Raw genomic sequence first — 120480 nt, forward strand, 5'->3', positions numbered from 1 at the left:
TTTATTTATAGCCTAAGGGGTGATTTACCTTGAGCAGAGAGTTGGATCAAATGACCTCCTGAGGTCCCTTGTTTTTCTATGAGTTATTTGATTATAAATATTTAGCAGTCACTGACATTGGCTGGACAAGGCTGCCTGGCTGTTGTTCCAGCAAAGGAGAGACCTTAAATGCACACTCACTCCATCAAACAAATAAACTCCAGTCAGGCAAATATTCAAAGAGAATGCTCAAAGAAATCATCCTTCTTGTGATGTGGAAGAAATAATTATGATTAGCCTACTTCTGTATTAAGATAAACCATAATAGTGCAGATATGGCTCTAAAGAGATATTTCCAGTAGCATTCCAGTTGGGCTGCCCTGACTGTGAACAATGATTTTTTATTATCCAAACACATTAGGGTCCAATCCTACCCCCAGTGAAGTCAAACATAAAACCCCCATAGTCCCAAATCTTTACTAAGGCTGAGTTAGGCTTAAACATAAAGAGAGGGGCAACTGCAAGGAACTACTTTGCTTCCTATTACCATCTATTCCTTCCCCTTTTACTGTGGGTTGGGAGATAGCTGTCACAAGAGACATCTCTATCGTTTTGACATCACAAGGAATAACTAATTCCCTCCTAGCCTTCTCTAGGTGTTCAAGGTGACCTTGAATCCAACCCTCATTTATTTATAGAACATTTCCTGAAAGACATCCCTGTTTATGTTTTTAGGTTCTTACACCATGCCCATTGTGGCAGGGACCCTAACAAGACACCCAGCCTGAACTAACTGTCCAGTTGGTCAACCCTACCAGAGACTCTAGCTGGCAGTCTCACACTGGCTGATGAACCAGCTGGCCACTATTAGGGACTCTTGATTGGCTGCTGGAAATAGCAGCCTCTTTATTTAAGTCTACGTGTGGCAGCAGACTGGAGAGCAAATAAACAATTCTTCCTGAAGGTCAGCTGTGGTAAGCCTCTTGGGATCCTACGCTCTTCTGTTTTCTGAATTCTGCTCCTGCTCAGCTCCACTTCTGGACTCTGGCTTTTGGGAACTCCATTCAGCTTTGGTAACTTGGTACCTGGCTCCAGAACCCTGACTGCCTCTGGAGCTCCCCCTTGGATTTGGTGATTTGAACTTGGGCTCTTGCTTTGCTGTGTGGCTTTTCAGCTCTATCTCTAACTAAGAAATAACTTTGCTAACTAAGAAATAAAATACTTCACTTGCCTATAAGTAAAGTCCTTACATTGCACTCTGGGGGATTATGGTACTCAGCTTTGCACTCTGCTAAAGGCACACAATATTCACAGTTGCAGTTAACTTAATTTAAATAGCTAGTAACAGAGATAAGTAAGTCTCGCAATTCCTGACATGTAGACAATATCCTTCCCAGTTATGTTTTGCCTTGGATACCTCCTAACCCTCAAAGGCTGCCTATACACATGCTCCTTGGCTTTTGAATTAGAATGCATTGGAGCAGCTTTGATTAATGGAGTCTGCCCCATCTTCTAACTAGAACACTGCAACATCACCTGTATTAAACCTCGGCTTGTCTTAAAATGGGCATGGGGTGCTTTATCTAAACCTCATCAAATGAGGTTTAGATAAAGTGTCCTATGGCCACTTTTCAATGTGCAGGGGCTTAATACAAGTGATGCTTTAATTAAAACACCCCCTCACCTCAGAGCATGTGCATAGACACCCAAAGATGCTATGTTGGACAAATATATATATTTTCCATTTATGTCGCTCTTTACCCCCTAATGGTTTCCAAAGAGAATCACAAAGTAGATATTTTAGGAGTCACTAAAGCCTTAATTATGAAATCCATAGATGTGGTAGGCATTTCACAGATGACAAAGAAAACTGCCATTAAGCTTACAGCCAGACAACAAAATGTATCCCCTCTTGGTTTGACAAGAAACAGCAATGTATTGCACATTTAAAATGCTATGTATTATTTACTTACACATGCAAGTTAGACATTAGATTCTAATGCATACACCAAAATTCAATTCTCATTTACATGCCTATAAATCCAGAGGAAAATGGGCCTCAGTGAAGCTACCATGGTGTAATTAACTTACTTTTGACTGTAAGTTTATTTATGATCATCACCATTCTATTAATATTACAGAAGGGAAGAGCAAGTCAATCCAAAGCAAGTGTGGTGCTATATACAATTGCTACATTGATTGTTCAGTTGTTACAGAAGCAGCAAATTGATATGGACTTCAGCCCTATAACCATTTTTATCTTGAACACAGACAATTACAATTCAATTGAACAGCATCTCGATTTCACCCATTTTCAACTCACAAAGCAATGCAATTGTTGACCAGACGGTCTCAGACCAGCATATGTTTTCTTCATGATTTATGCTCAGCCTAAACATTAGTTATCCCCCAGATTTTTTTTCCTCATCCTCCTCTTAATGCAAGAAAAAATGTAGTCTACTACTGAAGTTCATTCTACATTTTCTATAATTAACCCTGCTGCGAAACTCATTTTAGAGGGGGACTATCCTTTTCAGAGAGAAGGGAAAACAGACAGATTAATTCCTTGGCAACAAAATTCTAATTAATCAAAAAAGTGGCCCTATTCATTCCTAGCTTCCTCATCACAATAAAACATCAGATGTTTACTACTGAAATTATAGTATTGATTCCATGTAAAATCAGATGGCTTTTAAGATTTAATTATAAAAATAAGAATTAGGTTTATTGACTCTGCACAAGCATTCATCTTGTTTTACAATTCACTGATTAAGGTATAAATAATTCTAGAAAAGAGGCAGGACTTTCTGTAAACAGCTAAAGAAACATGGTTATCTCCAAACTGTAAGCTGTCAGTCATTCTGCTAAACAGTCTCTGTTTTAGTGATGGAGATTTGCCATGGCTTTGTTCCTCCTCAAACTCATTAAAGCAAAACTTCCTTATAGGAAGGAGAAAAAAATGGATCTATCACACATATATGTAAATCCATTCAGAATCCCAACACTGAGGTCAATGTTAAGACTTTCACTCACTCCAAAAGGAACTTGCTTGCACTGTATCCTGAAGATTTCCTTAGGTGTCTGTGTTAATGTCACATCTATTAACTCTTTGGGCCAAATCCTAATCCCACTGAAATCAATGGCAAACATTCTCAGGTCAGGTTGCCTGTATTCTTTCCTAATTAAAGAGATCTGATCCTATAGTCCCAGAACATTCAAATCTCTTACATTAATTAAAATACAACTGTTTTAATTAATATTGTTAATTTAATTTATCTTAATATTAGATATTTTATACTTTTAAAGAGAAAATGTATTGGGATATTTATATTACCAATATCTACCTGGTGGTGGATAATTATATTATCACTACCTGGTGGTGCCTCCGTGATTAAAACTGCATGTGAAAAGAATTGGGGGCATGAAAACAGAATTGGTGTTTGCTTTTTCTCTTTTCCCTCTTGAATTCATTGAGTTGGATGAAAAAAGAGCCATGTCCAAGCCCATCCTGTTTTTCTTCATCTTGTTTCAGCAAAACACAAACCAACCCTGGTTTTGCCTCATGGCAGTTTAAACATGATAATTTGAGTAGACTCAGAAAGTGATTGCTGTGCTGACTAAACATATTAGTGGGGCATGTTTTGCGATTTCCCACGGGTTTATGAAACTGTGAGATGCTCAGTGATTAGCATGTTATTTCAAGTCATTTCATGCTCATACAATTTGTTGTACAATTTTTATCAAGTGTAATGTGCTATTTGTGGAAATGGGCCTGAGCCAAAGTCCCAGTTCTTAATGCTTTGCGACTGAGATCTACATCTGAGTTTTGCTTTCGTCTATACCTGTCCAGTAGTTCAAGCCAAAACCTCAAATCCAAATACACACAACTTCACCGCAAATTTTGGGAAAGTTTAAATCAAAATCTAAATGCAGAATTTAAGCATGGTTTAAGATGCATAATTTATGGAGTGCCAAAAATTAAGCCTACCTTCTCTCCAAGTGCCCCTTCAATACCCTTCCCCTGCCCCATCTGCTGCTCTGCTTTCTGCTTCCCACCCTACCTGCTGCTGTGCTGCCTGCCCCCTCTCTGATCTGCCATATGCCATGCACAAAACCACCCTGTGCCATTCGTAGCACACATGCTGTAGGTTGGCCACCCCCTGCTTTAAGACATGCAGCAGACACAATTTCCACTAATGTTAGAAGGTGCTGAGGAGGTCCAGGACCTTCCAGTATTCTCAGTACCCACCACTTTTCAGGATTAGGCTCATAAAAATCCCCCTGTACTTATTTTGGACAGTTCTTTGTGCAATGTGTATTTCGATCCTGGTATGAGGTGGCAATTTCAAATGAAAACATTATCTTATGTACGCTAACAAAAACATAAAGTACCATTGCTGAAAAAGAAAGGAAAAGAAAATTCTTGTCAAGACTGCTCTAAAAGTGTCTTAGTATTTTAAACCTGAATAACTATTTTTACTCCACTTCTTCTACTCCCTCAAAAATTAATGTACTAAAAATGCATTTCAAACTAACATGTATATTGTCAATGAAGATCATATCTGTGGTTCTCAGTCACTTTGATTGACAGTCCTATTAATCATGGACAAAGACTAAAATGAACAACTTGCATGAATGTATGTAGCTTCTTTTCTGCTTCAGCTGTTAATTGTGCTTGGTATTCTTATTAAAGGTGGTGTAAATCAGATAAAATACTTAGTCTGTGTTTATTAAAAAAATAGCTAGGGGCATAGAGCCAAAATGTATAAACCCATCTTTAATCAGTTTATTTTTTTCATGGACGGAAGCTCTATATTGTGTTTTTACCATGCCTGTTAAATTAAATGCATTATATTTGGGTTTTACTAGAGAAAGCAGACGTTTCTATACATGGAGAATTTCTTTGATTAAATAATTAATCCATTTAATGACTGGAAGCTATTTCTTTATAAACAGCTTTGTTTCTACCCAATTTAGGGATGTGTACTTTGATGTTAATATTAATGATGTACAAGTGAAAATAAACATTTTAACTACATGATTATATTAGTGTCTAGCATACATGTGTGCGCGCGCACCCACCCACCCACACACACGTTTTTTAATTTAATTTGTCATATTTCCTCTTAAGCTAAGACCAAGTATTCAAGTTTTGCTTGCAGCTGTTTTGAAACTAGCCTGCACCATGCCAAGACTTTTTGCACTATTTGTGTATTGCTGGTACAGTTACACCCTACTACTGAGATCAGAAATGCTGTATGGATTGTCAGCTATTTTACCCCCCACATCATTTTGGTCTCAAAGTGCGTTGTTACATGTTATACTTTGGGCTGCTCAAATGGTGATCAGCATTAGTGCTAGCTCAAGTTTGGAGCAGTCATACCTTAAGGCCAAAAACCTTTGCTGACTGTTCCCAACCCGCACAGCTGTGACTTGCCACTAGAGGGCTGGTAAGCAGGGCCTTGACTAGGAGCTAGAGCTGTAAATTGCCACTACAGGGCTGGTGAGCTAGGACAGGCTTCTATTCCTGCTCTAGGTAGGGGTGTGAGATATGGTTTGGGGGAGGATGCAGGAGCATGAAGCAGGAAGGTAGAGAGTTAATGGGATGGGTCTGGGTAATGAAATGGGAGGTAGCAAGGAAACAGGAGTGGGGAGGGGTGGTGAAATGAAAGAAGTCAGCCACTGAAGGATCAAATAAAAAGAAGTAAAAACAAAAACAAAACAATTAAGAAATGAAGAGGAAGGTCACACCCTCAGGGGCAGAAGTGGGAGTTGGTTTTGTGCCGGAACGCATAGGTGGAGAGAGAAAATATTATTTTGGGGAGACTGAGCGTGCACACACACACACCATACACATATACCACTCCCTTTCCCCCCCCCCACACACCACCCAGCAGGTAAGTCTCTGGAGCGGGCAGACTGAGGTCCCCGCAGTGAGGGGGAGAGTGGGGCAGAGACAGGGGCAGGGGCTTGGGTGAATGGGGCCCTGGGTCATGCAGTGGTCAGTGCCGAGGGAGGCTCATCCAGGGGCACAGGGGGGCTCCCACCGCAGCATGCACCTGGGGGGGAGACATGGAGAGCATGTGTCCCCCCAATCTGTGTGCAGAACAAAGACAGGCTGCTGCTGTGGGCTGGGCTCTGCACCCCACTGCCACTGTCTCAAGAGCCATGCAATGCCATCTGCGTCCCACCACCAGGCAGGCAGGGGACATGGTGTAGCCTAGCAGTGGGATGCACATGGTGTTGCGCAGCTCTGAAGGCAGCAGCAGTGGGGTGGAGAGTGCAGCCTGCAGTGGTAGCCCCCCTCCTCCCCATGCACAGATTGGGGGGCACATGACCCCCATGCCCCTGGATGAACTGCCCACATCTCCGACCATCTCATAACCTGCCTCAGGGCCCCATTCACTTCAGACTCTTCCCCGCTTCTGCCCCACTCTCTGCCTCACTGTGGGGGCCTTGATCTGCCCCCCTCCCCAAGCCCCTTCTCCTTCACAGAGTAGACTGAGATTTGCCTGCTGTGCTAGGCAGTGATCCACACACCGAGTTGTGATCCTGGCTGCATGTCTGAGTCTGTGCATGCCTCTCCCTCCCCCACTGCAGCCACCCAGAGCTAATGGCTGGGCTGCCTTGTGGCCCTACCCACTGCCCCACATTTGGGGGGGGTGCTATGCCCCATTATCCCTGGCCTTCTGCTGCCTATGCCAGAACCACCCCCTGGACAGTAGAGTTCAGGAGATGGAAAGATCTGTCTGCATGAAACAGGAGGGTGTGCAAGCGGACACTGAATCCTGGTATGCTGGAGGACTGCAGCTTGGGCGAGCAGCTCATCTGTAGGGAGTGGCCACATGTTAATGGAACACAAGCTGGGTAACATGGATCAGAGATAAAACTGACCTGGAGTGGTGTAACTTAAAGCTGCCCAAAGTGTGCTTAAAAGTAGCTTTAAGTGTTAACATGTGAACAATCCAGGGGTTAAGAGCTCCACAAGCTACACTTCATGTGTAATAAGGCCCAAAGGAGAGCTGAATGAAAAGTATGTTAGCGCTTCCATCTTTGTTAGCACCATTGCAGCAGCACCAGTATAAGTAATTCAGCAGTTTAGGTTTCACTCCAAGTTCTGCCCTGCCCTGCCCATTTGACCTCCAGCAGATCACTTAACTTCCTACCATTTATCTACCTTGCTTATTTATATTGTAACTAGTTTATCAGACCAAAGGCTATCACTTTGTAAATAATGGAGTCAAATTACCATAGTACCTAATGCTCATGAATGTGTTCAAACTAGTGACACACCTGTGAGTTAGGGAAGTGCTATTATTTCCATTTACGAGTGGAGAACTGAGGCACAGGGAGACTAAGGACTAAATGCACAAAAGGACTCAGGTATTGGTCCTCAGACGGCACCTAATCTTTAGATGCTTTGTCATCTAAAAGAATCAACTGCCTCAAGATAGGTAGGTTAGGCTCCCTATTCAATGCACACAGAGAATTAAGTCCTTACTGTTATATTACCTGAATGTGGGCAGTCATACTCAAAAACAAGAATGAGGAACATACTCAGACAGTCCTGGAGAAAAACAGCACCCTGAAAGGTATCTGTTAAAATGCTTGCAAACAGTTGACCTAGGTGAGCATAAGTAAGAGCCTTGCTTCTCCTTCCAGCCAATCAGAAGTTATATAGGCATGGCCATCCTGCTGTACCCAGCTGGCAAATGAGCCCAAGATGCCTAAAAACCAGTATGCTTAGTGGATTCCGTTGAAGCTTGCCAGTAAAAAATAAATACCAAACAGAAAAGCTTATGCCTTGTCCATCTAAGACAGCTCTGCACTAATTTCAGTCTGCAAGGAGAAATCTTTTCCTATGTAGGATTCTCAGCCATGAACCCTAAGCCAGTCCTTTTCTCACCAAATACAAGGAGCAAAGATGCCCCTTTTATCCAAGCGTGCCCTACATATCTACAAGAGCAAGATTACAACTCAGAGTACAGATCCAAAGATATTACTGAACTTATATACTTCATCCTTACACACAACAACTTTACTTTTAATAACCAACACTTTCTCCAGACCATGGGCACAACTATGGGTACCAAAATGGCCCCACAGTAGGCCAACCTTTTTATGAGCCACCAGAAAGAATTCCTCAAGGATTGCACCACCAAACCCTTGCTATACTTAAGATATATTGACAGCACCATCATTTGGACTGAAAACCTGCAATCTCTGATTTATTTTCATCAGAAATTCAACATGCAACACCCCTCCATCAGACTATCTCTTGAATACTCCAACATCAACATTTCCTTTTTAGGTACAATCACTATCCAGAATGGTAAAATTCAGACCACCATAAACAAGAAACCCATGGACCATCATACATATCTGCACAGAACCAGCAATCACCCTAAGCATACCAAGAAAACTGTAATATACAGCCAAGCCCTTCAGTACCACCAAATTTGTGCTGAGGAGAACACCCGTGATCATCACCTCACAAATCTCAAAAGGGCTTTCACTCAACAAGGACACTCCTCCAGAGAGGTAGACTGCACTTTTGAAAAAGCCACTTGGATACCACGTGAAGAACTGCTGCAGTACTGAAGAAAACCCCCCATGAATTGTACAACACTAGTTATGACATTTCTCCCTGGAACCTATGTGGAAAATCTTCAAACAATTGCAACCCATACTAAAAGAAGACCAAATTCTTAAAGAGATCTTTCCAGAATCACGCATACTAGCCTTTAAATAAGCACCAAACCTTGCCAACCTCATCACCAAAACCAAACTTCCTATGGCCCAGAACACACCAAATGGATCCAGACCAATGCCAAGTGAAGAAATGTAAAACCTGCCAACACATCTCCACCACCCCAACAATTACTACACCCCACAACAGAACCATCGGCATTCCTGGATCCTACACCTGCACCTCCAGAAATGTAATATATCTCATCCAGTGCACCAAATGCCCTGATGGAGAATATGTAGGAGAAACCAAACAACAACTGCATACCAGAATGAACGCACATCTATCAAAGACAAGAATACCCAATTACCAATGGAGGCACATTTCTCATAAGAAAATCACTCTCTCTCCAATCTCTCAGTTCTAACCCTCAAAACACCTTTAACAGACAAGCCTATGAACGTCATTTTATCAATCGATTGGATACAAAAAATCATGGACTAAATATAGACATTGAATTTATGGCACATAATAACCTGCCTAACATCTGACTCTCCAGGTAAACCCTCCACTTTTTACCAGCTATATTCATTCCCCTTTCCCCTCACCCACCTGCCTCTCACCCATTGACTACCTCAATTTACATTTTCACTGACTAGCATTCTTGCATATGTACTAGCCTCTGGCTGCTTTACTACACCATTCAGGAAGAGCACAGACCAACTACAGATGCTTCCTCAGCCTGACAAAGGGTATGCAAAGAAGAATTTTTCCAATTATTTGAGGTGGTCTAATTTTGAGGTGGTCTAGATTTACCCAAAGAACCTTGTCTGCCTATGTCCTTAGACCAATATAGCTACAACCTACACCCCTGATTGAATAGCTAGAGCACTCAATCAAGATGTGGGAAATCCTGGTTTAAATTCCTCATCATCATATTGGAGCTTGAATACAGTTCCAAGGAGGAGACCCCAATTATCAGCCATAAATTATCTTGGGGTAAGATTGTTCTCCATTCCTCCTGTTGAAGATGTTCCATGTTGCAAAAAATAAATATTCATTGTGTAAGAGAGAGAATGCCTCTATAGACCAGTGATAAGGACACTCACCTGTTGTCTGGTCCCTCTGCTAATGAATATTTACATATTTATGTATAATATTTATTTATTTATGTATGTATTTATATTTATATTTATTTCTTCTCAGCCTCTTGAAGGGTCAGATCAAGTGTAGTACTGGCTTTGTCATCTTTTTGGATTCACAATCCTAAACATCTATTAATAAAATTCACTAGAGTAGGAACTGAAATATGGGTCTTTTCCCTAGAGCACTAACCAGTAGGCTATAATTATTTCTCTTGCTCTTTCTTTGTTCTAGTGTAGACTTAAATATGCGATGCGAAGTGGAATGCTTGCATTTTCAATGGAAGGATTGAAAGCATCCCCACAACATCCTGAGAATACCTTGTAGTCTGGTGGTCAGGCCTCTTTCAGGTCAGCGTGGACTTGAGTCCCCCCAGGGAATAGAGAGAATGACTCTTGAATTCCCATGTCCTGTGCAAGGTGTCTAACCACCACTGAGCTATTGAGTAAAAGAAATGCCTCCTCTCACCATGTTCAGTGTGAGGCCATATCCAGTAGGCATAATCTGAGCATTCCCAGAGTCAAGACAGGCAGAAAAACTGGTTGGTTTAGAATTCCAACTGGAGGATGTGCAATCTGTGTGCCTAGCTGCTAAGCTCTGGCCATATTTAGGCAGTTCCAAGCTGGTATGGAATGGATGAACAAGTGGACATAAAAATAAGATGGATGGGTAAAATTCTGATACTTTCTGTGGCTCATGGGCCCTATATGGAGAGAAGTTGTAGATCACTTACACTGCAAAAGGCTGCAGACAGGATTTGCAGAGTTGTTGCACATTCCCTACATTCCATCTATCAGTGGCTTGTAGCAGGTCTTTCTCTCTATGACAGCGTGGAAGGTATTTTGAAGGCATCATTGTGGCCACTGTTACTTGCAAACTACCACTGGTGATGAAGAAGCCCCAAATGCTACCACCCAGCCTGAGACTATAGGAACAGTTCCACTGCTGTTCTTGGACTATGGAGGTATTGGTTCGCATGCCCTTCTCACTCTATTAATGAGTCCTTATGCATTGCCTGATTACTTTGGCTTTGTGAAGCAGTTCAGAGTTTGGCCCTATCATTTAGACACACAACTGAACACCATTTCACATGAAAACTCACTTTAGAGGGAGGATTCTTCTTTATTTAAAGCAACAATGAAAAGGTGTTTCCTACTTGAGAGGACATACAGAGATTCACTTAATACAAATGGCCTTTGAGAAAAGGTGCAGGCATGATTGTTAACAGTCTATTATACTTCATATCATGAGTGCAGCATGCTGAGTGTCTTTCCAGCCCCCTGTCATTTTAATGGACAACTCTCCATTGTGACTAAATACTGTGTCAGTCCCTTTAGGGGAAAATAGAGCAGACTCTACAGAATTGTATATACCTGGACTGACAGGTTGGGTTCTGGAGCAAAGCCAGGAGGGCATTCACAATGCAAACCTGAGTTAATCATATCTTCACTGGATGCAAAATTTCACTGTATGGGATTATTCAGGAAAAAAAGAAAAAGGTTTCTTTGTTAGAAGGCTGAATTTTGTCTTGAATTCTCCCTGGAAAAAACAAGAATTCATAGCTAAGAGATGAATACTCAAATGTAATTTTGTTTCTTTGCCTTTCCATCTTGGCATAAAATATCCCCAGAGATCTATTGTTTCTGTGAAGAATTGATGAGGTTGCCAAACAAAACACATAAGATTTTATTTTGGTGGGTGTACATGTGGTATTCTGGGTATTACCATCTTTTGTGTCTGTTCAGTACATGGACATTATCATAGTCTTTTCTGTATAAAAGAATCCTGTGAATTTTAGAGCTTTGTACATGAGATGTCATAAAGCAGAGATGAGGCCCTAAATGGATGTGTCTAATTACCACTGAATCTTTAAATATTCTCCCCAAGCAGGAAACTAGGAAAAATCACTTTTTGGGATACAGGAGGATTTTATTAATAATACTAACAAATATTTTTTGTATTATATTAAGCTAAGGGTGGTGAAGTTTGGTCTTAAAAGACCTTAGGCTTATTTGCATTTGATCAAATTAAATAGCTCATCAGTAAAACTAATCAATATTTTCCAGTGAAAATATTTTCATTGGAAAGTGTTCTGCTTTAAATAAAGATTTGCATTTTCAGTATTTCTCGCTTTTCCTGAATTTGTTGTGGTTTTTTTAAATTTAAAACTATATTGGAAAGGTTCAGTGAATTAAATTGTTATGATCATTTTTATAATGACTTTAATAAAAATATCAAGCAACAATAACATAAAGTGGAACCAATTTTAAAACTGAAAATAATTGTGGAATAGTTTTGATGTGCTGTACTTGTCTTGTGTACAGTCTATTTTGCAGGTTTTTTTTCCATATGCTGACATTTAAAGAACCCGAGAGCTCCTTGCCAAAGGGTGGCTATAGCACTTTGTACAGTCCATCTAAAACTCATGTTTATAAAACAAGAGGGTTAGCTTAGGCATCTCTATCTTTGCTGAGTTAGAGATTACGGGGTGGCTATATCTCTTTGTGCAGTTGGTATGAGAGACATATTTATAAAACAAGAGGTTACGCTTAGGCATCTCCTTTTGGCTGAGGTAGGGGTTCATTCCTGTCCTCTGTGAGAGTTGGGAGCACTAGATACCTCCTACAAAATATGTACACTTTGTAAAATCAGTCTCTTAAAAAGCTGGGAGAAATTCCTTCTCATAGTTCCAAGATGGGAAAGTCTATTGACCTTATGAGATTCCAAATGTAAGATATACTTAGAAGGGATCTTAACTATGACAGTGGAATAACATTTGTCAATAATGTAACTATGGATGGGTGAGAGGGGTATCAGCTCCAAGTGCCTATTTAAAAGGGGCGCCAACATTTTCTCCTACCCCTATGGAGTCTATGCTCCAGCAGCAAAAGCAGCCCCACAGGCGAGGGACAGAAATTACACATAAACCAGTATAAGTGATTGGAAACTAGTTCAAATCTGTAACACAATAGAAGCTCAGTGCCCAGAAACCACTTTCAAAATGGACAAAACTGGCTTAAGATAAACCTGGATGTAGTAGCAGACTTAACTGATTTAGGATAAATTGGTTTATTGAACTTCTGCCTCAGATCCCCTCCAGATACAAGCAACTCACAGTCCTCAGGCATGCTAGGTTGCTTTGCACTTCACCCAAACCCCCCCACCCCGCTTGCACGGTGGGCAGGCTAGCCTTGGCCCAAGCTATGTACTCCAGCCAAGCAGGGAGGCATGCTCAAATCCCCCCTGGCTTTTGCAGGAATGCAGCTGCATTTCTGGAATCAAAAGTGAATGTCTGTTCACTTGCTTATCAGTTCAATCTATGCAGTTTAGGCTAACCCAGGGGTGGGCAAAATACGGCCCGTAGGCTGGATCCAGCCCAGCAAGCAATTCCATCTGGCCTGTAGGCACTCACCAATTAATTGTACCCCACTCAGCCCACATGCCTCGCTCCCACCCTAGTGTGCAGAAGGGCCTGGCCAAGCCAGCATGCAGCTTCTGGGCAGGGCTACTGCTGCCACTGATGCAGCTGCCAAGGGACCTTCTTGGCTTCCCCAGCCTCCAGTAGCTCCTCCTTGTTTCCCTGCTGCAGCACTTGCTCTGAGCAGCAGGTAGAAAAGTGGCAGGTACAAGGAGAGCTGTGGTTGGAGAGGAGCTGCAGCTGGGTGGGGGAGGGGAGCATGGGGCTGGGGCTGGTGGAACCACAGAACCCATGCCCAGGGGGGCAGTGGGAACATAGAGCTCAAGAGGACAGGCTGTGGGTGTGACAGAGGGTGGGAGGTATAGGCTTTCCCAAATATGCTCCCCCCATAGTGCAGAGCTCCCACCACCAGCAGCAGCAGCAAGAGCAGGTGGGGGCCCTCAGGGTGCTTGTGGTGCTGACACCTGGCCACACATGGTTCCAGCCAGTGCTGCAAGTGATGACAAGGAGCATAGCCAGGCCAGCCCGTCTCTATTGTGTGGAGCTCCCTGTGGCACATGCGCAGCTCCCGGTACTCACATGCCACCGCAGGAAGCCCCATGCAATGGAGTCAACTACCTTCCTCATCATGTGCAGTGGCTAGGACTCTGCCAGATGTGGTGGGGACCCCCACCCCCTGCTTCTGTGACTGCAAGGGGTGGCAAAGGCAGCTGGCTCTGTTGCATGGGACTTTCCCTGGAGGCATGCGAGTGCTGGGAGCTGCACATGCACCACGGGGAGCCCCACATGATAGAGGTGGGAAGGCTTGGCTATACTTCTTGTCACCACTTGCAGCATTGGTCAGAGCTGTGCACCATTGGGTGGCAATGCCTGTGTGGGCCATGAGAGCCCCAAAGGCCCTCGCCTGCTGCTTCTGCTGCTGCCAGCAATAGAGGCTATATGTCATGAGAGGTGTGTGTGCGTGGTCCTCACATCCCCCCACACTCCCTCACACCCCACACACCCACACCCTACCCCCACAACCCTCCACATATGCACATACCTGCAACATATCCTACACCCCTCCACACACAGTCACACCCCCTCACATACATCCCACACCGCACCATACACACTCACCCCCATCCACACCCCACACACTCCCCCCACACAAAATACAAGAGTAATACTTTATTTTTGACATATTATGCAGTCATTTCTATATACACTACACAAACACAAATCATGACAAAAATATTTTTTATATAAAATTAAAATACATTATACTAAATGTTTGACTTTTAGTATATGATGTAGTTTTTTTCTGATTCAGATGGCAACCCCTCCCCCCCTTCCAAAAGGAATACTTCTGGGGGCAAGGGGATGGACTTCCAGTGGCAAAGGTCAGGGGTTAGGGGTAGGACTTCAAGTCCCAACATGGTGACCAGGGGGTGGGGCACTTGTCAAAGGATGGGGCTACACTTACAGCCCCTGGCAGCTCACCAAAACTCATTAAGCAGCCCTCCAGCTAAAATAATCATCCACCCCTGGACTAAACTGTAAAGACTGAATCAATTCAGCCTCAGGCTTTTTGACTTGGCTACGGTATTGCTCTTGCAGTGGCAGCCAGTGCACAGACACCACACTGCTGCTGCTTTAAGAGTAAGACTCGGGGCAGGCAGAGCATGTAGCAGCAACAGCCAAGGACCATTTTGGTTGAGACCGCAGACCTCCCCTAGCCTTGGACCCTCACAAGCTCTCAAACCTCCACCCTCCTCACCCTCAACTCACTCCCCTGCAGGCTCCAAACCCTGCTCGTTACATCACTGACATTACACAGCCATGGACCATCTCCTGTTTGCAAGAGTAGACACATGTATCTGTATTTGTTATGCTTGCAAGTGAAACTTTCATAGATTTATTTAACAAGAGATTTAGTGGAAAAGTTACAATGAAGCTCATAGCATATTTAAGACAGACAAACTATCAGAAAATGAGGCAAAGATAGTTATTGTTAACATGTTTAGTTCCTTAGTGGCAGATGAAATAACTCTTCCTAGTGAAGGTGATATGTACAGAATACAGAAAAAGTATTTCAATAGTGATGACATTTGGAAAGAAAGATGACGTGCACATAAAGTTTATTTCACATCCTGTGGGCTTTGCTGGGGATTTGCTATACACCAGCAAATTTTTTTTAGGGGAACAGAAAAAGATCATTTGTTCAATACCCCTAGTATGAACATTGACAAGTGGAAAAATAGCTAATAGAAAGGAAAGTGTGATTTCAGATCACCCCGACAGTATTTTTTACATCTCAAGGTACAAGTAAAAGTAAAGGTATCCTGTTTACAGCCCATAGAGGCTCCCTGGGGCAGTGAAGGCAGGTTCCCCCTGCTTTTTAACCTAAGCATGAGCAGAGGGTGATGTGGTCAGCACCACACTCCCACTACCTTTACCCTCAGATAGCTCCTGGTACCAACTGGATAGGAGGCTGGGTGGGCCTCGGAGGTGTACTGAAAGTGGAAACAATGAGTGGAAACCCTTTCAGTGTGTAACCACTTGCCCCTACTAGCTGAGCTCCCATTTTGTATATTTAAGAATTTCAAAATCTTTTATTGCTATTATGCTGTTATAATCCATACCACCTTGTAACTGGGAGCCCAAGCTAAACAGGGGCCAGCTGTAGGAAGGGGGCAGCAAGGAAACACTGCTGCTTAAGCAATAAGCTGCCCAGCAAAGTAAAAGGGAACACCTGCAGACAGTCAAGGGAATGCTGCCCAGAACAAGCTGGTTGACAGAGAATAGACAGTTAGGAACCAAAGGGTAGGAGTGCCTCTTGCAGGGCTACTTGCCCTACAGTAGTACAATAGGGCAGAGCTCCATTATAGGCAGCAAGGGTGCTGCTAGAACAACAGGTGTAAGCTGCCTTGGAAACCAGCTGTCAGGCCCTGATGAGAAATCCCTGCAGGTGATTGGGGCCAGAAAAGGACAGGGCTTGGGCAGCATATAAATCCAGTGCCTGAGACAAGACAGGTAGACTGGCTTTGATTACAGAAGAGTTCCTGACAGGCATTTGAGCTACCTTAGGTCAGGTAGATTGCTTACTGTTGACTTATATGAGTCAGGTGAGGAGCTGCTGTTTGGGTTAAAATATATCACTGTGTTATAGCCAAGATTAAGGTACATCATTTGTGCTATAGTGAAGACAGGGCTTATTCTTTTGTTACAGTTGTAACTGGTGGTTTGCACTGGGACTAGCAGAGGTGGTAGGAGGTCCCTGTACCACCAGAGAGGCACATAAGGCTTGATCTTGCTGGATACAGGGAGCAAGCAGTAGCGTAGTCCAAGAGGGCAGGGACTGGGCCAGGGGCCCAGTGCCTGAGAGGGGCAGGGACTGACTAGGGCATTGAAGCCCACCATGGTATGAGGTTAGATTGTGGCCAAGTGCCCACTAAACTGATTGACTAGGAACACCTGTGAGGCATAGGCAAGGCCATGGAGGAGGTCAGAGGCCAAAAACGGCTCATAAAGCAAGAGGTCCCCTGGGAGCATGTACAGGCCAGGAGGGCCAATGTACTATGAGAATTGGATTTGGACTAGTGTGGGCTAGGAGGAATCTGCTGGTGGGTAAACAGAGCTCACTCCAGGGCCCTTAAGCAGCCTCCCTTTCAAAATTTTACTTAACATCAGGATGTAATAGGGAGGGAGGAAACACTATAGCCAGAGCAGGGCAGGAGCTGTAGGTCAACTGGGGACAGTCTTTTTACAAGCTTCTAAAAGCCAGAGAATACTGGGTCTATTTTGCCCCACAGAACCTGTATGCCAGGCTATCAATGATTTACACAAGGTCATGCAGAAAGTCTTTGTCAAAACTGGTAATACAACCTGGGAATATTGATCCCCATTCTAGTGTATTAACTGCTAACAGAGCCAATTAATATGCATATTCTATCCTGTTCAAAGTCCTATTCTGTGCCCATCACTGTGGTATCTGAGAGCCAATAATCATGTAAGAAAGCTTCTTGTGAACGTGATTCATCTAAGAGCAAGCTTAAAATAAAAATCAATGTGAAATAAATGAATTGTCAGAAGTTAGAGGAACAAAACCTATTGGGGAAGCAGATTCCTAAAATAAAAGAATGGTTGAGGATAGAGAGAGAATCTGGCCAGAAAGTTTAAAGGAAGAGATGTGAAAGAACTAAGTCTAATATTTGAAGAAGCAGCTATCAAAAATGATGTGAAAAGAAGCAGTCCAGGGAAAAGAAGCACTAGAAAGAATTTTAATATTATATGCAATGAAAGAAGAAAATATTTAAAATAGAAGATAAAAATATGAATATTTCTTGGGCTGAAATTAATCCCTGCTATAACTCAGGAAAACTTAGTGCTGTCTGTAGAAAAAATTGAGTGACACTTGTAAGTGGAGGGATGACTCCAAACCAGTCATGAATATTGTTAGTAAATTTGCTTGGACTAGAGGAATAATGGGCATCTGTACCTTGTCACTACAGATACTTGTTTTATTAATGCAACCATGTGGAATGTGCTACAGTTAACATGCCTTTTTAAAGTTAAATGTGTCGCTTCTCATATTGAAACATTAGACTGAGGTGGCTGGTGCTTGTGAAAGGTTGTCTTGTGTTTGGTGTATTTATTAGATGTGGATAAAGATGTGCATTCTGAACCCCAGGGGAAAAAGGACTCTAGCACTACCCACTGCAGGGTGCCATACTTTATTAGGTCCTAGGCAAGATGTGTGCTGGTCTGCTTCTGAGACTCCTGACTAGATCCATTACTGATTCATTACAGACCCCTGGCACAAGAAATGCAGCATTACACATGCACTCACACATGCAGTTTTCCTAGGCCTATTCTTCAGGGACACACTTGTCACTTGCAGGGATCTCCTGGTGACTTTTCCCCCCCAAAGTCTACCATATATGCACACATTTAAAGAGAACTCATAACACTATTGATTATAATGCTGAGTGATGTTTTCCAAGGATATTACAGAAACAACTTTCTTCTCATTAGGGCTAAAAGTACAGATATTTGGGGGCATTTGGGAGAGATTAAACTGATTCAAAATGGCTGCCCAATATCAGGTAAGTCATGGGGGGGATAGCTGGGGGGATGGGGGTCCAGCAGGCTGATGGGGGGGGGCAGGTGCAATCCACAGATGGAGTGGGAGAGCAAGTGTGACCCACAGTTGGGGTCCCCTCCAGTGAACCTATCCCTCCCACCTCTCCCCCCATCACCTTACTTGCTTGACTCCAGCAGCAGCAAACACTGATAAAAGCAGCTGCACCTGGAGCAGCTTGTAGAACAGGGGTTGAGAGCACTAGCTAGGGGAAAGTAAGGGGCCAGGGGTGGGGCAAAAAATAGACCAGTGTGGAGGGAGAGTGGGTTAAAAGAGCAGCCCTGGGACTGGGGCTAGTGGCTATGTTTTCCTAGCTCTGGGGCTGCGCAGGGAAAGTGGACAGAAGTTCCATGCACTATTTTGACCTAAATTGAATGAATCTGCTACTATATAGATCCAGGTTTAACTTAAACTGGCTTCTGCAATTTTTAGACAGGTTTGTGTGCATGGAACTTCTGTTCAGTTACAGGTTTAGACTGATTGCTGGTCACTGAGACTGGGTCTATTAGAATAAGGTTGGCACTAGGAGAAACTAAATTTTAAATTGGGTGGCCAGTTTGAACCCAATTTAACCTCCAGGATATCTGTACTTAACTTTCTCATGCCCCTTTGTTACATATGTGATCATAACTGCCACCCCTTCTCCTTTATTTGCTTTTCCCCCTTCCCCTCTCCTGTTTTTCCTGTACTTTCTACCTATGGGCCTGGAAAAGTGTCATGCTTACATTAGCATAACCTCTCCTTATCTTGGGATAATAATTTGTTCAAACAGAACAGGCTATGATGCGCCTCCCCACTGTTACCTAAAGTTGCAGAGCATCTACTTCAGCAAATACCCCAGAAAATGTGGTCAGTTGTTCACTTCAGATACTTGGCATGCAAAACTAATGCAAATATCACAGGTGTTAATATGTTGTGTGTCCAGGTTCTCCCTTTCTCCTGTCTTCATCTCTTAGTGTCAGAACTGCTGCGGTTTGAACCTGGAATGTGGTCACCACTAAAGGAAGCCCAGGCCCTTGCGCTACCAGGCAGCTGATACAGTGCTAGTCGCACCACAGCCAAGAGGTTCCTAGGAAGGAACCAGGTGATTTGGGGCTAACCAGAGAGCTAAAACCCCTTCCTACTTCTTCCAGGGCCTTGTGCCTGTAACAAGGTTACTTGGTGCAGCTGCTTAGGGCTGTCCTGCTTTGATTCCCATTAAACTCTGTTACTGCCTTGTATTTCCTGGTTTGGATTGAATGCTTGACCATGACCTCAGTGTGACATTCTGAAATGTGGACTTTATATGCAGATTTGGCCTTGGCACTCACTCCTTTAAACCCTGATTTAGGATGAATCACTAGGGCTGACTGCCTATGACTTCGTCAACCCTTACAGTAAATGCTAGGCTGTGGTTCCTATCATGGCTTCAATAAACTCTTCTTAACATTCCCAAAATGTCTCTCTCTTATCTGACTTGAAGATTAATTTATTTTAATTCATTGCCCTCTTAACCTACTCTTGAATTCCGTTCCTTGTTGATCCTTGCAATTTTTTTTTAATCTCAGCCAGTATAAAGAAGGCATTGCAATACATTAGAGTAACAATTAGGCTGACCGTACTCCTCCAGATACTGGGGCACAGAGTAAAACAGGTCCTTGCTCCACAACACGTTTTGATTTGGATTAATACATGAAATATAATTGGGATTTTCTTTCAGCTTGTTCTTAAATTCTTCCTATTATTCACCTGTGATAACTTTAAACTTCCAAGTTGTCATTATGTCAGCGTATGCTAAATGGCCTGATATACTGTATTTTAAGCCCTACTGAAAAATATCTGAAGGAATCCACGTAGCAAACACCAAAAACAGAAATGGAAGGTCAAACATACCTTGGCATTGGAGGGAATACACTAATGCATCTTGCCTAAAGCCCTTCTGATTCTGGACATGCATGCACATGTTTGTGCTGTAGCCTTCATTCCCCATCAACTCAAATCAATAAAACAACAACAGTGCATACCTGCAGCAGTGAAGCAGTTAACACTGCATTTTCTTTTCTGAGTATGTGCTTCCTCCTTAGCATTCTTTCAGCATCACTTCTGGTGTATGCATTAAGTTTTAATTAGCATTCCCTGAAAGAAGGCAAGGATCCTGTTATTAACCACTGGAGGTGTAAATTTGTTTAGGAAGCTGAGTTACCATAAAATATTTCCTGTTTCACCCCCTTCCATCAGAAGATTCTGACACTACTTAATTTAATTTGACCATTTTTAGAAGATCATGTAACAATTAAAGGCAAATAAATAAAATTTAAAATAAATTGAATCCTTCCTCTCAATCATACAACTTCTGATTTAATCTTATCCAAACTAATGAATAAAAAATGAGTTTTTTTCCCTCTAATGCTTGAGTGAAACATGTCGTACCTCCTTATGGATCTGACAGTGCCACTTACTGGCTGAAAGCTGTCACTAACCTTACCATTGCTACCCTTGAGCTTTTAATAATTTTAAATATTGCTCCAACAATGTTGAAACAGCCGGAGCATGGTGGAAGAACAGCTAGGGTGCCTTACTGCAGAGGCATAGGTTTGAGCCCTGCTTTAGACTTGTGTTGATGGCTGTCCTCCAAATGATCCAAATGCAGTCAGTTTGGGGAGCCAAACCTGATTGCATCCAAAACACTAACCACGTTACTTGATGCCACCATAGAAAAATCAGGCCAGAAGGGATTTCAAGAGGATGCCTAATCCAACTCCATGCTCTAAGCAGGGTTGTCTCTAAATCACCCCAAACAAATGTTTGTCTAGCCTCCTTTAAAAAAATTTCAGTTATGAATCTTTTGCTTTGTTTAACCTCCTTTATAGATATTGTTTAATTAGGAAAGATCTTTCTAACCTAAATCTTCCTCATTGCAATTTAAGCCCATTCATTATTTCTTGTTCTGTACCCTGGAGACGCAAGGAACAATTGATCGCTTTTCTCTTTATAACAACTTTTTTTACATATTTGTGGACTATCAAATCCCCTGAGAAGCACGTTTTTGCTGGTAATATCTTTTATTGGACCAACTATATAGTGCCACTTATAGTTGGTCCAATAAAAGATATAACCAAACAAATCTTGCTTCTCACAGATTCCCTAGTCTATCATTGCTGTGAGCACAGTAACATTACAAGACTACTATTAAATCCCCTCCTCAACTGTTTCTTGTCTGGACTAAACAATCCCATCTCTTCCCACCTTTCCTGAATACATCTTGTTTTGCATATTCCTATGAACTTTGAACTTGCTTTTAAATAATTGGTTGTTACTTCAAAAGCAGCTAAATGTAATAGGAGTCTAACTCCATTTTTCAGAAGTAAGGAGTTGAGAAGTTTGGCATCCAATATTATATAGACTCTGCTAAACTAGTTTTGAAAAAGAGAAATACGTGGATACTGAGAAGTCTCAGGAAATCCAATTCTGCAATCCATATGCATGTGAATAGTGTTTATCTTGCTAGCTTAGAAAACTCAGGAATATCACACAGATCCTCCCTAGTTCTGCCAATAGACTTTTCAGATGTCTTAGAACATGTATATCATGAACTCTTATACCTTAATGAGAACCATAGTCAAATCTTTGTTAAAGACTCCCTTGCTCCAGAACGTCCTGTACATATTGGCATTAAAACAGACATCAACAAAACCAGCAAGTTTAAAATTATGTAAATTTTGTCCATATCAAGTGCTCAGTGTCCAGAGGGTAATGGAAATAATGGAGGAAAACATGACAGAAGTTAAAAAAATAATCAGCAAATAGCAGACAGTCATGAAGACCCAGATCCAGAGAGCAACTTAGGTGCTGAACATTAAATATTGCAATGCCTACCTTGTTGGCATCTGACCATGGTAGTGGAATCCACAGCTATGAACCAGAAGCCTAGACTCCCTGTGCAATACATGGGAATGATCCTTATAAACTAACACGCTGAGCAGGGAGACATGGTTAATAAGGAAATGCTGAAAGCAGGGATATGTCTTAAATTATATCCCTCTTCAGGGCTTAGGCATTTTACTTCATGCTACCCCAAGATACCTCCTTCCATTCACTGTCTGGAACCTACTCCTGAGGTCAAGTACCTAAGCTTTTTCTTCCAGAAACTAAGGGGACATTTCTTTTTCAAAACACAGCTGGCAGAGAAGCTAGTCTTATCTTCCCTTTGTGCAACAACAGTTCAGGGGTTTGAGTGCTTGCACAGGATGTGGGAGACCCAGATTTAATTCCTTCCTCTTCCTGAAGGAATTCAAACATCTCCCATGATATGTACCTTGACTAGCAGGCTAGAGGTTACTCAGTGTGGAGTGACTAAATGTTCTTTTTAACACCTTCTCAAGCTCTTCCACTTAGCATAAAAGAATGAAAAATTTAAGCATGCATGCAGGAGAATGTCCTTTTCATTTTCATGCCCTTGTAACAAGGTATTTAGCAGAACTTGCAGATTCATTAGAACCTGACAGGCCACTCTCTGTGAGTACTTCTAGTTTGGCCTCAAACTTGCAACCTCTGGGCTGTCAACCATGCACCTTAGCACCCATGTCACTGGACAATGTTCTTGGGACAAGTTAGGACACTTATCTGGTGACTGCTCCAAAGCCTGTTTTATACACTTTATCCCAAGCTCTGTAGAAGCAATAGTTTCTTATGCTGCAGGTTGCCACCCCTGCCCTAAGTGTGCCACAAGTGGCATGGGTGGCCTCTGTATGTGGCACTAAGCAGGGGGCAGAAGCAGAGCAGCAAATCATGCAGGCAAAAGATCAGAGTGGTATTTGGGAAGGCTTGGGGCTTAACTTGTGGTAAGCCTGCCAAAAAGGTTAGTCCCACTTGCATAGCTTATGTCTACACTAATAATTAATGCCCTTATCCTCCTGATAATCCAAATTGTAAATCCATATATTCGAATCCAAGTGCAAATCTATTCAAAGTCTAGATGCTCTGAGGGAAGTGTTTCTGAGATAGTATCACAATTGCCTATGATAAATCTTCAGCATAACCTAATGTTAAAAACAAGCAGGGAAAAATATTCTTAGGCACTTAATTTCTTCCATAGGATTTATAAGAAGAGCAAGATCAAATCTCCTTTTTTAGCTTTTTCTTTTATACATTGCATTTAACTGCCATTGTAAGAAAATGGAGGGATTTTATAAGCATTGATTAATTTGTTATATGTTCCTGGGGGAGAGAGATTTATAGTACTACTTATATACAGCATTTCCTGACTAGTTATCTTGGAGCAAGTCCTTATGCATATTGTATTCATTTATGCTTATTAGCTACAACTTAAATAGCCATTAGCTACAACTTAAATAGTGTCGGAAGTGTAGCATCATAACCATGAGCGAAGTACATAAACACTTAAAAGTATGCCATTTCATAATTAAAGTAAAATAAAACTGTACTGATAACATATGTTAATCCAGAAGTGTGACTCTGTATGCAAAATTTGCAAAAACTGACCACATCTGGCTGTATTCTATACTGTAGATATAGGATTCACCTATGAAGAAGGCACCTGGGTTACAGTAGAAAAGACAAGAGTAGCCTATTGTTACTGCTTTTCAACACTGGGATAAAAGATTATATGAATAATTGAAAAGAGACAGGTGGCACATAAAAATTAACTATACTACCATAGTGTTGATGAACATACTTATTAATTTATTGTTCCCTCGCTTGTACATTGTATTTATGAAAGCTCAAACTGACAAGGGAGTTTAAATATGCTGTAGGATTCATGTGCTTAATGTTAGTCATCCTTGCTGCAATTAGTTTCACAATTTTTTTTATTTGTGATGTAAACGATGTTCTCAGTGTAAAATGAGGGGTGCCAGACATGTGTGCAACTTATCAACTTGAGACAAAAAGGAGTCATGTCCCTCAGAATGAAGGACATGAGAGAGATATGGCTGTGTGTATGTTTGGGCAGGGATCATGGGGTTATGCTTAAATGATGAGGATAGGTTCCAAAGCTCAGTGTAAATGAAAGTGGATCAGGAACAGCTTTAATTTGAAAGCCTGAATTGTTCCAACTTGTTTGATTTCTGAAACCAAAGAATGTGTTTATTAATTTAGATTACTTTGGGCAATTCCACCTCTCTTAACATTATGCTCCTCTTCATGATGTCTACCCTTTCTTGACTACTAGAATATTCTTTAGATGTACTGCAAATCAGGTCAGTCAGACCATTATCTTAACTAGTAAAGAAAATACAATTTGTGACTTGCTGTGTTTTCGTTACCTAAGAAGTCCCTAGCTATGTTGAAATACTAGTCCTTTATTTGATGGCTAGGGACAAATCAAGGTTACCCTTTCAAAAGCATGAGGGGAAGGAAAGTTGTCTGATCCTTGGTGTTCCCCATTTATATCACTTCTTAGTTTCAGGTACTGATTTGGAAAAGATGCACATTGTATGAAGAAGGTGATATCAGGATAAGAGTTAAAGTTTCTTGGGTGATCCGCACTTTGAATTCCCCAGCTTTCAATGCTGATGCTGCTTTTTCTCTGAGGAAACTACAGCATTATCTTAAACTCTTCTCTTTAGATAATTGTTAATGTTCACAACTCTAACTCTAGTGTATTGGAGCATACTGTCTGGAGAATAAATTTCAAAATGCAAACCTTACCGATTGGTATTTCAAGTAAAAATAATTCTGTTATTTCTTCGTTCTGAGTGATACAGGGCACCTCGATACCAGATAATTCTTGCATTCTTATCTCTAAGAGTTGTAAGAACTTCTTTTCCACAAGGTAAATAATTAGTGATTCTTTTCCTCAATAAATCACAGAATTAGTAAGTTATTAAATTCTTTTTGTAAGTGCTTTTGCTCACATGGAAAGCTAGAGAACCAGCGAAATTGGTGCATCAAGGAGAAACGCATTCATCTTGTCTGAACCCATTTTTTAAAACGGGTTCATCTAATACAGGTTAAACAGGCTTTCCTTGGGCAATGTTTTTGCATTTCTGGCATTGTAGTATTACTCAGGATAAACAAGTCTAACTTGTATAAACTGGGTTTCAAGGATACACTTAACAGATTTTTTTTTTTCTTTTCAAGATTAAAGGTAGGCCTGAGCATGACTAGATGTATTTACTGTATTTATTGTGTTGACTTGATATTTTTTTCCCTTTTCTCTTTGTGTTATGTATATGTGATACACGTTTAAAAGTAGCAGAGCTCAGCCATGCAAGAAACTAAATCAACAGGAGTTTTGTACGTAAAAGAATGAATGGCAGGAGCGTGCCCCAAAAGAAGAAGCGGTCATTTAGTTTCAACTGAAAGCAGCTGGACATAGTGCAGATGTGCTGACCAAAGAAAAGAGCAATGAAATCATCAGTACATAAAATGTTTTACAAACAAACTGACCCCATCTAAAGTACTGGGAGGCCTGCATAAATGGATTTAATCTGGAGAATCAGGGACCTTGCCATGTAAGTGTCATTAGCACCAAAGAAGAAAATCTGGCTTTGCTAAAACAAGGGCTGACTCCTTGGCAGGTCTATTGCACAAATGCTCTTCTGCAGCATTTTCATCTAGAATGTGTGGTGCATGTATAATTTGTTTCAAAGTCTATGAAGTGATATTTTTATTGGACCACTTTACGTAATTGGGAGAGATAAGAAACCAGCTTTCAAGCAAGGAAGAAAGGGGGAAGATAGCCAAACAAGCTAAAAACAGATGACTGGTTTCATCAGGGGCTGATGAATCTGAGAGTTGACTCTGAAGCAGGCTCAGGACAGACATTTACATACAGGCTTCAATGGCAACAAACTTTAATTAGTGGCTGTTGTTTCATGGAAACACGTTAACTTGGAACCCTCAAAGGTACTGAACACAGGGCAGGGGGCTTGTCCCTCAGTAAGGACCAAGGTTTGCTGCAAGGCCAGAAGCTCAAACAGGTCAAGTATGTTCAGCCCGAGTGCCACCTTAAGCAGCCAATGGACAGAGTTGCCAACTTACAGGCCTGGGCATTGCCACCACTGGTAGCAGCAATCAGCTCAGGCTGCCTGCCCAGTCCACACCCTTGATCTAGTAATCAGCCGCTTTGCTTCCAGTTGCCTGTCTGCTACCTGTGGGACTTTCCCATGGAGGCTCTTCACTAGGCTGCACCTGCACACCTGAGGAAGAACATTGGCACCCAAAAGCTTGTCCAAATCTATCCCAGCTAGGCAGCAGGTCCAATAAGAGAGGTCATCCTAGGAAAGCCTGGCCCCTCAGCATAATTCCTGGACTATCGCACTTAACCAACCAAAAGTACAGAGTATTCAACTAGCAAACGAGGTTCTTAGGGTAAATGTAAGATCTTTTATTAGACCAGCTAAATAGTTGTAAATTTGTTCTTTGAAAGCTTTTGGGCACAAGTACCCTTCTTTGGGCACAGGGAGAGTCTGCTGGTGTTGTGTCCTCCTGGATGGAAAAGGAGCCAACATGCAAAATGCAGGTCCGTGAAAATGCAAATGCCTGGCAGGGAGGATCCCAGGTCCTGGGAGACAATAGGTGAGAGGGGAGTGTGTGGGCCTGCATGGCTGCTCCGAGGAAGGGGGTGTTCACGTGTATATAGCCTTGTTTGGGGACTGGGGGGGGGGGGGGGTGTGTTTATATCTGTCTAAAGTACGTGCATATGGCTTTGCTTGGGGGCTGTGTGAGTGTGTGTACACACATAGCTGGGGTGTGAATGGCCTTGTTTGGGGGCTGTGGTGTGTGTATTGAGATATCTCTGTCTAAAGTAGGTGCGTGTGCTTGTCTACAGCGTGTGTAGACACAGCTGACGGTCTGAAGGGAGGGAGGTCAGGCGGTGTGTGTGTGTCGGGGGCTTGCTCCATGTGCCTACACAGGCAGCAGGGCTGGCGCCAAAGGCCCGGCTCCCTCGACTCGCAGACCCCGGGAAGGGGGCGCCCCGCCTCCCACCGCACGCGCGCTCCTACTTCCCGCCCCCGCCCAACTGCTGCGCCGCCAACGTCTTTTCGAACTCGCTCCCCTCCCGAGGGGTGGGCGGGGCTCCGACGCCGAGCTGCTATTCGTCAGGCAGGAGGAGACGGTAGACTGCGATTGGCGTCCCGCTTTCCCCGCGGGAGTGGGGAGGGGGAAGCATTAGGTGCCTGCAGTCTCGGCTAGTTCAATTCAAATCGGCGCGAGGACCGTGCCCGCGCGCAGCGCAGGTGCGTGGGGCAGGAGAGGCCACGCCTCGTGGTGGTGGTGGTGGTGGTGTGGGGGGGGGCCCCGGACGACAAGGGCTAGCCCTGCCCACCACTTCTCGACACCTTCGGGTGGGGGAGCCGCGGGAAGCTGGGGCCGGTGGCGCCAAACGTTTAAACCGATCCTTGCAGGGCCCCGCCTACTCTGCCCTACCAGCCAATCGGCGTCCGCCAGCCGCGCCGCGATTGGTGCCCTGCGGCGCGCGGGGCGGGGTGGGGCCAGCGGCGGGGCAGCAGTTAGGACGGCGGGCAGGTAGGAGGGGCGGGCCTTACTCGGACCCGACCCGACCCCTTCCAGCTGGGGCCCGCCCGCCTCGCCGCTCTCCCCGTTCTCAACCTGTGTCCCCCTCGCAGGATCCGGCCCCGCCACGATGTCGCTCGGCGCCGCCAGGCTGTGAAGGAGCATTTCGCGCCGCGCAAGGGACATGGACCGCTGCGGCGAAGCGGGGCCCGAGGGGAAGGTACCTAGGACACTCGGGGCGGGGTGTACGGTCGGCCCGACTTGCTGCGGTCAGTGGTTGGTAGTCCGCCGGGCGCTGCCGCAGGGGTCCACGCGAGATGCCGGTGGTGGGTGACGTGTGAATCCCCGCGCCTGTGGGTCAGGGGGCTCCGGAGAAGCGGATGCAGGGGGTCTCAAGTTGCAGCCAGGGAAGTTTCGGTTGGATATTAGGAAGAATTTTCTCAAGAAGGGGGCGGTGAAGCACTGTAGCAGGTCACCTAGAGAGGTGGTGGACTCTCCATCCTTGGAGGTTTTTAAGACTTGACAAAGACCTGGCTAGGATGATCTAGTTGGTGCTGGTCCTGCTTTGAGCAGGGGGTTGGACTAGATGACCTCCTGAGGTCCCTTCCAACCCTCATTTTCTATGGAAAACTGCTGCTATAGAGGAAGGAAGCTGGGTTGTGTCGCCTTGGGGAAGGGATGCTGGGCAGGTGAGACTGGTGCCTCTGGCTTCAAATAGATGCACCTTGCACAAGCTGTTGAGAGCAAGAGCTCCCTTCGCCGGCTCCAGCGCTGTGGCGGGCTGCCTTATTTTTTTTCTTAGGTGTAGTTGGCGTTAGTCTGGATGGCGAAATCAAGGAGCGGGTGGGGGAGATTTGGCACCTTGTGCCTACCCAAAGCACTTGTGTGTGTATTTAATGATTTCTGTCTAAAGTGTGTGTGTAAGATCTGTTTCTACCTGTCTATCTAAAGTGTGTGTACTAGTGTACAGCCTACACCCCTGTACTAGCGTTAGGTATTTGACCAGTTAAATAAAGTTCAGTCAATTGATTGGTCAAACATAGGTCAAAATTGTATTTAAAAGAAAAAAAAGAAAATCGCCAACTGCTCCTATAAAAGGGGCCTGCTGGGAAAGCCTGGCCCCTTGGCATAGTTCCTGGACCATCACTCTTAACCAACCAGAAGCACCAGGTATTCAATTGGCAGACACATTTCTTTGGGTAAATGTGATATCTTTTATTAGGTCCAGCAGGTCCAAATAATACACAGAGAAAAAGCATGTATTTTCCATTAAGGAATGTGTCAGAAACAATTTAAAATTATGTATATTTCTGTGGAGAAAACTACAAAAAGAGTAAGGTTATTGGGTTTTTTTATAAAATTGCTATAATCTTTGACTGGTTAAAAAATACGCAGTCAGTTAACAAGTCAGACAGACAGACATGTCTAAACTAGGGTTGGCAAAGCAGCCAATTAATTGGGCAACTGACTGGTTTGCCAGTCCTAGTTTAGACATGTCTGTCTGTAGTGTGTGTCTGTTTAGATACACCCACTTTAATTAGGCTGTGAGTTGCAAATCTACCCTGCCTTCTACCTGACTGCAGACTAACACAGTTAACTACATCTAAGAAATACCCTAACATGACAATCCATTACAAACTTAGCTTTTGTAGGCTAGAGCAGATAAAGTGAGCTTTAGCCCACCAAAGCTTGTGCTATATCTGTCTGTGTATAACAACTTTATATGGTTTGTAAGGGGGAAATCTACCCTGGCCATTATGTCTTAACCTGTGCAACATACCTGTGACTTGTAAAATGTATACATGAATTACTTTATTCTTGTTATGCAGATATCTGAGCAAAGGGGTGTATAGGTCTGTTGTGGTAGTTATGACATCTCTAGTCAGCACTGAAGCCCTGTTATCTTGGATGTGGCAAATACACAGATAAGAGAGTGTGCAGCTTAAGATGTAGAGGCAAAGGTTATCCATCATGCCTAGCATATTCTAGCAGCTACACAAAATGCACAAATACATGTCTTAAAATGTTAAGTAAGATTCATTAATACAGAGATTATTCCTCTAGAAGTTGGAGCTCGTATTTGAGTTCTTCGTTTTTGCTTGATGCAGGTCATTCCATTGTCTACAAATTGGGTATAACTATGTTTTATCGGTGTTCAGTCGAACGGATGCTAAAAACATTTTTTCCAGAATTCTGTTTTTTGTTTTTTTTTAAATTTCATCTTATGTTCAAGAGCCTCTTCTGCCCCAGAAAATATGGTTTGCCATAGTATGGCCTGTTATTAGCACAAGCAAGACAAGTCCCTTTGTCAGTAATTCATGGGCTTTTTGTTTTCTTTAATCTTTTTTCGTTAGTCACTTTACCCAAACTTATCATCTCATCTCAAAGCAAACCAGACACTATATCCGGCAACTTTTCAGGAGAGCTACACATTTTTCAGAAACAGTATGCTTGACCACTTCATCTAGCAACCCTTGGTATTGTTTTTCAGAAGATGGATGAATGAGCCTTTTTAGGTTGGGTGAACACTCAGACTTATATTTTCTTAGGAGCTAAAAATGGTAGGTACCATTGAACACTGTAAACCATTGTTGATTTAATGGAAGCCTTTATTTGTAAGGCTGCACAATTTAGTCCAAAATAAACTAATCTTTATTTCAACACCGAAATAAGTCTTATACTGAAGTCTTATGTATGATATTGCCCCCAAAAATCTTGGAGTGTAATTGTTTCCCTTTTTCTTGCTGCAGGAAAACTGCTCTTCTGAGCCATGTAAAAGTACATTGAAAACTCCCCTGAAACAATCAGCTACCTCACATTCAGTATTAGCAGAGATCCAGTCTAACTCTGGACCTTTGACAACACCCCCAAAACTCAAGGAGATCCCTCTTGGAGACCCATGGACACCCACTACTAACCTTAAGATACTGATCAGTGCGGCTAGTCCTGAGATTAGAAATAGGGAACAGAAAAAGGGATTGCAAGATAGCAGAAGTGAAATCCTAGAAGCAAAACATTGTTTACAGGTATGTTGTAAATATATATTTTATTTAGTTACTTAGCATTTTATTTGGTTGGTTTTTTTCACTAGATAGTTTTCAATATTGAGTGCATGCAACAAACTGTGCAAGTTGACATTTAATGTAATTCAACTTCCTTCTTTAATTTAATTATGGACTAGTTACTTTTGAAATGCCATCTTATTACTTTTAGCCAGAAGTTCTGAAGCCTTTTGCAGCTCTGGCTGTTAAGGAAAAGGCCTGTAGTATTAGTTGTTAGTTTTTGTTGCCAGCTGTAAAACTATCAAACTTTTGTTAAAAATATGCACATTTTTATTTCTTGTTTTGATGCAGGAGCATTTATCAGGAGATGAATATGAGAAATCTCAGCCAAGCCGTAAAGAAAAAAGTCTAGGATTATTATGTCATAAATTCTTAGCTCGCTATCCTAATTACCCCATCATTGGAGAGAGTAATTATATTTGCCTTGATGAAGTAGCAGAAGAACTTAGTAAGTTTGTGCATCTCCTACAGTATCTATGAATAGGAAATATGTAAGGACTTATTCATCTGAATATGCTGTAAAGGGGTACCATAAGCTGTTTAGTGTACTCTTTTTTTTTTTTTTAAACTTATTTTATTAAATAAAAATATCCTGACTAATTTTAAGCTAAAGTTGAATACCTTTTTATAAAATGGGAAGTTACTCAGTATTTCACCATTATTAATACGTTATATGCTTAGTTTTATAGTAACTTTTTTTCAAAGTTTGACATGAAAATCTGTTTACTTAGCAGAAATTGTTCTCCATTTTCAATTTTTTTTTTCTTTTTAGGAAAAAGGATCTCAAAGTGTTTGTATGAAATATGAATTATTATAGATATTGCATAAAACTGAATGCTGGCCTTGGACCTGAAAATTATTGGCATATTAAGGGGTTGGATCTGTAAAAATAGTATTTCCAAAGTAGCATCTGCAATTTATATCCTGTCCAACCGTAACATAAAAACAAGGTGCCACTTGCAGGAAATCCAGATAATATCAATATGATTGCCCTTGTTGGTATCATGTTTTACTTAAGTTCTTCATCCAAAGTTGAAATTTTAAATTATGATCACTAGGGATAAGTGATGTTATTTTAAGGCCTAGAAAGAAGGTTTCTGTGTCTGTCCAAGTTAATGAAATGTAAATTTATGCTGTTTTTGTATCAGCAGATGGTCTTTCAGAGGAAAAATTGCACTTTACTAAAAACTACATTGTATTTAATTGTTTTATACCAATTTTCAGATCTTTCTATGCATTATCTCAATAGCAGTGGTTCTCAGCCTTTTTAGACTGAAGGCACCCTCCATAACCTATGAATTGAATGGCACCCTGTTTGAAAAGCTAACTTATTTATTACAGTGTTTGATTCCTTGCTGAGGGACCAGGTAGTGGGAGAAGGAGCAGCCATACAGGAAGAACCTGAACCTGTACTTATCTGCTTATTTCCTCAAACTCCCTGCACACCCTTTAAAGTTTGTTCTGGCACTTCAGGGTACCCCCAACACTTTGGATGAGAATAGCTGCTGTATGCCAAGGCAAGGGGTCAGAAGTTTAAAAAAAAGAGATGACTTATAGAAAAGACCTTATAAAACGAATGACCGCTTTGTGATGCTTTTTCATGAATGTTCAATGAGTCAGTCTAAATAAATATTGATGTTGATGAATTTCTTTAAGGACTTGCATTTTCTAAAGTGGATTATCAGTCAAACATGTTTGCTGTGTTGTGTTTGTCAGTTCAGAAAGCAGGCAGGACTCAAACAAAAGGAAGTTTTCATTTCTGTGGATGCTACAGAATCCTTGGAGCTGTGGAAGAGCACACTATCTTCTAATCTGTTACATAGGTTTTGTTTTTCTTCTGGTAGCACTGAAAAATTATGGCAGAATGGAAAAAAAAAAGTTTTATTTTGAAGAATGAAGTATAGTTCTTTAATTTCTTTTTTAATGGAGCACAAATAAGGAACATCATATTTTAAATCAACTTTCTAGATAAATTATACTTTTTGAAGTTGTCAATAATAAATTCGATTATCATAATATTAAGATACCTTTATATTCTCTTCTTGTAGCCGTTGAACGGAGACGCATATATGATATTGTGAATGTGTTAGAGAGTCTGCATATGGTGAGCCGTCTAGCCAAAAACAGGTATGCTTGGCATGGCCGTCATAATCTCAACAAAACCCTGCAGACTTTGAAAAAAGTTGGTGAAGAGAACAAATACATGCAACTTATTCAGCTGATCAAGAAGAGAGAATATGAAAATGAGTTTGAATTGGATGGTGAGAAAAATGAGGAGACAGCAACAAAAACGATTGGCATAAATGAGCATTCAGAAATGTGTTTTATTGAACTTCCAGGGATGGAATTTCGTGCTGGTAATGCTTTTTCCTTTGTGCTTTTTTTTCTTGCTTTTTAAAATTAAATTAAAGTTCGAAGTAGAAATATGGTTAATCACAAATAGCCACTCACAAGGCAGGAATATTTCTCTTTAAATCCTAAAATCTGAAGGTCACCAGATTTTTATATGTGGAAGTGTCAACTATTTGAATGAAGAATTCTAAAATTCCTGTTGATAAATATTTAAATTACTTATTTTTAACGCTGCTGTTACAAATGACATGCCACTTGATTCATTTCAATCCTTTCCCTTCTTTGCATAGCTTCAGTAAACAGCAGAAAAGACAAGTCTTTAAGAGTAATGAGTCAGAAATTTGTGATGCTCTTTCTTGTATCAACTCCTCAAATAGTGAGCCTTGAAGTTGCAGCTAAAATTTTGATTGGAGAAGACCATGTGGAAGATTTAGATAAAAGCAAGTTTAAAAGTAAGTAAAATGCTCCTGTGACTACTTAGACTTGGTCTGCATTTGAGACAAACCTTACCTAACATATATATTTAATTGTATTTCCAAATGATAATAGTTGTTTTCTAGTGATTTTTAGTAAGCTGTAATCTTATATACAAGCTTATGCATTGTGAAACACAGTAGGATTTCTGCCTCCTTATAATATATTTCTAATTAAGCTATGTAGGCTCTAACTAGAGCTGTAACACAGATTTTTTTGCTCTTGGATTTGGTGGTAGGAAAAGCAACGAAAAAGAAGAAGGACATTAGTAAACCCCTTTTTGCTAACCCTGAAGCAATATTACCAAGCTGCTTATTAGTGATTTGTATCTTTGACAAATTGGCTAAGAAATTAAAAAAAAAAAAAAAAAAAAGGTGCTTGTATGAAGATATGAGTGTCACTACATCTGCCAAATCTATATTTTGACTATGTAGTTCTGCTACTTGGAAAGTTTTTTAAAGACAATTTCTAGAGTACAGGCAGTAGTTAGTTAGCTGTGTGGGAAGAAACGGAGTTTAGTGTTTCAACTGTCAAGTCTTTCTTCTTTTCACTTCCCCATTCACCGTCCCCACTCAAGTAGTTATGACCAGCTCTTTAATTTCTTTTCTTACAAAAAAGAAAAATTTGTAGGTATCTGATGCTTTGAGCTCATACTGGAAGCAACAGAGGAAGGGAGGTACCTGAGAGTAACAATTGATTGTAGGATGACCATGTGTAATAGCTGCAAACAAAGGGTAGTTATAAATCTATTTATATCAGAATGGCGGGAGACTAAGTAAAGTCTAAGGCCCAGTGCTCTTCAGTGTGTGTGTGTATTTTTGGGGGTGGTGTGTTATGATTTGTTTGGTGAAACAGGTCTTGTAATCTTCAGATTTGCCCTAAACTGGGAAGGACTGTGAACATGTTGGAGGACAAAAGTGTAATTCAGAAGGATCTTGGTGGATTGGAATACTGGGCTGGAGCTAACAGAAAAGTTCAATACTAAGAGATGCAAGGTGGTACACTTCAGGAAGACTAATCAAAAATACAAATACAAAATGGGTGACACCGTGGCTAGATAGGAGTAGTGGTAGATAATAAACTCAGTATAAGTCTGCAATGTGATGTAGCTTTGGGATGCATTAAAAGAAGTTTTAGGTGCATGACAGGTGGTGAATAAAACCCCTATTTGGTAATGGTTAGGCTTCATCTAGAGTACTGTGTGCAGTTAGACTGCACATTTCAAAAAGGACATGGAGAGAAGCAGGTGAGAAAAATGATAAAGGGTTGAAAGGCAAATCGGACCAGGAGACGTTGAAGGAAATAGGCACGTTCGGATTGTGGAAAATATGCTTAAAGAGGGAATGTGATAGCGGTCTTCAAGTACTTGAAGAGCTGCCTTAAAGAAGACGGAGGATACCAGATGAGGTGAGACCAGTTGCTTGAAGCTGCAGCAAAGTAGATTTAAATTAGAAAAATGTCTTCACTGTTTAAAAAATAAATAAAAAATAAGGCAGTGGAATAGACAGGCTAGAGAAGTTGTGGACCCTTCATCACTGGAGATGTTCAAGAAGTTGGATAGGCATTAGATAAGGATGATCTAGGCATAGCTGTGCCTATGCTCTACTATGGGGTTTTTTCCTATGCTTCTGGGCTTTGCTGGTTGCCACATGGAGCTGTAAAGGAAACTCTCTCCTCCCCCCACCCCATGCTACATGTCGGGATGGATGGACATTTGTCTTTTCTCCCCCACCTTCTTCAGAAGCATTGGGTGTTGGATGCATCCAAGGCTGAGGATTTTGACTTGGGTTGTGCAGTGCTTCTGATGGGACCTAAACCTGGAAGTTCCTGGTCTGCTCAGGGTCAGACCAATTGCCATATTTGGGTCAGAAAGGAATCTTGCCCCATGGTCAAATTGGTACAGATAGGAGGGGTGGAGGGGATTGCCTTCCTCTGCAGGTGGGGAGGAAAGGGGGGCAGGGTATGTGGGCATGGGTCTCTTCTTTGGATTTCTCAAGCATATTTTAACAAACCTCATAGCAGCAGGATATTGGCTGTTTTACCTGTGGCAGGTTAAGGTGGTATGTCTTGTGGCTGTGCCAGGGTCAACTGTAGCTTTGCTAATAGATTAGACAGTTTTGTATAGGATGGTTTGGATAGGGGTGATCCTGCCTCAGGTACAGTGTTGGGCTTAGATGACCTGCGGAGGTTTCTTCCAGCCCTACTTTTCTATGATTCTGTTACACCACGGAAAAGCCTAATACAATTTTAGGCTATGTAAAGTGAAGACATGGAAGATATGTGAATATTATATGTGATATTGAAGACAAGTGAAGATATGTAGTGAAGACATGGAAGGTCTTAGTACCATTAGTGCAAGGTATTGGTAAGACACCCCCCCCAATTTAAAATGTTAAGAACAGTTATGATCATCTGTATCTTTTGAAAAAAGATGAATATAACCTGAACAAGTGTACAAGGAATGGACAATGTATCTTATGAGAGGAGTTTTGGAGGAAGACTAGCTGAATTGCTTTAAACTAGTATATATATTATAGAAAGGATAATGTGATGAGATTGGAGGTGTTCTTAAAGCAGTAATCAGAGCACATGATATGAGGCGTTTGTGAAAGGAAACATGATATCTATGCATTGTTTGCATATATGACATGGGGTTTCCTGACTTCACTGTTAGTGAAAGCCAGATTTAGAGGTAGAGGATAAATCTAGATAAAGTGGGCTCAGAGTGAAACTGTGACTTCCTGGCTCTGGGGAGTGATTGAGCAGTGCTGCAGTATTTTGATGGGGTAGTGGGCTTGCAGCATCTCAGGGCTCTTAAGGTACTTTCAGGTATTTTATTCAAGATGTTCCTTTGTGTAGATTATGGGAAATTTTGCAACTTTGTGTAAGTTGCAAGTGGATTCTTGCAATCAGTATTTCTTTGAACTTAAGTTTGCGTTCCTTTATTTTGGATAATGAAAATATTCTGTGCAAAGATACGTAGCCTCAAAGCATTAATATCTGTTCCAGGGACTAAAGGATCCCAAATTCCTCCAGTGAACTGAAAAAAAGTAACCTCACTGTGGATCTAATAACCTTAGTTGCAACTTTTGATTATATGTGGTAATGGAGGAAAAGGCTTGGGGGGAGTAGGTAGCATCTGTAGCCTGATTGCAAGTGTACTTTAATGAACCAGAAATTCTGCATGGCATCTGTATTATTTCTTCTATTTCAGCCAAAATTAGGAGACTATACGATATAGCTAATGTTCTCAGTAGCCTGGAACTTATCAAGAAAGTTCATGTTACAGAGGAGCGAGGCAGAAAACCTGCATTCAAATGGACAGGACCAGAGGTTTTATCAGATATTCAGGGTGGGTGTACTATCTTCTTTCCTTCTCTTTTTTTGGCTTGAACTTATTCTTTTTCTCTCCTGGAAAAAGCTTAATTTTCTATGTAAAAGGATGTCTTTGACAGTTTGTCAAATAACATCTATAACTATCTAACTAAATATATGAAAATAACAGTTTGAGGTTTTTTTCTTTTTATGTTCCATTTTAGGTACAAAACCTATATCTACTGTTTCTACCTTCGTCCCATCTAATTCTTTAGAACCTAAACCTTCTAAAGAACAGTGTTCAAAAAATCTCTTCCCAACAAGAGGCAAGCAGATCTTCACTCGCCACCCATCTCTAATGAAGCTAGTCAAGAGTATAGAAAGTGACCGGAGGATCCATTCTGCTCCTACCAGCCCTGTTAAAACAAGTACAAGTATGTGTTTTAAAAGTAAATGCTGTATCCATTTTTTTTTTTAAGAATATGCCATTCTATACAGATAGTGCTTTAAATCTGAGGTCTGTGTAGAAGTAGTTTTATCTTCAAAGGCTAACCTCTAACAAAATTAAAGAAGCCTTCCCTCCTTGGACTTGATGTGAGCAGGTACAGCAATATAGACACAGTCCTTTATATCTGACCTGAATTTGGTTCATTGTTTATAACTGTACCTTGTTACAGAGCTTCTAAGCATTCCATTGTTTTGAAAAAAGAATGATTTATTTTCATGTGCTTTCACTCCACCCTTTTTGTGGCACTGCATTTAACAGTGTTCAGGTTTCTGTTGCTCAGAAGGGATCTGGGTTTTCTGTTTCCCATGGAAAAACAAACACAGATTCCTCATTTTAATAGAGAAACACATGGAAGAGGGTGGTCAGGCTGGGGGTGACATGTGCATATATATGCACATGGCCACTAAGTAGCCTGGAAAGCAGCTCCCGCAGGTAAGTCTGAGGGGCGAGAGAGGGGATTGAGGCCCACAAAGGGAGGGAGGGTTGTTGGGTGGGGCTGTTGCTGGGCCTGGAGATGCTGCACAGCCAGGCAGTGAGTGGAGCTTGAGGCCCAGGGCCACAATGCACAGTCACAGGGCCCTAGCAGGGAGCAGGATGGTGTTGCAGGAAGGTTTTCCAGGAGGTGGGGCTAGATCCCTACCTCTGCGCACACTCCCAGGGGAGGTTCTGTGCCTCCCAGATGTGTGCATGAGGCAGGTGCAGGCTGAGGCTCCCCCACCCAGGGCCTTCGCAGCCCAATGGATGGGACGCAGCACAGCAGGGCAGAGTGGGGCTGGGGGTAAGCTCCTTGCTGCTGTGAGCCCTGCATCACCCTTGCAAGATGTCCCCTGCATACCGGGTAGTGGCACAGGGTTGCCCCTTGCTGCTGCAGGGCAGGCAGGAAGCACATTGCCAGGGTGGCACAGGTCTCACAGTGACAAAAAGCTTCCCTGCCTGGCCCCACTCTGCCCTGGTGTGCTGGTGCCTCTGCGGCCTGACAGGTGGGACCCCGGGGAGTACAACAGGGCAGGGAGCCCATGCCTCATGCACAGACCTGAGGGACACAAGTACCCTGAGCCTGCAGTGGGCAGCCCAGACCACCCCCCGGGCACTGCTCTGGCTGTGCTACCCGCCAGGGGAGCTGACTCCGCACTCTGCTCCACTATAGCAGTTGGCGTCTCACAGGCAGCAGCCAGGGCTCAGGTGCTGCTGCAGGAGGCAGGGGGCTGCAGACCTGTAGCCCTGGCATCTGGGTATCCCCTCCAGCAGGGTGGAGAGGAGGCTGTGGGTACAGGGCCCCTGAGGGGCCTGTGGGTGGGGAGTGAGAGGCAGCAGAAGGGCTAGGGGGGGCTGTGGTTTGAGAGTAAGGGGCCTGGACCTGCGTTCTATGATTTCAGGGGGTAGGTGGAGTTCTGATTTTCCATGATAAAAAGAACCCAAGATCAAATGCCAAAACTTACAGGTATTTAGAATATATTTTATTATAGCGATTAAGGCGTTGGTAGGCTTCCACATTGCTTTAAAAATATAAATATATCAATAAAACATTGTGTTCAATTGATATATAAATATAGTGGCTTTTTATTTTAATTTGGGGGCTTTAATCAGAATTTGAAATTTTTGTATCAGAACTAGGATCCCTGTTGATCAGGAATTCTGTCTGTTCTTTGTGTATGCACTACTATTTTCCACACTTCTCAGGGTTCTTTTGGAACATCTTTAAGGTTGAAAGAACATTTATTTTTCTATGTGCAATTCCATGTTCTCTCAAACTATCAGGAAAAAGTGCCAATTAGTGTATGCACTTTGGAAGTAAATGAGCTGGGGCTCCTACCACCCCTTATGCGACTTCTGCTAGAGTGGCCAACTGACAGTATATACCACACGCTACAGTTCAGGGAAGAGACGAGCAGTACTGTGGCAGATGGGGAAGAGGATTGGCATAGAACTTGGAGAGTGTAGGGCTAATTTGTGGCTTGGCTGCTAAAAAGGTTGGTCTAATAAAAGGTATCATCTCTGAAACCAGAGTTCTAGATTTTTGCATGCTAAAAAGGTTGGCTCCCAGTGACTTAAGTCATTGGCCAGTTGACAACCAATCTGGGTTACAGTTGAATGATCAGCAGTGGCAATCCCTCACAGTCAAGGATGATCACTCCTGTGGGTCAAGTAAAGGGTTGTAGATGACTAAGGAGGCCAATCCTAAAGCTGCAGACTCTCTGGCAGATGCCACAGGTGGTGGTTAAAGGGAGGGTCGAACTGCAGACTTCACAATCTTGTTTGCTTTTGTTTCCTTTCCTTCTGTTTCTGTTGTTTGTCTGCCTCCAGGGCAAGATGGTTTTCCTCAAAGTAAAGTGTACCTTCTTTCATGAGGCATCACCATGTAGCCCTGTCCCTGGCTAGTTTTTTCTAATTTGTGATGTCAGTGCCACACTTAATGTTTGCCTTGAAGATGTCCCTGAAGCATTTTCTCTGCCCCCACGTGTCCTTTGTCCTTGGCTGAATTGGAAGTATAGCAGTTGTTTTGATTAAACTTACAAACAGGCATGCTGTAACATGGTGGTGAAAGGCTTGGTTTCTCATTACTAAAGTATTCACACTACATAAATATGGATGAAATCTTTAAAAGGAAATCCAGCTTTCACTTAAAGCTTATTTAATTATTTATTTTTTCCCCCTCCCCAAAGCAGGCTGTGATCAAAATTCTTCAACTTTCCCAAGTAAAATGGCTCATCTTGCAGCAATTTGCAAACAGCAGCTAGAAGGACAATCAAGGTATGTTTACATGTGTTGTGGTCAGAAATTTTTTCTTGCTATTAGGCCACTAAGTTTGAGGTGTATTTAGCCAGCAACTGACTGGTTCTAGATCACAGTCATTAACTGCTGTTAGAACTGAACATGGGCATTTATACACACTCTTTCTGTCTCACGACACTCTGGGGATCTGCCACTTCCAAGCAATTAATCAAGTCTGGTCCACATGCAAGCTAAGGCAAACTGTGCTGGGCCACATGCAGTTGTATAAGTGGCAAAATGTATGTCAGCACGCAGAAAATGGAGGCAGTGCACTTTTGAACCAAAGCACCTCTGATGTGTTTTAGTTTGAAAGTGTGCTGCTGCCGCCACTTTCTCAGCGCTGACGCACATTTTGCTGCTTATACAACTGCAAGTGTCCTAGTACTTGCTGCGGCACTTGCCTGTGTACAATATGCCCCGAGTTTATATCTACCTTAATACTGTAGATGCAGAAGTGCAAATTCATGTTATATTTTTGTTATGACACAAAACACTGCTTCTGGTTAACATAAACATGTGAGTTTTTGTTTTTGTATTTTAGTGAACTGAAGATGAAAACGAAATTGACATCTAATTTGGAATGTAACTTGGCAGCTCCTGAATCTATTTTGAAATCTGAAACTTACACTACCTCTCCAAGTCCATCTCTTGTTCATTCACTAGGGGTCCTGCCTCTGAGCCACAATTCAATGTCTCCAGTAATGCTACCTCATCCCCATGCTGGTGTTTCATATACAATATATCTCCATCCTTCTCAAGCCCAAACTGCAACTACATATAGCCCGAGTTTTGTGTTACAGTCAGTACCCTGTACTAATGTGACTGGAGTTAAAACTGCTTTGGAAGTTAACTCAAAAGTACCGTTTAGTAAAATGACCACTGAGGAAGGGGATGGTAATGTAGTTAAAGATGACACAAACTTCTTGAATGCAAAAGAGAAAAAAGTTACAAAAATTGAATCTACACCACGGAGCCTTCTTAAAAGATCACAAGCATTACAGGAAAACAGTTTAATTAAAAAATGCAAACATGGTCAGAAGAGTCTTGGTGTTCCTATGGTAAGTAACATTAGAAATGTATAATTCTTATTTTGTACAAATATGCTATTTTAAATTGTGTTCGGGATCCTACTGAAAGCCATTATGTTTGTAAATTGTCCTGAGAACTCTTAGTCTTAATGCCTTAGTGCAATAAAGTTTGAAAGAACATAACTTGAGTGCATCACCAACAAGATTTTTCATGCCACTTTGTAGAATGGAAGCATCTATTCTTGTAGCATGAAAAAAGGTTTTGGGGGCAGGAAGACTTGAATGGAAAAAATTACATTGAACTATAAGGCACAACTGAAAACTCTCTCATACAGATGTTTAGTGTTTTCAAATATTGTTTAAGGTACGATTCCTTCTTTTACTTTAGCTTCTCTTTATTTTTAGGGTGAGCATTCACTAGTCCTTGCTGTTGGTTTGCCTGGTGCTTGGTAGACATTTGGATGTGATATATAGTGCTGTTGGTCAGGCCGTATCCTTGAAAAGGCCATCCTTGAATCACTGTTTCACATTTATTTGTTTGTTTACTTACTTGTTCATTTGCTTTTTTTAAAATACTTGGATTCGGAGAAAACATCCAGAAGTGCTTACCAAGGCATAAAAATGGAAACCAAAACATAAGCTTGGTAACACTGGGGATATTGGTACAGTTTTTCTGGGGAAGTTTTGAGAACTTGGTATCTTGTGCGGTCTTTAACAGTCAGTGTTGGCTTTTAAAGGCTCATAAGAAAGTACAGCTGGAAGGGACTTCATGTAGTTTAGCCCCCTACTCAAGATGGGAACATCCCTGGCTAAACTGTTCCTTCCAGCCAAGTGTCTGTCTAATCTGTTCTTGAAAACTTCCAGGAATCGAATTTCTAAAATATCTCCTAGGTAGCCCGTTCCAAAACTTGACCTCCTTCTCCCCCACCCCCTGCAAGTTATAAACAGGGCTGTCCCTAGGCGAGGGGGCGAATCGGGGCGACTGCCTCAGGCCCCACGGAGCAGCGCAGCGACTCGGCACTGCCACTGGCTTCATGTCCAGCCACTGGTTCCCCCTGCCACTGAATCAGCACGTCTGTCCACTCGCCATCCCCCCACCCCTCCCTGCCGCTGAATCTGCTGCTGGCTTCCTTATGTCTGGGGGCGGGGCCCTGCCCTTGCTGATTTGCCCTGGACCCTGCACACTACCTTTTTTATGACCAGAGACAATTTGAGCAGTCTTTCTAAAGTTCTCAGAGAGAAGGTAGACTTATAAAATTGAAGCATATGATAAGGTCCAGAATCTTGAAATGTTTCAAGGATTTGTATCTTAATGGTAGTGGATGTTTATCTTAGTGGCCAGTGCAGTATTACAAAGCCTACAGCAATACAAAATATTGGACCAAGGAGAAGCTGAAACTTGTTGAGGCAGATTCATAGGTGTTCTTGAACTATATTTAGTGAGTACCTGAGAAAATGATGTAGGGCATGGCTTTCTACCCCTTCTACCTTGCTCCTGAGGACATGTTTATTACCTGGGTCTCCTGGTGCAAATTAGCAAATACAAATAACCAGTGTAGAAAGCAAATGCATTTTTCATGATGTGTACACAGTAGGCTTGTAATTAAGAAAGCATATTATAATACACATACTAAAACAAGTAAAATATTTCAGGGAAAGTCTGTCAAGAATGAAAGACCATCTTCTAGAGCTTTGCACGTAGATACTGAAGTCATCAGTTTTCAAGAAAGAGGACAGATCAAATTTGAAAAACTAGACCAAAATATGGAATGTTGTTGTGACAAAGAAAGGAGAGAAGGTTTTCCAGAAGATGGAAGCAAAACCAATAATACACAAGAGAGACCTGTTCCATTTGCTGTTCATGCTCATGAGGTATACTTCCCACTGAAGACCAGCAATTTCTAGCTGCTTGGATTTCCAGGACTTTTTCTCTAAAGATCTTGTACACAAGATCTCTGGGATGCTAAGTATTATGCTTGCTTTTCATCTGCTATCATGCAAAATTCATTTCTCCACAGTAAGATCCCTTACTAATGAAAATCAGGACTGGAGAAGGGAGAAATGAGCAAAAATATAAAAAAAAAATAATAATAATTTACTTTGTATCAAACCTTTTAATAGCAAAAGTTTGAGCTGAGTTGAGAACAGTATGACAAAATGCCATCAGTTGAGTTGAAACTTAAAGGATTTGATTAAAAAGTTACATTTTAGACTTGCCTTTTAAGCATGTCTGGCTTAAGTTATATTGCTTGAATTCAGGTTGGATTCCCAATTTCAGTGTGTTTGTTTCAGAGTCAATAGAATGCAGCACACTTGACTCAGGGAAGGGAGGGTACTGAATTACACTTGATTAGCAGTTAATCGCTACTGTGATGGTTGAAGGAGTCTTGTTCAAGCCTCTGGTAGGATGTCAGTGTGTGGATGCAGTGTAAGACCTGACAGATGAAAGGGTGAGAAATTAGAATCAGTTTCTCTAGAGTGTCATCTCAATAGAAGAATATAAAAAAAAAAAAAATTTTTATTTAGTCTGCAAGAAAAATTATCCTTTCTTTTTCAGGCTTTGTTTCCATCGGGGTATCTCATTCCTATTGCTCGGTGCACCCAACATAGCAACGAGACAACGTTTTCTAATAAGGAAAAAGCTGGAATATGTTCATTACAACCGGCAACCTACAGTTCACCTATTACTGGTGTGTATTTGTACAGCCCTTACCACTTCATATGAAGTTAGTTGCCTTTAAGCATTGTAGGCCAAACTTGCTGAAGTTATTCAACATTCAGGGTTAGACTTTAATACTATAAGAGGCTTAAGTTTTTTAAGGTTTCTTTTTTTTCCTTTACCTCCCATGTTTTCCCTAATAGGTGTCATTCCAGTGACAGCATCCGAGCTCACAGCAGTTAATATTCCTGCTTTCCACGTAACGCCCATGAATATAATGGTATCACCATCTTCTATAGCTGCTGCACCTGTAGTAAACAGCTCATGTCTTAATTCAGGCCATACACATTCTGTCCAAAATCCAAGTTCTTCCATTCTGAACTTTACACTACAACACTTAGGATTGATACCTGCTGGTGTGCAGGTTTCTGGAAATCCTGTTCTTCAGTCTCTGCCAATATCTCCAAAAGCAGAACATGTTAATACAGTCTCAGAAAATGTGAACTTACAACAAAGAAAAGTGCTTAAAAATGAATCTCAGATTCCTGATTATGAGCTGAATGGAAAATCAGTTGCAGTAATTCCTTTACAGCAGGTATGAAAACTATTAAATACAGTTTTTTCCATTTTATGTTAAATTTTAGATACTTATGGTACACTACTACCTCAGAAGATTGGACTTAAATGGCAAAGCTGGTATGATTGCTAGTGTAGAGGTGGAGGTTGACTTGATACCTGAAGTGGGGCTGTACTTCTAAGCAAAAAGAGACAAGCAATTCATATTTGTAGAGAAAGCGGAGGCAGTCAGAGGAATGCCAAGGGTGGGATGAAAGGCTAACTGCAGAGATGCTTTGAATGGGCTGCAGAAGGCAAGATGGCACTTGACATGGACAGAAGAAGGATGTTGTCTAGTTAACTTTCGTTTTCATCCCCATTAAATTCTTAATTTCCCTCATCGTATATTGAATGTTAACTTTCAAATTCTGGTTCTGTATGCAGCAATCCATGGGGTATGACAATATACGTAGCTTGAGTGAAGAATTAAGCTGTGTATTTTTTGCCCCTAAATTCTGTTACCTAAAGGACACTTGATTGTATAAACAATACAGACTGAAAGGACAAAATGATACTCTTACAAGTGTACTCTTTCCAGTTCTATAGATTAGTCATATTCCATAGTTTTTAATCAATTCTTATTGGTAGTTCTGTTTTTGTTGTTTTCTGCTTATTTCCAATGACAATAATTTTGTGTTCCCTTTCAAGCAGCCTAGTGTTCCAGCAAAACCTAAGGAGTCACAAGTAGTGACTGAAAATTTCTTCCGCACTCCAGGAGGGCCAAACACAATTGCTAGTTTATCTTCATTTCCTGAAAATTCAGATAGAGTTTTTCAAAAAACCTTGACAATTCCACAAAGAAAACTTGAAGTGTCAGATGACTAACTTTTGAATGGATATCAAGCCATTGGACCAGGCTAACATGGATATAATTTATAGTATAACACTCTGATGACATCTTGGTATTGTAATTTGGAAGGTATGTGCCTGGAAAATGAATTGTAAATGTATTGGAAACTCCACAATACTGGAATAGCCTTATTTATTAAAAGTTTAGGATTAAAACAGCTCTTACTATAAGTAAGTTTTTAAAATGTCCATTAGTTTCTCCAAAAGGCTTACCTAAAGTATTAAAAAGTTATGCACTCTGTCTTATTCTGTATAACAGTACAAAATAAAGTAATCTGTAAGTCCATAATGCTCTATACAGAATTTGGCTAAATATACACAGGTACAGTATATCAGTACATTTTGCACAATGGAAGTACTGGGATCGTAATATACGGTCTCTTAATAGAATGGCTGTAGTTTAAAATTTTGTTTCTCTTATTCCTTTGTTCTTTCAATAATGCTCTTGTAAAGTTAGTAAAAAAATTTAATCAAGTCTATGTAAATTAAGATTTATTTATAATGTATTTTTAATCAATTTGTTCAAATTAAAACTTTAAGTCAAAAGTTTCTAATTTTGATAAGGTATTGTTTAATCAAATGAAATTACCATAGTGAGTTGCACAGTGTACTTCCATTAAAACCTTGTTTAAAACCTATGTGTGATAAGAACTTCACTATTAATTCCTATTATACAAAGAAGAAAACAGTATCTTACTCTGCTAGGTATGTCTTAGGAAGATAAATAGAAGAAAGCTTTCCAGAATTATCCTCCTAGTTGCATCTGCATGCATCTGAGTATAAATGATGGTGCTCCACAGGTTTGTTTGTTTGTTTTTTTTTAATTCAAAGCAACTAGAACTCAGAAAAAACTAGGGACAGAACTGCTGCAGAGTTCTGCATGGTTTACAGAATACAGAAGCTTAAGGAAAACATGAGGTTACTACAGCTGGGCCTGAAATTGAACACCACATTGGAAGCCTACCTTCTTCTTCTTCCTGAATTTTGGAGATTTCTTTTTGTGGTCTAAAAGAAAACAGGAGGCCAAGAAACTACTTTTTTCCCCTAGACCCAAACTACAGCATGATGGGTCATTCTACAGATCCCATTGTGGCCTATAAATAGATGTAGGTTCTCTTGGTGCTATGAAGGTTTGAAAACCTTACCAGAACCTTCACAGAGGTACCACACTGCCCTGATTTGTCTTATCACTAAAATAGTAAAATAGAAGCAAATAAAGTGGAAATTATTTGGCTAACCTTGCCTGCTGGGCAAACTAGTCATACAGTTGAATGTGTTGGCTAAAGGAGCCCTCGCTGAAACCCAGTTACCAATTCAAAAGTTGTGTGTGTCATGTGTTGCACTTCTGTCAACCTGCCAGTTTTTTTTGGGGGGGGGGCAGGGGCATAGATCATAGGGCTGGAAGGGACCCCAAATGATCATCAGGTCCAGCCCCCTGCATGAGCAGGAAAGACAGCTGGAGTCATGACCCTAGCCAGGTGACCAGTCTTTTGAAGACCTCTAGGGTAGATGATTGCACCACCTCTTCGGGAAGCTTGTTCCATAGTTTGGACACTCTGGTTGTAAAGAAGTTTTTCCTAATGTTCAGCCTGAAACTATCTTCCAGGAGTTTGTGGCCATTATTTCTAGTTTTCCCTCAGGGCACCCTGGTGAACAGTTATTCACTGAGCCCCTGCTTTATGCCTCTGATATAGTGGTAAGCCACAATTAGGTCCCCTCTCAGCCGCCTTTTCTTTAGGCTGAAGAGTCCAAGATCCTTCAGCCTCTCCTCATGGTTTGCCATGAAAGTCCCTGATCATACAGGTGCCCCTTCTCTAGACCCTCCTGAGTTTTAGCACCTCCTTGTTGAAGTGCGGCACCCAGAACTGGACACAATACTTCAGCTGCACCAGTGTTGAGTAAAGTGAGAGAATCACTTTGGATTTACTGGAGATGCATCGATTGACGCATGCCAGAGTTTTATTGGCCCTAGCTGTGACTGCATTGCATTGCTGGCTCATATTCATGCTGGGGTCTTATTACCCCCAAATTCCTTTCATTTGTAGTGCTGGTTAGGTTAGCGCTGCCCAGCCTGTAGGTCTGCTGGAGGTTCTTCCCTCCCAGATGCAGCACTTTGCATTTCTCTATGTTGAACCTCATCTGGTTCCGTTCTGCCCAACATGCCAGCCTGCCTAGGTCCGCTTGTATCTGCAGCTTATCTGCAGGTGTGCCCACACAACCCTATATCTTGGTGTCATCCATGAACTTGGCCAATGTGCTTTTTACCCCCTCATCCAGGTCATTGATGAAGATATTGAACAGCACTGGGCCAAGTACCAACCCTTGGGGTATGTCGCTGCCTGTATCTCACCTGGATGACACCGATCCATTCATTTGGACACTGTGTCCTACCCTGCAACCAGTTTTGCACCCACTTGATGGTACCGCAGTTGAGCCCAATATCTTCCAGTTTTCTGATTAGTACCTCATGGGATACCAGGTCAGGCTTTCTGAAAGTTGAGGTATATAACTGCTTTTCTCTTGTCCAGGTGACAAGTTACCTGATCATAGAAAGAAATGAGGTTGGTTAGACAAGACCTGCCCGCAATGAAGCCATGCTGGCTGTCATTTGGTATCATGCCTTCTGCAAGTTTGTCACACATAGCCCCTTTGATGAATGTTTCTAGGATTTTCCCTAGAACAGAAGTTAAGCTACTAGGCCTGTAGTTTCCTGGGTCTTCACTCTTCCCCTTTTTGAAGATGGGCACAATATTGGCCCTCTTCCAGTCCTCTGGGATTTCTGTAGAGGCCCATGATTTTTGAAAGACTTTTACTAGGGGCTCTGCAATTACTTCAGCCAACTCCTGCAGCACTCTTGGGTGGAGTTCATCCGGTCCTGCTGATTTTATCCAAGTCTAATTTCTTTAATTGATTGTACACCAGTTCTATGGCAATGGTGGGAACGGTGTCAATCCCACCCTGCTCATTCTGTGCCCTACCTGGCATGTTGTTCCCCTTGGTCTTGTGAAAGACCGAGGCAAAGTAGTCATTTTGTAGTTCCATTTTTTCCTGAGTGATAGTGACCAGGTATCCTGAGCCATTGAGCAGCACCCCCACACCCATTAGTTTTCCTTTTATTCCCTATGTAGCTAAAGGAGGACTTCTTGTTGTCCTTGATTCTCTGGATCAAACTCAGTGCTGACTATGTGCTCACAAGCAAGTACTAAATTACTCTGTTCCTGTGTTTGAAAATAATGCATTGGAAAAAAGCTAAATCCAGTGACTTTATTGGTGTAATTCCTGGTGTGAAGTGCTTTAACCATGTTGGACTTTTAGTATGACTTAAATTTCTCAAAGTAACAAGAGACTGTACTGGAAAGCAATCTTATTAGTGCCTGCTAACACTGCAGACTGAGAGAGATAATTTCTTTTGACATGATTTTCATTGTATGAGATAACGTGGAATATAGAAGGTGAACTGACTACACACGTCTTGTATTTAGACTTGAGGAAAGTTCTAATGGCAAGTACAAGCTTCCAATTTTTTCTGTTAAAGTAATAGTTACACTTTTCAGGAGTTAGTTAATTTGTAGATGTTAGTACTGATTGTGTTTAATGAGTGTTTTTTAAGCTCCTATATATTGTGGTGTAGTGAAAGTTTACATTATTAACCTTTCTGTGAATTATTGTTATTTTCCTCCTGATTTACCAGAATTTTGCTAAAACTGTAAAGAAATTATTGGCTTAGTTGAGAGGGAAATCCTCCAGACCATTGTTTAAAACTATATCTAGTTTAAAGTATTCATCCCTTGTGGGTCTCCTGCAATTATAAAGTCACATATGCCTGGTCTGCTTGATGAGAGGAGTGAAAATCATTTGGTTTGTTCACATACCTAGAATGCCAAGACAGTCATAGCTTTAATTGACCAGTAATACGGTTGAAAACATTTGGTCTGTTAGAGCCCCTTATGTATTGTAATCATGAGTTCGGCAGTGCCTTTTACTTTTCCCTTTTCATAATCTTGGAATAATTGTTCATATCAGATAAATTTGCTGCTGCCACCTCTTCACTTGGCCTTACCGAATTAAATCCACAAAGGGCCCTGGGCCATGCACCGTGAAAATTGTAAGTGTGCCGTTTGCCAGTAGAATTCTATGGCTTAGGAGCTTCTTACACTGCATGGGAGAATTACAAGCCAAAAATGGGAGTTACAAAAGCTGGGCAGTTGAATGGGAGCTACATAAACTAGCTGATAGAAACATGAGGGGGCTGACTTACATTTTCTCTGTTCAAGATTCTCTCCAAGAAATCTCTCCTGGACTTAAGTGCCTATGTCAGGTCATGTCTACTGTGGTAACAAATAAGAAAGATCTACTCCAATATCCTGAATCACCCAGTGGTAGGTACTTGCGTGGAAGGCAAGAGAACAGTTTTCAAATTCATATTCTGCCTAATTTGACTTGGGAACTTTATTCAAGTTTCCTTCTTCGCTTGTTATTTCCCCTGCTTTCTCCCTCTATGCTTATCTTAATTGCTTCATGCAAAGTGAAATAATCTTAGTATGAGAAACAGAATCCTAAAACTTTGTCTTGAGAGCAGACTTACAGAAGTTGGGATTCCCTAGGCAGAAGAGGGACTTGAACTCAAGTTCCCCATATCCTGGGTGAGCTCACTATTTGCATAAAGGAAAAAAGAAAAAAAAAATGGTATGCCTGTATTTTGAAATTAAGAAAATGCCTAAACTTGTGGGTCAGGGATTTAATGTATGCTCCCATCCTTGGTGTTTCCCCGTTGGCTAGTTGAGGCAGTTCTTTCACTGCTGTGAATCCCTTTCTGCAGCATTCAGCTTTCCCTAATACACTACAGAGACACAGGGAAAATGGCATCTTGGGCAAACTTGTATTTAGCTCCCCTGCACCTCAGTGGTGCTGCTGTAGGCAGAGGCAGGTGGGCAGGGATGCAGAACTGGAACAAGTGCCACCCTGCCCACGCTACCCAGCTGTTCTTCCTGAGCTTCCAAGCCATGGGCAGATGACACTGCCTCTGTCCTGTACTGGCCCCCTGGTGGGCTGCACCCAGGGGACTAATATGGTGGGGCATGGATGCATCCTGCTGTGACCTGAGCCTGGGCTGGGGCTGATCCTGCTCGGGCAGGGAGCAGATGTGGCAGGGATCAGAGCGGAGCAGGGTGATTACCTGCTTCATGCTCTTCAGGATGTGAGGTAGGCCAGGGGGGGTGCATGGAGTGTAGCCAGGGCTGGAAAGGGAAAGTTTGTGAAAGGGAGGAATGGAAAGTTGGAAGTCAATCAAGAGGCAGTGGGGCTGGCCTGGTCTGCCCCCTCTCTCTGCCTGCCTCTCCCTGTGCCATGCCATGCTGTGCTGCACTGGGATCTCAGGGCAATGGGGTAAGGGTTCTGTCCTGCATGGCTGAGCTGGGGGTGTATGAGGGGACCCCATGGGAGCAGGGGGTGGTGGTGGCGGCCAGGTGCAGCCAGCCCTGCTGAGCTGGGCTGGGCACTGCTTTGCCTGCTTGGAGCGGGACAGCGGGGTATTTGACACCCCGCTGGCTACAGCGCCCTGCGTGGTCACTCACATCACCCACCCCTAAGGCCAGTTTTGCATAGAGAGACAAGGTATTTAACTCAGGTCTGAGTATTTTGCCATGGAATCAGGAGCCTGATACTTATGCTACAGGGGGTCACAATTACAGACCTTAAAACCTTTTGTGTTTTTACCTGTTTGTCACTTAAAAGTCTTCATGCAGCCTAAGGGTATTAGAAACCTAGCTATAGGAGGATAAGGATCATTCATTTTCAGGTGTAGGCATTCTGAAGACAAAAAGCCCTGGGTTCTTATGCTGAAATTTTTCCAATAGCCCAAGTGATGAGGTGCCTAAATCTCACTAAAATTAATGGGGCTTATGTCCAGTTCCTTTGCAAGTCCAAGACTTACATTCTGGAAGTGCTAGATCCACAAAAGGTTTTCAGTACTGTAATACTCTGGCATCTTGTTTTATGCACTGGTCACCTATAGTCCTGAGTTAGGCTTCTCACTGCCAAGGTCCCTTCTGAAAATCAATTTTAGCTCACAAGTCATTTAGGCCCTTTTTTTAGAATTTTTCCCTTCGTCTCTTTGTACCTCAGCTTACTACCTTTGTAGTGTAGCTGCAACAATACATACTTCTCAGAGGTCTTATGGAAATGGGCTAATGGCTGTAAGCATTTTAGGATGCTTAGACTATTTTAAAAGTTAAATTGAATATAAAGAACAGCCTTCATATTTTAAAACTTACTGGGGAACAAAGGTTTTCCAGTTAAAAAAAGTGACCCACCGGTTGAAATTTCACTTGGTTTAATATTACTGAATTATGATTTTAACTCTCAGCCATTCGTTGTTCTGCATATTTGTAGTAGTTTTTATAGAATTTTTTAACCACTTTGCATAGGTTTATGACAATTCCAATATTATTTCAGTAGCCTTTTGTCGCATACTGATGCAGTTAACATCAGCCTGTAATTTTATTTTTAAAGATTGAATCATGCTGTTCTTTAATCTGGTCCCAGGTCACGAGTCTCTAGTTAAGTGAATTTCTTTATGATCTATAAAACTGCATTTAGAAATGTTTTCTGGGTGTAATCTGAGGGGCTGCATTGTTCTTGGACTTACTCACAATGGGTGTTAGGGGACAAAATACCAGGCTTTTGTCAGAAGTTATTTTCAGCTTGCTGATAGTTATGGCATTGCTCATGTTCCTTACACCCCCCACCCCCCCCCCCCACACACATGCACACTTTTCCCTCCCCTCCCTTCTTATATGCTTGTGACCATTTAGACTTATTTAAAGAGTGCAGGAGCCCTCCAGTTCAGCCACTTCCCCCAGCTGAAGAAGATCAAGTAGCCAGGTACGTATTGCCAGAAAGGGTTCTGGTGGGTTGGTTTGCTAAAAGGGATGAGAGAGAGAGATTTTCCCTACCGAGGAGTACAAGTGGGCAATGTCTCTACTCACAGGAATGTAGGTTTAATGCAGAAGTGTGAACTCTGTTGAGATGATAGCCATACTCAGGTCCCTTGCCATAGTAGTGTTTTATGAAGGTTCTGTATTTATTGCCTTTTCAGGTTTCCTAATGGTTTTACAGAGGTGGGTTTCTGGAGGCAGAATACATTTCTCTCTCTTTATTTCACCTTTAATTAAAAGGTGGAATAATCCTTTTTTTTACATTAATCCTTTTTAATAGGATTAAGGAAGGTGCAGAAAGTTAATTTCAACCCTGTTGAATTATGTTTTCCACAAGACACGTAACCTAATATACAAATTTACCAGCTTGGAATGTGCTGGTAAACTGAAAGAATGCCAAGTGAGTTCAACTGAAAACTTTTACTGATTTTTGCAGAATTGTTTAGAAAAAAATATTTTAGTTATCAATATTTTAATGATTATTTTTAATCTCAGACAGTTGTTCTTTTTGTGTTAATCTGGAATGAAATTTCTCACAAAAACAAACAAACAAACAAACCACTGAATATATAATAAATATAGATATGAAATTGAGTCATTTGTAGTACAGATCTGTCATGGGGAACACTGAACACTAAGAGAGTTAAAAAGAAAAACAACCCCTAAAATATTTAATATTCCAGCGCGTTTAAGAATGAAGCTTAGATCATGGCTGAAAACTAATTCTGACTGAGCTCATTAGGTGCCATCAGGAGAGTTCTGCTTAAGGACTGAAAGAGCAGGGGCCATCATAAAGTTAAGGTCTATAAGTAGATTTTTGTGAACATAAAAGCAGCAGCTTATATTGTGGCATTAGCAGGAGAAAAGTAGAGCGCATATGTTTGGTGTTGCTGCTTGACCATGTGAATTAGATAGTTCTGGTAGTTTAAATCCAGTTCAAAGTATTTGGTTCCTGTACCAATAGTAGGGCTTTTTTATTTTGTCTTGTTAATTGTGTGTAATTCAGTGAAGGGCTTTAGCACAAGTGTAGTTTCAAAATGCTAGGAAATTGGATATGGTGTCTAAACAGAAGAGAATAAATCAAGTCTCGGGTTCTTTCATGAGTCTGGCCACAGAGTAACTCTATAACAACTCACTTGGGCCACTTTATCCAGAAGCCCCTTATTGAAATAGAATTACTAGTCTCTTTGGTAGTTCATAGGAGTTCTGCTCATGCATCACTTAGTCCATCTAAAAATTCTACCCTTTGATGTCTAAGCCTCAGTTTACAACTGCAAAATAGGGAAGTATCTTATATGTGTTAGAAGAACAAATTCATTATATTGAGGGATTGATTAGGGCTATGAAAACAGAGCCATTTGAATATGTAAGAATATAAAGAAAAAAAATATCAAAATTGCCATTCTCCACTAAGTACTATAGCTCTGTAACTACCATTGCTTTTGGTAATATAAGTCTCTATTTTGTTAAATGAATGTAATTGGTGTTAAGGACTTTCCTTAGATTTTGACCAAAATACCTTCTGGCATTCTGATGCAAAGCCCACAAGTGACTGTGGTGTGTGTTGCAGGTGCTGAAATATTAAACAAGATTTATTGTATGCCAATTTTGCAGGATAAGAAATGAAAGAAAACAAACCATCATGTTTTAATACAATATTAATGGCAGTTTTAAATTATTTATCAAATACATTTCGATATACACTAGGTTTTGCATAGCACCATCACCTGATGGAAAGCTGTGGGAAAATAGAATTATCAAAGGACACTGACTTTTTGGGTGATGATGCTCAAATCTCTGCAATGGCTAGCTGAGCAGGCAGATGTGGGGGGGATGGAGACAAGGCTAGCAATCCAAATTTTAGTACCAATATGAGGTACTAAATAAACACGAACTAAGCTGCGCTAATGTGCAGTAGCACAAGCGCATGCTTTTAAAATGATGCTTAATGCACAGCAGCCTATTCTACTGCTCATTAGTGTATTACCATGGATTTTTTGTGCGCCACTTTAATGTGCAGTAGAATAGACTACTGTTCATTAAAGTGCATGTGTAGACGTGCCCTCTGAGAATTTTAGTGCTAGTAGTAGCAAATAGCTTGAGCATCTAGTTTGAATCAGTAGAGTTATGGCATATGCTTCACACATTTCTGTTTTCTCTTGTATCTATGCATTTCTGCTGTGTCTATCACCATAGTATCAAGCCTTCATAATATCAACATTTCTAACTCAGCTGGTTCACTTCAAGGCCATCTTGCAACACATGCCTTGTACTCCGATATTACTCTTCCATTTTAAAACTCTTTATGAGGTATATCCCCAGTTCAAGTTTTGCCTCCATATGGTTGCCCTATCCAGCACAGAAATTAAGTTCTTAGGACCATATTATAACATGAATTTGTAACATGACTCCTTTATGAACTGCATTGAGAAGACCATCCTGGTGACGGGTTCAAGTTTATGCCCAAGAGAATCAGCAGAGGCCTTCCTTGATTTTAGTGTCTTTTGTGCTTGTTGCTGTTTATGCCCTTAGCCTTGAAATATATAGATTCCTTGCAACCACAAATTGCAATCCACTGAGGGTCAGCTTTTTACTGAAATAATCATAGGGAGGTGGTATTGTAGTCTTGGGTTTGGAGAAGTAATAGAAGTGAAGTCTACCTGCAAAATAGGATGGAGGAGACAGAGCCTTGCCTCCATCCTCCCATCCGACTCCTCAGTTCACCATTGCAGATTAGAGCATCAATCACCTAAAAAGAGTCAGAGTCTTTTGATGCCTCTCTTCCCCCACCTCCCCTAAGCTTCCCATCAGGTGATGGTGTAAAGAATGGAAAATGTGTATGTACATGTAGTGATAGTGTAACGTTACTATAAATGGTGTCAGGAGCCAGGATTCCTTTCAGAGCTCTAGCCACAGGCGGTAACAGTAAGAGGCTTTCTACTGAACTTTATCAGACTCTCTCAAAGACTTCAGTTCTATCATTTAGCTAGTGATGTAATCTGTGCTAGTCAGCAGCCCTCTTGGCACTTTGTTATGTCAGAGTCACAGAAGTTCTGTGTTTCTTTCATGACGCTTGGTTCTCCAAGGTACTCTGCAACCCTGTCTACTGAATGTCATGACAGCAGTAGCATTGATTTCAGCTGATTGACTTGGAAGGGGAACGGAGATCAGTACCTCATAGGAGGCACTCAGCATCTTCATACATTTTTACTGTAATTTACATAGCTCAAAATGCTCTTCTAAGAGAAATGAGTGGGAAAAAAAAAATGGACCTTCTTTCAAAGGACTTGATTCAATTTATGCCAATGGAGTTTCACCCACTTCATGTATTGAGGGCCCAATCCTGTTTCCATTGGTGCCAGCTAGTGTTTTGATACCATTTCAATACGAGCATTGTGGATACATAAGTCATGTATTAATTTTACAGGACAATACTGCTCTAAAATGTACATTTATGCTATTCCATCGCTTGAATCATTATAGAAGGAAGTTCCTAAGCATCAGAGCAGTGATGTTCTAAAGCAGGTTTCCAATAAGAGTAACAGCTTTAAGATGAAGCTTGCTTAGTTTAGGAAAAGGATTATGAGACATGGTTGCCTGAGACAGGATGGACAGGACCTCCTGGGTTGCTATGTTCTTAACATCAGCCAACTGGTTAACTAAGGGCATGCCTACGCTGTGAAGTGAAGGTAGCCTATGTAGCTTAAGTTATTTAGCATGGGTTACAAGTAGCAATAGCAAAGAAGGTAAGGTGATATGGGCTTTTAAGGCATTGCAGCAACCACAGACCAAATTCTTCAGGGAGTCTGGGTACATGGTTGTTCACATGTGCCAAAATCCAGGTTGCTGCTTCTTCCTTGCTATTGTTACTCATGCAAGCTAGACAAAGCTTATTTTCCTTGAGAAATTGATCGGATTTGGTTAATAATTTTACCGAGAATCAGACTCTCTACCATAACATTTTATCAACACTTTTCAGAGTGTACTTTTTGAAATAATTATCAGCTGTTTGTGCAACACTGTTAGGGGAAATTCCCTTCAATCCATCATTTGATATCTCAAGAGGAATTTTGGCATAATAGGCTTGATGAATCATTCAGCATTTAAAAACCTTCTCAGCTAAGAATACCTCAGCTGTGAATTTATCAGACATGGAACAAGCTGACCCAACTGGGCTTTGAAAGAACAGTTCACTATAATAAGAAAGTGACTGGCTTTCCAAGAAGGATAAAGAAGTCCTGAGCCAGAAGCTTCAGAACGGTTTGATAACGGGATGTGCAAATGACAAGGTGACATTCCAGTCGTCCCAGGAATTATGACTCAAAAACATTGGAAAACAAAAGGACAAACCTGATTAGTTCTACTTGTATTAGAGGTATGACAGCTTAGGCAGTAGAGAGGACAGAGAGTTTGGAATCCAGTGCCCTGGGATCTGTTTCTAATTCTACTATTGACATCTCATACAACCTTGGATAAGTCACTTCCCATCTCTTTATCTCAGTTACTCAATAAAATATCTGAGGCAAGAGAATGTTTCTTTTATATATATTTTAGGGGGGAAAAAAATAAATGATGTTTTTCTAGAGTTGTGGCTGCATAGAGCAGAGACAGCCTAATCTTTGTTTCCCTCATCCTTCCTTTTTCTGCTTAACAACAGCTGAAACCCTAGCTGCTGCTGAAATCTAGTTGCCATGGCTAGATCTATGATTTTGAAGACGGCCAAAGGGTCTCCAAGGCTATGATAGTTCAAAGCCTTGGAGACCAAGAATAGCTAGCAAACAGCAAAACTGATACAAGAACAGTTAGCTTGATTAATGGAACATCAAGGCAATTAAGAAGGAGAGATGATTGTTAACGCCTGTGGAGTGAAGAATAAAATCATTAAGTCAACTGAATCCCTCAGCAGCCTAAATAATAATGCTACAGTTGACACACAATGGAGCAGGAATCAAATCAAGGCGCTTCTATCCTGGTCAGAAAAAAAAAAAAAAAAAAAAAAAAAAAAAAAAAAAAATCGGCTTATCCACTGAATACACACACCCCAATTTTGGAAGGCATGTGTGTTTTATGTGAGAAAATATGGTAGCTTCATAATCCATCTGTGGACTGCTGAGGCAGCCACGGTCCCCAAGGGGTGCTGCTGGGTCAGACATGCTGCTAGTCCTCTGACCCTTTTTACCCTAGCTGCAGAGTTGGCCAGACATCCGCTGATCTGGACTTTACCCTCCCCAGGCAGCTGACCTGAGGCCCACTATTGCAACCACAGGCCTTCCACAAATATCAAACTCAAATCATTAAAAACATAATACAAAAGGTTGCACTTATCTGTGCTCATTGTGTGCAGTCTCCACTGCTCTGCTTGCCCTCCGGGTGGCAGGTCTGGTACACTCCAGCAGTCCAGGGCTGGGTGCAGGTGGGCTGTTACTAGAAGAGGGGCCAGCCTGCTTCTGCCCAGCCCCACCATGCAGCCACTGCTCTGAACCCCCCATGCCTGTAGGGGCAGGCCCTTATGCCCTATCCGAGCAGCCAGGCTCCCAATTGTCCACAGCTGGAGACATTTCCCCAGCTGAGGCTGGTGATTGCTGCTGCACCTCCTGCACCAGGTTCTATCCTGGGGGGTTGATTTGGGGGGGGGGGGGGGGTGTTGTGTCAGGCTGGAGAAAGCTCGGGTGTGCTTCTTCCTGCAGTGATGGTGCCAGGCCCTGTTACACCTTCACCTCAAACAATATTAAGACATGTAAGTATGGGAGATTACCTTTGCTGATCACATGGTGATGTGGGATAGCATCTGCTCTGAAGAGATTCGAGTGATGTGGTATCCCTTACTCATCTTGGAATATGGGTCAGTAGATACTTCACGAGGCCAAGTTCTGCCCTTAGTTTTGCCACTGTAATGTCACTAAAGCTTTCAATTGTGTTAAGGACCTCTACCAACTTTTGCTTACAAACAAATTCCAGTGTCTGATGAAGTGAGTTCTTGTCCAAAAATGCTTATGCGTCTCCAATTCATTTAGTCAATATTAAGGTACAGCTCTACTCTGCCTTCTGCCTAACAAATGAAAGTGAATGGATGAGAAGAAAAACCATTGCTGGAAGAAAAAGGTGGTAACTGGGAAATAGTCATAGATTCCAGCTACTGTAGGTCAGTGCTTCCCAAACTTTTCCTCAGGATGACCCCATTTCCTCAACATGGCATCTCACTCCCCACCCGCAGCACCCCTCAGGTGCCCCTTGCTCCCTATCTACAGCCCCCCACCCCCTCAGCCCTGCTGGTGGCCCTCACACATGACTTGCAGCCCTTTGCCTCCCCCAGCTGCCAGGGCTATGGGGTCAGGGCCAGGGCCTGCAGCCCCCTGCTCCCCACAGCACTTGAGCCCCACCTGTGGCAGCCAGAGCAGAGCCCAACTCCCGGCTCTCCCCATCCCCGTGGGTGGCACAGCTGGAGTGGAGCCCATGGGAGGGGGCAGGGGAAGGATGCTGCCTGCCCACTGAGGGCTCAGGGCTTCCCACCCTGCTGCCCTCCCCCTGGGGGCCTCTGCAGCCCAGTGGGCAGGACTTGGCATGGGAGGGCAGGGAGGCTCAGTGCTGCTGCTAAGAGCCCCATGCTGGCTGTGCTGCCATGGTGAGGCATTCCCTGCCCACTCAGCAGCAGCAATGGAGGCAGCATGGAATTGTCCCCCCATATGCTACCAGGTAGGCAGGGGGTGTTTCGTCATGGTGGCATGGCTGGCATGGGGCTCCTGGCAGCAGCACCGAATCTCCCCACCCCATTCTGCCATGGAGGCCCTGGCAGAAGGGCAGCAAGGCAGGGAGCCCCTAGCCCAAAGTGTACAGCCTGCATGCAGTCCTACCCCACACACAAATCTCGGGGGGACATCCCCAGCCCTATCCCTGCTCCACTCCCTCCCTCCCTCCCTCTTGCCCTCACCATGAGGGCTCAATCTGCCCACCGTCCCCCACCATAGACTTACTTGTAAGAGCTGCTCTCCACACTGCCTGGTTGCCACGTGCATGTGTGCGTGTGCACATGCACGTGGCTCCCCCTGCCTGATCACCCTCCCCCCAGCCCCAAGTGGCCCCTTGCAGGAAGGTTGGGAACCACTGCTGTAGGTCCCTGTGCAAACCACTGTCATCATGTAATCAAAGCTCTTTACTATGCATATTTTTCTTCGAAACATCCATTTTACAGACATATGTCCATTTTATAGATAAATTGCCCATGGTTACATGAGAAGTGTGTGGCACAATAAAGAAATGATCACAAGTGTCCTTTGTTCCTCAGCATTGGACTGTGATACTCCAGCCTGAAAGTCGACTGAATACACACTGGTTACCAGTGACCCCAAAGAACCATTAGAATAACCGGCTTTCTCAGAGGCACATGAAAGTCCTTGCTCTTGGTTTCCCTCAGTGATACTTCTGTGTCAGCAATAGGGAGATAAAGTGGTTCAGATGTTTCCTACATCAGTTTCCTACATCAGAGAATGAAGAAATACCAGGCTGATACTTACATGGGGAAATACTAGGCTGATACTTATATGGGCAGCCACATTGGCTTTGGCCTACCTGAATCAGCAGTAGGCTAACACAGGGAAGAATCCAGACCACACTGCTTTAAAAGGTTTATTTATCTATTTCTTCATTTAAAAAAAAATTTTTTTAGAGTGCCCTTCACGCTTGAGGATGCCAAACTGGGGAGGTGGAGCCAAGTGCGGTGCTTGTGACAAGACTGTATATCATGCTGAGGAAATCCAGTGCAACGGCAGGAGTTTTCACAAGACCTGCTTCCACTGCAGTAAGCTACATCATTGCAATTTTGGAATATAAATCCAGCTCAATACGTCTCATTTTAATGTGGCATATTCCAATAACTTTATTGCTATGGCAGTAGAGTAGGATATTGGATTTCTGCTCAGAACTGAAGCAGACTTTCTATCATTTATTTTATTCACGTAGAATTTTGCTCACAAGCAGTGCTCTGGTAGCATTCTTATTCAGGAAAAACTAGCAATTCAATTCAGGAAAAACTTCATGTGATATAGACATCTCATTTCTGGGGCCGTGCTCAAAGGAGATAGCAGTCTCATTTTACTTCAGCACCTTAAGAAACATCATGGGCAACTTCTAGCCCCCGTACTCTGCTCTAGCACTGCATAGAGGTTCTAATCGAGGGATTTGAGCCCTAAGGAGAACACATCAGGGCAGAAAATGCAAAAGCAAATGTTTTTTTCCATGATGGTTAATTCTAGATAAGACTGTTGATGAGCTCTGGACTGAGTCAGAATAATGAAACTTATTTGTGGGTTATATTGTGCAATGCAGGGTGTGTCTACATGAGATGCTATGTCATAGTAGTGACAAGCGACTGTGCCATTGCTTGTCACTATGGCAACATAGCATTGATGGGCACTAATTGTGATGCCACCACTACTGCGCAGTAGGGTCGAAAATGACTTGTGCACTCCCAGGATTGCACTGTACTGGCATGTACTGCACAGTCATTTAGTGCAGTACCAACTGCACAGTCAGGGGCATGTGTAGGCGCTCCCACTCTGTGGCCATGCTGGGTGCCAGAATATGTCTTGACTTAAAAATCTTGCCATTGCTGTCCTCAGTAAAGATAAAAAGATTACAGCACAGATAACAGAACTGTAGTCAAGAGCCATCAGCACAGGAAATCAAGCTAGATTCCCAAAGGGATTTAAGCATTGCCATGCCTAACTTTTGGGAACCCTCTTTCCTAATGTAATTCTTAGTCCGGAATTAGGCACTCAGGATTCTTATACAGTGCATTGTAGAAGCAAGGGATGAGATTCATAAAGGAATTTAGATGCATAAAATGGATCTAGATGAAATTTAGGTGCCCAAATCCAAGAGAACAATTCACACAAAACCTGCCTAACTCACGTGGGTGCTAGAAAATCCCCAAAGGCTTAAGCTTTCTGGTGAAATATTATTTAGGTGCCTTAAATTTAGTTATTGCATGTGCTCAGATCCACTGTCATGTTAAGCACCTGGATGCTGAATTTAGCCATCTACCACATAAATCTCTGTGGGTCTAAGCATTCCTGCACATAACTTCCCCGAAGGGTCTGATTGGGTTGGCTTGCTCGGAGCAAGACTGACATCAATTGACAGCAGAGTGCTGCGGCCCAAGCCACTTCCTTTGTACGAGGATGAGGTAATGCCCAAATTGTTAGAGTACTTAGCTGCAAAAGCGGTAAGCCTGGGATATAAACCTAGTTATGCTGATGGGATTAAAACTCACATCTCTCACTTCCTAGAGAAGGGCAGCATGGCTAAGATGTCCCTCCCTTCTCCCTGGTGGAGGTGCATTTCTTTCCATTTCATGGGACCCTACAGAGAACTAGCTTCAGGGAGTCTGACTTTGCATCCCAGTAATGTGGGCAGTCCTGGTTGTGGTGGGGAATGAAGTCCTGACTGCTGGCCCCTGAGCCAGGTCTGTTTATGAATTTAATCCAATGACTCATTCAGGCAAAATACTTAAATGGTGTTGGGTGCAGGGACCAGAATCCAGGACGCGAAACCCTGCCAGGAGGGTGTTCTCACCACTTGGCTGGAAACAGCAAAAAAGAGGCAGCCTCTCTCTCAGGCACTATTGGCTGCACATTGGTCTACCTTCAACAGGAGGAGTAGAGTGCCCGTATCTGAACATTTCCTAAGTCCTGGTGGTTAGGGCATTCTTCTGGGACATATAATTTGTCCTATGAACTCTAGAGCAGCGAGCCCTCTCCAGGTGAAGAGGGCCTTTAATTCACATTTGGCACTGTCTGAGAGACAATTCTAATCACTAAGTCAGAGATTCTCAACCAGGGCCTGCATGATCTTTTTAAGGGTGCCATGGGGCGCTGTCCCATATTAGCAGTGTCAGGTGTGCAAACACTTGAACATGATTCACAAACTAAGCCCAAAGATTTCAAATAGGAATCCATAGTGTCAAAAACATTCTGACCTGCTGCGGTCTTTCTGATCTTGGCAACAGAAGAATTGCTCTTATTTTTCCGTAGTTCACAAAACAAGGAGCTGGCATTTTTCCTAGGGGGGCCTTAAATCTGACACAGCTGAGAACCACTACACTAGGTCATTATGTAAAAGGTCACAACTATCTCCTCAAAAAAAAGAGCCAACTGCCTATACATTAAGCAGCAGCTTGAGCACCCAAATCTAGGCACGGGTTTGGGACTGTGATTTTCAGTCCCACATTACCTTTCAAGATGTGGACACAAACTTGTGAAATTGAAATATTTCAGCCGTCTTTGAAACATCTGAAATGGTCAGTTTTACAAAGGTACATGCCCTTTGAAATGTCCCAAAAGCAGCCAAAGTGTTCCAAAATTATAATCTGTCCGCTGATGTTTGTGTGACCTGTGTGTGAAGACTTCACCCGCCAGTGGTATGCTCTGAAAATGACTCTCTGCATCAGGGGCAGGCAATTATTTCAGTGGGGGGACATGGGGCGGGTATAGGTTTGCGGGGGGTGTGGGGGAATGTGTGGGTATGTCTGTGGGGGTGGATAGGTGTGAGCGGTGAGGGAGTGTGTGGGTGTGTGTGTGGATATATAGGTGTGGGTGGGTATGGGGTTTGTGGGGGAACTGTGTGTGGGGCGGAGGGTGGCTGAGGTGTGTGACGGGGTGTAGGTAATGGGGTCTGTATGGCAGTGCAAAGGGGTGTGGGACTCACCCTACAAACACACACACCCCCCTCCTGCTTCTGGACCTGGTACCTGGAGCAGCCGGCAGGAAAGCAGGGAAATGGCAGCTACGACGGTGGGGAGTGGGAGCAAGCAGGTGCAGGGAAGTACAGTGACAGCTGGGCAGGAGCACGGGGCCTTTGCCGGTGTCCCAGGGTCAGCCCCAGTGGGGCCCAGAGCAGAGCAGCAGGAGCGCTGGCCCTTGCCCCCGCTCCAGCACAGCTGGTGCCAGACCCTGCAGGACTGAGGCAATCCCCACGGCCCTCCCCTGCCTTCTCTTCCCCCGCCCCGCCTCAGCCTTCTTATCTGAATTTCCCTCTCGGGTGCAGGGAGGCCAGCAAAACCAAGGAAGTGATTCTTCTGCTCTACTCAGCATTGGTGAGACCCTAACTGGAGTATTGTGTCCAGTTCTGGGCGCTGCACTTGAACAAGGGCATGGTAAAGCTTGAGAGAGTCCAGAGAAGAACCACCCATATGATCAGAGACTTGCTCGGCAAACCATAAAAGGAAAGGCTGAGGGACCTGGGACGCTTCAGCCTGAAAAAGAGAAGGCTGAGAGGGGACTTGGTAGCAGCTTACCGCTATATCGGGAATACATCAAGGGCTCAGTGAACAACTGTTCACCAGGGCACCCTTGGGAAAAACCAGGAGTAATGGCCACAAACTCCTGGAAGACCGTTTCAGGCTCAAAATTAGGAAAAGCTTTTTCACAGTTAAACTGTCCAGACTGTGGAATAAGCTCCTTTCAGAAGTGGTGCAATCACCTACCCTGGAGATCTTCAAGATCTTCACCTTGCTGGGTCACCTAACCCAGCTGACTTTCCTGCCTGGTGCAGGGGGCTGGACCCAATGATCTTCTGAGGTCCCTTCCAGCCCCTTACAATCTATGAATCTATGAGGCAGGAACAGTGCCAGGGCCCAATGCCAGAAGCCTCTGCTAAGCACGGGGCTTCCATCTGCGGGGGCAGGGCTGGGGGGGACGGGGCTAGGGCAGGGCAGGGCAGGGCCGGGCTGGCCTTGCTTCTGGGCTGCTGAGTCCTGCCAGCTTCCCTGGGGTCCTAATTCCCCCGGCTCCCGTTATCTGGCAGGCAGCCAGGAGCAGATAAATATTAATTTTCTAAATTTTTTAGGGGCCCTGCAGGCCACATAGAATAGGCTGGTGGGCTGGATCTGGCTCTACATTCAGCTACTTGGGGAAGCCTTTTGGTTAAGAATCCTGTGAAGGGCTCCAAGCAGATCAGTGGTGTCAGAATTTAAGTGATTTTATGGATACCTCCTGCATTATCAGTAGAAAACCAGGCTTCTAGGAATTTTAGGTACCTGCAGAGTAGGTGGCAGCTAAGCAAGGATCTGAGTGTCATCTCTATGTCAGTCTAGCATGTGGAGCCATGTACTCCTTAATGCTAATTCTGACAAGGATAACTATCTTTCAAAACTGCTGAGCCCACTTAGCTGGATTTTGCAAAATTAAATGAATAAATGTGGCCTAAGCATGAAAAATATTAACTCAAACTTATTTTTGACCAACTTATAAGGAACTTAAAATCAGATTATGAGACGTGTGAGGCAACCTGAATTATAAACATTTCTACCTGTACCCCATACTATTTGTCTTATAAATACTATGGGGAGGGTGGAGGGCAGGAGAAAACTGTACCTCACATGTGAATTACTGTTTACCTATTTTGTCTCCCTGTCAGGTTTTAAAACACAGCTATAATGGACATTTGGCAGGATCTTACTATGTAAACCTGAAACGGCTTAGTGATGGTTTATGAACAATTTCTCTTTGCAGATGACAGGTCCCAGAGCTATTTCAACAATAGCACTTCAAGGGCTTTTGCTCCATCTGTTGTGGCAAATAGATACTCTATCCTGAAGATGCCAAAAATAGAAACATTTTATCTGCTGCTTGAGTTCCCATCATCCCTTAACTCCCTCAGTAAACATAATTATCATCTCAGAGCAAATGAGAATGCACCACAAAGTGATCCGATTCACAAATTTACAGAAGCCTCTAGTTTTATCACCATTATTTAAAAAAAGAAATTGCACAAGGCCTGTTTTTTTTGCTACATAGCTTCTTCTATTTTTGTCCCTTCATTGCCTACCAGTAACTAGAGCCTAATCCAGTATGCATTTGTGATGGTGATGAGATTCCCACTGACTTCAAGGTTTTGATCAGACCCTGCAGTGCGACCGTTAGATCAATTACTTTTGCTTATATTTTTTAACACCCCTCTCACAAATATTAAAATAACTGGAAATAACCAGCCAACTGTTGTGGAGTATGAACTCCCAACAATCTAATCCTCACTGGGCATGTCTACACGAGATGTTTAGTGTACAGTAGATTAATTAGCTGTGCAGTATATGTCGTAGCATCTACATATACACCCCTAGTAGGATACAGTAAACTAATTTTCTTGGCAGCAGGATAGTACTGGTAAATAAAAGTACTATCCTGCTGCAGAGTAAAAAACTCCACAGCACTGCATGTGTAAATGCTGCCCCAGCTGGCTGGGGTATGAGGGTGCTTCAGTGCAGGGGCTACCGCCGGCTCCAGCCATATCCTCTGTGGCACACTGAGCCTGAGGGAGCAGCCCCAAGCTGGTAGGCCAGCTCCCTGGACCCACTGCCAGCTGGGGATGCTCTGACTTTGTTCAACATGCTGCACTCTCTGGTGCATATTCAAAAGGCGCACCCAGGAGCAATAAACTCTAAAGCAATAACTCCAGAGTCTATTGCTTCGCATTAATTGCACATGTAGATGCACCCACTGTTCCTTTAATATTTTTTCTGGTTCTTCTGTAAGCTAAGCCATCTTATTTCTCAAAATACCCTTAGTCCATGTGTGAATTAGGTACCAGCCTTGATAAACAGCTAGTGTTTTTCCAAATGACATTTGATAATGGACCCATTCCTACCTATTTTTTTCTGTCACACATTCTCAGAAGTGGTAGGTACTTTTGGATAGCTCAATTTTAGTGCCCTACTTGAAACTTATTAAAAGGGTCTCCTTGTCTATGGGTGGGTATTTGCTTTCTGAAAAATCAAGCCCATTCAAAGTATCTCAAGTTGGGTTCTCAAAAAATCAAGGTACCTAAAATTACTAGTCACTTTTGAAATACATGCCTACCTTTTTGCTAGTTTAAGGCTTTGCATTTTTCATATCTGAATTCCATATCTGAAGGGGATCCTTAACTTGCCCCACCTATAGCCATCCTTAACTTCCTCACCACTAAAGTGTCCTGACCTGATTTGATAACTTGTAGGATTAGGTCATTCACTCACAGTGCTTATTCACTCCTTGGCTCCCCTGATGAGACTGACATCATTGGTGCTAATTAGCAGTAATTGTGATAGGGGTTTTTTATAAAGTGGACACCTGTTCACTGAGAACTGGCCTGAGACCACTAATAAACAGCTGTTAGCTCTTGTTAACTTTTGTCTCTTCCTGTCGGGATAGATTTAAAGTAGTAGCCTAGCAGATAAAATGTTGTATCCCATTACCAATGCTTGGCATTCCTGTCCCACTTCTCGATTGAAGAACTCCAAGTGTTTTAGTAGTGAGTTAAGTGGCATAAGAATGCCACTGGGGAAGCCAAAGTACTGAGGTCTGTTGCCTAACTTTCTTCAGTGCTTGGTTGTAGAATCTCTTCCAGACCATTCTGGAGAAACTCTGGAAAGATACCTGGGATGATTCTTGCTTCAGAATTTAAACGTGTCCAGATAGATGTTCAGAGAAATTAACAAAACTTCCTCACTGAGTTTTCTCTGGACACTGAAAGCATATCAGCGACTAATGGAAATGTGCTGGTGAACTATGTTTCTTTTTCAATGTCGAAACTTTTTAATGCCTCTAAGGCAATGGTTCTCAACCTTTTTAGACAGGAGACACCCCCTGACAGACTTGACGCACCCCTTGGAAAATGCCAGCTCTTGCTTTACTTGCTTTTTGACTACAGAAAAATAGTAGGGCAATTCTGTTGTTGCAATGAACTCAGAAAGATCAGAAGTCAGAATGTTTTCGACACTATGTAGTCCTCTGTGAAATCTCTGGGTTCGTTTTATGAATCTTGATTGCATTGTATAGCACTGTTGAGTCTCAAGGCATTCTGGTTGAGAATAACTGCTCTAATGTCTGGGATGAGATGGGAGAGAGACCCAAAAGGTTTCTAAAGGTGTAGTAGAGGTTCCATAACTAGTTCTGCCAGGCCCAAAAAATATGCCTCTAGGCTAGTGCTCCTCACCTTGGGAGAGGAGAAGGAACTAAGTGCGTAAAATGAAATGGAGATCAATGAAAAATTAAGAATGGGGGTCATGATTGACCCTAAGATGAACATGAGCCACCAGTGTGATGTCACAGCTGGTAAAGCAAACCAAATTCTGGCTTGCATCCATAGATGCTTCTCAAGTAAATCTCAGGATGTCATCCTCCCGCTGTACTTGGCCTTGATGAGGCCACAGTTGGAGTACTGTATCCAATTCTGAGCTCCACAATTCAAGAAGGATGTGGAGAAGCTTGAGAGTCCAGAGGAGAGCCACACACATGATCAGAGAACAGGAGAATAGGCCTTATGAAGTGAGGCTGAGAGCCATGGGACTCTTCAGCCTGGAAAAGCACAGGCTCAGGGGTGACCTGGTGGCAGCCTATAAGTACATCAGGGGTGTACAACAGGATCTGCGGAAACGTTTGTTCACCAGGGCACCCCAAGGGATGACAAGGACCAATGGTCACAAAACCCTCCAAGACTGTTTTAGGCTGGATATAAGGAAAAACTTCATTACTGTCCGAGCCCCCAAGGCCTGGAATAGACTCCCTCCAGAGGTGGTGCAAGCACCTACTCTGGACTCCTTTAAGAAGTGTTTGGACGTTTATCTTGCTGGGATCCTTTGACTGACTTCCTGCCCTTGGGGCAGGAAGCTGGAATTGATCTCCCAAGGTCCTTTCCAGACCTAATGTCTATGAAATCTGTAAGAACACTGGTCAAACAAACCATAGCTTTCTGCATGGTGAACTCACATAAGTGCTAAATGAAGTTTTGCACAGAGATTGAATGTTTTCATAGGATGCAATGAAGAGAAGATTAAGAAGGTTATAAGGTTCCATTATTATTTATTAATGTGCATGTATGCTATTTCAGTGAAAGCCCGTAGATATGGACATGGAATAAAGTTAATTTGCAAATATTGTATCTACTTGAATCTAAGATGAGTTCCCCCCTCAGTCAGCATGGAGACTGCAAGGAACAAAGCATGAAGGGCAGAGAGCCAGGGGGCCACCTGTGCCCTACAGCAACTGTTTTCCCTGCCCCACACCCACACCCTCCCCCACAGACCCACAGCAACGGGAACGGGACAAATTCAAAACAACCCTCTGATAATTAGATTCTATACTTGGAAAATTATAACTAATTTATAAGTGTTCCTATATAGAGCATAATTATTGGGGGACAACTTAGATTCAATGTATATTTCCCCTTCAAACACTATATATTAGTACTCCCCTCTTCCTATATTCTTTTTATAGGGCAACCAGAAATGAATCCAGTATCCTAGATGAAGGTATAATGTTTATTTATGTATACTAAACACTTCCAGGACTAGAACAATTATTTATATTGTAATCATTGAAGTATGTTAAACCAGGTTTGTGAATACAAATTTCTATATGCACTTTCCCCATGTTTTCAGTGGCTTGCAGAAAAGCTCTGGATAGTACCACAGTAGCAGCTCACGAATCTGAAATCTACTGCAAAACCTGTTATGGAAGAAAATATGGCCCCAAAGGTATTGGATTTGGACAAGGGGCAGGATGCCTCAGCACTGATACCGGTGAACATCTAGGCTTGGATCTACAACAGTGAGTTAAATTGCACTGACAATACCCTTTTTCCCCCCCAGCGGTACATTCTCCACTTATCAGGTACCTTACTCGGTTTCCATAACAACATTGAACTTAAGTGGCAGAGCAGACTCTCCTCCAGGATTTTCTTTAGTGGGTCAAGTAATTCTACCAATTTTTAATAATGTTCAGTCTCTTCTTTTAAAATAATTTCTTATTCCATTGGGCAATTACACTACAGAAGGAGCTTTTGCTTTACATGTCATTAGAGCTAGATATTCACTGTAAATGTAATTTGCTATTAGTGCCACAATGGTAGAATCATGTTCATCATGGAACAATAGACTCAAATGCTTATACCCTTCTATGCGAAATATCTTTGATTTTATTAATATAGAAAACTCACAGTATCATGTGCTGTTAGACTATTTCCCTGTACAGAGAAAAAGTTTTCTACATTTTCTCTCATCCGTCATGTACCATGTACAGAATGGCTAAGGGTATGTGACCCAGAGGGGAGATTTGAATATGATCTCTAGAGAGCCCTAATTGTAGATAATTGCTTGTGTTAATTGTTTACATAATAGTTTTCAGTAATTCTCAAAGCTGCTAATTTCTAAATGACTCCATCACTTTCCTCTGGTACATTGCAATAAAGACAGTTAACAAATATCCTATTCTAAAAAGTACAAGTTTGGAGGACATATTTTATCTGTAACCCATAGTCATAGGCGCATCTGTTACCAATAGCAAGATGCAAACTAGGAAATCCTGAGCTCCTAGACATTTACTGACTTGTTGCAGTATGACAATCCCGTAATTCAAAGGTCACCCCATGGATGACTAAAACCCAACACTGGAAAGAAACAAAGGTTGAAAATAGTTTTCTGACTTTGACACAGCATACTTTCTGAAAATCAGTAAAACTTGATGAAGCACACACAATCTGCCCTGCGCCTGCACACATGCACACACTGCCCCTGTGCCTGCATGCACACACACACACACACACACTCTGCCCAAGCCTACACATACACCCCTGCACCTGAGCTCCATGGTCTGGCGATGCAGCCAGGAGCCAGGTGCTGCTGGAGCAGGGTGGGGGCAGGAAAGCAGGGAACTGGTTGGGGGTTGGGCAGGGCTGAGCTGCTCAAGCCTGCTGAGGGGTCCCTCTGGGTCCTACTGCCCCTGGCTCCTGTCAGCTTTGACAGGCTGCCAGGAGTGAATAAATATTAATTTACTAAAGTTTTTAGGGGCCCTACAGGCTGGATAGAATGGCCTGGTGGACCGGATGTGGCCCATGGGCTGTATTTTACCCACCTCTGATTTAGTACTTGCTTTACATTTAGTACAAAATAACTGTGCAGTAATCACTGCTACTGCACAGCCCCAGCAGTGAATGGGTTGTTTCTGACTCTACTGTGAAATAACAAGCTACTGCACCATAACAAGCTAGTGTGCAATAGCTTGTTGCTACTGTGTAGTAGCATTGGAGTCACAGTTCCTGCCCACCAATACTATGTCGCTCTAGCAACAAGCTACAGCATAGCATCCTGTGTAGATGCGCCCAGCAGGTAGCTGATTAGACAGCAATTTTGCTTTGTATTTCCCTTTGTCTCATGTTGTCTCTTTCATGAAGCCAATGTCTTCCCTTTGGCTGATGCGTAGTATTTTGTCCAACTATTACTCGGTACCACCAATTTAGTATCCAGCTGCTTTAGTCACAATGCCAGCTTCTCAGCACTGTCAAACAGAATATGCTGCAGGCTATTTTGACTTTCTTGCCTTGAATGTCAGGATAGATATCCTGAGATTCAATGCATAATTGTGGATTAACACTTAAGAGTCTATATGGTATATATTGAAATAGAGAAAATTATTTTTATAATGGAAACACTATTTTTCAAGTGGTGTTTTAAATATGTTTTCAGAAGTTCACCAAAGCCTGCTCGTCCTTCTACACCTACCAACCCTTCAAAGTTTGCCAAAAAGTTTGGAGATGTGGAGAAGTGCCCTCGCTGTGGCAAATCAGTATATGCTGCAGAGAAAATAATGGGAGGAGGAAAAGTAAGATATCACATTTTTTTCATTTAAGAAAAAAATATTTTGAAGCTGTTTGGTTTAAAATTCTGTTGAATTAAATAAATAGATGGTCCTTAATATGGAAGTCTTCTTTAAATCACAGATAAGCTGCCACATAGAGAGTAATATTTCAAGCTACTCTGCTTTGCTGTGCCAATATACCAGAACCCACACCTCAAGCATCTACTTGTGACATAATTCTATCTTCATTGCTCTACTGGTTCTTGGCTGTTCCAACAATTTCACAAAGGCTATTAAAAAGATACTAGATGGTACTTGGTTTTGGACTTATTGACCTGGGGACAACTTTGAACTAGATACTTTAAAATGAAAAACTATCATATTATCAATCTCAACTGTTTAAGTTCTACACTTTAAAAAATTGAATTCAAAGGAATTTGTTGGTGTTGATGTTTTGTCTTAAAATTATTTTATAATCAGGGAGAGATATGGCACCCTGTATCCATGCATTTAACATAGTTATGGACACTCTGGTATATGGCCTTTATCAGTGTGCCCTTGGTTTTGACCCTGTGAGTTAAATCGGGCTCTGGGGTCCCTATGCTACTGCCCAGGATTAGGCTCCAGGGCTCCATGTGGCCCTTGCCTGCTGCCCGGGCACTCAAATCTGGCTTGATCTATTGTGCAGGGCCATGACACTACTTCTACTACAAAGAGAGCGGGTTAATATACATAGTCTCCTAAAACTTGTTACAAGATTTAAAGTCCTAAAAATATAGTCTGAGAATGACAAAAATAACTGAAAATGAAAGAAGCACAACTTTTAATCTTTTCAGGCAAAGAAAATGTACGTTACTTGTCCAAATTACTTGATGTAGCTGGCTATTTTTTTTTCTTCCAAACTTCCTATCTTTCTCAGCCTTGGCATAAGACATGCTTCCGCTGTGCCATTTGTGGAAAGAGCTTAGAATCGACAAATGTTACAGACAAAGATGGAGAACTGTATTGTAAAGGTAAGCACTGTCATATATCTAAAGTATTTCAGACAAGACGGCTAAATATACGAGTCTAAAACTGTTCAATGTTGACACAGTACTACCTTTGTTACACCCCTTAACAAAATTTTTCTGAAAATGTATTTCACTTTCTTCCCTCTACAATAGGTTCTTTAAATTATATAAGACCCACAGGTACACCAATATTACATCTTCTACTGACAATATTTAAATAACTAGCTAACTGCTTGTCAAGAAAGATGGATTTCAGGAAGTGTTTACATGGCCCCCCCTCAGCCTTTGGGGCCGGCCATGTAAAGACCTCATCACCTCCTCCAGCCTCCAGCACAGGGGATCCCTCCTCCCACCCGCCTCTGCCTCCACCTCACAGCAGGGCTTCCTCTCACCTCCCCTCCCTGCTCCCCTCGTCCTTCCCCACCACCTCTCCCAACCAGTCGGCTGTTGTTGGGGTTGGGCAGCAGGCAGGCGCTGCCACCGTGACCCCCTTCTTGTCCCTGCTTCCCTCCCTTCCTTCCCTGCCACCTGGCCCCGACAACAGCCACGACCATGATCCCCCCTTTGCCTCCCCTCACCTCGTGCCCACCCAGACTCATGCAGCCTCCCTCCCTCCCTGCCAGTTGTTGTTGGGGCCCCTCCCTCCCTCCCTGCCGCCTAGCCCCGACAGCAGCTGCCACTATGACCCCCCGCTTCACCTCCCCCTGCCCCACTCCCCTCCCTCCCTCCACACCCACTGCCTCCCCCTCCCTGCGGGCTGTTCTGGGGGGTGTCAGGGACCACCATGACCTCCCCCCCCCTTCACCCTCCGGTAGGGAGGCATGGGGAAGACCTGCTGCTCAGGTGACCAGGGTGTGTTTGCCACTGCCATAAACTTCCCCAGCAGCAGCTCAAACTTGGGCCCGTGCAGCCAATCACTGCCTGCCCTCGGCGGCACAGGCACAGTTGGCCAAAAGCATTACGGACAGACAGACAGACAAAGCCCTTTATTATATTAGAATAGTCTTTTTCTAATTATTTTTCTAAAAACAGAAAGTCTTTTCAACTGCAGGACTTGCTCATCACTCATGGGCACACTGACCATGCAAAATAATATTTAGACCAGTGGTTCTCAACTTTTTTAGGCTCCTGGCAATCTCTGTAACTGCTGTGAATTGAGCAGCCCCCCAAATCAATAATTAATTTGTTTATTGCAGCGCTTATCTCCTAGTGTAGGGTGAGGAGGATGAGGAAGAAAATCTTAACTTCCCACAGCCCAGAAGGGCAGGGACCAATCATGAGTTTACCTTCTTGCACTGGAGTCAGGCACTAATGAGCCTGCACTTAACTCTTCACACTGGGGAGAGGGGAGGAATGAGCACTTCAGACTTCACACAAGGGCTGGCTGGCAAGGACAAGCATAAGCCTTACTCAGAGATGAGCCTACTCGTACCATCTTGCATAGGAGTTGGGGAAGAGAAAGTGCTTATCTTCTTGCACTCCAGGGCACCCTCAAAAGGAGCTCATGGCAGCCCACTGAGAATTACTGATTTAAACGAAACCGACACCTGCACTGAATCCCAGTAATTCCTGCGAGCTCCTTTGAAAATCCCAGCCATAATACACATTTTCTCTAATTTACATTAATGCTTCTTGCTTGCAATCTACTTTAATAGTTGTATCTTAGAGTTTTTAGGTACTTTACAGTTCTAAAAGGTATTCTGATAAGGATTTGATTTGAAGCTATACTAGCAAGCTCATCTACCTTAAAAACAAAAATGCTATTGAATCTCTGAATGTGCCTGAGAAAACAAATCCACATTTAATTCTCACAGCCTGCCTAGCTTTTGTACTTCACTATATATTAGGGCTTTATATTATCATTTACCACAAAAAATAACACAAATGTTAACTACCAAACTTTTTTTTTTTGCAGTTTGCTATGCAAAGAATTTTGGTCCCAAAGGAATTGGATTTGGTGGCCTCACTCAAGTGGAAAAGAAGGAGTGAAAAATTCTGTAACAAGTCTTTTGCTAATGCAACAGGCTAAGTGAAACAATGATGCAGGCATTTTTTCAAATTGTTCCTTCATCTCGTAGGAGAATTTCTGAAGTAGTTAGAAAATACATTTTGACAGAACTGGATTTAAGTTTATTCTAAAACGAATAGAACATAATACTGTTCTATGAAACAGTCTGTGAACAAATGACTATTTATTTAAAACTGGAGTTATAGTAGCCCTGTGCACTTTGCACAGAGAAATCATCATCCCATGACCCTGGGGTCAAACCATGGTATTCTGGATTTGTATCAATCTAAACAGAACAGAATCTGGCCCATAATCTATAGTGTCTCTCATATCATAAAGTTATACTGGTGCTATTGCACAAGAGGAAATATTATTCAAATTGCACATTTCTAATGTGACACTAGCTAACAATTTCAATTCCATCCCACTCTTTCATTCCAACACTTCGTGCCCAAAAGCTTGTGTAAACACCTCTCCCAACTAAGTATATCCCACCAAATACACCACCAAAATTTTTTCTGTCAAAAGGAAGGACTTCTGGGTGGGGAAACGAACCTACATTTTCTTACAACAAGACAGGATATTAAACCTAGTTTTGTTACTGTGTTTTAAGCTACAATAAAATGTAGATACTGCTTTCACACTATGATTAAGTTACTGTACCTATTTTCTTGTATTTTAAGACTCCATAATCATGTCATACACTAACCTAAACAAACATGTCCATTCCAATTGTAAGAGTTCTGTTTTACCTGAAAACTGCTAGTCAGATATTTTATTTTGATCTTTAGTTTACTGATCTTGATTTGTGCAGGCTTTCTTATCTCTATTCATCCCACCTTTGGTCTTTTCTATTTTAACAAAAAACACCCAGTAGGACAAAATAGGCGCAATATTGTGTGCAGTCCACTTTGCATCTTAAATATGTTTTACATCAGATTATAGATATAGTCTCAAGGTATGACATTAAACACTTTAACCTGAAATAGGCCACTATTAAAGCCCGATCTCTGCAGCCTGAAACAATGTAAAGTAACAGTCTTATCCTTTACATTCACCATTATATTTTGGTTACTTGAGGTGTCCATTTTCATTAAACAGTGGTCCATGCAAGTGCATATTAAACTAATCTCTTCTTGTTCAGAGTTAAGAGCACATTATCCTTTTGCTGCAGTTATGTTTAATGATTTTTTAAGTGTATAAATTTTACATTTCCCATGAATGCTGGGGGAAAAAAAACCAGAAAATACACTTGAAAGCACAAATGCTCTAATTTATTAAATGTTAAATCTGTACAAAAACAGTGTTTAGATTTACTGTTTACTTTATACAATATAAAGACAAGCTATCAAAAATTCTAAAAGGATTTCAGTGCTTTTAAACCTTTTTGTAATAGCCAATTCAATAATATTAAAATATTTTATTTCCCTTAATTATAAAAAAGCATCTTTTATGGAAGCAGTCTGCATAATGAAGCAAAAGGTATTGCATAAAATTTTTGGGTTGCTGTATAAAAACCTATTTTGGTAAAATATGTATTTAATGCCATCTCAGTTGTAGGAAATTTAAAATTGTTTCATCTGAAAATCACAGCAATTATTTCATATCTATTTTGCTGTAGTTTATGCACATAAAACTTTTACTATGTAAGCAGTAGAAACATTATGAAAAATTAAGGCAAGAAAATTTCAGAAGAACTTGTAAACAAAACACAATATCCAGCTTTATTTAGCTTTCAGCTTAGCTCAAGAATTTCATGCTGCTTTTCTTCAGACAGAATGGATGTTTTTACCTTTTGCTGGATGACTCAGAGTATATTGCTTAGTCCAGTCAACTGCACTGGGCTTGAATATACCAAAGCCCCTGCACTGAAAAAAATCGGCAATATTCTGGAAACATCCTTGACTGGAAATAAGAGAGACATACCGATTAATAATAATGAAAAGGAAGACAAAGTAAATAGGTTAAATGCACTAAAGAAAAAGCATTTTAAGCACAAAGACCCAGAAAAATAAAAATATTTCCCCTTATCTATTCAGTGTGTGTACATATATCAGTTACTTAATAGAACAGAGAATTTGGCCACAAGCATTTCTGTTAGAATAGAAATCCTGAATTCCTCATCTCTTATGCTAGGTGCAATTATGTCACTATTCACTAATTAAAAATATTAGTGTTGAATAGAATCCTCTTCTATGCTTAGGTGTAATATGGGCTACAAACATTCCACAAAAAGAGAAAGTATATTTTTACCATATACCATACCCTAGAGTTCAATATGTTTTCCTGATTTCCAATATTTTTGCCTAGTCCTGGTGATAGTCAGAACATCCATGGTGCTGCTTTACCCTTTACGAGTGGGGAAAAATCCCTGAAGGAAAGTCAGTCAGCTGGTCAAATTCCATCCTAGTTGTCTAAGTCATGTAATAGACATGTTTAGCAAACACCTAGCAAATCTTCTTTTCACCATGGGCCAATGCATGCAGATTCATCCCATTTCCTTAAAATATCTTCCTACCAAAAATACTTACTTGTATGGAGTTCTCCTGAGTGAAAAAGGCTGTTTAGATGACTTGCTCTGTACTATGAGGTTTATTCGCTCATATGAGGTCAAGCCCAGAAATACAATCTTAGGAAAGGGAAGAAAAATATAATATTGAATGATGAAACTGCAGTCAAAATACTAGAGATCTTAAAAGATACTAATTTCACATTGGATTTTTCATATTTATCAAACCACAAAACTATACTGTAAGACTTACTTACAAAATATAAACTTATATTTAAATATGCCATAACGACTCTGATAGGAACCAAGGAGTTGGAACTATTAATGCCAACACTGAGAAATCATCCTTGTTCTCTATACCGAGCCATTTGCAGATACAAAGGTCAACACACAGGTCAAGGTCACGGATTCTTTCATAGAATACAGTGGGCACATTTACATGTGATGCTAAGACAACATAGCGTTGGCAGGCAAAAACCATGACGTCACAGCTACGTCACTGTAGGGATGTGCTTCCTCGGTATAACACGTTGCTACGGCAACGTAGCAGCTAAAAATAACTGTGCACCATGGAGACAGCGCAGTACGGGTGGCTACTGAGCTGGCATTTAGTTTTTCCAAAAGGAAGTACCTTATGATGGTGCAGTAACAATTGTGCCATAGGGGCACATGCAGACGCACCCAGCGAGAAGGAAAGTATCATTACAAATACTGAAGCCGTCATCCCCTGGTATACTGACAACGTGTTAAAATACATTGGCCAAATACGTTAGTTTTAGCCCTAACTTTTAAATCTCCACAACAGCATTTGTCACTTCCTATGTCAAATCACATAATGTGAAATGTAATGCATTATTGCCTATACTTGTTTACTGCTTTTTCTGTTCTATAATCTTATATGGTAAGTTACACACACCATTATGTCAGGCTGGGCAATTTCAATAAACAGTGGTAAAAGTCAGTAGGTAACATGTGAACAATGTATCACGTGAAAAAACAGGGAGTTGATTACAAGTATTCTAGCCGTTACTCTGATTTTTACCACGTCAAAAATATTGAATCCACATTAATTTTGAAACAAACAGAGAAAAATCAGTGGGACTTCTGACAAAACCAAAGACTGTAAAAAATGTATTGGCCCAATGAATTGCTTTCATACCTAACTAAATGATCCTAATTCTCTTGAAATTGGTAAATAAATGTTTACTTTAGATGAGAAGTACCATCTTGAAACAATTCTGTACGTGTAGCTAAGTTACCTTGGAAAAATGCAGTTTGCCACAGTCACACATTTTTTATTTTTATAATGAGACTTAATGTGGATTAATGATGCACTGCTCTGCTGTAGCATAGTTTTCAGTTTAGCATTCATTATACCCTGGGCAGAATAATCAATCATATAAATACTTTCAGACAATGGCACCAGTTATCTCACTTACGTACTTTCCGTCTATAAAGTCTTTATTTCTTAATATTTTCCCATAACAAATGTGCTTCCCCCTCCAGCTAAAATTGTTACTATTTCCAGCTGTATTCAACAATAAAAAGTTTGTTTTGGAGAATCACTTCTAACTTGCATATATAAAGGACAGCTGCAAAAATACCAATGAAACCAAGGGTACTGCCCTGGGATTTAAGTTGCACATCATTGGCACTGATAGGCCAAGGGAGTTCTTGGAAAGTCCTCCAGGAAAAAAACAGATTTGAAAACCCTCAAAAAAAGCACATAAAACAAAACAAAAAGGTACCTGATAAAGCTGAATGATTAGTAACAACGAAGCCCATGAAGTATGAGAACACACTAGTGCAAAGATGTACAAAACCCACGGAGAACAAGATACTATCTGTGTGAAGTAAGTCCAAGCTCCATCTTGCTGGTAAGTTGTTGCACAATGTTCTGACCAGTCTAAGAATAAGTAAAGTTAGTATATTGAAGATTAATGTATTAAACTGTATTAAAATATATTTATTATGAAATACTAATAAATACTATCTAATAACAGAGTAAGGAATGATATACCATGCAGTCTTACATAAACGCTCTAGAGACAAGATTTGTAGCAGTTACAAAACCAATACATATGTGTTTGACTGCATGGAATCATTAACGGACATTAATGCAATCCTACCCATTTAACAAATTACATCTAAAATTAGAAATTACAGGAAATTAATGGGTTTATTACTAGGGGTGCACTGATACAGATTTTTGGGGCTGATACCGATAGCCAATTTTTGAGGAATATTGGCCAATACCAATCTGATTTCCAATACAGCTGCATGCAGCTGGTAAGCCTGTTGTGGTGGAAGGGAAGGGAAGTGGGGAGGGAAGGGGCGTGGGGGAGCAGATCAAGGCCCCTGCAGTGAGAGAGGGAGTGCTGTTGGGGCAGGTGCTGCCCAGTTGGGGTGGGGCAGGGTGCAGGATTGAGCTGCAGCTCATCCAGGGGGTGGAGGGGCTCTTGCTGCTGTGGGAGCTGCTGGATGAGTGGATGAGCTGCCGAACGAGTTGAGCACAGCGGCAGGAACCACCTCCCCCCACACCCCCCAAAGGAGCTGCAGCTCCATCCCATGCCCCCTCCCCCCCAGCTGGGCAGCACCTACCCCTGCCCCAGCCCCATACCCTCTTCACCATGGGGACCTTGATCTGTCCTTCAGGCCCCTCCCCTTACATCACAACAGACTTACCAGCTGCACGCAGCTCTCCACGCTGCCGGCTGTGCTCCTCACTGCCTACACACTGCGTTGAAGCTGCTTGCATGCACGGGATATTTTTCAGCCAAATTATCAGCCACATCAGGCCGATTTCCAATATAGACAGTTTTCTTTATTTTGGCGCTGATCTGATATTGGACTGATGTATCGGTGCACCTCTATTTATCTCACACTGTGTAGACACATTATTCACACACATTATAGTGGTGTGGTCCACTTATGCAAAATACCTGCTACAGAGCCAATCTGACCTAAAAACATACGTAAGCTGGAGTTTTTGTGCGATTAATATATTTAGAACAGAGGACAAAGATTTGTCTGACAGAAAGGGTTAAGTAGACTCGTGTTGTTATTTATATTGTGTATTTTTAATTCATGGACTGGGAATATTTTAGAGCCTTTTGTAAAATGGTATCAAGTTACTGAAAGGCAATACTACTTCACTGGAGAATTTTTTCTTAACATTTTGTTTAATCGTTATTTGTGACTTCAAAAAGGTACCCCAGTTTGTGACAGTCACCTTTTTGTTTGGATTATAAATCCAAAGGAATAAACATCAACAACAATGTCACCAGTGCCAAACAGTCAAGTAATGTTTCACTTAGGTCAAAGAGGTAAAGTTGGATCATATTATTTTTTTTAAATAAAAAGATCTAAAATAAAGCAAAATGCAGGATATGAGTTCAAGATAATGCCCCATTTCTTACACTTACTTCACTTAATGTTAAAATACTCATATCAATATAAATATCAGACAGACAGAACATAACAAAGGTAAATTTTTTTGTTCTGACTTTTGTTTTAAATTAATATTAGTATTGATTCATCCTCAAAAAATCACTTTATAAGGGCTTTCTGCACTAAGAAATACCATCTAATCACAGTAGCACTTCGAAGTGCAAAGGAGCTGAATTACGAAATGTTTGATATACAAACTCTAAACTGAAGCAGTGAACAATATCAATCAAATCCCAAACTACAGTGCAATCTCACTATTATGAGTCCCTATGGGACTGGAAAAAAGTTTGTTAAAAGAGGTTGATCACTGGAGTAGAATTAGGCAATTTGCTGTGTCAAAACAATGAAATAAAAGCAGTTCTTGCTGTTGGGGTTGTTAAAAGGGGTTTATTATAGATCAGGATCATCATAAATCAGGCTATGCTGCGATGTGTCAGACAGTAGACACGTGACATTTTTTGAGAGCACCAGTTTAAAGTAATTGATCTGTCCCCTCTTCCATGTTATTACTAAACTTTTAAAAACAGTCTTGGTATGAGTCTTTAACACAGACATTTCCAATTAACTGCAAGATCAATAAAATCTTTCTAGTAGTATACTTATGACCACATTTTCCGCTGCAAACAAAGAGCGCATCTAATCCACTAGAATCTATGTACACTCATTCTTTTCCCCTTTGGCTTTCAAATTTTGAGTCTAGTAAAACCTCTACACTTCTTTCTGAGGTCACATTTAGAAAAACAAAACAAGGATTTCTAAAGCAATACTTTTGAAGCATGCCATTTTTGGCTTACAATTAATAGTAGATATACATTCAATCAAGAGGCTGATTGTGGTCTCAGATGTACTAGTATTTTTGGCAAAGTTGCAGTGATTGCTCTTATATAACCAAGATTAAGACCAAAGCATAAAATAACTATAACTGCTAGATATGAAATGCTAGAGAATACAGAAAATGTAACAAGTCCTTGAAAATTACAATAAAAATAAAATGCATAAATACATACAGAGAAGGGTTCCATATAACATCCAGGTGCCTACCATAGTCAGGAAAAATAGAAACAGGATGAAATAATAATGGTTTCCAACACCTGTTTGAGACAAAAAAAAAAAGACTTTCATTCTGTGTCTTACCAGCATTAGTATTTTCCCCAAACTTAACAGGGATAGAAATACCATGAACATCAAGTGTTAGATTCACTATCCTCAGTATATCTGACAAATCTGCTTTAACATTTTTCTCAACTTGCTTAAGCTAGTCACCCTAATTAAGTAATTGAAACTGTGTATGATATTGTTGATGAGGACTGGATCTACTACTTGGAGTTTGACATAAGCAAACACAGTTCTTTTAACTTGGTGAAAATCAGTTATATATCCTCGCTTCTGTTCTAGCTCATAATAATCTCCTTGGTATGATAGTTAACCTGCACTACTACTACTTTTTCTGTTCTGCAGCATTATGAGCATACATGTGAAAACACACAGACTGCATTTTGGGCTTTGTAACTAATATAATTATTTTCTTTAAATGATTATTATAAAAAATGTTCACTTCTTTGAAACTTTACATCAGAATTAATTCAGTCTTATAAATATCTTGTAGACACCCCAGAGCAAAATTTTAAGTATTAAAATTTCCCATTTGTAAGTAAAATCATGGCTTTAAAGGATATCCTTCATAGCAATACTATTTGTAACAGTTCTAGCCAGTGTGGTTCCCCATTAATTATAGTGTTTGGAGACCCTTGTGAGCTCAGAAAACTCTAAGCTCCCTCGGTGACTTCATTTCAGAGTATCCTTCAAAGAAGGACAGTATACAGTCCTCAGGGGGACCAAACCTCTTCGTGCTTCAACTGCAGATGATAACTAAATTGTGACATTACATATTCTATAGGTGCTTAACAAACATCCTGCAGTTCTTTCTATGCAAGGTATATTTTCCAAGTGTGTTAAAACAAACTCACCTACACATTGGCCAGTCCATAGACAATGCTGGTCATATCTAGCTACACATGCGTTGCAAGTAAGACAATGCATGGATCTCAAAGGCTTTTTTATCTAGGTAAGGGTACAAGAGAAAAATACAATAACATACAGAAAACACAGAAACATTCACTGTCACTCTAAATTTCTGGCTCCTTTAAAAAAAAAAAAAGAAAAGAAAAAGATGAAATTATCTCTCATCATAGAATAAGTTTTGCAACATTACATAAAGGACACAGTTATGCTTTAAGAAAAAACAAAACCAAAAAACCCACAACACACACAAAAATAGATCTATCTACATCAGTTTACAAGACTTGTAATTAAGGTTAAGGACCCAGACCCTGCAGCCCTCGTTCATGAGAGGTAATATTGAAGTCACATAGTAAAGGTAATGGTGCGGAGGGCACATGTAGACTTCAGGAAATTAGGCACATAATACAGGGTGTATGAAAAAGAAGCAGAACTTAAACATGCAACAAAATCTAGCTTTTATTAAAAATAAATCATCAAAGCTTCACTTACAAGACATGATGTGCAAAATGTTCTGAAGTCCAAGCAGCCAGCTTCTGCAAGAGTAACAATACTCTGAAAGACAAGTTATTTTACAATTGCATTTATCTAATGATTTTTCAGGGGCATAAGGATGGTTAGTCTGTTAATAAAAACATTGAAAAGTATTTCTAAGCACCAAACAACTTTGTTATTGAAAATATGCCGCCAGAACTTTAATGTTTGCTTGCTTCTTACATTTGATAGGGGACAGGTTCATAGAAAGGAACAACAGACAGAGATCTATGTAGTCTTCTAAAATACACTCCCATCCATGCAACATGCTGTCTTTCTTTCTCTCTCTCTCCTTTTTTTTTGTGGGGGGGAGGGGGAAGGGGAGTGTGGAGTGTCATGTCCACAATAATTCAAATCATATAATATAGTTCAAAATCATACAAATAGTTCATATCGTACACATGGAGTAAGTATACTCATTTTCCATGAAGTACCGCTCACACAATCAGAGGTACTTCTGGACAGGTAATAATTTATATGGCAGCCCATGCAATTAACATGAGTGATCATTAAGGGAAAAGTTAGAAGTTCCCTGTTAATTGGTGCCCACCTCCTACTCTAAATACAATTTAGTAAGGCTGCCCTAATACTTTTCCCAGTTTTCCAAAACATACAATAGGAAATCACAATACTGCATGATAACCAGAACCTCAAGTCACCCAAGCATTATGAGTAGATGCATAAACATGCATAACAATATTGCAAACAATGCCACATGACACAATTAATCATGGTTGGCGGACCAAATTCTATGCTAATTTTTACCACAGACAAGTTCAATGATATTTTACAGTAGGCAGGCTTGTATACAATTTGGCTCTCTCAACTTTTACACAGACAACATACATGAGAATAAAATAGGGAGAAGAGTTCTAAAAAGCAACAACTGAAAATTTACAGTGTATGGACAAGCATGAGTTGCAATTTCAGGTACTAAAAGTTAAAATGATTATAAGGAGTTAGAGTAAAAACATATCACTGTTGACTGTTTTTGAACAAAAAAAGAAAGGATAAATGAGCAAAAATGCATTGCATTATGTAGTATTTTTGTGAAGGTAAAAATACCTTTTTTCTTTCTTCTTCTGAAGCCTTTATGAATCCAGGATCAGTTTTCCAAGTTTTGTAGAAGTAATAGAGAAAACCAAGTATGCTGAGGACAAAAAACCACTGAAAAACTGTGCCTACTAAATGTAGAATTCAAGTTAAGGAATATACTTTTTGTATCAAGTATTATAAAAAATTATTAATATAACTTCAAACTTGCATTACTTAACTGTAGTTTTACAAACTATGATACTGAATGAAAAACGGATGGATTTTATTCTTAATAGTAGTATACTCTTTGTATTCCACGTAGCTATTGTGCTCAATACAGTTCTAGAGATGTATCTTTTTATCATCAGTAGACATACGTTTACTTCAGGATCAAAGTTCTCAATTCCCAGTTCTGATCCTGGACAATATAAACCTCTAGTATAATTTGGTATGTTTTTCTCCCCAGTGGCTGACTAAAATAATAGTAATATTATTAGGTAAATATAAGATTATACAACATATATAGACAGGTATACAGGGTGAAGGTACAGTATTGCTTACATATAGGTATTCACTGCACTATTTTCTTGTATATAAAGCCTGACATCTATCAGAATAATACTTACACAATTAGTACAAACTTTTTATACTCTGGTATTGTAAGCATTTGTTAACAGTTTGAAAAAAAACAAGAAACAAAAAAACAGCATATGAAAACAAACTAAGTTAGGACTGGAATCTTTCAGTATTTCAGAATCATTTAATACTTATACTTCAAGAGCCTTTTTTTTTGTAAACTGCAAATAACTGACATAATCTATAACTAAAATCAAATGACCAAATATCAGTTCTGTGTATTCCAAATGTCATCTTATCTGTATCTCATACCAAGTGTAGTTATGTTGAAATTGCAGGAACCTTTATTTTTATTATAAACCAGTATGATAGTACCTTTCTCTATGAATACTGGTAATACTGTGCATGCATTTCTGCTGTTTTGAAGATCTCAGGGAGCAAATCTATGGACTAACTGGGCTTTTATAAAATGCATAGTAAAGGTTCAGTAAACATGTGACTGAATTTTTGGTTTGTGGACGAAGTCTATGGGCAGTTCCAGAAAGGAAATATGTGCAAACATAGTAAAGTGGGGAGAAAAAAAAAGGTAATGACCTACTTGCCCATATTTTTTCAAGGAAAACTTGGGGTTTCTTGAGTTCGTTTTGTTCAAAGTTTCTAAACCATGGAAAAAAAACTGCCCAGTTCAAGGTCTTAATTTTTTTCAGTCTGGAAACAAAAAAGGAGCTCAGTGATATTTTATAAACTACTGAAAGATCTATTTTTTAAATGAAACCAAAACCTTAAACTCCACATTTACACACTGCAGTAACAAATAATTGACTTATGATTGAAACAAATATATGCATGAACTCCCAAATGGAATATCTCCAAGCAATTCACAGAAATTAATCCTGATAACTGTATTAAGGAGATCTCATTAGAAACAGTACAAAAGAAAATGCCACTTAAGGGATGAAGTAATTGAAAATGAAATGCTGCTTAGTGTAGGAATACTTCAATGCTTCTTTAATACAAAAATTATTTTCAATTACAAATATCTCCCTAACACCTTCTTTTTTGAAGGATCTGTTTATACAATGAAAAAGTAAAGTCCTCTGTAGCAACAAAGCAGCAGACGGGCAAATGAGTGCAACAACATGTGTATATTAGTTTACACTCGTCAATCAATCCACTGCCTTCTCAAAGCACTGAAGTATCATTAAGGAGAAGTCTGTAGTTAGTGTACAACACAGGACATGCACCTCAATCTTAAACATACATGAAGACAGGAAACCTTCCCGTTTTTTAAAAAGCTACAACCACAGCATGTTATTTGTTGAATTAACCTCATTTCAGGAGCAGGAAGCATTACACATTTTTATTTTTAGAGTCAAGAATGTATTGGACCAATGGCATGACTGGGATAGGTTTGAACACATTTTTGAATGTACTATATTCTTGTTTCAGCCCTGATACAGTGAAATGCTTAAACCTGTGCCTGCCACTACTCAACATGACCAGAATAGGAAAGGTTAAGCACTGATCCTGCTGACATTTGCTTGTTATCCATCCCATGAATTTCCCAAGGATAACTCCTAGGCACAGTCCTTCAAAAACCTTATGCTTATTTTACTTGTGCGTGTTGGAGTGAAGTTGTAGCCATAATGGTCCAGGCAACATGTGAGGGGCAAGGATATTTTGGAGAGGGGTGATATCTTTTCAGGGCCAACAGCAAGGTTGGGAGAGATTTTAGATAAGCGTTTGAGCACAAAGTACTCTTCTTTAGGTCACCTCCTCAAGGCATAGTGTATTCCTAAGAAAAGGTCACCCAAAGAAGAGTACTTTGTGCATAAAAGCTAGTCTAAGATCTCTCTTGATCACGCAGCTGGTCCAGTAAGATATCATCCCCCCCAAAAATATCCTTGCTTCTCACCTGTTTCATTTGACATTTCACAGGAAATCATTTTACTTCTCTTTGCATAAAGGATATCAGGCAAGAACAAGACAAACCAGGTTGTGGACATCCAAAATATGGAACTTAGCATAAATATTGCTGGTAAGTGTTTTAGGTTCTTGAACCCCAGGAAGTGCCTGAAAGACAATATTAAAAGGTATGCTTCTATTATAGGAAAATATATTTTTCTAATGATAATATACAATTCTCTTCCAAGGTACTGAAAAATCATTAAAAAAACTTGACTCAGGCACATACTGGGCACTTCCTCACATGCTCCGTGGCATGGGGGAGGAAGGGGGGGGGGAGGAGGGGGGCGGCGTAGAGTGCCTCCAACAGCTGCTCTAATTAAAGCACCACAGTTTCTCATATATCAATGTTCCTGCACTTCAAAATGGTGGCAGGGACACTTGAACTATAGCTCGTTGAATGAGGCTTAATTCAAGTGTCCCTGCTGCCATTTTGAAGCGCAGGGACACTGATACATGAGATATGGGAGGCTGCTGGAGCACGGTAATTGCCATGCACTGGAGCACGGTAATTCTCCAATGCACTGCAATGACAGCACAGGAACAGCCTCTGCTCTTGTGTACAGACACCCACTGAGCTTCCATTTAAAATGAATTTGAAACTGCAGCTCGAAAAGATACTGTGGCCAAGCACACTGGTACATAACCGCAATGATGTTTTGTGATGGCAGGCTCTTCCATTCTAATATGTGATGTCAAAATTAGGTTGGTTATTTTTATTATGTCAAGAAAATACAGATTGTACACAAGGGCAGTACTAGCATCATTTCAACAAACAGTAGCTATAAGGCAAGTGAACTATAGGCTGGAAAATAATTTTGACTGGTGCTGTGGAAGGAGTTCTGAGGGATCTTCTATTGGGGGTCTGAAAGCATGGGGGGGGGAAAAGTTAAGCTAATTTGCATGTCCAAAAATACCAGCAGATGAGGTAGGCATCATGAAGGAAGAACTCAGCCTGTGGTAGATCAGATCCTCAATAGTATTTTAATTTTAATGTAATTAAAATGTTCTGCTTTAATTTAAATATATTTAAAGACTTTTTCTGTAACATTTATGGTAAACAGTGTTTTGAAAGGTATACCTTTCTTAACTTCTATAATCATTCTGATAAAGGATTTCGAGAAACATAAGGAAATTAGTTATTTTTAACCAGTTAACTTAAAAGCTAAACATGAGCCTGTGAGGCGCTCTCAAAAGAATACTATACAAGATATATACAAAAACATTTGCAAAATAAATACAGGCACAGAAAAGGTAAATGCACAAACCTTACAAACAGAATCATCGCCAAAAACAGAACGACAAGCAGACTTCCTTTCAAAAGCCATGAATCAGAATTTAAGTCCAGGATATATCCTACAGCCCACATCAATGTCAAGCAAGACACCAACATCAGGAATACCTATCAAAGGTGATTATTGTAGTAATAATGTATATAACATACTGTATTAAATAAAATGCCAAACCATGTAAAACAAAAATAATTTCAACAAATTATTGTGAGATCTAAGGTGGAAAAACAATTCTCTGAGGAGATAACCACCATATTTTGACAATGCAATAGCACTGCATTTTGTATCAAAGTTTCTAACAGCAATCTCTTTCTTAAACAATCAGGAACAGTATTAGGAAATAGACAACTTTTAACTTCTTAAGTAAACTGTTCATCAGCTGAATTACATTACTACGTCCAGTGGTGTCTCTTAAAATAACTGTATATTACCAGAAATGTGACTGTACTATTTTTCTTATGAATACCAGCTACACATAAAACAAATAAAAAGGATCTCTCCAGCTCCTTACCAACCACATCAGTGAAAAATGACCAAAAATCTTCCTTGAAGAAAGATAACAGAATTTCAACAAAATTTAACTCCACACTATTCATTTCAGTGAAATGTGAATGCAAACTTTTGAAACCATTTTTACAGAAACTGAATAAAGACTGTACAAAATCATTTGAGTTTTCTTCAGTGTGCAGTGATTTAAGTCTACAGAAGCAGTTCACTTCTTTTAGTTCAGCAGCTCACTAAAAATAAAGGTGCCTATAGATGTGCTTGTTCGCCTTCTAATTAAAACGTGTCAGAGCAGACTATTAATTGAGTCTGCCCTGCATTCTAATTAGAACGCTCCAACATCGCCTCACCATCACATGTATTAAATCCTTGCGCATTTTAAAATGCTTGCTTTATCCAAACCTTGTTGAATGAGCTTTAGATAACGCATCCCATGGCTGTTTTGAAATGCACAGGGCCTTAATACACATGATGATGAGCCATGTTAATTAGAGTGGCTGTCTGGGGACTGCTCTAATTAAAACTGTCCCCACCCCCGAACACATGTATAGGCAGCCGAGCCTGACTCCATAAAGTCCAACATTCACTTGCTATGTAAATCTGTTTATCTGAAAAATATTTACATACTGGCACAACAAGTCTTAGAGAACAAGTCTTATTAGAAATCAAGTGCAGAACCATTATACAAGTATTCAGACAAGGAAGTGACCAACACTACTAAGTAAGGCTTCTTAAAAGCAGCCTTATGTTCCCAGGGGGAACATCTACATGTGTGATTTAATGTGCAGCAGCCTATTTTACTGTGCATTACATTGTCACATAAAAAACTGTGCAATTACACTAATGCACAGTAAAATAGCCTACTTCACATTAAGCGTCACTTTAAAAATGCGCACTTTCAGTACTGCACATTAGGGTAACCTAATGCGAATTTATTTAGTACCTCACATTGGAGGTACAAAATTTAATATGCATTAGGAAAAGCGCATTAATGAACATGTAGACACACCAACGGAATAGGAAAGTCTGACTTCTTCAAGGACTCTTGCTGAATGCTAGATTGCTAAAACCCACTCAACAAGCACTTGTCATTTAAAAACTTAGGCCTCAGTGCCTAACATATGTCCAGCATCAGACCCATATATTAAAAAATATCCGCTGTTATCTGTATATCACGAATCAGTTCCATATGACTATACCTCATATTTTTCTAATGTCCTGAGTAATCTGGACTTTTTTCTGGTTCTCATTTTTTCTTCTTGAGTTAGCATATGAATAATTAAGTGATTCTGAGTCTGATGAGCAAGGTCAAGTGGTGTGTCTCCCTTAAAGAAAAAACAATATTATTTTTCTTAATACATGTGTATTTAAATAACTGTCTTTAGAAAAGAGAAGCAAAGAAAAGAATAATTTATGAATACATAAATTAGAATATATAAATGTATTTATTTTAGAGCTGATTTGGTTTGCCAATATTATTACAGAAGTACAACATAACTACGTCAATCACAGAGATTCTGCTTGCTGTACATATTAGTTGTCAGTGCTAACAAATCTGAATGAGAAGCTACACACAGTCTCCAAAGAAATACTATAACTTAAAGTTCTGGCAAAGTCAGATGTACAAAGTATGACAGTGCCAAACAGAAAAGGCCAGGTAAGTAAAGTATAAAAAGGACAGTATTCTAGGACTCTCATGTGATAATGAAAGATGAAATAGCTTGATCTACAGATCTTAATAACCACATAACAAGCACAAATATTCAGTCTTGAAGTGTAAGTTTAGTAAATGTTGCAAAGCATACATGTCAATGCTAATTTTAACAAGCATTATGACCAAGATTTTCAGAAGTGACTAGTGATTTCTGGTCTCCATCCTGGGACATCTTGAAGGGATTGGGTTTTGTAACAGGGGACCCTTGCTCTGTTACTGGGAGAACAAACTTGCAAAGGCCCTTAAAAGTAGTATCTTTGTGGCCCGAGAGGATAATTATTCAGAGAAAGGAAGTACAGTAGGGAAGCTGGACAAGAATGCCAACAGAAAAAAGCCCCCAGGAGGCAAACAGCAAAGAGGGAAAGAAAGACAGAGCACCTGCAATCACCAGCAGCCCTGTCACAGGTGAACTGAACCTAAGCAGAGTCTCCAGGCCAGCTGGCAGGACTGAAGGAACTAACTGAAATCCCTATGCTCAGGCCAAGCAATAGGACTGGCTAGCTAAAAGGAGAGGGATTTACTTGTACAAGAGGCTAGCCCTCAGGTCAATAGGGTCACCCTAGCCCTGGCTAGGGAAGGATAAGGCATTCCTTGGCAGGCTGCTGTAGTGTGTGGAGTCAAGGTAAAGTGAGTCCCGGCATGCAAGGGTGAAAAAGTCTCTTTCAATTTCTGAATTGACCTAGAATGTGGATGATCTGCTTTTGTATAGTTCTCTGTTTTGTGAGTACTTGGCTGAGCTGTGCTTTTTTTTTTCCTTGTGGTCAGGTTAGTAACAACTGGAAGACTGGGAGCCTCTCTGAGGGGAGGCTAGGAGGCTGTGTTGCAAGTGCCTTAAAGCATGAAGAGGTTTTGTCCCATCCTAAAGCTAGAGGGACAGCAGTACAGGAGTGAGCACTGGGAGGGCACAGTGAGGCCAGGAAGCCAGAGAGAAGAGAATGGGCATTGTGAGGGCTGGGGAGGCCGAGAGTCCAAGAGGGTTTAACCCCTTTAAGGCCAGAAGGCCAGAGAGGGAGACGTTAGCTTGGCAAGAGCCCACTAGACAGTAGAAACGTGTTGACCATGTGGGGCCAGGGGGCCTAGATAGAACTTAAGTTGTGGTTTAAAGCCACAGCAGGGCAGCTGCTGCTGAGGATCCAAGGCCAGAATAAGGGGGCCTGGGCTGAAACCAAAGCAAACAGGCCAAACCCAAAGGGCTGATACCTAGACAGATGAGACCTATTGAGCCAGGCAGCTCTAAGATTACAGCAGATTGACACCCATGAGACATGGCTTATGGCTGCAGGTATGGGGGAGGCTGCAATTAAAACCCTAAGGCAATTTAACATCAGTTGGGCCAGTTTAACACCAGTAGCTCAGATTAGTTAGGCCCACTAAAATTTTTAAATATTAATAAAGTAGGCTTGAATCAAGGCAGCACAGTAAAAATACCACTCCAGGGCTCTGGATGCCTCCTACAGGACTATTTATTTCATCCAGGTGTGGCAGGAAAGACATCTAGTGGTGGTATAGAGAAACTGGAGTGGGGCAGGCTAGCCCAGCTGTTAAGGGCACTGCTCCTGTCCCCCAGGGTCAGGCATGTCACAAGTTCACATAAAGATGTTCAGAACTTCCTGAAGCCAAGTCCCTTTAAGGGTCTCACTAAGTATACAGAAACTACTAACCACACTTGAAAATACTGGCCTAATTACTTAACCTCGACAGCACTCCTGTACAATAGGTAACATCTTCCACAAATGATCAAAAGGGAAACAAAGGCAGAAATCCTAATCCTGCAGGCCTGCCTGCAGTAAAAATACATGGATACTCACTGAAGTAACACAGCAAAAATGTGTGTATCCAAACTGTAACACAAGAAGTTTCCATCTCAATTCTAGAAAAACTAAGCAAGAATGCCAATACTGATTTTTATGCCATTCCTCCTTCTATTAAAAAGGACATCAACATTTTAATGGCCTTCAACAGCAGAGGACAAAGCCTTAGAATTTATTTCCCATGACTGCACCACATAGAACAAAGTGTAATGTGAAAAATTAAAACTGTACCTTGACATTTTTGATGTCTATGCTAGATCCAGCCTCTAAGAGCAAATCTACAGCATCAATATTTCCTGCTATAACTGCCCAATGCAATGCAGTATTCTTCTGGACTTTGTCTACAGCATTGAGAGAAGGATTAAACTTTAGAAGAAATCTAGTAGGTTCTGGTCTAGGAGAAAAACAAACACAAGTTACAAATCAATTGGAAAAAAGGGAACTTAAAGATATATATTTCCCCCCCCCAAAAAAAATCTTTAAAAAACTGAACAACACAACAGCATCATCATGTTTCCATCATCATTTTATAGATGGGTGGAGAGAGAGAGCCTGGTGAGGCTGCTCAACAGCACATACTCGGTCAACAGCAGAACCAAGATTTGAGTTTAGAACTGCTCAACACTTATTTCTGTATATTGTGCTGCCTCACTGTTGGTAAGCTAATGAGTTATGAGTGTAGTTTATAATTGTACCTTATGGACTGTGCAGTAAGGTTCTGGTTTTTCTTTTCTCTAACCCCATGTTACTTACTGGGGTTCATGCAGACAGCTTAAAGCTGCTATTAGTATCTGAAAACCAGCTGGCTGCAGCATCAATGCACTCACACCAATACCTAGTACTTTCCCTACAGAAGGGAACTGGTTCCTTCCTTATTTACTACAACCAACCTCACTCATTAATCTGTGAAATATGGCATCTGCAGATGTACTAAAACTGGCACATTTACTTGTTATTTTAAAGATACATTTTCATGAAAATTAGCCCCATTCCTTACATGGATGCAGACAGGCTGATAATTATTTTAATTTATTTATACCTGACACTTACCCAATTATTTTGAATGCTGATAGCATAAGAGGCGTCTGTCCGTTGACATCTGTTGAATCTACACTCTAGGCATGAAAAGATATATTCCGATTACTCAAGGGTTCAGGAAATAAAGATATCCTGTCAGATTCTTGGATGGTGGAAATAACCCTAGGAGAGTTAGAAGTGAGATCAATTTACATGAGCTGAGAATCTACCACTCTGGTTAGAAGGAATCTCTCCACCCTTTCCTAGTTCCCTTCAGCACATGCCGATAGATTCCAACAGGGATAATTTAAGACAAGGTTGTCCAACTGATGGTCCTTAAGCTGCACGAGAGGAGTTAATATCTTACCCAGCCATGGCTCCCTCCATCACTTCAGTTGCAATGGCAGCCTGAGCACCGAGGCTCCGCCCTCCTCCCATTGCTGCTATATTTCTGCCTTTGCCCCAGGAGGTGAAGCACTACAGCAGTATGAGGACCTGAGGGTCAGTCTGGGGCGACACTCAGGTGGGGCTGTGCACTGCAGCAGGGGGGTGCAGAGTGGGGTGGGGAAGGAAGGATCAGGATCGTGCTTGCAGCTATGGGAGCGTTTACATGGCACACCTGGTATCACCTATGCAGCAAGCAACCCCTGGGGATGTGGCCCCACAGGGCTTAGAACTTGGACAGCCCTGATTTAAAAGAACAGTCTTGATTTAGTCCTTTAGTCTTTCCAGATACTGCTGTTAATTAGAAAGTCTTACTTCTTCCTCCACATATACAGGTGGGTCAACTAAAACTACTACTTCCCACTACATGTGATTTTATTTCACATACGTAATTACATTACAACACAGACTGAGTCCAAGGGAATTTTTTACCTCAATGAACTAAATGGGAAAAGCTTTGTACTTATGTTTTTGACATACACTATCTACAGCTATACTTTAGAGGTTATAATTATTATTCTATTATAATGGGCTCTAGGATAGTGTGAATATATTCATTAGATATTAAAATCTTAAAACAAAGCATTTTTTGAGAAGACAAAGACCCTGATAATGCAAGCTGTGACCTACATGCATGTTTTTATTCAGATAAATAATATTATTAAGGGTGAGTCAAAGTAACAACATACTTTCAGGCTGACAATCTAAGTTTCCCAGGCAGTCAAGGTATCACTGCTAAGCTCATTGGTATACACTATATTTATTTGACTCTAATATGAGGTTCCCTTCCCCCACTGTTTAACTGGGTGGAGCGGGGTGGAGGAAGCCCCTCTTCTTGTAATCGAGTATGACAGCAGGGAAGGGCACATGGACCCTGAGCCACAGCAGCCAGCCCCCACCTGGGATTGGAGCTGTAGCCACAGTCACTGCCTGCATTCCTACCCCCACCCCACCACTCTGCACCCCACCATCTCCCCCCTGCAGCCTTTGCTCCCTTGCCTGCCCCTCTCTCTTTTCCCTTTACCTTTACTGTGTGCTGGCATGCTCCAGTCATGCTGCATCCTGGGGCACTGAGTACAGCCCCAGTCCAGCCCCTTAGTAGTAGCATACAGCCTGCACAGTTGCTATGGGGGCTGGGCTGGAGGCCTGAAGCTAAAACAGAGATGGATCCTCCTGGCATGGAGCAAGGCTGGGGCGGGGAGAGGCAGGAGCAAAAGCAAAGGGGGAAGGGTGGGCCCAAGGCTGCAGAGGTGGTAGGGGGGCAGGCACATGTAAGGGGCAAGCTTGACCTTCCCACACCCCATACTTTTGCTCCCTGCCTAGGATTAGGGAGTAGATTAAAGACAACCCCCCCAATAATTAGACTTTATACTTGGAAACTTATAACAAATTTATACATTTTCCATGTACAGAATCTAATTATTGGGGGGGTTGTCTTAGATTCAAGTAAATATGGTAGTTATCAAAAAAGAGTTCTACTTGGCACATATTCTACAGTCTTGCGGTTGCCCTTAAATTGAGCATGCCACAGATAATGACTGAATATATGGCTTTGAAAAATACTGAAAGACAGAGGCTCAGTTGAACCATTTTTAACAGAGGTATCAAACTCATTTAGGCTCATGAGCCAAATGAATGGTATGAAGCAGAGGCTGGGGTAGGGGGAACAGAGGCTGTGCAGGGAGCAGGACCCTGCATGTGGGTCTCAGACTAGCTGGAACAGGTACCACATGCAACAGAGACTTGGAGCTGCCAGAGCAGGTGCCATGCGCTTGCAATGCCCATTTCAGCAGCTCCAGGATCTGCTGTCTCCTGTTCAGGTATGTTGGGGTGGGGGTGCAGGGAGCATTTATGACTCAACTTGCCCTGTGGTTGGGCCCTGCATCACAGACATGCTGTGACCTGTGTGGGTCTGACCAGAGGCAGCACTGGGAGCTGGATGGCGGAGCTCCAGTGGCTGGATCCAGCCCATATGTTTGACATTCCCAAGTTAAAAACTTTCACTAATGATCAATACTTGCTTAAGTTAGAATACAGCAGGGGCGGGCAAAGTCCAGCCCATGGGTCAGATCCAGTCAATAGTGGACCCAATTTCCCAGTGGCCCCTGCCTGTGTAGCTGGGGCTGCTTTTCATGGAGACCCCAGTAGCAGCTGTGCCTTGATAGTGCAGGGCCAGGGGTTCCATTTAGGAGGAAACTGGCCCCAGCAGCACTGGCAGGCAGCAGCAGTGTCAACCTCTTCCTGGTGGGGGTGCTGTGCTGTGGGTGGAGCGGAGCAGGCTCAGCTACCGCAACTTGTGTGGGGTGGGCAGCAGTGGTAGCACTGCTGGGAGGGGTGGCTATGGGGAATTTTGGTGTGGCTATAGACTACTCCCCAAGTCCTCCTCTCCCTGCTAGCAGGGCATATGGTAGGGTGCAGAGCTGCTCTGGAGCCTGGCTGGGATCTGCAGCCATGACAGTGAGGAGTTCAGAGCCAGGGTGGAGTTGAGATCTGCAGCCTGCATGCCTCGGCCAGGGGCATGTAGGCAGTGGATCGCAGCTCTGCCCTCGCTCTGGACCACGCTGTCACTGCCATAGGATGCCACCTGGGCTCCGGAAGCAGCTCTGCCCTGCCAGTACTGCCCTAGCCATGCAGGCAGGCCTGCTTGGAAATAGAGTCTGGCTACCAGCTAGATCCACCATTTTGCCCACCCCTGGAATACAGTATTTCATTCTTAAATTAACATGTGATGCCAAGTTATATTTTCAGTAACTGAGTTTTTAAAGACCAAGTATAATTTATGTAGTACTACAGAACTGCACAAGGCTGTGCAGGATTATTTAATGTCTTTGATTTCAACAGATATAAACAGGAAGATTTAAAACAAACAAACAAACTTATTAAGCAGCTGAAAGTAGGACATAACTTATTCAAGGCCAGCTTGACATTTTCATTTAAAAACAAGATAACATAGACATCAGCTACATAAATATATACATGTGTAGCAGCATGTCCTACCACAGTTTCTGCTCGATTGTGTCCTGTTTCTGCTTTTCTTTTTTGCTCTTCTGTATCTACATGTGCACACACACCACATGCGGATGTGCAGTGTGCACAGTAAATAGAAAACTTACCTGCCCTTTCGATATGAGATAAGCTATTATAGGCATATGCTGAAAGAGCACTGCTAAATGAACGCTACTGAATCCTTCTCCATCAATGAGGCTGGGATCTGCTCCACATTTTAACAACAGTATGACCATAGATAAGTGACCTTGTCTGTAAAGAGATACGAAATCGTTGTTAGAAACCTTTAATATGTGAGGACTACAGATGGTTATGAATACATTTTTTATAAATTTATATTAAAATCATCTTTGAAATGATTAACCATCAAATAACTTGGAAAACCTCGGAGTGAGCTTGAGGTTCACAAAGTGAACCTTAATCATTTTAACTTTGACTATATTCTAAAAGTACACTTAACTAAGGAACAAAATTAACTTTTGGGGAGAGGCCTGAAATGTCTCCTAAGAATTTACTTTTCTGGAGGTATAGGAACCAGCATTTTAATTTCTACTGTTATCTTTGTAAAATAAATAAATAAACCTCCACTGTTTCATTCAATGATCTGTATATCTCCGTTTTTAAAAAATAATTAATATTGCAATGTCATTAACATGCTTGTTGCATCTATGGAAAATTTCAGTTTGAGAATTTAAACCAGATTCCTATTTGGGAGGGCAGAGTTGAGGACAAACATACACATGAAAGCTACCATCCTCTTCGTATCTTCATAAAACAAATATAAATACTAACTAAATTTAAGATTTCATAGGCATTAGGGCTGCTAGCATCTATACAAAAATGCACCAACAAATTAACTTTTAGTAGCACCTTACCTAATGGCCCAATGAAGAGGAGTAGAATTTAAATCTCCACCTAGCTGATCCACTACTGAACCTTTGGAAATATAAAACCTGTATAATGGCAATAAAATAAGACAAATGAGAGAGAGAGAAAAAAATAAAGAAAAGACTGACTGTTCTGGTAATTACTTTGTTTGTTATAAAGATACTTTCACATGGAAGATGCATAGTTAAGAATATTTTACTATAACAATACAATTTTGAGAAGGTGCTGAATTAAAAAATATGGTAACTACTAAAGCATTTCTAGTGTTAAGAATTAAAGTAGTGACATTTGCATGTCATGCAAATTCAGTTCTAATCTAACTAGCTCTCCAAATTATAAATCTGCTTCCATGGAAACAATTATTGAACTTGTCTTTGTCCATTCTTCTGTAAAGAATATGGACTTGCTAAATATATTTACTAAGCGAGACTACGTTTCATATGAGCAGATTCCTACACTTGTGCAGAGCCTCAACTAAACTCAATTGCAGTCCACCTGCAACATCAGGTACTTTGCAATACCAAAAGGACAGACATAAATATTCAAATCCCACTCAACGTACGAGACTGCTAATACCCTCCAGTCCCACAGATTCAGCAGGATTAGTACACAAGATATGAAATCCATATTCAAAGCTGCACACTACTGTTTGATTTAATGTTTAGAGAGATATGGTACCCTTTCTTTCCTTGCTACTCCAGGGAAGTACCTTGAAGTCCAAGAAAGTAGGATATTGTAGATGGAATTTCTCTGAAGATACTGTTATTTAAAAAGCTGGCCATGGCCATTTTTGTTGTAATTACAATCTGTGGTCAGAACCACACTGGATCTCATGTACTGCATGAATTCTCATTTAAAAAATGTAAAAAGTAGTAGTATACTCATGCAGAGATATAACCTAAGTACACTGAATGTAGGAAGGTCAGTGTAACTCTATACTTTTGTTCCCAAACAGTAAAGTTTGTTTTCACTTTGTTCTGCAAAATGTTAATAAAAGTGAAAATGAAGGTGCAGAAAAAAAAAGTTTGCCCTTCACTTTAACCCCTCATACACAGGTTTTATATTCACAAAAACAACATAACTTACTTTACAAGATCCAGTCTGTTGTTTATTGCTGCCCAGTGAAGAAGAGTCACATTTTCTTTGTCTGGTTGTCGGACATCAAACCCTGCTTCTACCAATTCCTTGCACCGCTCCAATATGCCGTACCTCAAGTAGGAAAAAATATTTCAGTTATGGATGATTTCTTTCATACTTCTCTCCTATTTGTATTCTCTCTTTTTGAGTAAGTGATGCTTTCTAAAAAAAAGGTCACAGAAGTCCTAATCCAACAGCTCTTATCCAAGCAAAATTCCCTATTGGATTTAGTGAAAGTTTTTCTTGGGTAAGGATGGGCATTAGGTTAAATGGAAACTTAGTTAAGCCATCTTAACTTAGGTGATCCATCAGTTTTACCACTAGTGAAACCAACCTGGGTAAGTGCCAGCTATCTGCATCTTGTTTGCAACTTAAAAAAAACAAACAAACCACTACCTATCATATTTATAGGGTTACCTTTCAGTCTTTATTTTGTAAGATGGAATAAAAAAAACCAGTCAAGTCTTCAGCAGCTTTAAAACGTTTTTCTTTGTGAAGAAATAAAAAAATAAATCTGAACAGCCTTCACAGATGTCACTATTTTCTGGACTTACTGAGTAGCTTTGACAATATCACAGGTACTATAGTCCTCTACCAGCGGAGCTGCTTCTGGTGGCTTTGTTATCTCTTTATCTGAGTGGATGCTGTGCCAGTTGTGTATGTGAGGACAGTGGGGGCCGTGGCTGTGACTCTGACACTCCTGGTGAAAAACAAAACATGTTTGCTCATTAACATGAAATCAGAAGAGCCCCTCTGGCTTTTGTGCAATCTGGGAAGCAGCCACCTAGCGCCGGGATGGATGCCCAGCCTTTCCGCCCCACGAGCCGAGCCGGAGGGGTAGTGCCAAGTCTGGCCCTGGCCTGGATCCAACATCCAGGGCAATGCTTGGAGGGAGGGGCTGGTCCCAATGTGGCAGTGCAGCAATAACTTGGCCCAGCCTTGATCTAGCTCTGGGGCAGCGGGGGTGGGGGGTGTCTGACTGCCTGGGGCTGAGGGTCCAGGCCCCATTAGGTGGCGCGGGGTTTGGCGCTGTAGCCGTGGGGAGAGGGGCGGTGGTATCATTGGCACTCTCCCCACCACCAGAGTCCTCGAGCCGGGGGGCTTCCTCGCCCCTGACCCAGCCTCTGTCGGCCCTTAATGCCGACCGGGCAGCCGCTGGCACCAGCTGGGCGCGGAGCGCCCCCTGCAGCCGGGCCTTCCGTACAGCCCGCCGCGGCGCGGCCAGGCCCTGCCTAGGGAGCCGCCCTGCGCCCCGAGCGGGGGGCCCTCCGCCCCGTACGGCGCCGGGCAGGGGGCGCGGGGTGGGTGCCGGGGAAGGTTGCAGCTCACCGCTGCGCCAGCCCGCTCCATGGCGGCTGGGCGACGCGCCGCCTGCTGCTTCCGGGTCACAGAGGCGCGGCCCGGCCCAGCCCGACCCCTTCCTCCTCCGCCTCAGCGCCAGGCTCGTCCTTCGGCCGCCTCCCAGCCCTGGCCAGCCCGCCGCCGCCGCCCAGCACTGCCGGCCACACGCGTCAGGGCCGCCAACAGGGACACACACACACGTGCCACACGTGTCACAGCCCCCCCACACGCGCACACAAACACACCCATCACATCCCAAGCAAGACTCACACACCCACGCGTTACAACCCCCGAGCAAGGCTACACACACATCACCGTCACAGCCTCCCGAGCAAGGCTATATGCGCACACACGCTCGTCATTGCCCCGAAACAGACTACACACACACACACCCCTCACAGCCAAGCAAGGCTGCATGCACGCACACACCCATCGTGCCCTTGGAGCAAATCTCCACACAGGCACCCGTCATTGCCCCCGAATAAGGCTACACACACACACACACACACTTGTCAAAGCCCCTGAACAAGGCTACACACACATGCACACACCCATCACAGCCCCGAGCAAGACTATGCCCACCCACCCACGCATTATCACAGCTCTCAAGCAAGTCTACACACCCATCACAGCCCCCCAAAAAGGCTGCATGCACACACACACGTGTGCACAAGCATGCATCACACCCCATGAGCAAGACTACACACCTGTCACAGCCCCTGAGCAAGGCTACACGCACACGTCACTGCCCAACAAGGCTATGCTCTCATACACACGTGCATGCATGTCACAGCCTCCACACACACACACACACACATGCACACTTCACAGGTTCCTCACAGGGCTACACAAACACGTGCACGAGCACGTGTCACTGCCCCTGAGCAAGGCTCCAGGGTCAGTGCCCAAGTGTTTCTGCGTCTCCCATACACCGACGGGGGTGGAACCCACACACAGTCCCCACCTGCCCCGCTTCTGGCAACGCCCTCCTGGGCACCTACAGGGTGCTGGTGAGTGAGCTGGAGCCCCCCTCTTCAAGGTCTCTGCTTCCCCTTGAACTGAGGAACGCCCTCTCCCTCCCACTAGAGCAGTGATTCTCCACTGGGGCCACCCTGGAGTGCCTAGAGATCTTTTCAGGGGTGCCCCCACCATGATAGTGCTGTTCAGTGTGCAGGCATGTTTCACAAGACCAACCCCAGAGATTTCCAGGAAGAATTCTTAGTGTTCAAGCCAAGCTGAGCTGCTGTGGGTGTCCTGAGTTCTTTGGAACAGAAGACACGCTCTTGTTATATTTCTCTAGTTACAAATAAAAAAAGAGCGGAAACAAAGTGCTGGCATTTTCCTGGCAGGGGATACCTTGAGCCTAAGAAAAGGTTAAGAACCATTGCACTAGAAGAAATGACAGCATCCCAACCACATACTGGAGAAGAGGTTAACACCATTGTTTGGTACAGACATGTTAACACAAGAAGAAAAGAGGCAAGCACGTTCACCCAAACACATGCAACACGCAGGAGTTTCACTGCATTGCAAAGTAGAAAAATTGGCAACAAGCAGGAGATTCCATTCCTGACTGGCAAAGGATGGAGCCAGTAAACATGGTTAGAATTGGGTTAGGAAATTTCCAACTTCATGGCCCAATAAAAGATAATCACTCACAAAAATCCTTGCCTTCCATTTTTAGTTGTGTTGAGTATTTTTCTTCCTTTGCTTAGGCAATAACCTTAACTGCGTATCTTAATACCAGCTACATCATCATCAGCAATCCCTCACAGTTGAGGATGATTGTTCTCCATGGCTGCCTTATCTGTGGGCCCAAAGATGGATGAGAAGGCCAATCTAGGACCAACAGGTTCTACTGCAACTTTGACACATATTTCCATGTCAGGGTGGGTGGCTCTGGATTTTTGATTCAGTCTGCGACATGTTTCTGCTGCTCCCACTTTTCCATCTCCTGTTATCATTGTGAGGTTTCAAAGTACTGAGATCTTTGCAGCAGACTCTTCTTCCATTTGGGGAGGTCCTGAGCAATAGTCTCCCATAAGTTGAAGTCAATGTTGCATTTTTCAAGTTAGCCTTGAAGATGTCCTTTGCCCTCCTTTTGAGCATATACCTTGACTGAGCTGGGAGAATACAACTTGCTTTGGGAGTCTGCAGTTGGACATCTGGATGACATGGCTGGCTCAGTGAAGTTGATGTTGGATGATCAGCACCTTGATGCTCATGGTGTTTGCTTGTGAGAGGATGCTAACATTGGTGCATCTATCTTCCCGCTGGATTCAAAGGATCTTCCACGGGCAGTGTCAATGGTACTTCTCCAGGGACTTGAGGTATCTCCTGTATGTTGTCTTTTGTATGTTATCTCAACTTTGTAGAGTAAGGTGGAAATCATGACTGCTTGATAAACCAAATGCTTGGTCTTGAATGTGATGTTTCATTCTTCAAACCCATTTCCTCAGGTATCTGAAGGCTGCACTTGCATGTTTGAGGCCACTTTGTATTTCTTCATTGATGTCAACCTTATGACCCTGTCAGTGACAGGGAACAACCTTAAACCTACTTCCTTCTAGATGAATCACTCAGAGAACCAGACACGCTCAATAATGACTGGCTGAGGCTGACTGTAAACAAGTTTAGTTAGCAATCATCCTAGGTACCAAAGTAGTGCCACACCTTGAACATGAGGTGTAAGCCAGCATTCAAGAAATCTGGTCCTCCAGCTTTCATTTTAAGCAGCAGAAGCCAGAAGAAGTGATTGTGTAAGAACCTGTGTGGAGTCCATATAATGAGGCCATTTAATTTTAAGATGAATTTTCCATCCTTAAGAGAGTTCTAGACATCTTGCTGCATTGTTATACACTTCTTTCACTATTACATGATTGAAAAACAGATGTATTATATTAAAATAAGAACACAGCCAAACAAAAACCTATGTTAAAATGTTATTGAGATTACAAAATATTTAACAATTTGTAAATTATTATGGTTGCTTATGCAACCTTATAGCCACTTATGCATCTAACCTGTACACTGAATGAAGCAAAAATCCTAGTTTGTATACGTATGGCTGGTTACTGTCCACTCATCTTTGACTCCAGTGACTAAAAATCACAGCATACATAAAGACCACAGGGCTTGATGGTGAAGAATCAGTGAGATTTACTATTTTCAAGACACAGTGCTCTCCCTCCCATTAACCTGTGATTCCGTGTGGCAAGGCATTAGCACCAAATACATCTCCCAGCCCGGTACAAAGCTTGCCAGCTCTTATTTTATACAGATCAACCTAAATCTCTAAGCAAAAACTATTATGACTTCCAAAAAGTAATATCCTGAATGGCATTTAATAAGAGGAAGGCACTTCCCTAGCTTTAAGGTTTTCTGCACACCAAATTTCAAAGGCCTACTGTGAAAAAGGGGGTATAAGTATTTCTAAAAAAAGTCACAAGAATGTTTTGTAAAGGAAAATATTAGGTCCCCCTCTCATTTTCTTTCTGTCCACATGTCTGCTGGGGAAACTACTATTTATCCATCTGGGGTACAGGATACACATTAACTGCTGTAATAAGTGGTTCTAACCCTAACAATTCTATATCCTCTCTTCAGATATTAATTATTTCAGGATCACTCCTCTGATCAGCATCATAGTCACTGCCCTCCAAACACCATTAAGAGTAATTAATGTTTGTTTTTTTAAAAGAAATTTTCCGTGTTCCAAGACAAATCACCTAAATCAAGTCCAAATCCGTGAGTCAGTTCAGAACCATAAGTGGCCCTACAACCGGCAAACATTCTCCACCCCCACCAGGGGCTTCAGATATTTCCAAAGTCTTTTGACAGGCATCTTACGTGCTGGCCCAAGCCCAGAGGCTTGCGGTTCAGATGCCCCCAAGTTTCACCTGCCCTCAGCCATATGGCCGCAGGAGCAAGCTAGGGAGGAGGCTCCCATTTCCATAAAGCGGGCTTTATGGGTTACAACCCATCTTTGTAGTAGGTTTAGGGAAGCACCATGTATCTGGGTCCATGAAGGCAGTCTTCCTTAAGCACTCCCACGGATAACTATTCTGGCGTGGTTTAGTACCAATAAAAGTAATTTATGTACAGCTGTAAAAAGAGTCCACAATGTACAAAGACAAACTCCGCTAATTGTTTCTTAGTGGGTGACCCACTGTAGGTCTTCCTAACTCAGATACAGTTCTTACTTCACTCAGTGAAGGTGCCTTTATTCCAGGGAGGAATATAATCCTAAAATTGTGTTATGTTCCACACTTTAATCTACTCTACTTGTAAGTAGTCTAAAGCGTGGAACATAACAGAATTTACATGAAATTATAGATGAAATTGTAACTGCTGTTCTTTCAGGTGGTAAGGAACACACTGCTCTTGCCCACTAATATGTAAATACTTTCTGCATAGGCTGTCACTTTGCATAACCAGCAGATTCTTTTTTTTAATTATTTTTTCTTGTCTAGTGTCATAAAGGTTGTCAATTACAGCAGAGGAAGCCAGAATCTTTGTTCAGGATACCTTTTTATCTCCTTCTCTGGATGTCTCTTTCTGATTTCCCTTCTGTCAAGTTGTTTACTATGCAGCATTTTCTTTAGGGCTTCTGAGTGATGTACCACTTAAATATTACTTCCGCAATCTCGTTTTAGTTAGTGATTTTTTATCTTGCCACTTAGTGAGTAACAAATTGAAGATGCTACTCGTGATTTCTTTTAGCTTGTTGACAGCAATTTAAACAGTTTGTGTCTAGACAGTAGTATAAAAATGGTATTACTACAACCTGATAGGTGTGTGCACTAATTCAGAGAACAATATCTGAAGGAGATAAATCACTTTCATTTTGTATGTATAGAATTATATACATATTATGTATTACATTTTCTTTTAATGTTGAAGTTGCTTTAAATTTTGGTGGTATGGTAAAGTTTTGTCCTGAGATTAACATTTACAACAAAGAAAACATTTTAGAAGGGAAAAACTCACACAGTTTTAGTCTTTTGAGACACAGAGAAAGACTTCTCTTGCCATTCCTTTGTTTTATTCTTCAATAGGAGAGCACTCTTGATTGAATCATATGTGCCCATTTATAATATTATGTGGTTTCAGGATTCATTTTGGAGTGATCCTCGATGCTACAAATACAAGTATGGACATTTAACAGCAACAGAATTTAAAAAAGCAAGCTACAATTCAGAACCTGCATATGTTTGTGAATCCCTTGAATTGTCAGTCATTTTGATCAGATAAAGGTAATGAGGCATTCAGATCTCAGGCAGCTTTTAAGTAGCATTTTGCCCTCACTTCCCTGAGAAGGAACAAGTATAGGGAAATCCTATTAACTTACATTAAATCATAAGAAAAAAAGAATATAAGTAGCAAAATGCTTTTTGATTGCTATGCTTAAACTATATTATACATTTTCCATTTTCCTTTATTACTTTTAATGTCTGCTTTATGGAGCACTATATGTAATAATACTTTGCACTTAAAATATGTCTCTGAAAATCTTAAAGTGAAATGCTAGCATTCATTTTATTTGTATGAGCTATTATCCTCATTGGCTCTCTGCCAAATCTCCTTCCAACTTCCACTACTACAAAGAGGTTTCAGGTTAGCAGTGAGAAAGAACACTACTCACGTGGAAACATTTTAGCATAAGGATTCATGATATTTTTCCTGTGAAAATAGACTTAGATCATAAATACTAATAACTTAGAGCTGAAATAATTTTTCTGGTTAGGAAATTATCCGTAATCTATTTGCACTCTTTTGCTGCAGTTAAGTGAACTGTATGCTAAGAGGTATATTTCTTGAGCAGTAAACATGAATGGGGACAGCCTTGTCCAAACAGACCTGAAGGATCTCAGAACCATTTGAAGCATGTCTATACTCAAATTTCACAATGTTAGGGCAGAGCAATAAACTCTCTCCTTTCATCTTATCCTAATATCTCTTTTTAGGTCATAAAGATTGCAGGTAGCATTAAAAACTTAAGCAGACATTTACTTTTTTGTTAAACACAAAACTGCTTACACAGACATCAACGTGTATTTCACATAATAAAAACACTTTCAGCTGAAAGTCCACTCTCATGCACCTAAGCATATTGATTTTTATAATGCAGAAGATGTCTTTAACAAACAGAGGGGAGCCTGTGAATCTTTGCTAACCATGATTTATTAGAGACAATGGACCCATTTATCCACTTAATTATACCACCTTTATACAGCTGTAACACCATTGATGTCACTGCCTAGATCAATGATTCTCAACCTTTTTAGACTTAAGGCACCCCTTTGTCAGATACAAGGCACCCTTCTAAAAATACCAGCTTTTAGCTTTCACTTTTTTCTTGACTACAATAAACTTGTCCTTTCTGCTGCAAGGAGATCAAAGATCACATCAGATTAAATGTTTTTAATACCATGGATTTCCATTTGAAATATCTGGGTTTGTCTTGTGAATCATGGATAAGTATTCATGTACCTAACAGTGCTTGTACTGTGCTTTTTAAATCGAAATGTCGTAAGTCGGAACCGATTTCCCCATAGGAACAATGTTATAAATGAGGGATTGGTTCCTGAGCCAAGGCCCAATACTGTATTTTCACCAAAAATAACCCAGAATTTTGTACTCGATCAATTATAGACAAGTAGTATAGATACATTAATGTATTTATATTGTAAATAGCAATCATATTGATTTGGAAGGACTTCTTCCAGGTGACTTTGCTGGACTTTTTGAAGGGCTCCTGGCTGGAGTCTTCTCAGGAGTCTTGGCTGCAGGTTTTTTGGCGTCTTGTCTGCTTTCTTAAAGAAAATGTCCAAGAAAGTTTGGACAGATGTTCTCCAAGGAGATGAGCAGTGCAGCAAACTTGTTTGCTGGTGTGGTGTTGCATCAGATCAAGTGCCCTAAAGTTGAAACCGATGTCAGAAAGTCGAAACAGGGTGTCAATTTATAAATGTTGTAAGTGCTGTTCATTGCAACTCGAAACATCTTAAGTCGAGGACTGCCTGTAACCAATTTGTGTTACAGAGTTTACTGATTTATGTCAACTTGTATTTGGGGGAGTATAGGGTAGGACTTACAAAAGGATCTCAGGCTCCCCAGAACAATACATGGGCAGAATTAAGGTGGCCAAGTACAAGAGAACAATTCGCCAATCTTACTAAGTCCCTTTACAACTTACATTTTTACATGTGCTTTGGGACATGGCGCTGGGCGCTTTAATTAGCGAGTTGCTCTAATTAAAAGTGCCTATGCGTCATGTGTATCAGCATCCCCATACAGAAAAAATGGTGGCGGGGCACTTTGAACGGAAGCTCATTGAACACGTTTTCATAGATTCATAGATGCTAGGGTCAGAAGAGACCTCAATAGATCATTGAGTCTGACCCCCTGCCTACACAGGAAAGAGTGCTGGGGTCAGATGACCCCAGCCAGATGTCTATCCAGCCTTCTCTTAAAGACCTCAAAGGTAGGAGAGAGCACCACCACCCTTGGAAGCCCATTCCAAATTTTGGCCACCCTTACCGTGAAGCTTTTCCTGATATCTAGCCTAAATCTGCTCTCTGTCAGTTTGTGACCATTGTTCCTTGTTACCCCAAGAGCCACCCTGGTGAACAGAGCATCTCCGACCCCTTGCTGCGTTCCCTTAATGAATTTGTAGGTGGCCACAAGATCACCTCCCTCTTGTGGAGGCTGAAGAGGTCCAAATCCCTCAGTCCCTTTTCATAGGGCTTGTCCTGTAAGTCCCTAACCATATGAGTGGCCCTCCTCTGGACCCTCTTGAGTGTATCCACATCCTTCTTGAAGTACAGCACCCAAAACTGGATGCAGTACTCCAACTTATTTTATTTCAAAGCACCCTGTTGCCATTTTCTCAATGCAGGGATGCTGATACACGACATGGAAGGCTGCCAGAACGCATCAGTTTCCATGCTCCAGCAGACTTGATTAATCCAGTTCGCTCCATAGTTTCATAGTAGCTAGGGTCAGGAGGGACCCGAACAGATCATCTAGCCTGACCCCCTGCCACAGGCAGGAATGAATGCTGGGTTCACAAGGCCCCAGACAGGTGATCATCCAACCTCCTCTTGAATTTGCCCAATGTAGGGGCAAGGAGCCCAAGGTAGGGATGCGCTGGATTTTCCCTGCATGTCTATAGGAGCCCTAAGACTCCAGGGCACCTTTCTACCTCCCACCTCTGCCTGAAAATCTGCAGAGGCATCTGCAATCTTACTTATACATTGATTCAGAGATACTGCCATAAGTTGAGCATTTATAGATTAATAGATGTTAGGGTCGGAAGAGACCTCAATAGATCATCGAGTCCGACCCCCTGCATAGGCAGGAAAGAGTGCTGGGTTTAGATGACCCCAGCTAGATGCTTATCTAACCTCCTCTTGAAGACCCCCAGGGTAGAGGAGAGCACCACCTCCCTTGGGAGCCCGTTCCAGACCTTGGCCACTCGAACTGTGAAGAAGTTCTTCCTAATGTCCAGTCTAAATCTGCTCTCTGCTAGCTTGTGGCCATTATTTCTTCTAACCCCCGGGGGCACCTTGGTGAATAAAACCTCACCAATTCCCTTCTGTGCCCCCGTGATGAACTTATAGGCAGCCACAAGGTCGCCTCTCAACCTTCTCTTGCGGAGGCTAAAAAGGTCCAGGTTCTCTAGTCTCTCCTCGTAGGGCTTGGCCTGCAAGCCCTTAACCACATGAGTGGCCCTTCTCTGGACCCTCTCCAGGTTATCCACATCTGCGGCGCCCAGAATTGCACGCAGTACTCCAACTGCGGTCTGACCAGTGCCCGACAGAGGGGAAGTATCACCTCCTTGGATCTATTCGTCATGCATCTGCTGATGCACGATAAAGTGCCATTAGCTTTTCTGATGGCTTTGTCACACTGTTGACTCATGTTCATCTTGGAGTCCACTAGGACTCCAAGATCCCTTTCCGCTTCCGTGCCACCAAGCAGGTCATTTTCTAGGCAGTAGGTATCCTGGACATTTTTCCTCCCTAGGTGCAGCACTTTGCACTTCTCCTTGTTGAATTGCATTCTGTTGTTTTTTGCCCATTTGTCCAACCTGTCCAGGTCTGCTTGTAGCTGTTCCCTGACCTCCGGCGTGTCCACTTCTCCCCACAGTTTTGTGTCATCCACAAACTTGGACAGAGTACACTTCAGTCCCTTGTCCAAGTCGCTGATGAAGACATTAAAGAGTATTGGTCCAAGGACCGAGCCCTGTGGGACCCCACTGCCCACACCCTTCCAGGTCAAAACCGACCCATCCACTACAACTCTCTGGGTGTGACCCTCTAGCCAATTCGCCACCCACCGGACTGTGTAGTCATTCAAGTCACAGCCTCTTAACTTGTTCACCACTATGGGGTGGGATACCATATCGAAGGCCTTCCTGAAGTCTAAGTATACAACATCCACCCCTACTCCTGCGTCCAGGCATTTTGTAACCTGGTCATTAAAAAAGAGACTAGTTTAGTCAGGCATGATCTGCCTGCTATGAACCCGTGCTGGATTCCCCTCAGCATAATTTGTCCTGCCGGGCTCTTGCAAATGTGAGCCTTGATAATTTTTTCAAAGACTTTGCCAAGGATGGAGGTGAGACTGACTGGCCTATAGTTGCCCAGGTCCTCCTTCCTCCCCTTCTTGAAAATGGGGACCACATTGGCCCTTTTCCAGTCCTCCGGGACTCGGCCCATGCGCCACGAGCATTCAAATATTCCCACCAGTGGCTGTGCAATGATGTCGGCCGGTGCCTTCAGTACCCTCGGATGGAGCTCATCCAGGCCTGCCGACTTAAAGGCATCCAGTTCCTCCAAGTGACTCTGCACCATCTCAGGGTCTATGCAAGGTAGTCTGGCGCCTTGCTGCTGCCTCTCTACAACCCCAGTGAGAGACTTGTCTTGCCCCTTACTTAGGAACACTGAGGCAAAGAACTCATTGAGGAGTTCAGCCTGGTCCCCCCTGTCCGTCACCAATTGCTTCTGCCCATTTAATAGGGGTCCTATTCCTCCCTGGGCCTTCCTTTTACTCCCTATATATCTAAAAAACAATTTTTTGTTATCCTTTACTTGAGATGCCATCCTCAGCTCCATGGTATCTTTGGCCCGTCTAACTGCCTCCCTACAAGCGCAAGCAGAGGAGGTATACTCCTCTTTGGTAATCTCTCCCTGTTTCCACTTTTTATGTGCCCCCCTTTTGGCCCGTAGGCTGCCTTGGATTTCTCTGGTCAGCCAAGGAAGCCTCCTGGCCCCTGTCCCTCTTTTTCCTCGTATCGGGATCGTCTCTCTCTGTGCCCAAAGGATCATTTCCTTAAGGCACAGCCACCCTTCCTGGGCTCCCATCTCTTCAAAACTCCTACTCTGCAGTGCATCCTTGACTAATCGCCTGAGTTCATTGAAATCAGCTTTCCTAAGGTCTAGCACTTTTACCCTACTAGTTACCTTACCCACTCGACGTCTTATGAAGAATTCTATTAGGTATGCAGGACAGATATGCAGGATAGATACCTACTATTGTGATTTTCTCACAATAGAGATACTAAATTTAGGTATCTGGCCTGCATAAAGCATTAAGGATTCACACACTAGACAGTAAGGGGCCTGCATAAAGCATTTAGGATTTACACGCTGGACACTAAGGGGCCTAAGGGGACTGAAATTATGTCTAGCACAAGCCATCAGGATTGAGTTCAGCCTCTCTGGCCACTGTTTAAAAACTGCACTGTCAGGAGAGAACCTGTAGGGATGCCCATCTTTTGTACAATTGCCCTGTAGTTAGACCATTTATGCAGGAAATACAAAACAAGGGCTTAAGGCCCATTCTCAGCCTGTTAGGACTCAGACCCATCTTTCCAGGAAAGCAGAGTAACTTCAAGGCAATAGGCCAGGCTGGGATGAAGGCATTCTTCACTTCTCCTGTTGAAGTTGGGTCATGATACAGGAAGGAATGTAAGGGCCAGAAAGAGTATCAACAAGAAAGCACAGCTCTGCAGCTCAATGGTGAGGATACTGTTGCGGGTCCTGGGCCCTACCTGCTTTCCTCACTCTGCAGTTGTGGCCCAGCTCCTCAGCTTTGGCCCCTATCCCTCAGGCCTTGACCCTGCTCCTGAGTTGAGACCTCCTCTGCCCCCTAGTCTCAATCCCTAAACCACTAATCTTGCTACCCCACTTTAGGTGTTAGTCAGGAGTCTTGTTTCAGCCCTTCTACTTGGGAGCTCCTCTCCCCATGGCTTCCAGGTCAGACTGCCTACCCAGCTCAGGCCCTGGGCTTATATCTTGCAAGCTTGGCCTCTTTTGCGTCATGTGGCTCTGTTATTTGCTCTCTACCATGTCTGCAGCCTGCTTCTCCTGCAGCCTGCTCCTTCAAGTAGCAGGAGCACCAACCTCCCTGCTACAGATGGGAGATGCAGACTTAATCCCCCCTCAGGCTGAGGAGGGCCTCAAATCTAGTCTCCAAAGGTGCCTGTACACAACCCACGCTCCAGCAGATTAATCAAGTTTGCTTAAGTGTGGTAATTAGCATGATCCAGCCAGCCTCTGAGACTCATGTATCAGCATCCCTGTGCTTCAAAATGGCAGTGGGGGCACTTTAACTAAAGCTTGTCAAATGAGCTTTAGACAAAGTACCCCTCCTGCCATTTTGAAGCGCAGGGATGCCGATACACAAGACGCTCTGGGCACTTTGATTAAAGTGGCCCTCGGAGCTACTCTAATAAAAGTGCTCTCTCCCCAACCACACACACACACACACACTCCTGGAGCACGTGTAAAAATGCCCCACCTTTCTGGGTGAATGCTGTAACCAGATTATTATATTTAGGATTGGCCCTGGCACCAGCACCAACCTACTGTCATCACTGTTCTTAAAAGGAAGAGTAAACTAAATTGCCTGAACACAAAGGAACAAAGTTGTATAACAAGGACAAGGATTATGAGTTATGATTGTGACAGACACCTGGTTGGGGTCATCTGAACCCAGCACTCTTTCCTGCCCATGGCAGGGGGTCAGACTCGATGAGCTAATAGGTCTATTCCGACCCTAAAATCTATGAATCTATGAAAACTTAGAGACCTAGAATTTACAATGGGGTTTCAGACCCTGGACTTTAGACTCACATATATGCCTAAATCTGGGAAAGAATCAGTGAATGGCTTGGCATACCATCACTGGCCACCACTCAACATACTGGGCACATCTAGATGAGACGCTACATTGATGTAGCATCAGTGAGCACAAACCATCACGCTGCAGGTCTGTTGCTGTAGCAATGCGCTTCCTCACTATAGTGTGGTGACATAGTGGCTAAAAATAACTGTGCACCACTGGCATGGCACAGTACAGGCTGCTTCTGTGCCATCATTTAGTACTTCCTTTTTGGAACAACAGCGCACATGTAGACGCGCCCACTGAGTATTGGGAATCCCAGTGCCAGATACTTAACTCTCCTCTTATAAAGTATAAGGATCTTGGGTTTGTGAACTCTCCTAGAGCCAGATGCCTAATTGCCCTTTTTAATCTTGCCCCTAGCTCTCAACCCTTGAGTATGAGAATGTTTGCTTGTAGATAACCCAAGCTTTCCAATTAGAATTATGTAAAGGAAATGGCGTGTATATTTTTACCCTTCTGTAATACCCATACACACTTGACAAAGTGTGTGCTTTTGGTTGTATATTATGTGTGTTTGTTTTATATGGGCAAGATGGCCCTTGTTGTTTTGACCATATGCTCTGCACATGGAAAGCTGGGGCCTTGTATCTGAGCAAAATATGTAAAATTCTCTGGCTTGATTGGCCAGGGGGAGCAGAGACTTTTCAGGCAGATCGGTTAAGAGAACGACTAGAGCGTGGCACTCCCTGACTGGACAAAGTCAGGATGATGTCAGGAGGAGGGATATACGGTGAGATAGGATGGTTTGGGGAAGAGAAGAAGCTGCTAGGGGCTGCTGGAGAGTGAAGTCTCCTCCAAGGGAGAAGGAATTTGCAGATAGCAAAAGGGGAAACTCAGGCAGAGGAGAAAGAGGGAGGGAGAATTGTGCCGATGTCTGGGAACTTCTCTCTCCTCCTTTTCTCCCCCTTTTCTGAGGTTTTATGGGATTAATACCAGGGAAGAGGGTATAGGTTCCTTGGGTTGGCTGGCCAGGAATTAGGCCTGGCAGTTTTAAACAGGGTTGAAACCTGGGTGTTTCCAGCTTTGGGCCAGGGTTGAGGTTTGCAACTTTCTGCCTGGCTTTTCCCTTTGTTTCTTTTGTAGGTCCTTCGCTCCAGTCAAGCTGTGTGGCTGGGCCAACTATAGCCAGGAATCAACCTGGCTCCCTTTGGAGTTTGTCCTGCAGTTTTCATTTCAGCAGTCCATATAACCCAGCCCAGAAGTTCTGGGGTGCATGTATGCTGTTTGGAGTTGTAGATATCCCACACACACACATACCTCTCTGTGGGAGCAAAGATCAGCGCTCTATCACTTCTCCAGGAGCAGCCCTTGCAATACATCCACACTCTTGAGCAGCTCCCCGTGGTGCAGTGAACCCAAGGAGCAACTCATAGGACCCTCCTGTGGGGCGCCCCTCTCTCCAGCCCATTGCTGAAGGGCAGATATAGGGATGCAGGCCCCTAGAACGATACACTGGGGAGCCCCATTAACCTGTCCCAGACTGCCTGGGTATGGGTGAAGGCTCCTCCAAGAGTGCCACCTATAGACTTTGCTTTGTAGTTAACAGTGTTTTAAAATTATATTTAGTGTTTTCTTTTGTTTTTATTCTCTAATACATTGGGGTTTTTGTGTTTACACTGCTTGCGAGGAGTAGGTTTTGTTTATACAGGATGCACCAGCAAACTTAGTGTTCCCAGATTTCTGGGTGGAGGCTCCAGCCACTGGTATAATTTATGGAGTACCCTGAAATATGAGCCCTGCCTTTCTTGCTGTTGACTGGTGCCCGGAAGAAGGGTTGCACTTATTTTGGGTGATTTTCTAATGGTAACATTTTACGTATGTGAATGCCAATTGTATGCATTGAAACTTAAACAAACAAAAACACATAGAACTAATGCCAATACATATTTCCTAAAAAATATGGATAGAAAACATTCAGCAGATAAGTCACGCTCCAAGTACCTTTCAGCAAGTCCCAAGACAAGAATCACCACTCTAGGACCAAAACCCAATAACTTAAAAAATAAATATCCAGTAGATAAATAAGAAGCAAACAGAATACCAAATATAACAGAAATATAAGGTATATTTCAAAATTAGAGCACCCTCCTCAGAGCTAAAATCATCCATTACACCTTGAAGGGGAAAAAGCTAATTTGTACATGACATGAAGGGGAAAAGGATCATTTTTATGTGACTGCAGTTTTTGAAAAGGAAATAAGAGCACTACATAATTCTTTTTACCAACTCCCATTTGCTTGTGGGAATGCCAAATGTTACTTGGATTTACAGTAAGAACATATCTCCCAGATAACAAGTAACTGTTGGGGCACTGTCTTGCCGAAGATGGACAATTCTATTTCAAGATATTTTTATGACAACCATCTACTTAATAAGCTCTTGTCAATCATTGATTCATAGATGCTAAGGTCAGAAGGGACCTCAATGGGTCAGAGTCCGACCCCCTGCCAGTGGCAGAAAAAAGTGCTGGGGTCACATGACCCCAGCCAAGTACTTGTCCAGTCACTTCTTGAAGACCCCCAAGGTAGGGGAGAGCACCACCTCATTACTAAGGCTAGGGACAGAAGTTACACATAAACTGGTTTAAGTGATCAGAAACCAGTTCAAATCTTTAACACAACAGAAGTTCAATGCACTTCAACAGTCCTAACAGGTTTATCTTAGAACAGTTTGAGCCATTTTGAAAGTGGTTTAATGTAGTATCAGACTTAACTGATTTAGGTCAAACCAGGTTATGGAACTTCTGTTCCAGACCTAAGGGTAAAAATCAAGTTCCATTGCTGTCACTACAAACTTGATGTCATTTTCTTTACTTTGTCTACATTATCCTTACAAGCTAACATACTGGTAGCGTGATCTGTTACCGATGTATATAATTAATGTGTTATCTCTCCTCTCAAGCCCAGATTCATCAATCTCTCTCTCAAGTAGGTGGCATCATTTTTAATAAGTACTCAAGTCCCACTGGAATCAACTAAGATTTTGGTCCAAAGTTCAGTGAAACTGAGTCAGTCCTTCCATTGGCTCCAACAAACTTTAGGTCACAACTATGTACTCTGATGAATAAAGATTAGTTTAAGCACCTTACATGCTCTTCTGAACTGGGGCCTGTGACAAGGGAAAAATGCAGCAGGCCAGTCTTGTGATATAGGCAGACATCTGTACAGGAGCTAAATGCACTGCAACAAGCCAGCTGTGCAGGGCAGAGTCCAGGCAGCCTGAGAGTAAAGGATACAAGCACGGGGGGGTTAAGCTGCAGCAGGGAGGGGCAGGCTGACCATTAAGCCCAAGGGGAAACCCCTGCACCTGATAGGGGAGTCACCTGACCAGAAAGGGCAGTGCTCCAAAGCACAGAAACCCAGCACCAGAAGCACAATAGGTAGTTTAGTTCTGTAAGCTACAGGAAGCAGATCTCCTGGGGTAGAGGGGTTGCAGAAAGCAGCCTTGACAAGCACACTAGCCACCTGTGAGAGCCAAAAGGGGAGTAGGGCTTGCAGGATGGCATAAACTAAGAGTGGAGGAGATTTATTTCTTAAGAGTTGTTGCTTGTATTTGTAAGTGCAGACAGAAGTGACAATTTTCACATGATCCGCTCCCTGAAAGTGCTCTACAGCTGTGACCAAACAGCAGTGCATGGCTGCAGAAAGCTTTAAAAGGGCCTGATCCTGCAAACATTTGAACCCTCATTATATGAGGGTTCAGATAAAGATGCTCCAAAGTGAAGCACCCTCGGTAACTTGTGCCTGTGATGCCTCCCAGTCCCAGCACTGTTTTCAGAATGAGAAAGGGGAAAGGGAGCAGAGAGAGTTTGGTCTGGGTTTTTTTCAGCTGGTGTTAGAGGTTGGGGTGGATGGGTTGGACTGGAGCCCTGCCGTCCTCTCCCCCAGGTGGGGAGCGGGCGGCGGGTCTCCAATCCACCCACCCCACCCTCCAGCACCAGCTGGGGAACCCCAGAATGAGCTCCCTCTGCTTCCTTTCTCCGCTCCCATTACAAAAACAGTGCCGGGGCTGGGGTGTTGCTAGGCGAGAACAGCTGCAGGCTTGCAGCCATTCTAAGCAGCACCTGGATTCCCCAACCTCTGGGACCAAACAGTGAACTTCTGTTGGGTCTGGGAGATCATTGTAACTCATGAAGCTTCTATGAGGCACCCCCATACAATCCTGTAGGGAGAGCCAACCCTAAGGGTGTGCAGGGCCTGATTCACGTCCTCCCCCACAACGGACGGCTCTGCCTGTAGGGATCAGGGATCATACAGGAGCTGAGCGGCACCAAACTGCCCAGCCTGGGTCAGGGACTCAGGAGGCTGAGGGGTGTACAAGAAGCCTTGCCCAAGTCAGGGACCTCAGTGGGCTGGGGTCTACATTCTTTCTGTAATGCCCACATTGGGGTACAGTACTCCAAATGTGGCGTTACCGATGCCAAATGGAAGGGAATAACCATTTTCCTCTATCTGCTGGCAAAGTTCCTACTATTACAGCCCAGTATGCCATTAGCCTTCTTTGCAACAAGAGTACACTGTTGGCTCATATTTAGCTTATTGTCCATTGTAACCCCCAGGTCCTTTTCTTTTTTAGGGTTTTAATTTTTTTTTAATTTTTTAAATTAAAAAAAAAATTTTTTTTAGAGTTTTGCACACTGTCCATGAACAAATTAAGAGGCTGTGACTTGGATGATTACACAGTCCGGTTGGTGGCAAATTGGTTAGTGGGTTGTACCCAGAGAGTGGTGGTGGATGGGTCGGTATCAACCTGGAAGGATGTGGACAGTGGGGTCCCACAGGGCTCGGTCCTTGGACTGATACTCTTCAATGTTTTCATCAGTGACTTGAATGAGGGAGTGAAATGTACTCTGTCCAAGTTTGCGGATGATACAAAACTGTGGGGAGAAGTGGACACACCAGAGGGCAGGGAACAACTACAGGCAGACCTGGACAGTTTGGACAAATAGGCAGAAAACAATAGACTGCGATTTAACAAGAAGAAATGCAAAGTGCTGCACCTAGGGAGGAAAAATTTCCAGCACACCTGCTGCCTAGGAAATGACCTGCTCGGCAACATGGAAGCAGAAAGGGATCTTGGAGTCCTAGTAGACTCCAAGAGAAACATGAGTCATCAGCATGACAAAGTCATCAGAAAAGCTAACTGCACTTTATCATGCATCAGCAGATGCATGACAAACAGAACCAAGGAGGTGATACTTCCCCTCTATCGGGTGCTGGTCAGACCGCAGTTGGAATACTGCGTCCAGTTTTGGGTGCCACACTTTAAGAGGGATGTGGATAACCTGGAGAGGGTCCAGAAAAGGGCCACTCATATGGTTAAGGGCTTTCAGGCCAAGCCCTACGAGGAGAGACTAGGGCACCTGGACCTCTTCAGCCTCTGCAAGAGAAGGCTGAGAGGCGACCTTGTGGCTGCCTATAAATTCATCATGGGGGCGCAGAAGGGAATTGGTGAGGCTCTACTCACCAAGGCACCCCTGGGAGTTACAAGAAATAATGGCCACAAGCTAGCAGAGAGCAGATTTAGACTGGATATTAGGGAGAACTTCTTCACAGTTCGAGTGGCCAAGGTCTGGAACGGGCTCCCAAGGGAGGTGGTGCTCTCCCCTACCCTGGGGGTCTTCAAGAGGAGGTTAGATAGGCATCTGGCTGGGGTCATCTGAACCCAGCACGCTTTCCTGCCTATGTAGGGGTCTGACTCGATGATCTACTGAGGTCCCTTCCGACCCTAACATCTATGAATCTATGAATAATTGCACCAGTGCAAATTTCTTTGAAGACAGACCCTTTATAGGGTTTACACAGTGTGGTGATGCAAAAAAGAGAATTGTAAAGAGGTAGAGGATATCAGGAGCATTTATTTTCCTGAAACGAAAATACATGTGTACAAGTACACATGCACATATGTACTTGTGCTGTGGTTATAAAGGTGTTCTTGGCAAAAGTTATTATTTTAGATAGTAATAACAGCTACCACTGCAGCATGATTCAACCTTTGAAATGAGTGTTCTGTAAATACTGTATATATATATTTTTAATCATATGAATTACTAACCAGACCAGACCAGAACACTGAACAGACCAGAGAAGCATTTAATCCAGAATTGTGTCCCTCACAGAGACCAGTAATATGTGCTTTGAACAAAGAAAGTTTGACAATTCTTCATATAGGTGTCATCCTGACTTGCCTTTTTTCTAAATAAATGTTCCCAATCTTTTTACCCTGCTTCCTCACATGGCAGTTTTCTGTGCCTTTGATTATTCTTCTTGCCCTACATTGAATCTCATCTAGGTCTTCAATATCTTTTTACAGATCAGATGACTAACACCGTACAGTTTGCGTTACAGTAAAGCCTTCCCCCATTTTATTTTAATTTGAGCTTTAAAATGTGAGGAAGACGTGGCATTTAAAAAGAATGAATACTTTTAACCTTAAGATCTAGATGAAAGAAAAAGGTTTACTGTTCAAAAAGGTGAAGAGTACTGCAGTATGCACTACTACAAAAGTAGTTTAGAATCAAGATGATCTTACACTGAACTAGTATCCTAAATACCCTTGAAATAAAACAACAAGCAGTCAGTGATATTTCCAAAGGTAGCATTTGTGTGTGGGGGGAGATGCGGGGGCAGGTGGAGGCGGCAAGGAGATGTGAACGTTTTACCAAGGTTATCCTGCAGAAGTACAATGCAGTGACTCCAGACACAGCAGGCAGAAGGCAGAAGCAGCGAGGAGCCTGATCCTTTTTTTTTTTTCTAGCAGAGCCTGCCCACCTCTCTTGTGGTCAGAGGAGAACTGCTGGCAGGCCGAGTGACCTCTGAGCTGCATGGGGGCCCCGGTCCTTCACTCTATAGCGGTGGCACCCCCTGGGGCTGCCTGGGTGGGCTATTAGCAGGCTAGGTGCTGCACCAGCTCAGAGGCAGTACCCAGCCTGATCCAACTGTTTCCTGATCCCGTCTGCTGGAAGCCCGCTGGGCACTACTCTCTGGGCAGGCTTGGGTGAGTTGGATCAGGCTGGGTGATGCCTCTAAGCTTGGCAGCACCTGGCCTGCTAGCAGCCCACCTAGGCAGCCCTGAGGGGTGCCACCACCACAGAAGGAAGGACTGGGGCCCCCCACAGCTCAGAGGCCACTTGGCCTGCCAGCAGCTGGCCTCCCCAGCCACAGGCACACTCTGGCTCTGTTAAAAAAAAAAGGATCCGGCCCCTCACCGTAATGTGACAGCAAAATTGAAGCTGTGGGTTTCAATTAAAAAACCCACCATTTCAATTTAGGGGGCAGAGAATAAAACCCTGTAATTATATAAAATAATTTAAGCTGGTGCATTTAGCTGCGCAATGGGGCGGATAAGTTGGCCAATAAATGCTCATGCTGCATGCAGCTGCAACGCAGCACTCAGGCAGCAAGAAGCAGAGCCAGCAGTGTGGATCAACACACCCCCCCCCCCCGGCAGTGAAGGAGGGGCAGGTGCTGCCCAGCCGGGGCAGGTCAGGCTGCAGGATGGAGCCATGGCTCCTGGTGGGGGCGGCTCCCACTGCTACTCCCACGAGAGGGCACGTGGGAGCATATGCCCCCAGATCTGCATGGAGTGGAGCGGGCTGCAGCCAGAGCTATGCGGGGCTCTTCTCAGTGGGGTTGGGCTCGGAGTGGGTGCCGGTGGCGCTGGGAGTATGCTGCATCCATCCAAGATTTCAAAGGAGCTCAGCTTCCAGCACTGCTGCCACAAGCCACTGAGCACAACCCTAGCTCTTCCTGGCGCATGGGTGGAAGCAGAGCATTGAGCCAGGGCTGCGCCAGGGGATTGGTGGTGGTGGCACTGGGAGCTGAGCAGCGGTGAAATTTGGGGTGAATGCGGCATCCTCCCAGTGCTGCTGGCACCCGCTCTGAGCCCAGCCCCTGCCGAGAAGAGCCCCATGCAGCCCCGGCTACAGCCCACCCCACCCTGTACAGATCTGGAGGGCATAACCTGCCCCCCCCCATGCCCTTCCAGAGTGCAAGCAGCAACTGGAACCGCCCCTGCCCCCCGCCACACGAGCCATGGCTCTGGCCCCCCCTTCCCCACCTGGGCAGCACCTGCCCCTGCCTCCTTCCTCACCGTGGGGGGCATTGATCTGCCCCCATGCTCCTTCCCTCCCCCCCCTCCCCTTCCACCACGCCAGACTTACCAGCTGGAGGCGGCTATATCAGAAGTCAGATTGGTATCAGCCGATATGCCTCCTTAAATATTGGCTATCAGTATTGGCCCTCAAAATCTCTATTGGCGCACCCCTACTTAGAATGGAAGTTCTTTTGTAGCAGAAAGCCCCCTTTTCCTCTTGCCTGCATTTGCTCTCCCCTCTTTGGATATGTTTCTCTTTTTCTACCATTTCTTCCTTCCTCTCTCTTTCACTTTAAGATAAGGAATTGTGTTTTAAAATTTGTATGTGTGCATTTTGTATCTCCCCTTGTAGTTTGGTATTTTTATCTATTTGTGTGCCATGGCATTTGTAGCTTATATTTTATACTCCTCACCTTTCAACTTTCAACTAAATGTATTTTAGTAAGTTATACATTGTAACAACGTTAACAAGGGCAGGAATCAAACTTTCCTTCTCTGTATCAGGCTGGCCCCTGAAAGAGCAAGTGAATCAGTGATTGAATGTGTAACAAGGTAGCACACAGCAATTAACACCTGGGAAGCTGCAGATCAACCAAGGGAAGAACTCAATAGAAGACAATGTAACAACCAGGAAATCTCTAAACATCACTGATCAAGGGCTAGAAGCCCTGGCCTGAGTTAATCAACGCTGGGGATCAACTTTTGGGCTGAGTATCTCCAGATCAACCACTCCCAAAGCCCTATTCAAAATTCATCAACGGACTCCCAAACCTGCACATACATGCGGACGACCCCAGGGGCTGACAGATGCCGTCCAGTAGCCACCGGGGGGGGGGGGGGGGGGGGGGAAGTCCCACGAGGGTCAATGACCCCTGGATTGGGCAAACCTGAAAACTGGGGAGTCACCAAAGTCTGCCAAGGACAGATAAAAGGCAGTGAAAAGTGACCCTCAG

General features: G+C 42.4%; 3 protein-coding genes across 6 annotated transcripts; 2 read left to right on the top strand and 1 right to left on the bottom strand.

Moving 5' to 3' along the window:
* Nucleotides 1–27430: 27430 nt before the first annotated feature.
* E2F8 (E2F transcription factor 8) lies at nt 27431–46082 on the top strand. 4 transcript variants are annotated; one of them, XM_019477182.2, is made up of 14 exons: nt 27431–27533; nt 27924–28030; nt 30561–30836; nt 31164–31320; nt 32921–33229; nt 33515–33676; nt 36913–37050; nt 37238–37447; nt 40185–40272; nt 40835–41351; nt 42975–43193; nt 43879–44011; nt 44184–44575; nt 45244–46082. In XM_019477182.2, exons 2-14 carry the CDS (start codon nt 27995–27997, stop codon nt 45418–45420), a joined length of 2814 nt encoding a protein of 937 aa, XP_019332727.1. In that variant the 5' UTR covers nt 27431–27533; nt 27924–27994; the 3' UTR covers nt 45421–46082. The 4 variants fall into 4 exon arrangements, with proteins under 4 accessions (XP_019332727.1, XP_014457935.1, XP_014457936.1 ...); XM_014602449.3 differs by lacking the exon at nt 27431–27533 and having other exon boundaries at nt 27825–28030; XM_014602450.3 differs by lacking the exon at nt 27431–27533 and having other exon boundaries at nt 27825–28030; nt 45247–46082.
* Nucleotides 46083–50901: 4819 nt separating this feature from the next.
* Nucleotides 50902–74645, top strand: CSRP3 (cysteine and glycine rich protein 3). Its single transcript, XM_014602233.3, has 6 exons — nt 50902–52326; nt 60043–60174; nt 68788–68956; nt 70870–71005; nt 71901–71994; nt 73907–74645. Exons 2-6 carry the CDS (start codon nt 60063–60065, stop codon nt 73978–73980), a joined length of 585 nt encoding a protein of 194 aa, XP_014457719.1. The 5' UTR covers nt 50902–52326; nt 60043–60062; the 3' UTR covers nt 73981–74645.
* A 606-nt stretch (nt 74646–75251) lies between these two features.
* Nucleotides 75252–99332, bottom strand: ZDHHC13 (zinc finger DHHC-type palmitoyltransferase 13). Its single transcript, XM_059722732.1, has 17 exons — nt 99230–99332; nt 98455–98600; nt 97850–97972; nt 96751–96828; nt 95983–96127; nt 92459–92523; nt 91640–91802; nt 89083–89208; nt 87356–87489; nt 86093–86195; nt 83577–83699; nt 82470–82532; nt 81926–82019; nt 80966–81049; nt 78257–78414; nt 76531–76628; nt 75252–75904 (listed from the first exon to the last, which is right to left on the bottom strand). The coding sequence occupies exons 1-17, from the start codon at nt 99248–99250 to the stop codon at nt 75769–75771; spliced, it is 1860 nt and encodes a 619-aa protein (XP_059578715.1). The 5' UTR covers nt 99251–99332; the 3' UTR covers nt 75252–75768.
* Nucleotides 99333–120480: the final 21148 nt, after the last annotated feature.

This window comes from Alligator mississippiensis, chromosome 2, assembly GCF_030867095.1.
Source record: "Alligator mississippiensis isolate rAllMis1 chromosome 2, rAllMis1, whole genome shotgun sequence".
In the NCBI taxonomy this organism is placed as follows: Eukaryota; Metazoa; Chordata; order Crocodylia; family Alligatoridae; genus Alligator; species Alligator mississippiensis.

Coding starts and splice junctions, on each gene's coding strand:
- E2F8 (XM_019477182.2), top strand. CDS start 27,995: ATGGACCGCTGCGGCGAAGCGGGGCCCGAGGGGAAG. Junction 28,031..30,560: donor AAGCGGGGCCCGAGGGGAAG/GTACCTAGGACA, acceptor TTCTTGCTGCAG/GAAAACTGCTCTTCTGAGCC. Junction 37,051..37,237: donor GGTTTTATCAGATATTCAGG/GTGGGTGTACTA, acceptor GTTCCATTTTAG/GTACAAAACCTATATCTACT.
- ZDHHC13 (XM_059722732.1), bottom strand. CDS start 99,250: ATGGAGCGGGCTGGCGCAGCG. Junction 96,128..96,750: donor CCTCTTCATTGGGCCATTAG/GTAAGGTGCTAC, acceptor ATCTCTTTACAG/ACAAGGTCACTTATCTATGG. Junction 86,196..87,355: donor GCGATGATTCTGTTTGTAAG/GTTTGTGCATTT, acceptor ATTGTCTTTCAG/GCACTTCCTGGGGTTCAAGA.
- CSRP3 (XM_014602233.3), top strand. CDS start 60,063: ATGCCAAACTGGGGAGGTGGAGCCAAGTGCGGTGCTTGTGACAAGACT. Junction 60,175..68,787: donor CAAGACCTGCTTCCACTGCA/GTAAGCTACATC, acceptor CCATGTTTTCAG/TGGCTTGCAGAAAAGCTCTG. Junction 71,006..71,900: donor AAATAATGGGAGGAGGAAAA/GTAAGATATCAC, acceptor TATCTTTCTCAG/CCTTGGCATAAGACATGCTT.